Below are 121,896 nucleotides of genomic sequence, written 5' to 3' on the forward strand. Positions count from 1 at the left end.
TCTGAAAGTGGCCAAGAAGTGTGAGATGTGAGCGTGGAGGATGAGACTGGTGTTAGGAATGGAGGGAGCCTAGAGTCCTAGCCAGGAAGGGTGGGGTTCAAATGCCAGAACAGAAGCTTATGTGGTAAGCACCAGAGCTTTCTCAATGGGCGGACAGGCATGATGAGAAGTCTCTTTCCAGAGGCTGATCCCCCCAGGAGCTGAGCCGGGCAGCAGTGGGGCGCAGACTCAGGCAGAGAGGCTCTGGGCCAGTGCTGAATGGAACGTTGTGGTCGAAAGAGAGTTGTGGAGTAAGGAGGCAGGATGGGAGCCCAGCTGCACTGCTCACAAGCTGCGTGACCTTGAGACAGTTACTTAACCCCCCTGGGCCTAAATCATCTCATCTAAAAATGGGGCTGAGGATACTATACCTCATGGCACTGTCATGAAGACAAAGTAAACATGTCCTACATTTAGAGCAATGCCTGCTTGGACATCATAAAGCACTAAGTCTCAGTACCATCGCCCTGGTACTCAGTCCTAAGCTATGGGATGTGTTGGTTCTGTGTTTCTGCTCTGGGAAGAAGCTGATAGGAAGACACGAAGCCCAGAGGGAAAGGAGGAACTGCCCTCATTGTGGATCAAGGTGTCTCTGGCGAAGAACTTGGTGGCCCTCACTGTTTTCAGACCCCTGGTAGGTGACCAGACAGCATAGGACTGGCCCTGGTGCCTGGGTCCCTGCCACACCCTGCCCTTGCCCTGGCTCCAGGTGGAGGTAGGCGGGGGGGGGGGGGGGGGGGGTATTATTTTTTTTGAAATTTTTATTGAAGATTTTAAAAAATGTATTCATGAGAGACACAAAGAGAGAGGCAGAGACACAGACAGAGGGAGAAGCAGGCTCCCTGTGGGGAACTCAATTCAGGATTTGATCCCAGGACTCCAGGATCACGACCTGACCCGAAGGCAGACGCTCAACTGCTGAGCCGCCCAGGCCTCCCAGACAGGGGGATTTTAGACCAATCTCCTCGGGCAGGGATGACTGGTCTCCTTATCAAGCCTCCTAGCAGGTTCCAGGGTCCCCCCTGCCAAGCCCAGAAGAAGAGGGCGAGGGTGATGTCTAGGAAGTGTGAGGCGGGTATGCCCAGGAGGCTCTAATGAGGCATGCGAAGGCCATAGAAGGTGTTGGGAGTCGAGGTCGCTGGGAGGGCAGCAGCAAGGCGGGACAGCGTGTGTGAGCAGCCCTCGCTGGCCTGGCGCTGGCGGTTGCTCTGGTGAGCAAGTGAGCTCCGAGTCATTCGGCCCGGAATGACTCTAATCTGCTCATTACCACTCTGGGGCTGAAGGGTGACTCAGGCAGGAGCTGTCCTGCCTTTCTCACCCCCCCCCCCCCCGCCCCCAGCTCACGTCTGTGCAACAGCTGGGATCCAAGGACAGCCACTTCTTGGCAGGCCTGGCACCATCTGCTTCCCCTGGGGGAGTTAGGCACCGCAGAGGGTGTGCCTGGGGTGGCTGCGCCCCCTGGAAGTGCAGGGTGGAGCTAAGATACACCTGGCCTAGTGTCAGGGTACTCTGAGCCTCACTGCTCTCCACAAATGAGGCAGGGGTCCAGGCGGGACGGCTCTGGAGACTCTGGGTCACCCCCTGGCCCCGATGGATGTTAAATGACTTGTTTCCCTGACACTTGAGCCTCAGTGTTACCATCTGCATGATGGAATGGTTGTCTGGCTCCCTCCCTGCTTCTCCAGCCAACCAGACCTAGAGCATGAAGGCTTTCCTGTCATGAGGCCTGGGTATGTATTGGAGTGGGGGTGGGGAATCCAGCAGAAGACAGTTAAACTGCTGACTCCTCTGGGGTGTGGTTGGGGTACAGTGGAGAGTGATGAGGGGCAGAGACACCACCTCCCAGCACCATTTCCCTTCACCCCACCCCAGGCTCCCTACCAATTTTGGGGTCTTTCATCTCCTCTCTCCTACTCTTGCCTGGATCATGGGACTTTTTTCTCTGTGGCTGCCCCTTCCTAGAACTGGGGGGAGCCGTCAGGATCCTTGGGAACAATACCAGCAACCAAAGTTTAGGCAGCACCCACCATGTACTGTGTGAAGGCTTCCTCCAGCTGGTCTCGCAGGCAGGGTGGTTGTCCTCCCCATCAGTCCACAGATAAGGGAGCCAAGGCACAAAAGGTTGGGTAAGACCACATGGCTAGCTAGTGTGAAGCACAGTCCGTGTGACTCCGGAGCCTTCCCGCAGAGCCACAGAGCCACACAAGACCCCAGTGGAGGATCTGGAATCAAGGGCCCCCCTTTCCCCTTCTACAGAGGGAGCTCATTGAGGCTGGAAAACCTGGCTGTCTCATCTGCCTTTATGCCCACCTGGCATGGAGTGGGTGCTGAGCAGTTAGTTGTTTGGCGCATGACGGAATCATCAGGCCAGCTGCTCAAAGCAAGACTGCTCAAACTGCTCTGGCCGAAGCAAAGACTGGGGGTGGGGGGAGGCTGCAGTGGGTGGAATGGTAATGGGCTTCTCTTCCTGCCTCTCGTCTTCCGACTAAGACTGAAGTCGAGAGAGGGAAAAGACAGACTCAGGGCCACCCATAAAGTTGGTGGCAGAATCAAGACTAAACCCCTGTGGTGGGACTTCCCCATGGCAGTGAGGAGCTGGACCCCGCGCCTTTCTCCCCTCCCAGAGGGGGATGGTCACTCCCCTCAAGCCAGAGGCTGGGGAGGAGGGCTCAAGGCCCCAGCCTGGACTGCATTCTCTGGGCACCTCCATTATTGGTATATGGAGCTCCAAGGGTCAGTCCCCCGCCTAGGGAAAGCCCATGTGTGTGCAGTGCAGGGCCCCCTCATCCCCCACCGTTGGCATAGCCAACTCCCTTATTCTGTCAGCAAGCACTGGGTTTGGAGAGACAGTCTAATTGGTGGGCAGTACCCTGCCCTGGTTCCCCTCCTTGCCTAAACAGCCCTTTTTGTCCTGTCTGCCCAGCCACCAGGACCTCACTATCTCCCAGAGCCCTGCCCTGTCAGGAACTCATTCGCTCGTGCTCCCACAGAATCGCTGTCAGACCTGGGGAGGCCCATGGAAGACGTTGAGGAAAACCCCTAACCATGTACCCAAGTGCCACCACCTCCTCTTGCTCAGACAAAACACCTGAGAGAGGTGGGCGTGGTCCGAGGTCAAAAATCAGGAGGGGCGGATCCCTGGGTGGCGCAGCGGTCTGGTGCCTGCCTTTGGCCCAGGGCGCGATCCTGGAGACCTGGGATCGAGTCCCACATCGGGCTCCCGGTGCATGGAGCCTGCTTCTCCCTCTGCCTGTGTCTCTGCCTCTCTCTCTCTCTCTCCCCGTGTGTGACTATCATAAATAAAAAAAATAAAAATAAAATTAAAAAAAAAAAAAAGCAGGAGGGCAGGGCCAGCCTCCCACCTTTCCCTGCTGTTTGAGCCAGGCCTCTGTATCTTGGCCTGTGCTGCTCCTTTCGCCAGGAAGGGCCTTCCCCAGTAAAGTCCCAGCCCACTGGATAAATGACCAGCTCATCTGCACCTCCTATATCACCCCGTGGCTGCCTCCATTATAACCCATTGTATCCATGGCCCTCTCTAGCAACGTGTAAGCTCCACAAGGCCAAGATCAGGACTGATCCATCTCAGGTGCCCCAGCTCCCAGCCCAGGTCACCCAGAGGGAGGCCTGGATAAAGGGCAGGCAACAAAAGAATCAGCAGGCATGGGCAGAACAGATGCTCTCAGCCCAGGCCCAGCCATCCTTGGCTCTCAACTCCCCATGCCTGCTCCCCTGGGCCAGGACTATTCTGGAAGGCCTTTTGCTCCTCTGCCCTTGTCCCAGGATCCCTGAGGGCTTTTCAGACCCTGGTCTCCCTTGCTTCCCCATGCCTGGGCCCCGCCTGGGCAGAGCCTTCTCCAGGCTGTCATGCGTGAGTCATGGGCAAACTGTAAACAACTCTACAGAGCACTGACTGTACCACCGAGGCCCTGGCACTCATCCTAGCCGTGCTGGGGGTATCTAAAAGAAGACGTGGCTAGCTCCCACGCACCCACTATGGAAAGGAGAAGGTGGAATAGAAACAGGGGAGGCTTCCAAATTTGCATATCAACATGTGCTTATCAGTCTGCAGTGCAGCCCCTAGGAGGGGACTAAACAGAATAGGTGGATGGGGGGCAGTTATTAATCAGGAAGTGGGGAAGTCGGGTGCCTGTTGGGAGTTTAAAAGCCCCAATTAAAAAAAAAAAGCCCCAATTTTGGGCAGCCCCGGTGGCTCAGGAGTTTAGCGCAGCCTTCGGCCCAGGGCGTGATCCTGGAGACCCAGGATGGAGTCCCACGTCGGGCTCTCTGCATGGAGCCTGCTTCTCCCTCTGCCTGTGTCTCTGTCTCTCTCTCTCTCTCTCCCTCTTTCTCCCCCTCTCTCTCTTTCTGTGTCTCTCGTGAATAAATAAAATCTTAAAAAAAAAAAAGGCCCCAATTTTTACTGAGCACCTACTATGCCTGCAGGCACTATTGCAGCTGCTGGGATACCTCAGTAAACAAAACAAAGACCCCTGAGCTGCGGGGAAAAACAGGAAAAGCAGAGCAGAGTAAGGGTGGTTGCGGGGCAGTTGCCTTAGTCATCATTTGTAAGGTACTGTAGAAGGATAGAAACTTGCAGAGCTTTCCGGCCACCTGACAGATGGGGAAACTGAGGTCCAGGAGGGCTTAAGGGTTTGCCTGAGATAGAACAGGGGGATGGTAGAGGCAGGCCCCAAGGCCTGTGTGTAGGCTCAGAGGTTAGGTTGGCCCCAATGTGGCCAGCGTGGGGCATCGTTTTCATGGTCATTTTTATGGCAGGAGCCCTCCCCTCTGCCCCTGGGGCAGGGCGCCAGGGCACTCAGCAGCAGCAGAGGCTCGCGGGTAAACCAGGCTCTGAAGTCAGTCAGCGGGGAATCTCTGGGTGGCTCAGCGGTTTAGCGCCTGCCTTTGGCCCAGGGCGCGATCCTGGAGACCCGGGATCGAGTCCCACGTCAGGCTCCCGGCATGGAGCCTGCTTCTCCCTCTGCCTGTGTCTCTGCCTCTCTCTCTCTCTATGTCTATCATAAATAAATAAATCTTAAAAAAAAAAGAAAGAAAGAAATGAAGTCAATCAGCAGTGGGTCTCCACAGCCAACCTCTCCATCTGTAACAGGGCAGCTTTGACACTCTGCTCCTGAATGGCCTCTCCAGGACCAAAAAAAAAAAAAAAAAAACCTTTACTTCCCTGGGTACAGCTGGCTGGGGCCACCAGGATGGGCTGGTGTCTGAAAACTCTCCCATCTACGACCACACCCCCAGTGCAGAGCTTTAGGAATGCAGAGTGACTCTGTTTCCCTTGGCTTCAAAAGCTTTGGCCACTGCAGGGTCAGACCACAAGCATTGACATTTCAGAGGCTCACACTCTGCTAAGTGAACATTAGACACAGATTATTTAGTCTCTGCAATCTGCGGCTGCCTCCTACGTGCTGTTTGATAAGCTTTTATTGTTACCTCCCTCTGGTCCTGCATCCCTGGGGCTTGGGGCAACTCGTTTGCCCAGAGCCAGGAGGCTGCCAGGTGGGGCGAGTGGGCCAGTGCGTGGCACAGAGCCCCGGCAAGGAGCTGCTGTCTGGCTGCATTGCCGTGAGCATGATGCCTGCCCTTTCTGGTCTCCCCTGGAAATGGCTCTCCATAACACCGTGACCCAGCTTCCCTCTCCAGTGAACCCTTCGCCAGTCTACTCCTGAGTGGAGTCCCAGACTTGGAACAAATCAACCTATTTGGGAGTCCCAAAGCCAGCACCCCCCAAGCTCTCACCATACATACAAACTATCTGCCTTCTAGACTCCTTGTACCTTTTCCCAGAGCTTCCTAGGATCCTTCCTCCAATCTGCCCCTCCGCCCCCTTCTGTGAGTTCCCAGTACACCTGTCCATGTTCACTCTGGGCAGTGTCCTGGACCATCGTGTATATGGATGCTCCACAGGATTAGGGCTGCCTCTTATTCACCACTGGATCCCTTCATAGGCCTGGACAGAGTTGATCATTCTAGATGTTCATTCAGCCATTCAATCATTCCACAAACAGCTCTTGGAGTGAACTGTGTACCCTGCACTATGTGGGGTAGTGGGGATCCAGATATTAGAGGCTAATCAGTCAGCCTGACCCTCAAAGAGCTCCCAGTTTAATGAGAAGAAACACTGCTACATAGCAGGTGATTAGGGTTCTGGTCGGGGAAGTCCAGGGAGCACTAGAGCACACAACAGGGCCACTTGACCCCAGGAAAACCAGGGAGAGCTTCCTGGAGGAGGCAACATTGAATTATGATTTGGAGGGTCTGTAAGAGTTAATAAGGAGGAGGAAAGAGTTCTAGGAAGAGGGAACAGCCCCGGCAGAGGTCTGAAGTGTAGAGGAAGCACGGCGAATTCCGGGGTCTCTCAACAGTTGGGCTAGCAGCCTCTTTGCTCTTCCCTCTTGCCTGGCTCTTTCCCCTTTCTCTACTAAAAGATGGGGAGATCGTTCCCTCCCATTGAGTGAGCTTTCAAACCCCTATCCCTGCCTGAAGAGGACAGAGAACTCCCAGGAGGCTGGCCACTTCACCCCATGGCCCTCGGCAGCCAGTCATCTCTCCTCTTTGAGGCTCTGCTGCCTCATCAGGGAAATGGGTGTGGGGTAGGGCACTTGAGCCCCAAGATCTCAAGGAGAGGACTAGGGCCTGGGTCTGCAGGGGGGCCGGGAGGTACCCTGGCTGCTAGTGCCTACCTGTCTGAGTCTAGCCCATAGATCTCTGTCTCTTGTCCCAGGAGTCTCTCCTCCCAGGCTCCCTCCCTCCCAGCCACTTTGGATGGGGATAAAAAAAGAAAAGCAATGGTCCTCCCACCAACTGGCAGGCGAACCCGTGATAAGAAATGCCTTTCTGCTGAGCCTGGTCTCCGTGGAGCCCTTGCTACCACCCAGCCCTACCTGTCGTGATCCTCCGGCTGCCCACCTCCTTTCTCCTCCACCCCGTGACTGGCTGGAGAAGGAGGTGGAGGAGACATCCCTGACTCAGCCTCAGTGTGGGTGAGGAGGACAGGGTCCTAGGAAGCCCTAAGACCAGTGTGAGACAGGTCATTCTTCCCTCCTGCTTTGTGGGAAGAGCGTGGGGCAGGAGTAGATAGAGTTCACAGCCAGCGGACAGGCTGAGTCTGGCTCCCTTCCCAGAAAGGTCTGGGCCCCCCAAAAAGTACTCAACAGGCCTTTATTTTTAAAAAAAATTTTTAAAGTTTCTATTTATTTATTCATGATACACACACACAGAGGCAGAGACACAAGCAGAGGGAGAAGCAGGCTCTCTATGGGGAGCCCAGTGCGGGACTAGATCCCAGGACCCTAAGATCATACTCTGAGCCACCCAGGTGTCCCTCAACAGGCTTCTAGAATCAGACTGGCAGAGTCGGGGGGCACATCAGAAATGGTTTCATCCAGTCAGTGTGGAAACTAGGCCTGAGGGGGCTTCCCCAAGGTTAGGTATCAAGCTAGAGGAGGCAGAGTCAGGGCTGGGACCAGGGGTGAGGATGGAGGAAGGGTCACTTTGAGAACGGGGCAAAGCCAGCCTGACCGCGGCTTCTATCCCACCCCTCGGCTACAAAGTTTTGCTCCTGGGCAAGCTGGGGTTGGGGTTCCTGTCCTCCCACCTGGGGTGCAGTGGTGGGGAGAAAAGGATTTCCTGCCTGGATTTCCTGGACAGACAGACTGCTAGGTCTTTTGACATTTCAGAATTGCAGAAATACTGTAACAAACTTTCGGGATCACCTATGGATGAGGGAACAGAGGCCCAGGGAGGGGAAGCCTGTCCCCAGGCTCAGACCCCGGGGAGTGGCCAGTGCACGTCTTCTGCCTCCCAGTTCAGGCTCTTCCTGCTTCAACAGTGGTTAAGAGATCAGGCTTCGGGTGGAGAGTCTGACAGACCTGGGTTCGAATCCCTGCTCTGCCATGCACTGGCCATAGGACCTCACTTCACTCCCTGTCCCTCTGAGACTCAGTTTCTCCACCTGTAAATACTGACTGCATAGGGCGATATAAGGATTGAATGCAGTCCTAGAAACCCCAGTAGATTTGGCCTCACCGGCCGCTGTGTTGCTAGCCGTCAGAGCATTGCCTGACACAGATCAGGCCCTCAATAAAAGGGAATGGTTCTTATCACTCTGTGCCATGGCTGGTCCTGGCTCAGTGTCACCATCACCTGTAGAAGAAAGGGGTGACCTCTTTAATTCTATAGTCCCGCTGAGGGGCAGTGGGGGGAATCTGATGGTTGCAGAGAGAGGTGGCTAATATCCCAGAAAGAATGGCTGCGCATCCTTAGGCACATCCCAAGCCCACTCTGTTTGGTTTCTCCTGGCTGTACAGGGAGGGCATTGCTACGTGATGACTGAAGTCCCCCAGCTTTGGGAACTCCTCCTGGGCCCTGTGACACTCTCCTGTCTGGGAGCACTGACCTTTCCCCTCTGGGGTACCCCTGGGAGGGGCTGGGGGGCAAGGCTAGACATGATGCATGGGAAGGGGGCAGAGCCAGTTTCAGGGAGTCCCCCCACCCCGGACTCTACCCGTCAGGCTGCCTGCTTGCAGGACCCATGAATGAGCGGGGCAGCCAGGCCTGAGAACTGAGCTGAATGGTGGCCACTGGCTGGTTCATTAAGGGGCTGCATGGAGGGCGGGGCTAGGGCCCTGCTGGGCACTTCATCAGCCCCCACCCCCACTCTAGCCTTATACCACCTGGCGCTTAACAGCTCCCTCCCCTCTCCTCACTGCCAGGCATTTGGGGAGGGTAAGGAACACTGCAGATCTCTAGCAGCTTACAAAGCCCATTCCGGCCATTAGCTCTTGCTCCTGGCAGGCCCCCTGGAATGGAGTCTTTATTGCTACCTCCAGGTTGTAGGGGTGTGGGGGATGGGTGAAGTTCCAGGAGCAAGAGGCCCCAGTTGGGCATGGCAGAGCAGGTGCCCAGGCCAGGGCTGTGAGCCCCCTCCTAGGGATGCCAGGGTCCATCCCAGTCTTTCCATGGTGTGTTGCCGGCCCACTGGAGGAATGAAGGCCACATTCACCTTCGCGAATCCTATCTACTCCATACACGCATACACACACACTGCACGTCCCCAGTAGAACCCCTGGCATCACAGCCTCCTGGAAGGGGCTAGCCAGCGGACGATTTCCTAGGGAGTATCAAAGGCCCAGATCTGGAAGTTCGCAAATCCAGAAAGCTCTGGGATCTGGGGAGAGAAAGCAACATCCTGTTGGACTCTTTGGAGGAAATGGCCTCCAGGGGCCCAGGAGGAAAACAGAAAGGTCCAGGCTGGGGAGGAAATCCCGAGGGTGGGGCGGGGAGGAAGAGGTGCCAACTCCAGCCTACTCTCCCTCCTTGCACTGGGGGCCCTTGCTGAGAGGCCTCGCCCTGGGCTGAGTTAGGGACTGTCCTGGGGAGCACTGTGGGTCTGTCCCCAGCTGGCCGCTGCCCATCCGAGAGCAGTGTCGGGGTCCCCAGCTACAGGGTGGAATCTGAGCACCGGGGCTGGGAGGACAGAGTCTTTTGTTAGCCCTCTTCAGCCCACTCCTCCACGGGCCCTGAGCAAACTCCTCTCCCTCCATCCACGCTGTCACGCTTCATTTCCTGAGCCCTCATCCATGCCAGGCAACAGGTACAACACAGCAGCAGCAAAGAGGGCACACTCCCACCCTTGTCCTGAGTTCACAGATGAGGAAACTGAGGCACAGGGACATTAAAATACTTGCCCAAGGTTCCCCAGCAAGTGAGTCACGGCCATTTCAAATGCTGCCTGCCTGCCTGCCTGGTAACAGGAATGCTGAGGGAAAGAAGAGGCCCTCTCTTGGGACAAACAGAGCAATGAGCACCCAGAGTCCAGCCAGTGGGGGAGACTAGGAGCTGGATAGGTGGGCGGCTGATGCAGCCCTGGGCCGGGGCAGGAGGGTGCATTGCTGCAGACCCCTTCATACCGGCTGCCGTTTGTGGGTGACTACTTCTCATGATCTCACCGCCCCCCTCGCTTCCCCCACCCTCACTCTCAGCTGTTGACCTTGTTTCCCACACTCCCCGAACACAATCCAGTCTCTCAGTGCTTCTGGATTCGCAGACACATCCACCCCCAGCAGGATCGCACCCACACGCTCTGCCTCCCTTGTCCTTTGAGGCATGATGGCCCACGCTCCCACCTCCACCGGTGCCAGAGCCCAGCCCTCTGCTCTGCTCAAGGACACGGCTCCAGCAGGTCTCTGGGTGGTGCTCCCCACCCCCACCTCTAAGCATCAGTTTTGCCCTCCACCCAAGGCTCTCCACCAGCTCACTGCTCTTCCTCCCGTTTCTCTCAAACCTATCATGATCCCACCTCCCCTGCTGCTTCCACTCAGTCCCTGTTCCCCTCTGCAGGGATGCTCCTCTGAGTTGTCATCCCTCCTCTCCTGTTCCACCGAAACCACTCCAATCTGGCTTTCCCCCCCTCTCCCACTCCATCTCGGGTGCCCATCAAGATCTCCAGGGACCTCCACGTTGCTCGGTGTGGCCACCACTGGACCTCCCCACCACATGTAACAGTTTGGTGCACCCACCCCCTGAACAACTCTTTCCGATTGGCTTCCAGGCTTGTTGCTGTGCTCAGCTGGCTCCTAAAACCTGTCTGTGTGTTCCTTCTTGGTCTCCTCTGCTGGTTTCTTCCCTTCTCCCAGCCCCCAGCCCGGTCCTGGTTTCTGTCTGGATTCCCTCCCCTGGCCATCTCTGGTCTTGCTGCTTGAAGCACCAGTTGCATGCCTCTGAAGGCCAAACCCATACCTCTAGCCTGGACCTCAAACACCCAACTGTGGCTTCGGCACCTCCTCCCTGGAACAGACAGCTCAAATCCAATGACTGGTGTGCACCTGAGCTCCTCCTCTCCTGTGCACAACTCGATTGCTAGAACCATCCATTCTCCATGGGCTACCCATCTCCCTGGTGGGGGGTGGGGGGTGAGAACTGGTTCTTGGGGAATAAAAACTCTTAGATGTTGCAATGATTGGTGATTCTCCAAAGGGCCAGACTCCGTGAACATAGATTTATTACAGTATTATAATATTATAACTTAAATTCTCATATTAAAATTGCATAGGTGATGACTGGAGAAAAAGGTCTAAGAAGGCTCTTTCTGGGTGGGGAATAATGAAGACAGGAACAGGGATCCCTGGGTGGCGCAGCGGTTTGGCGCCTGCCTTTGGCCCAGGGCGCGATCCTGGAGATCCGGGATCGAATCCCACATCGGGCTCCCGGTGCATGGAGCCTGCTTCTCCCTCTGCGTCTCTCTCTCTTTCTGTGGCTATCATAAAAAAAAAAAAAAAAAAAAGACAGGAACAGCGCTGCTCGAATGCCAGCTGCCCATCTTGGCTGATGGCAATCGTATCCTTCCATTTCTCTGGCTCAAACCTTGGAAGTAACATTGCCTCCTCCCCTTTTCTCATGACCTATAAACGATCCATCAAGAAATCCTGTTGGTTCTGCCTTCAAAATAGATCCAGAATCCACCACTCCCCACCACCAGCATTATCTGAGCTGCCATGGCTTCTCGTGTCGATCACTGCAACAGCCTCCTAACTGGTCTCCCTGCCCCGGCTCCCTCAACACACAGCCAGCACTATCCTTTGACAGCTTGTGTCCCTCCACCTCACAAGACACTCCAGAAGCTCCCCATCTCCCACAGTTCCTACAGCGAACCCACCCTCCCCATTCCCCCTTTGTCTCCAGACCTCCTCTCCTATTCCTTTCTGCCTTGCTCACTCTGCTCCAGTCCCACAAGCATCCCGGCTGTTCTTCAAACCCTCTAAGCACAATTGCACCCCAGGGCCTTTGCACTGGCTATTCCCTATTCTTGGTATACTGCTACCCAGATAGCCACAGGGCTAAATCCCTCACCTGCCTCAAGTCTTTGCCCAGATGTCACCTCCTCAATCTGTCTCTAGCATTTGTTTTCCTACCACACTCCTCATCCCCTAACATACTAGGACATTTACTTATCATTGCCTCTTTCCCCTGTGCTGGATGCCAGCTCCCCGATGGGATCTTTGTTTTGGTCACTGCTGTAGACCCAGCATGGGGACAGCGCCTGGCACACGGTAGGTGTGTGGCCACCCACCCCAGTCAGGTTTCTGACTTTTCCACACCAGATTCCACCACCTCTCCCTACTTTGTCCTTGCCTACTCTACCCGTCAGGCTGCCTGCTTGAAATGTGCCCCCAACACCATCCTTTCCGCCAGCTCTTTCTCACCCCCAGAACCCTCTCAAAGATTGTTTCTCCTCTCTGGGTAGGTCAATAAGGCCCTGCCTGCCAGACAGGAAGAGAGCTTTTCCTTAGGAGTAGTGGGGACCCACAAAGGACCTTGAGCCGGAGAACAACATGGTGGCACTTGTGCTTTGATGTGCACAGGACAGTGCGTGGGAGGGGGCCCAGGGAGGAAGCTGGTGAGACACAAGAGGACTTGGGCAGGGGTGTTGAGATAGATAGGAAAGATAGCCAACAGTGGAAAGGCCACACCTTGTCCCCAATCACGTGTGCAGGGTAAGGAGAAGAGGGGAGGCAGGGACATGGCCAAGGGGTCTGATCTGTGAGAAGGGGTGCAGGCACATGCTAGTCAGGTGCAGTGAATGAGTGGGGAACACTCAGCTGAGGGGGTAAAGGTTTTTGGCAGAAGCTTCTGTCTCCCCTACTACAGCCTCCGTCCCCATTCACTGGGGACATTTGGTACCCCAACAGTTCTGACCATAAGGGAGAAGCCCATGGGGCTTTGGAGAAAGATAGGTGCTCCCCAGGGGAAGCCAGACCCCAGACCTGAATGGAGGGGAGGGGCCCACACGGGGGGGGGGGGTTCAGAATGCAGGCCTGCAGCCTCTACCCCAAAATTTTATTTATTTTTTATTTTATTTTTTTTAATTTTTATTTATTTATGATAGTCACAGAGAGAGAGAGAGAGAGAGAGGCAGAGACACAGGCAGAGGGAGAAGCAGGCTCCATGCACCGGGAGCCCGACGTGGGACTCGATCCCGGGTCTCCAGGATCGCGCCCTGGGCCAAAGGCAGGCGCCAAACCGCTGCACCACCCAGGGATCCCTCTACCCCAAAATTTACAGGGGAGCTTCCAGCTGAAAAGTCCACCCTTGTCTCACTCTCCGCATGCCCTTGTTTGACCGGAAAGATAAACAAGACAGGGAGTGAAATCATCTGGGCTCCTGTGCTCAGCCCAGGGTGTGTTTGGCGGGAGAAGACAGAGAGCGTCTCCTGGGCAGGCACAGCCATCCCACAGAGCAACTCCCTGGAGGAGCCAGAGACATTCAGGACTGCCTCATCCCACATCTTCAGATCGCAGATGGGGAGACTGAGGCCCAGAGAGCATCAAGTTGTCATGGGGTACACCTGATTTTCTGAGGGGGAATAGACTTACTGGAAAGCAGAACTTACCGGTCTCATGGGAATAGACTAATAATACCAGTGATCTCTCTCTCTCTCTCTCTCTTTCTCCTTTCTTCCCAAAAGTTCAGAGCACTGCACACTCATGATCTCATTCATCTACAAGCTGCCCCTCTAGGGTGGATGGCAGGGCCACTTTGTGCAGATGTTGTGACAATGGTCTGTCATTGCCTTCCCCTCATAACCTTTACTTCAGCCTCTATTATACCCCCTTCTCCCCACCTAATTTATTTCAACAAAGATTTAACAGGCTCCTAATTGGTGCAAGTACTGGGTATTTGGGAAGCTTCTGGATTTCCCCAGGGCCAAAGTCATTATTCCATCTACTACGGTTTCACAGCACGCTGTTCAGATCCACATCTTTACACAGATCTTATTGTTTCTATGTATTTGCAGTCCTGGAGGGCAGGGTTTGGTCTTATTCCAGCTTGCATTAACCCTTAGTACATAGGTTAGGGCCTTGCATTCTGGAGCCTGGAGAAATGCTTTCCCAGGGCAAAGTTATCCCTGAATGTGCCCTGAGTATCCCTCCATTAGTGTCCTTGTCCCATTGTATGCCAATTATCCAGAGGAGGAGCCCAGAGCAGAGATCCTGTATTTGCAGTACCTAGTACACAGTAGCTACTCAGTGTTTGCTAAATGGATCAATTTTTTATTTATTTTTATTTTTTAATTTTTTAAAATATTTTATTTATTTATCCGAGAGAGAGAGAGAGAGGCAGAGACACAGGCAGAGGGAGAAGCAGGCTCCACGCAGGGAGCCCAACCTGGGACTCGATCCTGGGTCTCCAGGATCAGGCCCTGGGCTGAAGGCGGTGCTAAACCGCTGAGCCACCCGGGCTGCCCTGGAACAATTTTTTTTTTAAATGAATGAAGAGGAGAATAGTAATGGGCCATCCTTGCCTTTATAGGAGCTCCCAACCCATTGCATACATGGGAGAGGTAGGACAGAGGTCAGGATTGGAGAGATGTACAAATACTACTAAAGTGGATAATTCCATGAGTGGTGAGACTACAGAAGAGGAAAGTTCAAACTCACCTGGGAGAATCAGGGATGGCTCCTTGGAAGAAGTGGCATTTGAGATGGAGCTTTGAAGGGTGGAAACATATAGCAGAAATTCAGGAACACTTTTGAACTGAAGGCAGGGCATTGGGCAGGGCAAGGAGGGCAGGGTTCACATACTGGGGACGACTCTGTTTCAAGCAAGGTTTCCTGTGCCTGACTCCATAGGCTGTGGGGAGGCAATCAAAGGCTTTGGGCTGGGGGTGCTGGCCAGAGAGCTGGGGAGCAGCATGAGGGAGCAAGGGGAGGGCACTGGGTTGGAATAGACAAGAGAGGTGGCTCCGGTGGAGGCAGAGGGCTGGGAGTGTCTGACCGAGGGAGGCTGCTGCCAAGGTTACAATGTAGGTGTGAGAAGATCCCCATAGAAAGGGTCTGAAGGATCCAAAACTCATCCAATGTGTGGGAAGAGCAGTAGGAGGCTTTGGGGACCTGATCTGGAGCTTGGGAGAGGGATGCAGCCTTAACAGGCATGGTGTGGCCCCAGGGAGGAGTTGTTTTAAGACAGACGATGAATTTACTCCACTGGGGGGTGGGGGCTTCACCAAAGTGGATGCCAGCCTGGGATGGAGGTCAGGGCCCCAGAGACATAGTTGGGAGTTAGGCTGAAGCAGTGGGAGCACATGAGCTCACATAGGAGAGAGTGTGGGGTGAGAAAGAAGATGACAGCTGAGGACAAAGCCTTGGGGGATACCCACAGTTGGGGGCAGGAAGTGATAGGATCCAGGAGGAAATGGAGCAGCCAGAGAATCAGGAGAAGGGGTGGTCCCACTCTTTCCTAGGGCTGCCCCACCTGTTCCCCCCTTATCTTCCATGAGCTGGGCCAAACTGGGCTGAAGACAGAAACTGCCCCACCCCTCACCCCCAGCCTCCAGAAAGTTCCAAGGTGAAAGAAAGCAAAGCCTAGTGGTTGAAGGCTTAGACTCTAGAATGGATCAGAGCTGGGTGGGACTCCTGGCGGCCCCCATCCCTCATCCCTCTTTATTTTGTGATCTCAGGCAAGCCATACTCCCTCTGATCCTCATCCTCTTCATCTTTGGGAGGGGATCACAACCAGACTTCCTCACTGGCCTGTTCCTCACTTGGTCTTGTCAAGCCTCAGAGTTCAATAAATGGTGGCTGCCGCTCTGATAATTACTACAAGGCCAGGATTGGATTCTGGTGCTTGGTCTGACGGGCCCAAGGAGCCCAGCACCCCAAGGAGCCTTTAAGAGCAAAGAGGCCAGGTGACCTGAACCCGCCCAGCTCCAGGGAGTGCTGGGCCCCTCCTATTATCCTCGCAAGTGCAAAGCCAGGCATTCAGGAATGGGGGGAGTCGCAGCCCTCTCTTGCAGGAGAACACTTTGACCTGCTGAGAAACAGGACCACCCCCACTGCAGTCTTCAACTCCAGGTGGAGCGCGGGGCATCAACGTTGGCTGTCCTTCCCGGCCTGTCGCGCCCTTCCTAGATGCTGGGTGCACCCGCCCCTCGGGGCTTGCAGAGCACCGGTGAAGGTCTTGAGTCAGTGGGTGCCGACTCCTGTCCCTCGTACACCGTACACCGAGGCCTGTACCCGGCCTCAGTTTCCCTTTCTCAGCCTCAGGCTAAGAGATTGCATTTACTGGACCCTGGAAACAGCTTAATGTATCCGGTGGGCCGCATGCCTGTCTGTGCAGCCTAGGTTGGTAGGGAAGAAGAGACGTGTTTCCCCACGGTCTGAGGGGGTCTGAGGGATACTTACTCGAACCCCATCTTATCCAGACGGTGGGGCGGGGGGGCTGCTCCCTGGGAGGAGCTAGATTTTACTGAAGCGGCCGCTCTAGCAGCTGGCCTTAGGTCTGGGGTCTTACGGTTTCAGGCAGAATCCATCTAGCGCCGGGAGGCCCCTATTAACTAGGCCACCGCTGGCGGTGGGCGGTGGCGGCTGGAGCTGACCGGCTTGGGTCTCTGAGGGAGGTGGCCACAAGGGCCAGGGCTTTGAACAAACCACAGAAGGCTTCTGCAATATCAAAAGAGCTCTTAGTCACTAATATATGAGGGGAGGGGGGCCATTGGTGAAAGAGCTTCTGCTGGTTCCCATCAGCGAAGGATCAAAAAGCATTTGGTCAAAGAACCTTTAAATACCTTGAAAGGCAGGTGAAGCTTGTTCGCCTCCAAGAGGTACTGAAATGCTGGTCTGAGCTGTTGGCAAGCTGGCTCCAGCCACAGCAAGCACTGGGGGAGGGGACTGCTGAGCCAGGAGGGAAAAATGGTAGGGATAGATTCCTAGCCCACCCCTACCAAGAATCACTGTGCAGAGGTGAGTAGGGCAGAGAGCCGGGCACAGACTGTCAGAGTTGTAGGCCTCTTGGAACTGGGGATTTAATTTTTTTTTTTTTTTTTTGGAACTGGGGATTTTAATCTGAAACCTATAGGACCCCCTCCCACCCAATTATGGGCAAAATATTGTGTCTGTATTTGAATATGCATGTTTCTAGGGAGGAGAAGTCCACAGGGTTCATTAGATTCCTGAAGGAGTCCAAGGCGGAATTGAGATTAAAAACCAACATCCTTGCAGTACAGATTGGCAAACTGAGCTCAGAAGGATTGAGTGATTTACTCCAAGTCACTCAGCTTATAATTGGCAAGCCAAAGTGCTTCCATGGGGCATCCTGGTGATAAGGGCATCTCGCTGGCTCCCATGGTTCTCAACCTATATCAAGGCCCAGAGTTGCCCAAGACCGAGAGATAGGTGGTATCTCAAAACAGAGGCCTAAGGCCAAGATTCTGACTGAGGCTGGGGCTATCCCACACAGCAGATGGCAAGAAGAAGGGGCACCAGCTTTCATCTTTCGGAATTTGAGGGGCTAAGCCAAGCACAGGGGGGAAGTGTGGGTGGCAGGGTGACGATGGAGAGAGACTTAGGGACAGAATCAGGAGGGAGAGGAGGCTTCAGGGAGAAAGGATGTGGGTGGGGTGGGGAGTGCAGAAGCGGTTTCTGGCCCTGCAACATGACCTAAGGATGTAGAATGGGGACCCAGCGCTATGGAAGGTCAGCTTGGGGCAGAGTCCTTGGTGGCCAGGAGGTTTTAGGTGCCCTGGTGCAAGGGAGCCATGAAAGACACCCAGCCCTTGCCTTGCTATCTCCCCAGTATATTCTCCATCCCCACATGGTGTAATTACACCCCTATTTTATGGATGAGAAAACTGAGTCCCAGAGATGTTAAGTAACTGGCTAAAGCCAAACAGCTAGATGTTGCAGAGGCAAGGCCATAGTCTAGGATTCTTCCCTGGATGCTAGATGCCTCTTTAGTATCAGCTCTCCAGAGTGGGGTCCAGCAGAAGTGTGACAGGTGTGCCGAGGCCTTGGGTAAGCCTCTGAGATTCAGTGATCACTGGGTTTGGGGAGAAGAGGCAAGCATTGGGATGAAGTGGGCATAGGAATGGCCGGAGCTGCCTTCTAGGACTTTGTTGTTGTGTCCTTCCCGGGGAGATAATATCTGATCATCTTATGCTTCTACCTTCTCCAGACTCTTGCCCTCTGCAGAGGAGGAAGGGGAGGACTAGCTGCAGGGACATGGTGGCAGAGCATATCCTTGCTGCCGGTCTGGCACATCGGCAGGCTCTGCTGCTGCCCTTCAAAGCTGCCTTCTGACTGGTCTCAACCTGTCCCTCCTGGATCAATCAAATGCTCAGCGCTGAGCCTCTTGCCACATGGATGGTGATAAGGAGAGAGGTGTGTTTGTTCTGTCATATGAGCTGCACAAACATCTTCCTCAGCGTTTTTATTAATAATTCAGCCTATGGCCAAGGGGGTAGGGTAGGGGGACAGGAGCTGTGGGCAGACAGCAGCATCAGAGACCATGCCAGGTAGGGGCCAGAGGGGAACCCAGGAGCCCTGCCTCCAGCCATGGCCTAGCAACGGAGCCAGGCAGCCTCAGGGGCCCTCTTTAGGAGAGTGTGGGCCTGGTCTCTGCTTGGGAGGGAAAGAACGTCCCTCCCTGCTCTGTTCCTCTAGAAGCCAACCCAGAACATCTGGGCCCTGATGACCACACCAAATCGGAAATAGGCCTGAGGGACCCACAGTACTCAGTGGGGCATTCCTTGGGGAATCAGGTGCTGCCAGCATTTCCTGCCACGTCATGGAACCCAGGACAAAGAAGCTAGCAGCGTCACAGAATGAGAAGGCTTTCTCTGGGCCCCCCTCTACCAGGCCTGGGAAGGAGAGAGGCAGAACACCAAAGGCCCAGGCCCCTCACCTTAGAGGCAAGACGAGTGATTCACGCCGATTTCTTTTCTCAGAAGACCTGCTCACTTCCGCACACTTCATTTCCTGCCTTCTCCAAGTGCCCAGAAGACAGGGACTCACAGTTGGCTTGGCTCTTACTGATGCCCCAGTAGGAGAGAGTAGTCTTCAAATGCAGCAGAATGTTTTGAGGTCGGACATCTGGAAGAACTTCTTTGAGAGGCAAAAACATGATTATGAGGTGTAGGTTCGCTATCCATCAGGAATGTTTTATGTCCCAAGTGTCATTTGAAGTGCCTTCCTGTATCATCTCGTTTAATGTTTATAATAGTCAAATAGGTGGTATTTTTGTCTCCATGGTATGGATGAGGACTGAAGCCCAGTGGGTGTCAAGTAGTCTGCCTAAGGTCACCCAGCTATGAATGGCAGGGCCATGTAAATCTGTATTCTTTTCTCTTACCAGGGATTCTGCATCCCCTAGACAAAGTGAATGGAGGCCCAGAGAAAGGGTGTCTTCAGAGCTTTTCCTGTGTCAATAATGCAGGCAGGAAGTAAAACCCAGAGATTCCCAATGCTCCAGGGCCTCAATCTCCACAGCGACATCTCATGGGATTTATCTCGTGCATTTTCTCGTGTATTTGAAGGACTGTCCATCTCTGAAGTTCTGGAACAATGGCTGACTACTGCCTCCTGGGAGTGAATGAGATTGGGATTTTTAAGTTTGAAAGGAACAGCCTGTCAACTCTCAGATTAGGGCAAGCACTGGGTCTGCTCATGAATCTCGTGGTGGTTGGCAAAAGGCTGGAGCCAGGACCAAGGTTCTCCTCCTGGTTCTCTTCCCAGCTCCCTGTCTACTAGCTCTGGGGCCCTGAGCTCCCTGGCCAGTTCTTTCCCCCTATAGAGGTCTTATCTTCATCCTCTGTCACAGAGCGGTGGCCTCTCAAAGGTCCTCTCCCCACCAACTGTGAGAAGCTCTAGGATCCTAAACGCTTATAAAGATCTGTTGGGTTCAATGATGAATCCTGCTCAGGTTGATAGATGGGAAGATTCCTCAGCAGGGAACCTTTCTATGTGGATCCCATTGACAACATGAGGTAGGGATGGGAAGGGGTGGACTGTTTGGTCTTTACTAGCTAGGGTGCTAAAAGCGGCTGGGGTGGGGGCACTAACAAGTCTAGACTGGAGACCCTCGAGTCCCAGCCTTTTGCCTTAGCTGCCTGGGGTTTGCCAAAGAGGGGTGAGCATGGCTGCAGCGTATATGAAGCATGATGGCCCTTGACCAAGGGATGAGGGTTGAGATTTCTGGCCAGGGACTAATTATGGGCTAGAATCTATGGCTGCCTTTTGTTATCTTCCCTTTTTAATTAGAACATTAAATCCAAGGAAATCTGTTCTCCACCGGAACACTCTTCATGGAGGTTTCCTTAGGGGAATTTTCTTATCTGTTTCTCAACCAAAAAGCTGTGGGCGGAGGTGAATGTGTGCCTGTGCCCGAGCATGTGTGTGTGTGTGTGTAATAGGCTCCTTGCAGGTTCAAGGGTATGGGCTGTGTGCGTGTGTGAGTGAGTATTGGGGGAAACTGGAGACAGACTTGTCACTGTGGGTGCTGGCTGCCTACCCTGTTGTGGGGAAAGTGAAGGTGTGGTTGGGTGTGAGCTGTGCAGTATAAAGTCAGTTAAGTTCATTTCTCTGGGTGGGGTTAGGAATCCTGGATTTTGGAAACCTTGGCTCACCTTCCAACTTCAGTGGCGGGGAGGGCAGGATGCTGCAGCAGGACCAAGGGCTCTACCCTCCTGCCTACCCCCTTCAGCTTAGGGTAGAGGTGGGCCCCTTACCTCACAGTGCTTCAGGGTGAGTATCTCTTGGGTTTGTGTGCCAGTGTATGCGTGTGTAAGGGGAGGTGGTGGTGTAGTTGGTTCGGTGTGTGGGTGTGTGCTGGGATGTCTCTGCCCCCGAAACCACCAGTAGTTCATTCAGTTTCAGGCCTTGAAAATCTGGGGGAAAGGGTCCCTTCTTTTCCCTGCTCCAGAACCAAACACTTCCAGTTCTAGGGTTCACCTGTTTTGGGCCGTGCGGGACTGACAGAGGCGCTTAGAGAACCAAGAGAGCCCCAGGGTTGGAAGAGGGAGGGACGTCTTCCTTACCCACTCAAGTGCCAGGAAAGGGAAGGGGGGAGCGAAGTGGAGGAGTCTGCGGAAGAGAAATGAACAGAGGCCAAAGGGTCTGTTTTCTTTTCTGAGGCTGGGTGAAGTGGGGAGGGTCACTGGGCCCCGTCCCCCACGGAGGGTGGCGATCCCGGTCTTTTCTGCTCCAGCTGTGTTCAGATTCGGGCAACCGCGAGAGTGGCGGGCCCAGGCTCAGCGCTGGCAAAAAAGAATCCAGTCCTGGTTTTTGCACACACCAGCCCGGCTCGCCGGGGCCGCCGCTGGGCCGAGGCGCGAGCTGACGCCCTCGAGTCGCCGCCAGCCGGGAAACCCGGAGTGGATTTTCGCGCCTTTGGGAATGGAGTCAAAGGGCGCTCGCACGGTGGGGGCGGGGCAGCCACCCCGGCCCGCGCGGTTCGAAGCCTGCCGCCTTCAGGGGCGCCGCGGACCCGCCGGCTCGCAGGGCGCACCCGAGGGCTCCGTGGCCTCCCGCCGGGGCTGCAGTGCGGGGCGCGGCCGGCAGCCGGCGGCAGCGGGTGCAGGCGGCGGGGCCCGGGCGCGCTCACACACGCGCTCGCACACACACGCGCTCCGGCGCGCACACGCGGCGCGCAGGCCGGAGGGAGGCGGCTCGGCTCGGCTCGGCTCGGCTCGGCTCGGCGGCGGCGGCGGCGGGAGGGCTGGCGGGCGGCCCCCGCTCCCCGGCTCGGCGGCTCGGCTCTGCCCGGCCCCGCGCGGCCCCCGCCCTCGGACCCGCCCCCGGGGGTCGCCCAGCCCCATGCCCTGCAGCGGCGGCGGAGGAGCGCGCGGCCGCGGGCGGCTCTAGGGGCCCGGAGCGAGCCGGCGACGGGGGGACCATGTACCGGGACCCGGAGGCGGCCGGCCCAGGTAAGCGCGGCCCCGCGCCGGCCCTCCCGGAGCCCCAGCCCGGGCTCTCCCCGCCCCGCAGTCCGGGTGCTCCAGGCTCCAAGCCCGGCGCCGGCCTCGCAGTGTCCCCACAAGGACCTCCCCCCCCCCCCCCGCGGCCCAAGGACGGCGTGTGTGGCCGAGCGAGGAGCCACTGCCCCCGCGGGCCGGGCAGCGCCCTCCGAGGCGCCCGGGTCCCCAGCGCCAGCGCCCCTGGTGCCAACGCTGGCCGCCCGCGGGCGAGGACCCCAGGCGGCCCTGGGCCAGGCTGTGGGCACCGGGGAGCAGAATGACATCGGCGGCGCCCACTGTGAATGGACCCGGTGCTAGAGGGCACGCGGGGACCGGGCGCAGCGGCAGGGCAGGGGCGGGGGCTTCGGAGGAGGAGGCGAGCGGGAGTGCCCGGAGGGAAAGACAGCGACCGGCGAGAACGGGGGGCCAGGCTGTGCCCCCACGTTTGGGGAGGGGGAAAGCAAAGATCCCCAAACTCACTCCGGGCCCGTCGGGGGAGGGGAGGAGGGGCCGCCCCTTCGCATCCCCCCCTCTCCCGAGGGAGCTGGGGAGTGGCCCAGGATCCCATGTCTGCTTGCCGTTCTCCAAGCCAAGCCCGAAGATCTTTCCTTCCTTTGGAAATTGCTCTGCCATTTCCTCCTGGGCTCCTGACGCCTCCTCACACGGTGCCCACCTGTAGGCAGGTCCCCTGCAGCTCTTGCCCAGGCTATCTCAGCTCCCACCCCGGGGTGCCCCAACCCAGACCCATCACCGACCCCCCCTCCCGCTCCCGCGCCCCGGTCTGCCAATTCTGTCAGCGGGGTCTCTGCTTCTGGGTTTCTCTGTGATGTGAAAAGCGAGACACCCCAGCCCGAGGACTTGCTCCCAAATGAAGAGCCTGCAGGCTTACCGCTTGCTTGCTGACCTCCGAGGGCTGAGGGTGCTGGGGGAAGGGACAGCCCTAAGGCCCTCTGCAAAAGGGGATGTGTGTGTAAGGGGATTTTTTAAAATAGTTTTTAAAAAAGATTTTATTTATTGATTCATAGAGACAGAGAGAGAGAGAGAGAGAGGCAGAGACACAGGCAGAGGGAGAAGCAGGCATCATACAGAGAGCCCGACGTGGGACTGGATCCGGGGTCTCCAGGGTCATGCCCTGGGCTGCAGGCGGCGCGAAACCGCTGCACCACCGGGGCTGCCCCAGATCCCCAAGGATTTTGAGGGCAGTCCAGTGGACACCAGCTTTGTCCACTCTCGTCCCAGCCTCACATTTGTTTTCCCTCTAGGGGCAGCCTCAGCCTGTCTCTGCCTTCTAAGGAGTTGGGCCCTCACCCCCATCAAATCACTGCAGCCTACTGAGGCCAACTAGGAGGACTCACTGGGTGCTAGGCATCGCACCCACTCAGTGCTTGGGGAGAAGGGTGAGAGACTCAGTCTCCAGCTCTGGAACTTCATGCCCATCTATGAACATCCTCTAGGTGGTGGATGAAGGGACATTGCCTTTGGAGACCCCTTGCTTCATCTGTCTGAACCCAGACCACCGACCCTAGCATCCTCCCGCAAAAGGCTGCCAGCTTCTAGCACTCGACTGAGGGCAGAGGCAGGCGTTCTCTGGCTTAGATCACCTTCTCAGAAACCAGTAGCTTAGTTCCGAGGCTAGCCCTAGGGTGCGAGGTTGGAAGGGGAGATGCAGTGAGGACACTCCCATTCCCCCTGCCCTACCAGGCTAGCAGCCTCCCCTTTCTTGTTAGCCCAGTGGCCTGGGTCCATGCCCTCATCCTCTCCCTCCCTCTTTCCTCCCACGCCTGGGCGCCATGACATCACTGCTCCTCTGAGCACCTCTGCCCTCTCCATGGAGGCCAGCTTGACATGCTTGGCATCCTCTGGGCAAAGGGCCTGCAACCCAGCATTGCCCCTGGCATACTGGCAGCCCCCCAGGGTGTCTCTGTCTTCCCCTTCTCAAACAAGCCTCCCTCTGGGATGGAGACCTGTTCTGCCCCATTTCAGGGCCCAGGAATGCTAGGGGCTGGGGGCAGGGGCTGGGAGTGCTGGGGACAGGTTGGGCCTGAAGTTCACTTCTCTCTGGTGTGGCCACTGGACTGGATGGGGTCAGAGTCTGCCTCTGATCCTGGTCCCTTGGGGCTCTCTGAGGGGCCAGAGTCATCAGTCTGGCCTCAGAACCCCCTCACCCCACTCCTGCATCCCTGCCTACCTCCTAGAATCCTTACAGCTCCAGGCCAGGCGATGTATTACTCCCAGCCCCAGCTCACCTCAGGCTCCCCAGAGTCCTCTCCCCCAGGCAGGCCTTTGTGTCCCCCATTTCTGTCCCCCACCTCCCCTTTGGCTGGCACCTGGCAGGAGTGAGATTATGCAAATTAATTCCTGTGTGATTCTGGTCCTCAAGGGGCCAGTACCTTGTTTGTCTGGATCCCCTCATCCCACTCACAGGAACACCTGTGGCCCAGTCCTTTTTCCAATTTTCTGTCCCCTGTGTTTTCTTGTTCTCCCGTGTCCCAGGGCTGGTTCCAGAGTGTCCCCGAGGTACTCCCCACCACCACCACCACCACCACCACCGCAGCACACTCACCCTGATCTCTACAGGGTTCAGCCTGCTGCTAAGACCCTGTTCAGAGTTCCCTACCCACTTGGGCCCACAGCCACAGGCACTTCTGGGATCTAGCTCAGCTGAAGCAAGGGACTGTAGGAAAAAAGCCAGAGCCCAGTGAAGAACAAAGACCAGCCCCCCCTCCCCCACAGCCATTGGCTTTGCTCCAAACTCTGTCCGGACTCCCCCCAGCCCTGCCTGTGCCTGCAACTTCCTCGCTGTCCCCTCCCTGAGGCAGACAGCTCTCTCCCTGCCGTCAGCCTTCGTCCTGTGTTCATCCTGACGCTGGCTTTGCCTGGCTTCCCTGTGTCCCTCAGACCCGGCTCCAGACCAGGCAGGGCCTCAGCGGGCCTGCAGGGGTCAGCGTTGCAGTGGGCAGGCAAGTTGCAGTGGGCTGGCTAGGCGGCTTCGGGAAAGGAGGGAAGGAGGGAGAGGTGACCTTGTAGTGAGTGAGTGAGCAAGGCCAGAGAGGGAAAGTCTGGGCCAGTGCAGCAGTGCTGGGAGAGAGGTCAGATCCTGAGGCTGCCTGCCCTGCTCCCAGTCCTCTGTGAGCTTGTCCTTTGGGGTAACAGTGTTTGAAGCCTTGTATGTCCCACCTGTTAGTGGGATCTGTCCTCTACAGCAACTCTGCCAAAAAGGTCATTCTCGGGGAGCATAGGGGACACACTGCATGGGGTGGGGGGCCTTGGCCCAGTGGGTCTCCTTCCTCGGGGAAGAAAGATCCATGAGATTGTCCAGGCCAACCTTCCACCCCCTGGGCACAAGTTAAGGACAGAGGCCATTGGGTGATGTGTAGGGCAGGAGTCCGGGGTACTGCTGAAAGGGCCACTAGGATTAGGGATGAAGGCTGGGGAGTGGGAAGGTCCAAAGAGGCCTGACTCTGTCTGACCCTTTCACTGTCAAACTCTCCCCCACGCCCATCTACCCCTCCACCCCCTCACCCCCCACCTACCTCACCTGCACAGTCATAGACCTTTCTGGGTTGCATCTCCGGCTTGGGTCCCCATCTAGAGCTGAAAAGCTAATGATCTCCCAATAGGCCACAGCCGGAACGGGGGTGCCTGGGGCTGGGCAGATCTGAAACGCTGGGTGAAAGGGATGGCTTTGGTGGGCTTGGGACAAAGTAGCTAGTGCCTCCAAGCTGTGTGTCACTGTGGAGACAGGACCCTCCTAGGCCTTGGGTCATGCTGTTTGGTGGCCTGGTGGGAACAGCTTGACCGAAAGGCTGGGTGCTCAAGAACTGGGGGACCATGGGGAGGGAGGTAGCCTTGAAGCCCCTCCTAGTGGGGGAAGAGAGGCTAGAGCAGGTTGGATTGTGTTGGGAACATGAAGGCCAGCAGGTGACAGGTGAGGGACAGCTGGAAGGCAGGGGAATAAGTGGGTGTGAGGGCCTGGGCAGCTGGGCCCTGCCCCTGGCTGACCCCAAGCTCAGGCTCAAGGGAGCTCAGGCTCAAGGAAGGCAACAGGGCGTACCAGCCAAGGGCCATCCCCTCTCACCCCTAACAACCCAGCCGTTGCAGGAGGCCTTGAGGGAAAGGCAGGGGAGGAGTGGGTGGTTCCTTCCCTCTGGCACCCTACCTTTCCTCCCCCCCCACTCCCCACCCACCCTCTATTTTCTGAGGGATTTTGAATCCTTATTGAATCTGATGGACTGTTTTCAGTCCAGACTGCCTCTGCCAGGGGAGTGAGGCTGCGAAATGGCAGAGAGAAGAGCAGTGAGGAGGGCCTGGGGGGCGCGGGAGGCCTAGTCCTGAGCCAGGAAGGGACTCTTGGCCAGAAGGGGTGTTGCTTGGACAGTCTCCTCGGACAGGCACCCCTGCATCCTGGGTGAGCCAGGGCAGCATTGTGGGAAGCCAGCTCTCTGCTCCGTGGGCAGTGCCTGGCAGGTGGCACATGAGGCTGGTAAGGTCAGCTCTCTCCATCGTGGCGGTCGCTGGTCTGGCAGGTGCCGGAGGCAGCCTGGGCCAGGCCCAGCCCGGTACCCGCCTGCCTTGCAAGGGAACCCCAGCCCATGGTGCCAGGAGGATTGTGCCAGTACTGTGGACATGGAAGTTCCTGACCTTCTAGGCAGTCAGGGCAGACTTGCTGGGCCCTGTCCAACTTGTGTCTGGAGGGCAGGGCTTTGGTCTCAGCCAGCTGAATTCCCTAAGGGTTGGAATGGAGTTGGCAGACAGCATGGGACCTGTGGAAGGTGCTGGACAGTGCCCAGAGCCCACACCTGGGATTCTGGACCCAGTTGGATTGGGAGGTGGGCTGGCATGCCGGGACAGCTCTGGGGGGCTCTGGAGTCCCCTCCTGGAGGGCCCCTTGGAAGAGGTGAGTCTCCTGGAGCTGACTTGTGTCACGAGCTGGAATGTTTGGGGAATTGATATATTCTTGTCATGGAGCGTGCGGGGCTGCAGTACCAGTGGAGGGGTGGGGCTAGTGGGGGAAAGCACTGTGCTTTGTGTACCTACGTGCCAGCATGAGTGCCAGCTGGACTCGGTCAGAGCCGCGCTCTGCTCACTCTTCTGAGCGCCGGGCCAGCTGTAAACAGCAGCTAATGAGTGTTTGTAGTTAGGTGTGTCGAGGTGCATGGGGAGCTGTGACAGGAAGCCGCGGGGAGGGCGTCTCCCCTATCCTGATCCCCAGCCAGGCAGGCCCTCTGCCCTCCAGGGGCCCTGCCTGCCCCCTGCCACACCCTCCCACCTGCTGGCTGGGCTGTCTCTGAAGCTTCCATCTGCTGGGAGCAGGGAGGGCCTCAACTGGCTGCGCGGGCATGCATAGGTGTGGACGGGAGGGTGTTGGAGCTTTGGTGTGTTCAGATCCGGGCATTTCCACAGCAGCATGTGGGGCTGTCAGCGTGCGTGCGTGTGTTTATGTGTGTGTACTATGTCTGATTCTGTGTGTGTGTACACACCCCTTCCCCAGAGCCCTGAGAAGAGGATGGCCCCACCCCCATATTGGCCCTGCTCCTTTGGTGCCCTTCTTGGAGTGCAGGAAGTTGGGGGCTCTCAGGTAGGCTGGGGTGGGGAAAGGGGATGACCCGTTCTGCCCATCAGAGGAGACAGGAGGGAGAGGTCTGAGCCCCAGCCCCAGGGGACACCCATAGCTGCTGCTTGCATCCAAGAAAGTGGAGAACTTGGTGCATACAGAGCCCAGCCGGCTCTCTGGTTCTCAACCCCTCAGGAGGTGGAGGGAGGTCAACCCTAGTAGGTGGGGGTCCCACGGTGCTGGTTGGTGAAGTGTGTACCCTGCCCACAGCCAGGAAGGGGTGGCATGGGGTATGGGGAGCCACAAGGGGTGCCCGCATGAGGCCTTGCACGAGAGGAGCAGAGAGGAGAGCTCTGTGGCTAATGTGTCCAATTAAATTACCTCAAACCCTGCGGCGGCAGCTGCTCCCAGCGGGGCCCTGGGTACAAATTGGATCCGTCTCATTACCATGGGTGGTGTCAGCGGGGCCAGAGAGCGGTGGCCAGCTTAGCCAGCACACAGCAGGCCTTCTCCCCCTTGCTCAACCTGGGCCTGCTCCACCCCCTGGCGCATATGCTCGCTCCAGTACCCCTCAGATTTGCCAGGCCCTGCATGCCTCCTCACCGTCCTGACCCCTGCCCCTGGCAGCCTAAAGGCCCCTCAGAGCCCTCACTGTCCTTGGAATGGGGGTTTCATGCTCTATATGGGGTCCACCCTAAGGAAGTTGCTCTCGGGTCACCCGACACACCTTCTTCCCTCTCTTGATAATCTGAGCACAGTAATAATAGCAGGTTCTTATGTGTGGAGCACTCTGTCTGTGCTAAGCATTTTGTGTGCATGCGGCAGGGAGGGGCTTGCTTCCGCTAGGTCTCTGGGGTCAAAGAGCTGTCTGTCAGAACCTTGGCAGAGACCCTTGCTGCTCTATCCCTGGAGCAAGTTACTCTGCTCTTCTGGCTTCAGTTTCTTTCTCTGTTAAATGGGTATGGGGATGGTTCTTATTTCCCAGGATTGCAGGATGAGGCAAGGTAAGGCGGGAAACATCGTTAGCAGAGAGCCTAGCCCATGGTAAACACTCAGCCAGTGATAGCTGTCATCAGCATTATCCTGCACCAAGTGATTGATGTCTGCAATGAGGATTCTGGAAGCTCCAAGGAGGACATGCCCGCTTCAACCCTGGTGGAGGAGGAGTTGGGGAGGGCTTCCCTGAGGCAGTGTCAGTCAGTTACCTTTGGAACAGCAAACCTGTGTTGAGTGATTGCTGTGTGGCAGGTGCTGTCCTAAACACATGACACATGTTGGCGCCTCCATCCTTAGACCACTCTGGGAAGGGGGAACATGCAGTTAGAAGTCGGCTTGGGGTTCCAGCAAACATCAACAGACCCGGGAGCATGAGCTTTGAGTCCAGGGCCTTGGGATTTGAAGGAAGAATAAGAGCTTGCCATGGGACCAGCAGGGGTGAGGTGGTCAGTGTGGTGGGGGCAGCACATGCATATGAAGTGGCTTGTTCAGCTGGAGTAGCAATGAGTGCTTGAATGTCTAGAAGAGAGGTCTTGGTGGGGGGGAGCATGCAGCAGCAGGAGTTGAGGCTTGGGGAAGGTGCGTTGGGCCAGGTTAGGGAAGTCCTGGCATTTTTTTTTTTTAAAGATTTTATTTATTTATTCATGAGAGACACACAGAGAAAGGCAGAGGGAGAAGCAGGCTCCATGCAGGGAGCCCGATGTGGGACTCGATCCTGGGACCCTGAGATCATGTTCTAAGCTGAAGGCAGAAGCTCAACCACTGAGCCACCAGGCGACCCAGTCCTGGCATTCTGAAACAGGAAAAGTGGTTGTTTTTTGTTTTTGTTTTTGTTTTTCTTAAATTAGGGCAGTGGAGAGCCATGGATGACTTTCAAGCAGATCTCTATAAAGAACTTTAACTGTAGCAGTGTGGCGGCTAGGAAACCTGGAGGCAGGCAGGTATATGGAGCTGGAGTCCTAGGTTAACACATTTGTCCCCACCTTTGCCCAGGCCTGAGTCCAAGGCACCGCACCAGGTGTCGGCAGCATCCAGCTGGACTGGGCCCTACCCTTGGAAAGCTTGTGGCAGCTAATAGGCAGTCAAGGGGGTACTAGGTGAAGAGAGGTGTGTTTGGACACCCCCAGGGGGGCTCACCTCAGGACATAGGGTGTCAGAGAAAGCCTTCCAGAGAGGATTGTAGCTCCAAGGTGGGCAGATCTGGGGTCCAGTGAACACAATTGGTGCTCCTGGGGATTGGATCTGCACCCTACCCCATACCATGGGCATCCAGGCCAGGCCCTGCAGGAGCTACATAGCTCATACTCCAGCTGCCAGGCCTGAGTTCCAGCGCCCCACCAGAGCCAATCTGTCTCCACGGCAACTGGGCAGGCACCTCCCTCTCAGTGCCCACGGCCCCTGGCACAGGGGCCTATTCCCAGCAGGGCTTGGGTATGTCTTCCCACTTCCCTGGGGGCTTGTCTCAGGGCAAACGCCCTCACACTCAGGCGCTGGCAGCACACGGACGTGTTGGTATTTGGGTCCGTGTGCCCATGTGATGTATATGCATGCAGGAGGCAGGGAGGCAGGGATGGTCTACCTTGCCTACCCATCTTAACTGGGGATTTATTCCCCTGGGGATGAGGGTCGGATGGACACTAAAGAGCATACTGGCAGGATTAACTGTCGGCCTCCGCCTCAGGGATCATGGTGAGGAAGGCAGCCCAGAGAAGGGGCAATTAGGAGGGAACTGCAGGTCAGGAAGGTGGCAAGGGAGAGTCTCCTAGCAGGGCCTGGCAGGTCCACAGATCACCTTGTCCGCACACTCAGCATTTCCTCTCATCTTCACAGCAGCCCCACAGGGGAGATATCATTCCCATGGTTGTACAGGTAAAGAGCCCGAGGTACAGAAAGGTGGAGTGTCTCATCAGGTCACTCAGCAGAGCAGGGATGAGATTGCAGGTCAGCCTGACTCCAAAGCCTGGGTTTTAACCACCAGGCTCTCCTCTCCGGTGCCTCCCTAATCCCACTGGGATCCGAGCCAGCCTGTCTCTCAGCCCATCACTTGGAAGGGAGTGCTGAGAATTGGTATTGGCTGCAGAGCTGGACTCAAAGGGCATCCCCAGTGCCTCCTTTAGTGCTTGAGGCATCCCCTAAAGCCTTTGTTCTCAGGTCCCTGGAGTAGGGTGGAGCTACCCCGCCTTCCCTCTCTGCAGGCTCAGTGGAAGGTTCCTCTCAGTCAAGGGGAGGCTCTGAGGAGAAAGGGAAGAACCCCTCACTCCCTGCTTGGCACCTGCCAGCCCTGGAGGAGCCTGATGAATCGGCTGTGTGTGGCCCCCCCAGGCCCATTCCTCCCTCTCCAACCCCCGCCTGGTTGGGGAGGTGCGAAGGAAGCGATTTCACAGCCTGTCAGCTGAGACCTAAAAATACCCAGAACTCCAAGATGCTTGGGCAGGGGGAGGAGAGAGCAGGGACCAGGATGGGGTGCTGGGGGGTGCAATGCTAACTTGGCCAGAGAAGCCCTCACGGCTCCACAGTCCTACTCCAACACGATGGGCAGAGATTCCCTCCATCCCTCATCTGACCCCATTTCTGGATCTCAGGAGCTCTGGCACTCGACCTAAGGGAGGGCTTAGTCTCAGACAGGAACCGTGGAACCCAGGCCCTTCAGAGCCTCTGGTCGATGGCTCTTTCTCCCTCTCCACCCCTGAGTTGGCTGGCATCTTTAGGCCGTGGGAGCCAGGCTGGGCCTGTGCCTGCTTCCTGCCTGGAGGTGCCCGCTTCTGTGAGGGGAGAGGCGTGAGGAAGGCAGCGTGGATGGGGGTGCTGGCAGGTGTGCAGTGTGATGTGTGAGCCACCCAAGCACTAGAGGGGGGCAGAAGAGAAGGGGTGTGGCGGCCCACGTCACTGCCACGTGTCTATGTGCTAAAGCTTGGCACAGGCCCCCCTGCCACGAGTCAGCCGGTGCCCAGGAAAGGGGACATACGTGTGCATGCATGTGGACCTGCCGGAATTGGCCTGTCCTGGGTGCCAAAAAGCTTGCGGATATGTATGACTGAGTGAGTGTAGCTATTCTAGACAGAAACTGGGTGAAAGCACAGGAGCAGGTGTAGAAGTATAAACAAACACATGTATCACGCAGACACATGATGGTAATGTGTGCTTCCCATGTGGAGACATGATGGTATATATGCCTGTGCAGAGGGACATAGGAAGACCTCTCTGGAGCACCAAGCGAGTCACCTAAGAGACTCATTAGGGAAATAATGCAGAGTGGCAGCCAGAGCATGGGCTCGGGATCAAAAGTAATGGGAATACCTGGCTGGCTCAGTTGATGGAGCATGAAGCTCTTGATCTCAAGGTCATGAGTTCAAGCCCTATGTTGGGTATAGAGATGATTTAAAATAAGTAAATAAAAATTTTAAAAAATGTTAAAGTAATGGGGTTCAAATCCCAGTTCTACCATGTATTGACTAGCCGTGTGCCCTTGAGCAAGTCACTTAACCTTTCATTGCTTCATTTTCCCATCCCTAAAGGGGAGGTGATAATAGTACCCACTTCAGGGCACTGTGAGGAGGACTCAACGAGTTGACATATATAAACTGGCTGGAACCATTCCTGTCGTCAAGTCAGCCACAGGCGTATGTTAGCTCTTCTCATCGGGTCCCCCCTTCAGTGACACAGGTGGGAGCATCACGTCCAGAGAGGGCAAATGACCTGCCCAAAGTCACACAGTAAGTTGGTGGCAGACCTAGGACTGGAACCCAGGTTCCACTGCCTTAAGATGGAGGCTTGCTCAAATTTAGCACTTCATGATACTGCCCCCACTTTGGACCACAAGAAAGTCCTGCAACATAGGACTGTAACCCCATTGGCATCTGGGGCCTGCATCCTGCCAGGGCTGGGCTGAGATCATGGGAACTTGGTGTTCTGAGCATCTTCAGATAATGCTGGGTGGATGGGTCATCAGGGCAGTGGTCAGTTGCCTGAATTAGAAACATGCCACCGATTAGCCTGTGGATTTGGCCAATTACTTGACCTTCCTGAGTCTCAGTTTCTTCCTTATAATGGAGTAGCAGTATACATATTTTATAGGGTAATCATGAGGACTAAATGAGATCATGCATGCAGTGTCTAAAGTGGCTGGAACACTGTACCTAGTAAATGTTCAATTATGTTAGCTGCAGTTAGAGCTCGTGCAGAATCCACCCACCCAGTGCTCCCTAAACAGTCACTTCCTTTGCTTCTCTTTCAGCCCCTGGCTGCCCCTATTCCCTTCCACCTGTCACCCCACATTCCAGCAGGCTTAGATTAATCAGGGACTGACTTGCTAGCAACCGAGACCTGTCTTTGTCTCCTGTTATTGGCTTTGCTCAGGAGGGAACAGGACCCATCAGTGGAACTTAGACCCTGAACCCTCTACATCTGGCCTCATCACCCACTTGGTATAGGAACAGAGAAGCATCATTTCCTCTTGGGTCCTTGGTCCTCCCTCTGTAAAGTAGAGAGGCTGGACCCCCTAGTCCCAGAGCCTCCTGGTCATGTTGCTGTGTGACCCCGGAGGATCCCTGGCTCAACCCACTGGAGAGCCCTTGAGCTGGCAGGTGGACAGGAAGGGAGGTCAGCTGGCTGCCCTGGGTGAGTGGAGCATCTGGGATCTGCACTGACTGGTGGCCTACCATCATGCTGGCCCGCACCTGTGGCTGCGTAGGAGGGCATGCAGGTCCGACTGGCTGGGCACTGACATTGGGGGAGGCTCAAGGACAATGACTAGAGAGAGCCCTTCTTGGGGCCCTGGGAACTGCTACTGCAGCCATTCTCCCCTGCTCTCCTCTCCTTCTCCCCAGAGCTTGCCTTCAGCAATTCCTCCTTCTTCCCTGTCCTTCCTCTCTCCTTCCCCTTCTCAGAGTCTCCCAGTATCTCCCTCTCTCTGCCTCCTCCACTTCAGGAATGTTGACCATTTTGTAGGGTGCCTTCTTCCTTGCTCTTCCTCTGCGGAGGGAAGATCTCTTCCCCCTCCTCTGTCTCTGCTTCCTGAGATTCCTTCTTTTCTCTTCCTACAACATGAAGAAATATCCCTGTCTCTCTGGATCTTCCTGGCTCCCCCTGCTGCCCCTGAGCCTAGGTCTCTCTCTTACTCTGCATGGGCACACCTAGGCTCCTTCACTTCTTGTACCCTGGCTCTCTCCCATTTCAGAGTCCCTCCCTCCCCAGCGTCCCCACCTCCACCTCCATTCTTCCAGTTCCTTGGCACTCCTTACTCCTCCACCAGCTACCCTGCCCTCAAAGTTTCCCTGTCTCCTTCAGAGATGATGGGGCTAATGGGGGCAAGCCAGGCAGTTTCTGTGGCTGGTGCTGCTAATCAGTATCTCAACAACCCCCCAACCCCTGTGAGTTGAGAAAGGGGGTCAGCCCAGGGCCCAGGGACTGGCAGCCTTGCCTCCTAATTAGTAGGAAGTAATTGCCTGGAAAAAAAAATTCATTTAGAACGAGACTCTGAGACTCCAAGGTAGAGCTGAGCCAACTGATGGCCCCTGGGAACCAAGAGGAGGGAAGCAGCCCAGGTCAGGATCTCAGGAAGCCCCTGGACCCCCTTCCTGACCTCCCCCCAGCACCCCAGAAGTACAGAGAGAGCACTGGGCTGAGAGTACTACCATCTTCATCTGAGTTTTGGTTCTACTGCTCACTGTGTGACTTGGGGCAAGCCACTTATTTCTTCGTTAGGTTTCTCTCCTTTAAAATTGGAAGAATGCTTCGGTATTATGAGGGTTGATTCAGACAATGGCTATGAAAGCACTTTGCAAGCTGGAAAGTGCTGTGGGATTGTGAAGTGTTACTGTGTTCCTCCAGTGTGCTCTCAGATGAGATTAGGGGTTGTGGAGGGGTGAAGCAGTGAGGCTTCCAGAACATAGAAGGAGGGGGAGGTGGATCCTACTAACCTGCAAGATTAAAGGCAGACAGATGTGTTTCAAGTGCCAGTCTCAACACCCACCAGCTGCACTAGCTCACCTCATCTCTCTTGACCTCACCCCATCTGTAGAATGCTGACCATCATGCTTCCTCCCGGGGGAGGGGTTATAGTTTTAAATGAGATCGTGTTTGCAGAGCTTTCAGCAGTTCTTGGCTATAGTAGTTGCTCAATAAATTATATTGTCTGTGTGTACTGTAATTAAAGACTGTTATCTTTACTCCCTACTTGGATCCAGAGAGGCAGTGATTTGGGGCATTGTCTTCAGGTGGTTTTATTTGCTTAGATGTTTGTTTTTGGGAAAAGAGGGATTTCTACACCCAGTGAGGCTAATATGAAGCAGTCCCTAGAAACACCAAGCAGATCTGCTTTTCAAAGAGCCCCCACCTGTGGAGTAGGGAACAGGAGTGGGCAGAAGCTGTGGCTTTCTCTCCTAACTCCCACTTTTTCCTAGAGAGGGGCTGTGAGCAAGGTTCTTATTTGAGTGGTTGTGAGGTGGTGAGCCTTTGCCCTCAGGGAGGCCTGTTTACAAGTCTTTGTGTTCATTTTGGTAGGACTTACCCTACAGCGGGAGAAAAGGCTGTGTTTGTTTAAACAGATCTATCCCACCCTCCTGGGAAGAGGGAGCAAGAAGTTTTTCACTTAGCCCTGGTTGACCACTGGTTTGAGTCTTCACTGTGAACTAGGTAGTGTGGTGCTCCAAGGTGGCTGCAAGGCAGTCACGCTGCCTGGAACGTGCAGGTTATTGGGCAGCGCGGCAAGCTCAGAGTGCCATATTTTGTCCCCCTACCTCCCATGGGTAAGGGGGCAGCGACGGGGGGGACTGTAGGCCACTCCTTCCCTGTCCACCCAACGCCACTGCTGGGAACCTTTTGTTTCTGCTCTAAGCACAGTGCCCGCACCAGCTACCAGGAAGTAGTTCGGCGCGCTCCACTTGAGGGAATGGAAGGTGGAATTTACATCAGTGGGGAGGCTTTTTGTGTCCTGAGTTGAGTGCTAACTTGGGTCCTCGGCATCTGAGGACCTCATGGGGGAAAGAGAGTTCTTGAAGTCTCCTGGTCACCACCGTAGCTTCAGGTCCTGGCTGATCAGGGAGGAATTGGCACAGGAAGGTGGGATCACTATGCTGCAGTTCTGAAAACAGCTCCAGTCCTTTGGCTCCTGCTTGTTAGGGACAATGCAAAGGTCGGCCTGGAGGAGGGAGCAGTCCCAGGACCAAAATGGATTTCAGCACCAAGGACAGGAGCATCGCGGCTGGCACTTGTTTCAGCACCACGGACAGATCCCAGGGCTGTTCTGGGGGGCTCCCTCCTAACAATTATGGTGCAAATGATACCCCAGAATGTGGTAGAATGGCACCTCCCAGACGGAATCTCAGCCACCTGCCTTACGTTCTAACGAGGAGACTTAGGACCAGAGAGTTGAGTTTGTTGCCTAAGGCCACGCGCCCACAGTGACACAGTGGATGGCAGAACTGGATTTCAGATCCCCAGTGGTCTCTCTCCAACCATTTCTTCCCAGCTGGATTTCCACTAGTTTTCTCCCTCCTTCATAAACATCCCTGGGAGCAGCTTCACATTCCATTCTATCTCTGAGAGCCCTTGAGCTGGCAAAGATTAAGTGTACCCTTTCCCCCACCAAAACCCCAGTCAAGAATCTGAATCCCAGGATGGAAGACCCCTAGCCTCTGAGGCTCTAAGCATCAGGTGGGAGTGTGTTGTGGCAGGACAGGTGCCCTGGCCTGTAAGGAAGCCTTTGACTTGGGGAGCAAGAGTTGAGTCATCAGCATGAGGAACTCTTAAGTGCTCTGAGATCCTCAAATAAAATAGAGCATACCATTCCAACCTCAGCTTCTTTGCAGCAGTGTATTATTAATAACAATAAGATGCTGACTTAGGCCGAAGCACAACAATGCATTATTCATAGGAGTAACTAGTGGTAAAGGCCTGCACTTCATCTTCACATGTCCCTGATCCTACCCTTGCTCCACAATCCTGATGGAGAAGCCCTCCACCTGAGTTCCTCCTTTCCTAGGCTCCTGCTGCTGTGATGGATATGATCATTGTCATGGCTGCCCAGGTGGATCATCAGCTTTGGATTAGGGTGGTTGGGGAGGGTGGCTGATTCCCAGCTAACTCAGGGCTGGCACCTGATCCTGTTTATCCTGGGTGCCTTTGACCCTCATGACTTCCAGACTCAGCAGCTCTCTAGAGTCTGCATATGGTCCCTCTCCACACACACACATCCACGCACACCATCTTTTGAGGCTGAAGACTGAAGCCAGACATACCAGGCTTCCCTAAGCTAGGAATTGTGGGAGTTGGGAGTGGCTGTGGTGAGGGGAGGCGTCACCAGATAGAATATACCCCATCACCATTAAATATGACAAGAGATATGAAACCATAGGTAAACTCCAGAGCACTTTGTAAACTCTTCTTCACTGAAAAAATGGGAGCCATTATTACAAGGCAATGCTCTCTGTTGGAAAAGAGAGCCAGGGTAGAGAAGGCATGGATGAGGCCTCTGTAGCTCACCAGGCCTTTCTCCCCTGATGAGGAGTGGAAGTGCTGGTAGATCCTGACATGTCCCCATCCAGTTTCTTGCTAGAACAGCTCCTGGCCCATCCAGACAATCCTTCACTCGCTGTTTACTCACTTGGCATCTCCTCTGAATTCTAAACCAGGGGTATCGCAGCTGGCACCTGTTTCAGCACCGCGGACAGATCCCAGCCGGCCTCTGAGGCCCCTGCCAGGGCACTCTCCCTAGCTCACTCGTGCATTATCTGTTTTTATTACAGTCAAGGCTGAGGAGGCTTGCTCCTGCTAAGCCCCTATTTTCAGCTACTTGTAACTTTCCAAAACAATCCCCTGGGGCCTCCTCTTTCACCAGCCTTGTGCCCTCCCCAGGTCTCCTTGGCTTTCCATTGAACACTCAGGGAGACTGTCCAGGGGGCATGGTGGTAGGGTGGAGGCCCAGCATTCCTGGGAAATGAATGCCAGGCTCTATTTCTCCTCCTTTTCCTTCTACCAGCCCACTTTGTTTTCTTTTCTCCTAAGGTGGGTAGCTTGAAGGGAGTTACAGAGTAAAAAGAGGGCAGAAAATTCAGCATGACAGGAGGCCCGGAGCTTTGCGTGGCTATGTAGGTTCAGAGTTTTGCTCCTTGGTTTTCTGTTGCTTTTTCCCCAATTCTGCCTTTTTCTGGCTTTGTGTATGTATGTTGGGTCAGGAGGAGGAAGGAAGGTAGGATAGGTACCAAAATGTACCCCCTTCCCATGCCCAAGAAGTCCTAGGGCTGGTAGGCTCTGCACTTGTAAATGCTCTCCCACCTTCCCCCCCATTTCCATCTGCTCAGCATGCACATAGAGGGGTGCTTCCTTTGGAAACCTGTGACTCCAGATTTCACTGCTTTCCACCTTGAACGTCATTATGCAGCCAGCAAAGGATAGGGGGAGGTGCTGGCGCATGCTGTGTCGTAAGTAGTGCAGAATCAAGTGGGAGGAGGTGGGATTAGGATAGGAAGGCACTGGCAGATATAGCCCCAACCACCCCCAACATCACTCTGGTTTATCTCTGGAATAGTGGTTGTGCCCTAGGCAGTGCCAGAGACAGGGCCCTGGGCAAGTCCTGGGCTACCCCACCCTTCTTTGTTTTTTGCTCAGGCTCACCGTTGTCTAGCCCCAGGGGCCCAACCCCCAGCCTGTTCTGGGGATGTTTAGGTGCACTGAGCCTCTCTCTAATGAGGGTGATTTATTGAGGCTGAGGGCTGGGCCATTGGAGGAGGAAGGATCCCTGGGAAGGGTGTTTGTGAGCGGAGTCGCTAAAGCACTTGAAGTAACTCAGGTACTTGCCCAGGGCCCTGTCTCTGGTACCTTTTTTTTTTTTTTTTTTTTTTAACCTCTCTTCTGCTCTGTGCCCTTGGGCAAGTATTTAACCCTTCTGAGCCTGTTTCTTTGTAAAACATGCACGAGAATATTTACCTCTAGAGGGGTGCCGAAGACTATAAACATGATTCAATGCTGAGCATACTTGAGTGACTATGATGAAAGGTATTGGTAAGATCTAAAAAGAGGAAAGCAGTCTAGGTTGGGAGGGTGTGGGGGTGATGGGACAACTTTGGAAGGCCTAGATACAGAGAGTGTGCGTGTCATCAGCCGAGGGTGCAAGAGAAAGCAAAGTCTCAGGGAAAGCATCTGTGTACACAGATTTCCAGCATGTCAAGCAGCTTCTCTGTCTTGTATCCTGGGCTGTGGACCATGGGGGAGCCCAAGCGATGGGGAGACACAGTGTTACCCCTTGACTCTGCTTGGGGGAGGTGCCTACCCCCAAGAAAAGGGCATTGGACAGAAGGTCAGTTAGTTGAGGTTTGGAGAATGAAGAGACTGCTGTGAGCACTTGTCATCAGGAAGGGCTTCCTGAAAGAGGCAGTCTTACCTGGAGAGCCTTGAACAACTTCATGCATTTGTTCAGCACTTACTTATCCAGCCTCTCCTAGGTACCAGACCTGGGACTACAGAGATGAATGATCTGGGGTCTTGGCGCTCCAGGTGTTTCCAGTGGGGGAAAGACAGAAAGTGCTACTTATTAACCCACAATGATGAATTGCCATAGTTACGGAGGAGGGAATGTGGGAGGGAATGAAGACCATCTTGTTTAGGGATATTAACAGTAGAAGATAGAAGGAAGGCATTCCAGGCAGAGGGAAGAGCTTGTGCCCAAGTGGAAAAGGGGTTAGCCTTCTTGCAGGAAGAAGAAAAGTTAGTTAGGCATACCTGGGTCATGCAATGGAGCCCATTGTGGAGGGCGGGGACATCCTTCAGCACAGAGGGAGGCAGCTGGAGTTGCTGTGAAGGGCAGGCTCCTGTCCTTAATTTGCCGTGCCTGTTTCTTCGTCTGTGAAATGGGGATGATAATGGTACCCGGTTGTGGAGATCTCATATAAACTTCCTGGCACAGAGTCTGGCCACAAAAAGTGAGTGCTCAGGTAATGTGAGCTATTATTTTATCTTGACAGAACCCCAGCAGGGGAAGTCAGGGGTTGTTATCACTTGAAGATGAACCACTGGGGTGAGTACAGGGTTCACTGTTACCCCAGGGTCACTGGCTGTAGACAGAGGTATGACTAGAATCCAGGCCATCTGCCTCCAGCTCCTCTTCCTGTCCCACGGCTTTGCCTCAGGACAGGCAAAATTTGAGTAGATGAATAATGGACATGGGAGAGAATTCCAGGCCAGAGGAAGTATATGAACATCTAGATCTCATGGATGGCAGAGGGAGCTGGGCATCTGCTCATGGCCATGGCCATGTGCGTGTGCGTCTTTGTGTGCTTGACTGTCAACACAGGTGTCCATGCATGGTATGAGTCTCCAAGGCTTGGCATGTGTGTGTATTTGTGTGTACATGGGTATCTGTGCATAGGTGTATGTTTATGCATGTGTGCGAATGAGCATGGGTGTCTGTGCGAGGGGTGAGTCTCTGGGGCACGTGCATGCACATGTGTGGGGTGTGGGCCACATGATTGTCTGTGCCAAGAGTAAGTCTCTGGTATATGCAGGTGTGTATATGAGCCATGGGTGTCCATGTCGGTGACCTGGGCGTGTGTGTACCTCTTCCCCTTCTGGCTCCTGTTCTTCCCCCGCACCCCCGGGCAGCTGCTGAGCATGCCCTCAGAAGTCCATTCCCTCTCTAGCAGCTCCCCAGGGCATCCCAGCAGCCAGCAGTCCTATTTGATTCTGTTCATCCATAAATTATGGCTTGCTGAGGAGATGAGAAGGAGTCGGGAATGGGGGCAGAGCCCTGGCAAGGATCAGGCTCAGGTCTGCAGTTCACACCTGAAGCCCAGCCTGGCTTCCAACTGTTGCCCCACCCCAACCCCCTTGCCTCAGCCCTGTAGATCCTCACCACTGGCATTCACTGGTGCTTTCAGTCTTGGTCAGCCCTCAGGGCAGGGCCTGAGGGTAAGACAGGACCCCTGGCCTCTGCTGTGTTGTGGGGAAGAGCTAGATGTGTATCTAGTTTGGTATTTTATTCAACACTCATTGAGCGCCGGCTCTGCGCCCCAGCCCCAGATGTCTCTAATACGGGGCAGACGTGGTAATACTATGATAATAGCTAGCATTTGTTGCCTACTTATTTTGTGTCAGACACTGTGCTAAGGCATTATATTTGCTAATTCCTTTAAACCTCACAATTGTCCTATGAGACCTGTACTATTATTAGCCCCCATTTACAGAAGGGAACACAAAGGCAAGCAAAGATTAGGTCACATGCCTTGGAAGAATAAGAGCCAGAACTTGACCCAGAGAGTCTGGCTCCAGAGCCCTGGCACTTAATCATTGCCCCCTAAAGGAAGGGTGCAGGCACGGTGTGATGGAAGCTCAGAGGCAGAAGAAATTAATTCCCACTGGGGATCTTATGGAAAGCTTCCTGGAGGATGTGCTTTTCATCTGGGTCTAGAAAAGTCAGAAATTGTCAGGCAAAGATGGTGTGGGGGAAGATTGAAAGGGGCCCTGGTGTGTGTGTGTAAAAGAAAGGCTCAAACTCTCACAGCAGCCTCTCCCATCTCTTCCCTCCCATCTTGTCTTGGTGACAAGTAGGATGACACGCAAGTACCGAACATTTAACAATATTTACTGAGCACCTCCCATATGTCAGCCTATCACAGAATATCCGGAACGAGCAAAGCAGATACAGCTCTTGCCTTCATGGACTCTGGAGTCTGGTACACAGTAGGTGCTTAATAAATGGCAGCCTCTGTTATTATCATGATCCCTAGAAGCCTGGGGTCCTGCTCACTTATTCTTTCATCAAGCTTTTGTCAAGTACCTGCTGTATGCCCAGCTCCTTCCTTGGTCCTGGGAAGACAGTGGTGAACAGAATGTTAGTCCTGCCCTCATGGAGCTGTTGTCCAGCCTCAGAGGTGGGCTGCCTCCTCGAACACACAGGCTTTACCCTGAGAGCCCCTTAGCTGGTGGCTTGGTCAGGAGCACAGGACCCCACTGGATCATCGTTAAACCCAAGCTCTGGTCAGCTGACATGCCCACCACAAGCTTGGGCAGAGGGGCAGCAGCGTGCCCAAGCTTGCGCCTCACTCCCAGGACAGCCCTGGGATTGGACCCAGGAGGGCTGGCTCTCCCCGCTCCTAGCTCACCCTGCTGCCCAGGGCTCCTGGCATCATTCATCTGCCCTTGTCTGTGTCTCACCCCCAAGGACCCAGGATGTCTCCTCTGCCCAAGGATAGGTCGTGGAACCCAGCCCTGTCAAAGGCTGACGAGGGCTACAATATTTTCTTTCCCCAAATGTTAATATGCTGATGCTAAGGAGACTTGAAACCATGTATGTCATTGGAGGAAGGGTTAGAAGGGCCAGGGCGGCTTTGCCTGGAGAAGACTGCAAGGGGACATGAGAGCTGTCTGCAAGGATTTGGAGGCCTGTCATGTGGCAGAGGGAGCCAGCTTGTTCCTAGCAGCTCCGGAGGGCAGGCTTGGGAGCGAGGGGGGACAGGAGGTGGGCAGGGCGAGATGTAGGGAGACAGATTAGGCTCAGGATGAGGCACAGCAACCCTCCCTAACAATGCCTGGTGGTGGAGGGCCTGCCTCCTGCCGAAGCAGCTCCTTGTCACTGACGGGGCTGCCCAGAGTGTTTGTGCGTTGCTGGGGCCAGACTCCATGATGGCAGAGGTGCCTTCCAGCCCCACACATAGCGATCCATGCTCTGGGAATGGGTTCACTCTGGCTGGCAGGCAAGAACACATGCTTGCACCCCTCGAAGGCAACAACGCTTGCTGGCTGAGAACACTGTCACCTTTGGTCACCACATCAATGCAATTTGCAGTGACAAGCCTTTGTTTCACCCCAGCTTCAAGGGCTGTCAGTGGGCAGCTGGAGGCCTGGGCGGGGGAGGAGTCAGACTCCTTGCCTGGAAGGTGACAGCCACCTTCCCGTGCCAGAGGGGGATCCTGGATCCCCCCCATCTAGGGGGTTCAGCTTTCCTTGGCAACACAGCTTTTTCTTCAAATGGAACTTTCTACAAAAGCCCAAGATGTGAAACAGGGAAATACTGCTGCCTTTTTTTTTTTTTTTTTTTTTTTTTTTTTTTTTGAAGAGTTGCCCACCTGGAGCATGGCCTCCTACCCCAGCACCACAGCTATCAGATCAGGAGCTTGCTAACCCCCCTCTGGTCCTGCCTCTCCCCCACTCAAAAACCTCCCATGGCTCCCATGTCCTACAAAACACAGCAAGCCCCTCAGCCTGATAGACAAGCCCCTTCCCATCGGGCCCCACTCCACTCCCAGCCTGTCCTCCACCACTTCACAGCCACTAACCTAGACCAGCTCCTCAAACAACGTGTCTGACCCTCCCCCCACCTCCCTTCTCACCTTTGCTCTTGCTGTTCCCTATGTCTGAAATATCTCACACTCACCTCACAACCATCCCCAAACTACACCAAATACCACCCCCTCAGGGAAGCCTTCCCAGATAGCCCTCTAGTCCAGCAATTATTTCCTCATTTGTGCTCCCATAGCCTTCTGCTTACTGCTGAAAGAAAACCAACACCACCAACCTTCATCATAATAGGTATTTACCCAGTGCTAACAGTAACCCCATGGGGTGGGTTGTCTTTACTGGAAGACAATGAGTGGTTAAGATACTTGTCCACGGCCACTCAGCTATTAGGCAGAAGCTGCACTCACACTTCAGTCTTTTCTTGAGTGTTCTGGAATCTGGAGCCCCAGGCTGGGTGGTCTGCCACTCACTGGTGCTGGGGCACCTGACATGCTAGGAAATAATTAGCTGAATTCTTGCATCTTGCCTGTCCCTCGTGCCCCCTGGTGGATTCTTAACAGATAGTGGTTGAAGAAAGCTCAGACCAAAAATGGAATTTATTTTATTTAAAAGTGAGTTCAACAGAGGAAGGTGCAAGGTCACCTGCTTTCCCAGCCCACATCACACCCCCCTCCCAGACTCTTCCAGCAGGGCAGGGGCAGTTCCTGTGGAGACAACTGGAAAAAGCGCAGGTCCCCTTCCCAGGAGGTGCATTTGCCCCTCTCTTCGCTGCAGACTCGAGTCTTGGGGCCCTGATGGCATGACCTATGGTGTGATGGCCATCACTCTCCCCATTTATCTTGCCCCCCTCCCTTTCTCTCTGAAGCCTGGAGGTTAAAGACGGAGGCAGATGTGGCCTCTCCATCTTGCAGAGCTGTGTTCCTCTACCCTGGAGAGGGAAGAGCAGGACCAGGTCCTGGGGGTCTGCTCGCTGCCCAGGTCAGAGTGCCTAGGTGCTGTGTGCACCCTGGAGTTGACAGTGAACTAGGTGCAGGGCTTCCCCAGGGGCAAGGCTGTGGACTCGGGACAGGAGGAAGCTTAGTTGGCCTGGCAGGTGCACTGGTGGGGACGGGGCAAAGATGGCATTTGAAGTTGGGAAGGGAGAAGTGGGGCCCAAGCAGGATTCTCGGGGAAGCAAGTGGTGAATTGGCTGCCCGGAGCACTAGAATGAATGGTGGTAGGAGAGAGCCCCAAGGGTCCAGAGAGCTGGGCTAACTGCCGGCCCTTCCCCATGAGGCCCCACAGCCAAGCAAGAGAGACTGGGAGCCTAGAAGCTAAAATCACAGGAATCAGGACCAGACAGATATGTCGACTCTTAATTACCACCATCACTGTTACCGAAAAGCCCACGCAGGCTCCTCTGTAAATAAACAGTGTCTATTTGCCTTTAGGACGCATCCTGGTGCATACATATTTACAGTGCACGTGTGATCTATGCTGCTCTCTTTCGACTCCCCCACATGAGAATTTCTGAAATTTTGCCTGCCTTGCATTTGGTTTGAGCTCACGTTTGCAACCACCTGTGAGAAGGCAGGGAGGTTTAATCGCATTCACACAGAAGACTGAATGGTTATGTGACTTGTCCAAAGCCACAGTGAGCAAGTGGTGGGATTTGCACAAAAACCTGGGATTTTTGGACCAGGACAGGTCTGTCAACATGGCCACTTCTGAAGTATAAGACCCCTGAGCTCTTGGAACAGAAGCTGCCAGTGACCCTCGAGAGCATTTACGACACTGCAGACAGTGTAGGTGGGGCTGGCGCCCACACAGTGGGAGCATCATAGGCAAGCTCCAGTGATAAGGGTTGGGGAGGACAGGGTGTACATGGGTGGGCTTCCAGCCCAAGGAAAGCTGAGCTGAAGGGGGATGAGGGCGGGTCAGAGGATTCCAGAAATTCACTTTTGGACTACATATGTTGCTGTTGAGTTTGGGCCAGATACTTCTGAGGGTCTGTTAGCGCCCATGGGGCAAATGTCCTTAGAGGGACTATAGGAACTAGTAATAAGCCCTTTGGGCAAATGGGGCTGGAGTTGTGGCTCAGAGTATTGAAGGGGATGGAATGGTGCTGGGCAGGAAGGCCGTGCAGAAGCAGTGGCTTTTTAAGGGGGATTAGAAGTGTCCACTGAGGCCTGGCTGGGCTGGGGGGCATACTTGGCCTCTCCCTTTGGGGTGTCAAGTTTGGGTGATGGTGCGGATCATCTGGATTCACACAGAGCCCGTGCAGGGAGAGCCTGGGAGGAACTTCAACCTGCACAGTTGCCCATTTTACAGCTGAGGAAAAGGAGTCATAGAGAAAGGAAGAAACTTCCCAAGGTCAGCCAGCAAGGCCCAGAGCTCCCAGTTTGGGGGCCAGATGGAAGGGTAGGGTAATTGCTCTTGGGGGGCTCTGGGCTGAGGGAGGGCACCGGCCCCCGCCAATGAGGGTCTGACCTGTGCATGTCCTCCCCAGGGGCGCCCACCCGCGATGTCCTGCTGGTCTCTGCCATCATCACCGTCAGCCTTAGCGTCACCGTCGTCCTCTGTGGCCTCTGCCACTGGTGTCAGCGCAAACTGGTGAGGCTCCTGAGGGCCCCGGAGGCGGGGCCTGGCCCTGCACCCCGCGCCCCAGAGTTCGGGCTCTTGAATCCTCTCAAGGATACACGCAGATGACCCACCTGCTGTCATAGTCAGGCACCTTTCCGTAGGAATTCACATGCGTGCGCGCACTGGGTTTGCCTGGGTGTGGGCCCAGAGGTCTGCGTGTACACCCAGAACCACACACCTAGGGACACAGCTGTGGACAGAGAGTCTCACAGGCACAAGCACGTTCGTTCGCAGCCTCAGGCTCACACGCCCCACCTCCCACTGAAAGAAGCCGCAGTGCCTCCGAGTCGTAGCCCCTGCCACCCCAGCCGCGGGGCTCACACCCAGCTCAGCCGCCCCAGCTCCCCCCAGTGGGAGGCGCGCCCGCCCCGCCCCCAGCGCGGCACATCCATCCTGGTTCTTGGGGTTTGTACAAGCACAAATGGCTTCTTTTCATTTTTAACGAGGGCTGGGGAATTAACGAGCAGGATTAGGCCATCAATAAGTAATGAGACCGTCAGGAGGGTCATTCATCTCCTGAAGGCCGGGAGGGGGAGGGAAGCCAGGAGCGGTGGGTCTGCCCCGCCAGCCGCAGCCTGCTGCTCCCTGAGGAGGGACGGGCACAGGCTAGACCACACCCCGCCTCCCCCCACCCCGGTCCTGCTGCCCCAGCCCAGAAGTGCAGAGGGGGCTTTGGGGACTGCAGTGGGGCATCCCCAAAGGTGGACGGGCCTTTCCTGGAGCTAGGGTGAAGAAGCATCCCTGGCGGACACCTCCATCCCCTCGACTGACAGTGGTGGGAGTGGGGGCAGGTGCCACCGCTGAGACCCCCCCCCCATTCTCTCCCTGCCCTGATGCAGAGGGCCTTAAGGACGAGGGGGGAGGGCGGTGGCGGTGGGCACCCTGTAGTTGTAGGCTTCAAGCCCCAATCCTGTGGAAGAGAAGGGGCAGATAACTGTGGGAAGGACTTAGGAGGCCCAAAACCCCATTTGTCTCCTTCAGGAAAGGCAAACTCAGGGACTGGGAACATGGCTCTTCATTCTGGGACACTTAGCTTCAGGTAGATGCTTTCCCTGGGGAGGAGCCCTGGAGAAGGCAAGCTGTGCCCCGTGTGTCCCGTGTGCCCCACGTGTGAGTGCAGGCATAACCCATGTGCAGGTGGTGTGCAGGTGCAGGGAGTCAGGCTGGCTGCCCCGCATTGTTTCTGGATCTCCCGCATCTGCGTCTGTCTCGGAATTTTAGGGGAGGTGGAGGAGGGGTTTGGCCATGTGCCTGCGAATGTAAGTGTCCTGAGAGGCCATGGGAGGGCCGGAGCACATGCTCACCACAGCCCTGCTCGGTTGGTTGCAGGGCCTGTTAGGCCGTCTGTCTGTATGCATCTGAGGGCAGAGCAAGGTGGATGAGAAGGCGCTGCCAGTAACCTTGAGTGGGGGTCTCTGTGCTGAATGTGTCGACCCTGGGGGTATTGGTACAGTATGTGTGTGTCTGTTCACCCCTGCGTGGTGGGATGTGCTTCATCTCATCAGATCTCCACCTGAGTGAGCTGACACTTGCTTCATCCCCACTGTCCTGGCCTCTCCTGGTAAGTGCTGCAGTGTGTGTGTGTGTGTGTGTGTGTGTGTGTGTGTGTGTTGTGGTGAGAGCCTCTCCCCCACTCAGTTCACCTGGGGACCAGTGTTCCAAAATGACGTTTGTAGCAGGTGGAGGGGGGCTGCCGCAGGCACAGGAAGCACCTTGGGCATCTTAGATGTGCAGCATCCCCACCCCCCTCAGCCGCCAGCAACTTCCCCAGGGGTCCAAGCCACAGTCTCTCTATCCCTTTTGACTTTCCCCCCTGAGTGGCCCAGCCCCCCAACCCTGCCACAACTCCCCTACCCCAACCACCATCTGAGGAGCCTGGGCTGTCCCTGTGCTTTAGGGGAGGGGCTCTCAGATGCCCCTTGCACCATTCCTGGACTCTCCTTGCCCGCCTGTCCCCTCAGCAGCAGTGATGTGATACCCCGACAGCCCAGATCCCATTGCCAAACATTAATAACTTCCTTAATCTCCAGCTGGCTTTTTCCAGATCAGCCTGGCCAACCCCCTGATTAGTAGGCTGGTGGTATTGGGTTCCCTCAGAGCCACCTAGTGTCTCCTGGACCCTGCCTGGGTTTCCTTTTGTTGCTCCCATGACTTCCCCTGGCCCCTCAAGTCGCACTGGTTCCTGTCCCCCACAGCACTGGGGGACAGCGCATTCAGCTGTGCCTGGCCTTGGGGAAGGGGCAGCTGACCCACCTTAGAAGAACGTGCTGACTAGGGCAAATTCTCCTGCCAAGACTAGGGAGAAAGAAGAGAGGGGGTGATGTGTAGGGGCTGGGGGCGGGGGTGGCGGGCAGCAGGGTCCTCCCTGTCCCACACTGCCTGAGATGTTGGGGGAAGGGGAGCATGGGGTGTGGGCTCCTCCTTGTGTCCTGCCCAGAGAAGGGCCCTTGCCAGCATGGGGCAGCTCCAGGTCCTGATCTTCCTAGTCTGGACTGGGTATTGTTTGGGATTTGAACTTCTGGGTAATGATGGGAAAGAGCAGAGCTAGAGCTGAGAGAGGCCAGCTTCTGTGGACTCAGAGGACCCAACAGCTCTGTTTTTTTCACTCTTAAAGTTTTGGCTCAGAGGCAACAGCCTGGGACTGAGGCATTAGGGGGGGCACTCCCATGTGGCCCATTTTGAGAACTGCTGGGTACCCGCTTCTACACCAAGTACTAGAGACCAAACGGTCCCTGCCGTTCGGGGCTGCATTCCACCCCCCTGTGCCCCGGGGTGGGTTGGGGGTATGGAAGTAAGTCAGGAGAGAAATAGTAATATCTGTGATGATGAGAGCCTGAAAAGATGAGGGACCTGGGGCTCATCTGGTGACAGCACTCCTTTTCAGAAAGGAGATCAGAGAGGATAGGGACTTGACCGGGGTGACATGGCATTGCTGACACCAGGACCCAGGCACCCCTGAGACCTGGGGGTGCTGGAGGTGGAGTGAGGACCCTACCCCCTCTGCCTACACCATCCCAGGGATCCCGCGACCTCTGCCCGTCTCCCTCAGTGGCTGCCTCCCATGCCCTGGAAGGGGCTGCAGTTGACAGGAATGTTGGGGAACATAGGGCCACGGTGTGGCTTTTATTTTGCTTTAGGGAGGGTGGGCTAATCTGTCGTGGCTGTGGTGTTGGTGACAGGATGGTGGGGAAACATGTGTGCACGTGTCAGTGTGTGTGTGAGTGTGTGTGCACGCTCATGCGCGCTGCCACCACCCCACTGCCTGCATCAGCCCTGGGCCTGGCTCAGGCCCATGGCCCATGGGTGTGCGTGAGGACGCTTGGTGGCAGCCAGGAATGTTAATGGTGCCAGGCTCTGCATGAGCTAAATTTAGAAACCCAAACTGAGAAGGTGAATGGTGCTCACCTTTCCAGCAGCAGGCCCAGGCCCCACCGCAGCCCCGGCCTTTTCTGTAGCCAGGGGACCTAGAGCACCTGCCCATCCTGCATGCCCTTTCCCCCTACTCATGCTGGTGTGAGGAACTCTGGGGGTGCTGGCCAGGCTGCCCCAGCTTCAGAGCCTGCAGGTAGCCTCTCTTCCTAAGGCTGCCATCCTGTCAAGGAGAGTGCTCAGCCCTGCCCTGCCTTAGTGCCCGAGGCAGGAGGACCCTAGGGAGCCCCCAAACAGTGCTGGACATGGTCCTGGACAGGACTGGGCATGGGGCCCTCTCTCTGCCCCTGCCATTGATGTCACTGGCCACTGCCAACCTTGCCCTACAGGATGCCACCCCCACCATCTGGGGGTGGTGACGTGGCCAGTGTGATGTGGCCAGGCGCCTGAGAGCCGTCTGTCGATGGCAGAGGGAGATGTAGTTCTGGGAGCCAGGCCAGAGCTCCGGGAGACAGGCAGACAGGAGGGGCCCCCATCCCTGGGGGTCAGGGATGGGGTGCCAGTCAAGGGGTGGAGTAGGTCCTCGAGCCTTATGGGGCCAAGGAGCTACCAAGCAGGGAACAGGTCGCCGTGGAGTTGGTACCTTTATACATTGGCCCCAGACCTTGCTGCCAAGGCTGGGCCCCAGCCTCCTCCCCTACCTAGACCTGTTCTGGGGAGGTAGGGAGGGTGCGGTGCTCTCTCCCAGGAGTGACCCTTGTGCTATCTCCACAGGGCAAACGCTACAAGAACTCCTTGGAGACCGTGGGCACGCCAGACTCAGGGCGTGGGCGCAGTGAGAAGAAGGCCATCAAGTAGGTGCCAGGCTTCAAGTTTGGGGTGGGAGCACGCAGGCAGCCCAAGTGGGATGAGCTTCCCCCTCCTCCCACTGGCCACACACACATTTGGTCTCCCCTCACACCTTGGGGCCATTGTCTCTCCCTGCCCCCTCCCCCACACTTGTGGTACCTCAGGGTGGCTCCGGGGCTCCACCTTTTGTGCCCATGCCCACTCACCCCACCCCACCCCCGCCCCCCAGAGCCTCACAATGTTACAAGGACTCGAGCTCCACTTTCTGGCAGCTGTCACTTCCAGCACTGTCTCCCTCCTCCCCCAACCCTGCTCGCTTGTCCCTCCATCTACCCTCATATCTCACATCACCCCATCCCAGCTGTCCTGCGGATCCAGGCTCCTCCCCCAGCCCCTGGGCTGGGGTCTCCTCTCCCGGTGGGGCTCAGGCTCTTATTTCAGACCTCACCAATGGCCTGAGGGTGACTTGGAAGGGGAGTAGACCTCAGTTCTGGGCCACTTGGAAAGCTGACAATGGGGACTCTTCCCTCCTGTCACTCCTGGTCCCTGTGGCCTGTCTTGCTGCCTCTGACTCAGCCAGGCTCCCTACTTGTGCTCTGAGATCCCTCCTCAAGGAGACACGTTTGCCTACCACAGACCACCATGGCCAGCCCAGTTAGCAGAGGGTCGCCGGGACCACCAAGGGCAGCCCCTTCCCCCCTCACCTACCACCCCACCTGGCTGGAAGCTCTGGGAGTGAGGGTTCTCTCTGGAGGGCTCCTCTCTGCTGAACCCAGGCCTTCGCTGGGAGGCTGTCAGGCTGATATAGGGCTGGGTGCCCCTCCATCGTAGCCTGGCCAGGGCTGAGCCAGCCAGCAAGGGGCTTTGCCTGAAGGAGAGCCGCCCCAGCCTTCCGTGCCCCACCCTAACCCCCACTCCTTCCTGTGACTCAAGGCTCACACCATCCGTGCCCCACGCCTTCCCTTCTGCCCCCTTCCCACAGCCTAGTCCTGTTTCCCCTTCTTATCCATGCTCTCCCTTCTCCCTCTCCCCGGCTCATGAGGGCTCCTTCCCTGCTCCTCCTCTGTTTTTATCTCTTGCTCTGACCCTGCTTGGGGCCTTCACAGAAGCTTCCAGTGTGTGTCTGGAAGGGGGTGGCGGGCAAGTGTAGAGGTGGGCCTGCTGAGGTTGCGGGCAGGAGGAGGCTTGGGAGGAGGCCTCAGGGAGCCTTTGAAGCTGGGTTCAGCTGCACACTCTCCAGTCTTCAAAGCTGAGAACTGGCAGGTCTCTGGGGCTGCTGCAGAGCCCAGGCCCCAGGCTTTCTGAAGGCAGGGAAGGACCACGAGGGGCCAGCCCAGCACCTATCCCACCTCCAGACCAGGCCCCTCTAACCCAGTTTGCTGTTGGGCCAGGGAACCTGTCTCTGCCGGTGGCCATAACCTGGGATGTACGCGTTCTGGATAGTTGTGGAAAGGGCCCGTGAGAGGAGATGGGATGCCCGGCAAGGGGGAAGGCAGGCAGCAGAGTGGGCAGGCTGGGACAGCACCCACGGATGCTTTAAGACAGTGGCCATCTCCTCTTCTCTATAGCCCTGGGCTGCTGCCCGCTCCCACCCCGCTGAGCTGTCAGAACCCCCGCCTTACGGGAAGGAAGCCACCATTCCAGTCTCCATGCCCTGGGTTCCTAGGCCTTAACCTCTTAACCAGGGCCCAGGGCCAGTATGGTGGCAGGAGGCAGGGCTTACCCTGCACAATCTCTTCATAGACTTAGGACCTCCTCCGAAGGGATCTTTTTTCTAAAAAAAAAAAAAAAAAAAAAAGATTTTATTTATTCATGAGAGACACACAGAGAGAGAAAGAGAGAGAGGCAGAGACAGAGGCAGAGGGAGAAGCAGGCTCCACGCAGGGAGCCCGATGCAGGACTCGATCCCAGGACACCGGGATCATGCCCTGAGCCGAAGGCAGGCGCTCAACTGCTCATCCACCCAGGCATGCCTGAAGGGATCTTTTGTCAAGGATTCTGGGAAGTTGCATTCTTTAGCAGTATTTCCCAAACTGTGTTCCTCAAAGCACTCCATAAATGATTCATAGTTATGCCATGAATCACTGTGGTTTCATGGGTCTCATGACCAAATAAGTTTGGGGAAAACTGCACACTATCTCCCTCTTGGAGATACCAGTATTCAGTGACATAGTAAAGGCTCTGAGAAGTCCTACAGTAAAGGGACCTGTGTTTCCCAAGCTTTTAAAATTAAAGATCATCTTTTCCAGTACCGCAACAGTCAGCATCCCAGCCTGGCAGAAATGACCTTGATGGATCTTTCTCTCTAGGATCTAGGATCGGATGATCCTTGATTTTGGAGATCTGGAGAGGGCAGGGGGAGGGAGGCTTCCAACTATTCCATCCCTCTGTTACACTGGAGGATGTAAAAGGATGTCTCTGGCAGGAAAAGGGTCTTCTGTTGAGGCAGCATCCCCAGGGACAGGCCTCCCAGGGCTGAAGGCCTGTCCTGCCTCTCCCACCTCAGCCTCCACTGTGCCACTCACAAACTGGCCCAGGACTTTGGCTTTGAACCCTGTGTACGGAGTCCCTGTGAGACATTTCTGAGGTGCACTCTGGAAAGGCAGGCACTGTCCTCACCCCCTTGGACCAGGACCACCACCTCCTCTGGGCCTGAAGTGGCTGCTCAGCTTCTCTGCCTTGTTCCCAAGTCTGAGGCTAAGAACCAAGGTCAAGGTCAAGGTCAAGGTATGGTAAGGGGGTGGGGAGAGAAGCAGGTTTCCCAAGAACATGTTTGCTCCATCTTCAGGAGATGTGCCTTCCTTCCCAGTGGCCTCCCCCCTCCACAGGGCCCTTGCCTTGACCTTGAGTAGTTGGCACAGCCTCAGTGCAAGCCCTGCCCCCAACTCCCCTACCCCCAGTTCCTTCCCCTAGATGCATTTCTGAGGGCTCAGGCATGGCTCCCTTCTGGAATGTTCCTGTGGCCTGTTTCTTCTGCCTTTCCTCTCCCTGTGCTCCCAGGCCTGCCCCTCAGGGCCCCAGGAGCCTGACAAGTTGATGGAGCCCCTTGCCTTTGGTTTCTGGGATTTCCAGGCTGTGCCTTCTGCAGCCAACCCCCAGTGTAAGTCCCCACATTCCCTGTGCTGCCAGCACATCTGCTGCATTCATATGACTTGTCTCAGGGCAGGAGGGGGTGAGAAGACTGGGTCAGAGGGTCCCTTCCAGACCCAGCAGCTCCACCTTGGAAAGGATCAAGGGCACAGGGAGAGGCTGCCCTGGCTGGCAGTTCAGGTACGTGTCGAGGACCTGAGGCTGAGTCTGCCTATCAGCCCCCACAGAGAAAGACAGGCTACCATCACACGGGCCCAAAACACTGGACCTGCTGGGCTCTGGGTGACCTGTCACATCCTCAGCAAGATCAGAGGCCTGGAGATGCTTCTCTTTTCTGGGGGACGACCCAACCACCACATCTGCGATGAGTGGAGAATGTCTTCAGCTCAGCTGAGATCCCACTGAGCTCATGCAAAGCCTGTGTCCTAGGAGGGGAGAGAGCAGAGGAGGCTGGAAGACCTCGGGCCAATGGAAGGAGGAGAAAGATGGGCAGGGAGCTGAGCCCCAGGAGCGGCTCAGTGGAGGTGCATGGAAGAGGGGAGAACCTTGGGTCTCGATTGTAGGAGAGCTGGCACCCCAGCAGATGCAGCCAATGTTCTGGTTTGGCAAGCAGGGAGACTGAGGCCAGGAGGGGGGATGTGCCCAGCAAGTTGACAGCAGGGTCTGATCTACCTTTCAGCTCTCTCCAGCCAGAAACCAGCACCCTCTCCTTCTCCCGCTCCCTGCACCATCCTACCCTAGGCCTGTAGCCCCTGCCCTCTCCTCGCCTCTCACCATCTTTCTCTCTCCCACCAGCTTCCCGGGTGTGAGGCTCCAGTGTGCCCACCTGCAACTCGCCTCCTTTCTGCGTCGCTTCTCCCGGCCCTCAAGTGTGTGAGCGTGTGCAGACACGCGTGTGTGAGCGGGCGTGCGTGTGTGCGTGTGTGCGTGGCACAGCTGCCTCCTCTCTTCCTCCTGCAGGAGCAGACCCTGGCCCTCTCCGCTCTCTGTGTGTGCTGCCCCGGGGGGGTGGGGGCCGTCTCTTCTGCCCCCCCCAGTCCCCTCTACCCCCGCAGGACTTGCGGTTCTTGTTTCTTCTTGTATCTCCCTGTTTTCTCCCCTCTCTCTGCCCCTCCAGCGATCTAGACAGAGACTTTTGGAATAACAATGAGAGCACAGTGCAGCAGAAATGGAGCTCCTATCCTCCCAAGGAGTTTATTCTAAACATTTCACCCTACGCCCCTTATGGCGACCCACGACTGTCCCTCAAGTGAGTGACTTTACCTGGTTTGATCATATGTACTGAGTATCCGAGTACCCGCGCACGCCCCCCTTCCCCCCCTGGCCCTCACTGACCCTCCGGCTCCCATCCCCCGTCCCCCACCTCCCCACCCGTGCACCCATGGGCAGGCTGGCCATGGAGACGAGCAACCCCTCCTGCCTCCCCTCACCTGCCCACCCGTCTCCACTGTCCCCTCCCCGCCAGGGCCAGCTGAGCAGGAGAGCCCCTCCGCAGCCACACCTGGCTCCCCCCTGGCCCCCCGCGGTCCCCCACCCCCTTCTGTGCAGTCAGGATGGGGTTGCCCGTTGGTCCCCCCTCTCGGTGTGGCTCGCTTCCTCCTCCCTGCTGTGTGCTGCTGCCCTGGCTGCTCGGTGGTGGTGGTCGGTGGTGGTGGTCGGTGGTCGGTGGTCGTGGTCGTGGTGGCGGTGGCGGTGATGGCGGTGACGGTGGTGGTGGTGATGAACTCTGACTAACACGGCTTTCTCTTTCTCCCTGCCTTGGGGCCTCCTGGCCTGGACAGCCCGCTCTTCCTCCGTCGTTAACCCTTCGTTGTCCTGTGGGATAGAGTTGGAGGTGGCTGCCCTCCCCCCACCCCCGCTGCCCCTGCCCCAGGCGGTGGGGAGGGGCCGCCCCTCCGTTGTCGTGGTGCGTTGTTCTCTGACCCCAGCCCGCCCGGCCCCTCCTCTCCGCAGGCTCTGCTGTAACCCACTCGCAGCGCTGATGTCTCTCTCTCTCTCTCTGTCTGTCTCTTGTCCGTCTGTCTCTCTCCTCCTCTCTCTCTGTCTCTTTCTTTCTTTTATCTGTCATTGTTTCTCTCCCTCGCCCCTCCACCCCCACGTGTGGCCCACCCTCTCCCCCCACCGCCACCCCCGGCGCCCCTCTGGCCGGCTGCCTCCCGCGTGCCTCAGTGGCACCCTCCTGTCGGGCGCCCAGGTGGCCGCTGCGGCGGGGCTGGCGGTGGAGCGGGAAGGCCGGCCGGGGGAGAAGCCAGCGCCGGTGCCGCCACCCGGAGAGGACGCCTTGAGAAGCGGCGGTGGGGCTGCCCCCAGCGAGCCGGGCAGCAGTGGCAAGGCGGGGAGAGGCCGCTGGCGGACGGTACAGAGCCACCTGGCCGCAGGGAAGCTCAACTTGTCCAAGTGAGTCATGGCTCTGTGGCCACCAGAGCCCAAGCTCAGGCCGGACCGCCCGCAGGGGGCGGGGGGACAGCGGGGATCCCCCAGCATGCCCCGCTGCTGCCCCCCCAGAGGTGCCGTCCTTGGCCCCTGGCTCATTCCATCGCTTCATGAGATGCACATCATCCCTGCCATCGGGCACAACTAACAGCCATACGATGTCACATCTCAGCCTCCCGGCTGCTGTCCCCATCCTCCCCATCCGTCCCTTTCCTTGCCGGTGACCAAGTCATTTCATTTTCTGCACCCCCACCCCACCCCCCAGGCAGCTTCATTTCAGTCCTCAGGTCATCCCATTCTCTTTGATTGGCGGGACTCCCTATCCCAGCCGCCAGGTCATCCCTCTGTGGACTACCCATGGTTTTCAGCCATTGGACCATCCCGTCCCTGGGGAGTTGGCCTCTGTTTGATGCCACCCATCCGCCACTGAGCCTCCCTCTTACAGCCAGCAAATGGCCCCAGACCCAGAGGCTGAGCCATTCCATTTTGACCATCAGGTTGCCTCCATTGGCTTGTCCCACTCTTGCTTGTACCCTCCCCCGCCCCCGCCCCCCTCACCATCTGTCCTGTAAGCCCACCATGAGCATCTGGGCCACCCTCATTGGTCCATCCTCATCTCAGCCATCCCCACTGGCTGTCCCAGTCTTGGGCAGCGAGCTGTCCTGCTGGCAGCTGTTGGGTGGTGTGTTCTTGGCGGTTGGGTTGTTGAGCACCCTCCCCTCCCCAGCAGCTAGCTTCTCTCTTTTGGCAGGGGTGGTCTGGACATCGGATGGAAGAGCTGTTTCCTTTTTAGTAGCTCTCTGAGTTTTGCCAAACGAGATGGTCCATCTCTTGGGCCATGTACATAGGGCTGGCCCCTGTTCACAGCAGAAAATATGTTCTCTCCTCCCCTACCATGGGGCAGCCTCATTCTCATCTTGGCTTTTAGAAACTTCCATTTCCCCACAGCTGAGCCCTCCCAGGCTCTCTAAATCCTTTGAACTCCTACCGTTCTCACCCATTGGGACGCAGGCTCCACTTGCAACAATCAGAACAGCTTCATTCTCAGCTAAGGGAGCAACTTCTCACTTAGAAGGCCCGAGCCCTCCTTAGCTGGGGGCCACCTTGTTGCCTCCATTCAGTGCCTCCACCCCCCACTCTTGCCCCCAGTTCTCTTCAGAAGGCCTAGGATTCCTGCCTTTGGGACCACTGAGGGTCACTGTGTGGAGACCTTATCTGCTTGTTGGCCTGAGGGCACACAGGCCGATTTCTCCCCCGACAACAGCTTCAGAGACTCAGTAAGGTCAGGGAAGGAAGCCCCACACCCCCTTGGAGAGCCAGGCCCAGCACACTTCCCTCCCCAGGCTGCTCTGGCCACAGACTCCAGGCTGGCTGAAGCCTTCATGCCATCCGCTGGCTCCAGGCCTAGAGGCACCAATTTTAGTTTCCTGTGACTGAGAGGTTGTAAATTGGACTAATTTTGGATGTGATAGGAAACCAAAATGAGGTCAGCAAAGAGGAGGAGGAGGCCGTCCAAGTGTCGTCCTCCCCTGCCTTGGCCTGCCCCCAGGGAGCTGTGAGCCTACCTGGCCAGCCAGGCCTGTACCTCTCTCTGGTGGTAGCCCCGGCTCCAGGCCTGAGCTAGGCAAGGCTGCTGCCCCCTCCAGACCCCCCAGCTCCCAGCTAAAGCCATGTTTTGCCTCTGTCTCTCTCTCTCTCTCTCCCCTCTCTCTCATTCTCTCTTTACTATTCTCTGACTTTCACTCTTTTGCTCTCACTCTTTTTCTCTTTCTCTCTCTAGCCCACAGGGGCAGTCTAACTGATGTCCTTTGGTTCCCAGGGTAGGCTCGGGAGGAGCAAAGCTGAGGTCTGGTTGCAGTGGTGAAAGCAGCTCCAAGGGCCCTGGGGCCCCTCCCTCAGGCAGCCCCGGTGGGAGGTACATGGCCACCGTGTGGTCCTAGACTAGGAGTTGGCAAGCTTTCCCTGCAGAGGACCAGATAGGAAATATTTAGGTTTTGCAAGCTCCAGAGTCTCTTTGATGGCCACTCAAGCATGTCACAGCCATAGACAGGATATAAATGAATGACAGTGTGTTCCAATAAAGTTTTATTTACAAAGACAGGTGGTAGGCCAGATGTGGCCCACAGACCATAGTGTGCCAACCCCTGCCCTCAACCACTGGGTTGGGAGATGGAGGGAGGGGACAGAGGAGGAGGTTGGGATGTCTGAGGCTCTGGCCCTGCCTTTGGGATTTGCTGAAATCTCTGGCCAGGGAGCAAAGCAGGCAGGTTGCCTGGGAAGAGGGCGGGCCAGGGGTCTCTGACTCCTCCTACCTCCGTCTCCTGAGAAGTTTGCAGATACCACTGGCAGGGGAGCTCTAGCCCGACTTCATCAGGTCCTTATGGCAGCCCTGACAGTGTCCCTGGGCCTGACCTCCTTAGGTCTGGTCCACATGGCAGCCCTGACACAGGCAGCCCAGAGATGATTTTTCATCCAGATTTTATGAAGACACTCAGATGAAGAAACTGAGTCACCAAAACATGCCACAGCTTGGAAGCAGTAGAGCTGGGGCTTGAACCCCGGATCACTCTGACCTCCTACCGCCTCTAATCAGCCATGTCCGGTTTCCTGCCTGTCCCAGCCCCTTATCAGCATTTTTCAGGGATGCCAATGGGCCTGTTAGGCGGGTGCCCTCTTGCAAATGCATAGTCACCCTGTTTTCCATCAGAATTGGGGCGAAGGGGCCAGACATTTGGTTCCTGGGGCTCCCACCTCATCTGCTTCTTCCCCGGGTCCCTCCTTTGACTGAGAGTCATTCCCAAGATATCAGGAAGGGACACAGAAACTCAGAAACAAGGAACCCAGGCAGGAGGGCAGAGATGGGTGCCAAAGCCTGAGTCCTGAGGCAGCCCTGGCCACGAGGCAGAGGTCTGAGGGCAGAGGGTGTCCTCAGACCGTCATCCCCAGCCTCCGTGACCCCAGCATAAGAATTGCTGGCTTTCCCTGACTTGCCACACGTTATTAGGCCAGTTCTGCGCTGGCCTGGATTTCTTTGTGTCTCCAAAGGCCGATTGTCCTTAGATCACAGAGGCAGACTTTCCTGGGATCCCCCAGCGAGACCGGGGGAGGGAGTGGCACCATCTCCCTCTCCCCGCTGCCATTCGGCACACCAGGCCCAGGGCCCCGGGGACGCCTTCACCACGCAGTCTCCACAGCTCCCTCAGCTGCTCAGACAGGAGGCGTTCGGGCGCCAGCCGAGCCAAGGCCAGAGGGTGGGCCGGGCAGGGCTGACCCGGGGGCCTCAGGCGGGTGCAGGGGACGGTGGTGGCAGCTACAGCAGCAGCAACGACATCGGGAATGGAGGCCCAGCGAGGTCCAGCAGAGCGCGCCCTGCACTGGGGCCTCCTAGTCCTGACCCTTGGCTTCTTTCTCCTCCACTGTGATCCCTTCACCTGCTTCTCCTTTCTCTCCTCTCCTTCACCTGCCCCAAGTTTCGAGGACTCCACCCTGTCCACGGCCACTACCCTTGAGTCTATCCCCAGCTCCGCGGGAGAACCGAAATGCCAGCGACCCCGCACTCTGATGCGGCAGCAGAGCCTGCAGCAGCCGCTGAGCCAGCACCAGCGGGGCCGGCAGCCCAGCCAGCCCACCACCAGCCAGAGCCTGGGCCAGCTGCAGGCCCACATGGCCTCGGCGCCGGGCCCCAACCCCCGGGCCTCCGGCCGAGTCCAGGCTCGGCAGGGCGCCTCAGCCGGCTCCAAGTACCGGGCGGCCGGTGGCCGCAGCCGCTCCAACCCAGGCAGCTGGGACCACGTGGTGGGGCAGATTCGAAACCGAGGCTTGGACATGAAATCCTTCCTGTAAGTCCCCCCCTTGAGCGGGCCAGCCCCCTCCTCCCAACCCAACCTCCCTCCTCTCATCTCCTTGGGAGCGGCTGGCCCTGCACAACTCCTGGCCTCCATCTCCTGGGGCAGGATGCTGAGCAGACTTGGCCGACCCCTCCCCAGCCTCCTGTGGCTCGAGGCTCTTGCCTGAAGCCCCCCCCCCCCATGGAAGGATCTGAGCCACCCCTCTGAGGACCCCAGCTCCCCTTCTTCGGTGCCTCCTGGGGCCTGGAGAAGCCCCACACACCCCCACATCCCCCTGCTAAAAGTCAGTACAGTCACTGGACAATGCTGCTGAGGCCACCAGGTCTGCCTCCTTTTGCTGCTAGTCCCAGGCTGCTCCCCTCCTCCCAAACCTGGGCTCCTGGCCCTGCCTCTAACCCTCCAAATACCTCTTCCCTGTAACCCGACTCTGCTCACCTTCCCGGACTTCCTTCCTCCCTCTCACTTCCCCGGTTCCTGCCATCAGCTCTGTCCTCTGCCTCTGTGACCTTCTGTAGCCACCTGTCATCCAGCTCTCAGAATGACCCATCCCCTAAGGATAAACCTCAGATGTTCCCCTCAAAGCATTAGAAAACATTCTTTCTAAATCAGAGCCTTCTTTCAAGGGCACAGGTCTGAGAAGTAACCACATATCACTGAGGGTATCTAACTGTAGCCCTTCCTCATTCCCCGAGGTCACATGCTGTCCCGCCCCTGTCCCCCTCACACAGGTAGGGGCCCTGCCCAGAGCACCCTCTCTCTGGCATCACTCCAGGCATCTGCATTCACTCTCAGAGCCCAGGCAGACCTGGACCTCCCTCATACCACTTGCCGCCTCTGGCCTAATATAAGGAAGGGGAAGGCCAGTATCAAGGCCCACCTCACTGGCAAGATGTGTGGATTCTGAAAGCAAGCAGGTCCCTCCATGCATCCTACCTCTCCAGCTGAGACCCCTGCCGAGGCTTCCAGGGCAGATGGGAGGCCTGCCCCTGGCAGAGGCACCCCAACAGAAGAGGCCTAGCCATGCCGGCTTCCCACACCCATGCAAATGGCCTGTGGCCCTGGCCTGGCAGCACCTGCTGCCCCGACTCTACTTGGCACATCCAGGCAGCACATCTGCAGGGGCTCTCCCCCACCCAAAGACCCTTGGGAATCCAGCTGGTGTCTTCACGAAACAAGATGCCCAGCAGAGCCTCCTGGTGGTAGTTTGTTTTGGGACAGATACGGCGGCACAGGTGTGGATTAGGAGAGTCCAGGGAATTGGTTCTTTTGTGGCTTGAACAGAACAGGGAGCCAGAGGGCCCCCACACCCCTCTGCTCCTCCTGCCCTCAGGCTGCTCTTTGCACAGCTATCACCCTGCTTCCTGTTCTAGGAACCATCAGACTAGGGCAGGGGGCTGTCCCCAGGCACCCGGAAGAAGGGAGCCAGATGCAGGAAAGCCTCTGTTTACCAACTCTTCCCTGCCTGCTGCACCACTGGTCGACTGGGATTTGATGAGCGGCACTCATGTGCCAGCATCCTTTGTCTGCACTTCTGCACCCACCATGGCTTTATGGGCCTCTCATTTGCTGGCCATCACTAGAGATCACACAACCCCCCACCTCCTCCACTTGTCATTCCTCACGGCAGGGGTCGGCAAGTTATTTTTCTGTAAAGGGCCAGATTATAAATATTTTAGGCTTTATGGGGCACGTGGTCTCGATCACATTTTTTTAAAGCAACACTTTAAACATGCACAAGCCATTCTTAGCTTGCGGGCTGTAGAAAGACAGGCCACCAGCTGTACTTTGCCCACCTCTGACCCCCGCCTTACAGTTTAGCTGGTGTGCTTCTGAGGCCCTTCTCCTGTCCCAAATGCTGCTGGTCCAGGTAGGGAGCCAGGGTGGAAGGGCTTGTGAGGCCTCCTGGACCCCACCTCCTCTTGCTTGATGGGTATGACCCCCCCACACACACACACAATACCACAGACTCTCCTCTTGCCTCTCATTCTCACCCTTGCAGCTTGTATTGCAGGCAAGAATGACAAATTGGGAATTTATGCAGAGGAGCCTTTTTTTTTTTTTCCGTTTTGTTTTTAAGGAGAGCAAAAGGAGTATCTGAAAAATGCATTAACCAGGGAAAAACATGTTGTTTTCGTTGGGTTCTCCTTCTACCAGCTCATCCTGCTCCCAAGCAGCCAAATGGAATTTTACCAACTCTGAAACAGTACCTCGGTGGGCAGAACAAAGAAAATGAGGATTTGTCCTGAGGGAAGGGGGACTTGTTTCCCAAAAGTTAGATGCCAGCAAGAGTGTCAGCATGGAGTAATGTGCCCAGGACCAAGATGCATGGCACAGAAGGCAGCCCAACCGCTTAGCTTCCTCCCCTGCCCCAGCCCCCACTGCCTTCTCCCATTTTTCCTGCTGCTCCCCGCCTGCCCCAGGCGCCACTTCTCACCTGTTTGAGTTCCCTTTCTGACAACCTCTCTAGGAAATAACCACGGCCACCTCTTCCTGTCTAAACCTTGCCTTCCTCGACAGTGGATCAACCCACGATCCACCTCTCTGGAACAGTCTGTTGAGCTTACACCATCCTTCCCTTGGCCCTTCCTGAGACATGCTTTCCTGCCTCCCCCAAACGAGATACCGCTCTTGCTCTATTCGAATGAGAGATCCAGCACCGGATGAGCTCCACAAAATACCCAGAAAATGCCCATGAATTCTGATGAATTTGAGGAGCAGCAGGTCACGTTTTTGTCCCTGGAAAATGCAGGGTGACCCCGCCATTGTTCTGGGGTTCTCTGAGAATGCCCCATATGGAAAACATCACATCATACCTTGACCTCTGGCCCCGGGCTGCTGCCAGTTCCTTGTCTGCCTGGACCGAGCCTCCCTCAAAGCAGGATGGCTCCAGCCTCTAACAGATCTCCCTCACTGCAGAAACAGGCTCCCTTGAGTCCTACCAGGATGCCTACAGACCTTGCCAGCTTCCTGCACTTTCTCTCTCTCCACCTTGGCTTTTTGGTGACTTCTGGACTGCTTCTCCAAGGAAAGGCCGCTGAACTGGACCCAAAAGCCTCAGTAGTTATTCCTGGGAACTCCAGAGAAGGCCCACAATGGCCATCACACCTGATATGCCAGAAGGGACTTCCGTTCTCTACGGGGCTGTGTGTTCAGGGACCCCTCCTGGTGTCGGGGCCATTTGGCTGTCCATGTCCCAGAGATGATGTCTTTATGAGGGCCTTCCATAAGCACAGGGTGCAATGCCCGTCGGATTTCCAAACTTTCTAAGAACCTCCCACCTGGGAGCCCAAACCTGCCTGCATATCCCAAAGCACGATGGCAATGGAGGCCCTCCCTCTTCTCCCAGGGGCCCAGATGGCCAGAGCAAGTAGCCTCTGGTCTTTGTTGAGCTGGAGAGGAGTTCACCTTGGAAGTCTGCATGCCCCAGAGCCTATGCTCCCCTCCCCCGGCCTGCCCCAAGTCTTCTTTGGCAGCATCCCGGGCACATGCCACTTCAGCGGGCCTCTGCCCAGCCCCTTCCCCGAATGCCTCCAGAGCATCTTGCTCTCTGGCCCCAAGGCAGGCTTTGGTCTCAGGCCATGGACACCTTCCCTCATTCCCTCTCTCCCTTCCTGCCTCCGCCCGACTCTGCTCTACTACAACTGTTGACAGTGCTAAAGTGTGGTTTCTCTCCTGCAGGGCCAGTTTCTTACGCTTTTTTCTTCTCTCTCTTTGTCTCTGTCTCTGTCTCTGTCTCTCTCTTTCCCCTCCCCGACCCCACTCGTGGGGCCTCCTCGTTTCCTCCCGGCTGGTGGGCTGCCCACCTCGGGCAGGGAAGGCAGGATGGTGGTGCTATCCTTGGTCTTAGGGCTTTCGGAACAGGATGACTTTGCCAATATCCCTGACCTGCAAAACCCAGGAACCCAGCAGAACCAGAACGCTCAGGGGGACAAGAGGTACGAGCACAGGCAAAGGCCTGCAGCGGCAGCGGCAGAGATGGAGGAGCAGAGAGGCTACTGGCCTTGACCAGCCCTGGCCCAGCTGCTGGATGAGGCGGTGGTGCCCTCAGCGATCCTGGAGCGGGAGGACAGCCCCCTCCCCGGCTGGTGCCCTCACACAGGCCACCCTGGGGTGTCCCATGGGTCCGAGGCCAGCGTGGCTGTCCTGGGACCATTCTGGATCAAGCCTGCTCCCCAGGCATGCTTGCCCTCGCCCGAGCAAGCCAGCCTTTCTGCCCCATCTCCCTGCTTGGCTCCCCCCCCCGCCCCCCGCCCACTGCTGCCCCTCATCTTTCATCTCTGCCCCACCCCCAACCCTGAAATCCCAGTTTCTCTGGTGGTTGGTGGGCGGGGGGATGCAGGGAAGGGGCACCAGCCTATTCTCCCTCATCCCTGCCACCCCAACCTCCCTCTTGCCTGGAGGTCCCACAGGGGGGTAATAGCGTACCCCACTGCTGGGGTACTGCGTGGGTGTGGCTGGGCTGCTTGGCTGATTGTGGAGGAGCCCTGGTGGAGAGGGTCTGGGGCATAGGACAGGCCTGGTGACCAGAAAGAACCAAAAGGAAGCTCTGAGCCTGAGGTACCAGGAGGAGGGGATAGGGTAAGGGGCTGAGAGCAGCCAGCAAGTGCCAGTTAGGCTCCCTAGTACCAAACAGTATCCCTGTTTGGTACTGGGAGCCCTACGCAGGTCCTCTGGAATCTCTTGTATGGCCACAGCACAGGCCAAGTAGAGGGCTGGGCATTTAGCCAAGTCTTTGCCACCAGGAACTCAGGGAAGCATCTCCCGCCTGTCTCAGGGAGGGCAAGGAGCACTCGTGGGGAAGGAGACAGGGAAAGGTCGGAGGGCTGGGAGCTCAGGCAGCATCGCAAAGGTGGGGTGATCCTGCACCTGGTTTGGCTGCCTCCCATCACCTGGCCTTGGGCTGGGTCAGCCACACACCTGTAGTCACAGAGGGAGGGTTCCTCCAAAGGCCTACAAGAGAGCCTGTGGGCTGACAGCCAGGATGCTGGCCTTCTAGCTCTGGTTGTGCCAGAGCCACGCTCTGCAGACTTGGGCGAGTCTCTGCCCCTCTCTGAGCCTCTGCTTCCTTGTCTGTTGTACGAAGGACTGAAGGGGGTGACCCCTTCCAGCTTGGGCATGCTATGCTTCTAATGAGGGAAGAACCCCTCAGGCTGGGGGGCCTGTCAGATCCTGTGCACTGGGCAGGGATGCTGACATTCCCTGAGGCCCATAAGGCAGGAGGGGACTGTCCCAGGCTGCCACTAGGGGCCTGTGGATTACCGAAGGGTAGGCCAAGAGTTAGACAGCTGACTGCCTGTCCCGCCAGCGGCTTCTCTCATTTTCTTCCCATTCTAAGTTCACAGTTGCATGTCTATGATGGACACAGCCAGAAATCCCCAGAGGGCGGGAGGGAAGAGAGGGATGGGATCTTTCACTCAGTGGCACAGATGGTGTCAAACCCTGAGCCCATGTCCTGGGAAGCAGGAGGAACAGAGCCTGCCACCTCCAGCCCACCTGGCACCGCGGAGGTCCTGGACTGGGCCCGGGCAGACCACAGTGCCATGAGAGAGGGCCAGGGCCACGGGGGAGAGGCGGCAGGAGGGGGTGGAGGCCTCTGGGAGTCTGCTGAGAACCCGACTCCTTGCCGGGGAAAGGTGTGAAGTGTGCAGGAGCAGACACAGGCTGGAAACGAGATTTCACGTCACCCATGTGTTCATTAGCTGGCTCCATTTCCACCCACAGCCTATTTTTACCTCTGCCATGTAGGTCTCCCTCCGTACTCTAACACGCCCATCCCTTCTGACCATTACATCAGCTGTCCTGCCTTCCTGGGAAGGGTGGGTGTGGGTGGAGGTGGAGGCCTTGGGCCCTGCACCCGCCCCGCCCCCCCCCGCCCCCTCCCCTCCCCTGGCTTTCCTTTCAGGGTGGACACCTGCCACTCCTACCTGGCCACGCCCACCCCTTCTGTCTCGTGGCCTCTGGGGTGTTTCCTGGGCAACTGGGCCCTGTGAGGGTGTCCAGAACTGAGCGCTTCCTTCCTGGCACCCTCCCTAGCCCCAAGCGGCTCTGACACCATCCACCGGGCATCTGGCACCTTAGGGCTCCACTCCTCTGAACTCCTAGCTCTTTGGACCTCGGAATGGTAGGCTTGGGTCAGCTGTCCCCTTCGCCTGAGCTTCTGCCTCCAGACCCAGAGTCTGCCCCTTTACCCCAAACCCCTCCTTCCCATTCAGCTGACCCCTTGGCTGGATGCCTGGGGTGTGGGTGGGCCTTGGCTATCCTGGGGAGGTCTGTCAGCAGCAGATCCCTGGATGACAGGAAGGCCCCAGAAGGAGGAGCAGCCATTCCAATTCCCAGATCAGTGAGGGGGTGCATCTAGAAGCATCATGGAGATGGGAAGGTTGGTCACTGCCTTGCTCCCAGGATCCTTGGTGGCCTGGAAGCCCCCCATCCCGGATCTCCCAGTGTCTGAGCCTCAGTGGGCCCCAAGACCCGAATGCATTTGCAGTGGGGAGGGAGGGAGGAAGGAAGGAGGCCAGAACCAACCGTGGCTCCCGTGCCCTGCTGCCTTCACCCACCGTGCGCTGCCTCCATCCCCATGTCATGCTCTCTGCCATCCCTTCCGTGGCTCCTCGGGATCCGAATGGTTTTCACCGTGCCCCACCCCCACTCAAGTGGGGCGCGGGGCAGGGCAGGGACCTGGCCCCCCATTACTCCCCTCACCCCCAAGCCACCATGTTTCCTCTGTCCTGGTGTGTGTTCCCTGCCTCCTCTCTGCCTCTCCTCTCGGCCGCCTCGCTCGTCTCCTTGTCCGCCCTGCAGCCTTCTTCACTGGCCTCCGACTAACCTTTCTTGGCCTCTCTCCCCCTCTCCTTCTTCCCATCTGCTCCTCACAGGGATGTCCCTGGGCCAGCGACAGGCTCCTTCGCCTCCCCCTCTGCCTCTCTGTGCACTTGTCTCTCTGTCCCTCTCTGTCCTGTGACCTCCAGTAGCTTCAGTGGCGCTGACCATCTTCCCAGGCTGCTTTACAGCTGTGCTGATGCTGTGGTGTGGCCAAAATAACCAACTTTCTCATACCTTCAGCAGTCAATCTGGCGCTCTCCTCCTGTCCCGCTCTATTTTTAACCTGACTTTACCTCTCTAGCTATTTCAGTGTCCTCTTCCTCCCCGTGCCTGTCTGCGTAAGCACGTGTCCGCGTGTGTGTCCCCGTGTGCGTGCGTGTGTTGCCATGGCCTCGCCTCCGGGAGGGGACCCCCTGCTGGCCCCAGGCGGGGCGGAGTGTCTTGCGCTGTCAAGGCAGAGCCGAGTTATGGCAGGTGCGTGTGTGTCCAATTTTGAGGCCGTGTGTCCCTGAAGTGCTTGCTGCTCAGCCGGACTCAGTCTGTCCTGACTCACACGCACACGGCGGCATGACTGAGTCTCCCTGGATGTTTCCTCCCAGGATCTAAGTGTGCGCATCGCTGTGTGTGTGTCATTTCACTGCTCTGGTCGACCTGCCTCGTTGCCATTTTCTCCCCAGTCCCTTGGGTGTCTGCCGGGCTTGTGTGCACTCGTGTGTGTGTGTGTGTGTGTGTGTGTGTGTGTGTCTGTGCGTCAGTGCACACGCATGCACGGGCATGCTGTGCACACCTTGCTGTTGGGTCTTGGTATCTCCCCTCCAGGGCCTGGCATATTCTGTGCATGTCTGTCTGCTTGTCGTGGTCAACCGTGTGCCAGCAGCAGCCTGTCCATACCAAGGGTGTTGTCCAGCCTGTGTGTGTCTCCGAGTCTGTGGCTCTGGTACTCTCAGAGCTGTTCTATGGTAGCTTGTCCTGAGCCCCGTGCTGCCAGTCTTCCCATATTTTCCTTGCTGCCTGCCCCACCTTTCCTTCTCATGAGATGTTCCAGCCTGGTCCCTGAGCAGGTTTTTAGTGCCCCCTTTCTGAGCCTCGGCTGGACAGAGCCTGGGCTCACCACCCAGCTGCTGGGCCACAGAGCCCAGCTTCCCAAGAGCAGTATGGAGTCGGGGTGCACGCAGGGCCTCGCATGGAATGGCAGATGCAGGGCTTCTCAGTGGTGCCCCATCTCTCCCACACATAGTCCTCAGAGCAGGAGGCCGGTGGGGACTGGGGAGCAAGAGGGTGTAGGTTCACCCTACCCAACAGGTGGCTGTTTGAATTAGTTTTGGTTGAACAAAACTAAAAAACTCTATTCTTAGTCGCACTGGCCACTTCAAATGCTCAGTAGCCACATATGAACAGAGCAGATAATAGAACGCTGCTGTCATTGTAGAAAGTTCCACTGGCCAGTGTGTGGACAGTGGTCCTGACCTCACCTAGTCTGTCTCGTGGCTGAAGGGCATGTGTTCTCAGCCTGAACAAACACAGGTGGGGCCCTGGGAGATAGCACTCTGGGTGTGTTTGCAGAGGGTCATGACGCAGGGGGTGACCTGGACATGCCACCTTGGGGGCCTCCCCTGCCAGGTTGGAGCAAGCAGGGATGGCAGGGGGCCTCTGGGAACGGGGCCATGCTCAGAGACCACCATTCAGGCAGTGACTGGATGGTGGGGGATTTTCTGGGGAACCGGAACAGTGGGAATACCCACCAGAACGGCGCTCACAGGGGCAGTCTAGCCGCATCATGCTCAGGTGAGGCAGATGGGCCCTGGGCACTGGTTTAGGGGAAAATCAGGCTTCCCTGTGGACGAGAGCATAGCTCCCGCTGGCCTGCAGGAAGGAGATGGTGGCTGCGTGGGTCTCAGACGAGGTGCCACCGCCACCCCGGCAAAGGTGCCCAACCCAGCCCACCCGCCGACCTGTGCTCATTCAGATTCCCCCCGCCTCCAGGTTACCTGCAGGAGGGAAAGCAGTGAACACAGCTCCAGTGCCAGGCCAGACACCCCATGATGAGTCTGACCGCCGGACCGAGCCACGCTCCTCCGTCTCGGATCTTGTCAACTCCCTCACCAGTGAGATGCTCATGGTGAGAAGGGCAGGATGCCGGGGCACCAGGCAGGAGCTGGGCTGGGAGGCCGGGGCCGGGGAGGGGCGTGTGTGAAAATTGGTGACAGCACGCGAGTTGCCTGCTCAGGAAAGGGAACCAGCGTGGTGACTGAGCAAGCAAGGCTTGGGTTCTTTTCTCAGCCTTTCCCCCAGAACAGGCTCTCTGTGCCTCAGTTTCCTCATTTGTTAAGTGAGAAGAAGAATGCCCAACTTCCTCCAGTTTCTCTCTGGGTCTTTGAGTTGGGGATCCAAGTAAACCGATTCGTAGAAGGTATTTTTATGAACGTGGGAGGAAAGGCTTGGGGCTGAGTGTGTCCCCTCTCTCGGAGTGGTTTCCCCCTGAGTGGAGATCAGAGGTGGAGCTCCCAGTGAGCGGGTCTCAGAGCTCCCTCCAGGGACCTCCCTCAACTCCCGTTGCTGGGGTCCAGCGGGGCCCAAAAATAACAGGAGAGTAGGAACCCCCCAGGTCCTGATTCCTGGCGGGGGTGGGGAGAGTGGGGAACCACTGTGCTGAGCGTCTTCTGTGCACACCCCACTCCCCCACCCCCAGTCTCCCAGCCCTACAGTTCTGGGGTGTTTTCACCAAAGCAGAGGTTGAGGCTTCGCATTGCACCCTCTGGTGGCAGCCATGAGTCCCAGCCGTTTGCCTCACCTGTGCTGGCCAAAGAGCCCAAGGAGGGCCAGGGCCCCAAGGTGGAGACATTGTGATGGGGCAGCTGGGGGTTTGTAGGGTGTAGTCAAAGGTTTGCCAGCTCAGAAGTCCCAAGGAGGGTTAGGGCATGAGCTTGAGAACCTGATGCCTGCTTACTGGACAAGTCATTTCCACTTCCTGACCCAAGTCCCCTCCCCAATCCCTCCTGTAGAGAGAGGGAAGCAAGTTTGTGGGCTCTCAAGCCCTTGCCAGTCCAGGTTCCCTTGCTCAGACCCTGGCACTGCAGCTGCCACGCTCCTTGGGGCCCCAGCGCCCTAGGCCCTCCCCTTCTGCCGTTTAGGGTTCCAGCCAGCCCCAACCATCACCCCCACTGCCCCTTTCTAGCCAGCACTTTTCAAATTGTAATAAGCACACAAATCACTGGGAGGTCGTTAAAATGTAGATTCCCATGGGGCGCCTGGCTGTTTCAGCTGGAAGAGCCTGCAGCTCCAGATCTTGGGATCATGAGTTCGAGCCCCACGCTGAGGGTAGAGATGACTTGGATACATAAAACTTTTTTAAAAATGCAGATTCCCAGTCAGCAGGACTGAGTGGGCCCTAGGATATGCATCTCTCTCGGATCCAGATTAGGGCATCAGATTCTCCCTGTTCCAGATCTGGTCTCCCTTGGGCCTCACCCACCAGGCCCACCATAGGCCCCCATGAACCTGGCCCTCCTCTGTCCTCTGGGAGGTGGGCCCTGCCATACTGTCCTCTGGATGGGCCATGCCACAGCCTATGCTGCCTCCCTGCCCATCCTTTTAATTGTTTACAGCTTCCTAGTGGTTGGGTTCCAGACAGGAACAGCCCACTCCCAGTCAGCTTGGCTGCTGCACTGCCCCCAGGGAGGAACTGACAGCCTCAGACAGAGGAAGGGAGCGTAGGCCCCAGGGCCCACTTGTGGGCTCAGGGCTCAGCAGATGCTCAGAGATGGGCAGGTGAGGTCTCATTGCCCAGCCCTAGACCAGAGCTGGGTCATTGTCATTCATAGTGATGAGGAAGACAGCAGCCCCCAGGCCATCAGAAGGTGGGGGTCAGGAGCCAGGCACCCCACCATAGCTGTCCAGAAGAAGGGACTAAGGGAACGGGATCAAGAGAGGAGGCCAAGTTTCACCCTTATCCGGTCACCCCAGCCCTGGCATGCTTTTGGATGCTTGCTTCTACTGGATCAGGGGCTCAGGTGACACCTCCCCTGGGGTCCCGGTACCATCTACCAGATGGTAGGGATGACCATCTGGTTGCCATGGAAACAGCTCCTCAAGCTGCCCCAGCTCCTTAATTAGGACTTGGGACTATGGTTTGGGAAAGCTGGGAACAGGTACAGAGCCAGGCCCAGCTTGGGCCTCCCACCCCGCAGACTACCCTGTTTGGGAACCGAGAGCCAAGTGACCAGACGGACCTCAGAGGGGCTGGGGTCACTGGGCTTCAGTCACCAGGGACTCCACCCAAACTATACAAGGAACAGGAGGGGCAAGTGGTCTTTGCTGCCACTGCCTACTCATGCATGTCCCAGGCTCCGGGTTCCGGAGCCAGCAGTGGCAGGGGCCAGACCACAGAGCAGGACGTGAGCCCACTTAATCGTCCCAGGAACCCCACAAGATGTATATTACGGTCCCATTCTGTAGGTGCAGAATCGGAGATGCACAGGGAGTGAGGCTGGTTCCAACAGCAGGCAGGAGCAGGGGTGGCGGTGGGGTGGGGGATACCGTACCTGGGGAGGGAAGCCACATTTTCTGTGGGTCAGGAGGGGAGCCTGCAGGGTTGCCTGGATCTGGCAACTGGGTAGGAGCTGGAGGGATCCTCTTCTACTGTGAGGAAGAGCAGGGGAGGCTGCTCAGCCCTCCTTCCAGCTCCAGGCAGGACCAGCATGTGGCTGATGAAGCCCCAGTTGCTGATTTCGGTGTCAGTGAGGGGAGCTGGAAGGGCCCCCGTGATGGCTGGGCGCCGACCTGGCTGTGAGTTTCAACTTATTGTACACTCGGGTGACTTGAGGCAAGTGAGTCCCCTCTGTGCGCTCAAAACCCAGCTGGTACGGGCTGGTGCCTGCCTCACGCAGATGGCAGAGGTAGTAAATGAGTCAAAACACAGGGCACAGGTTGAGGCCAGACATGGTCATTGCTGTTCTTAGCATGATTTGAATCTTCTCACCTGGGGCAGGTGAGTTCTCCCTGTCTTGAGGTGGTGGGTTTGGGGGGGAGGAGTCTCCAAATTGCCCTGGAGCATGAGTCTTCTGCGGTAGAAAGTGGGCTTTCAGGTCAGAGAGGGTCCATAATGCTGTGCAATCTTGGCTGTGTGACTTAACCTCTCTGAGATGGTCTCCTCAGCTAGGGAGTGGTGATAACCGCCTCGCCCTGCTTGTTGTCAGGATTCAGTAAGAAGGTGATGTAAGAGTCTTCCGCCATGGTAGGTGCACACTATGTCTATTCTTATTATCTGTATTATTTAGTATTTCAGAGCCTGGGGCTGCTCCCTAGGACGAAGGAGGCACAGGGAAGGCTCCTGTAGGGAAAGAGGGGAGGGAAAATGGGCCAGCAGTTACCATGAGTTCCAACTCTGGTTCCCATCCAGTCACCTGGGGAGCTTTCAGAGAGAGAGATGCCTGGGCCACTTGGACCCATGGTTCTGGGACGGGACCTGGGCTGCTGGGACACTTCTGCAGGTATTCCCTTGAGCAGCCACAGCTGAGATGTGGCTGGGAGACCCTCCCCCAAATTAACTCCCTCTAGAGTTTCATCATTGGCTTGGGAAGGTGATGACCCTGCCTCCCTCCTCGCCTATGTCCTATTGTCCTGTCCCTTGCTGGGCTGGCCCAAGAGCCTGCCCCTGGGAGGTGGGGACTGAATGCGGGTAGATCCCTTCCTCCTCATGGCCCTCAGCCCCCGGTGCCTCCTAGGAGTGAGCTGAGATGCTCTGTAAACCACTGTGCTGGCCTAGCCCCTCCAGCCCCAACAAATCAGGCTCTCTGAGGACGGGGCCTGGACACCTGTACTTTTAGCACTCCTACGAGAATTTATGCCTCACACAAACTAGACGTTGCTCCTGAAAAGTCGCCTTTCTCATTTTGTAAATCACATCATCCTTGGAACCCCGGAGAGTCACTTTCCAAAGAAATATCTCGGTAAACTCTTTTGAGATGTGAACAACCTCCCTCATCTGTTCTGTAGCCCAGGTTCTGTGCTGGTGCATTTCACAGTGAGCCCTGGCCTGGCCTGGCTGTCAAGGGTGGAGAGCAGGAGGGGGAGCTCGGGGCCCAGGGGACACCAAGGCAGCTGTGTGGGTGGGGTTGGGGAGGAGAGTGGGGAGCCAAAACCTGAGCGTGCTGGAGCTTGGGTCAGGGGTCAGGGCCAGTGGGCCGATCCAGAGCTTCTAGGGGAGGCTGGGGAGTGGGGTGCACACTGCTCTCAGGTTCCTGGTAGGGGGGCAGGGGCTGTTCTGGCTCTGCCCCTCCTGTGTGACCTGACCACCCTCGCCCAGATGTGAATATGACCGAGGTGGGCCACCACCAGTCCCACATTGTGAGCAGAGGGAGAGCAAGCCCCTAGCAGCAGGACTTGGCTCCAAGCACAGGGAGGCTTCCTCAGTGTGGTTGGGCTGTGGTGGGGGCCTGGGGGAAGCAGAATCCTCCCCAACCCTGCTGCCCTCTCCCCCTACCCCCAGCTCTCCCCAGGCTCTGAAGAGGATGAGGCCCACGAGGGCTGCAGCCGGGAGAACCTGGGCCGGATCCAGTTCAGCGTCGGCTACAATTTCCAAGAGTCCACCCTCACCGTGAAGATCATGAAGGCCCAGGAGCTGCCAGCCAAGGACTTCAGTGGCACCAGCGACCCCTTTGTCAAGATCTACCTTCTGCCAGACAAGAAGCACAAGCTGGAGACCAAGGTGAAGCGGAAGAACCTGAACCCCCACTGGAATGAGACTTTCCTCTTTGAAGGTGAGGCCGCTGCTGCCCCGCCCCCACCCGAAGTCCCCTCTTCCCCTGCACCAGGCCCTGCCCAGAGGCACATACACCAATGCGCTCCTGGAAGCCCACATGGACACACGCACAGGCCTGCTGGTACTCACCCACACAGGCACGTGTCTCAGCCCAGTTAACCTGATGCTTTTTTTTTTTTCAGGAATTCATCATCCCCGTTATTTTATTTATTTTTAAATAAATAATTTATTTATTTTAAATAAAAAATTTATTTATTAATGAGAAACAAAGAGAGGTAGAGACACAGGCAGAGGGAGAAGCAGGCTCCATGCAGGGAGCCTGACGTGGGACTCGATCCCGGGTCTCCAGGATCAGGCCCTGGGCCGAAGGTGGCACTAAACCCCTGAGCCACCCAGGCTGCCCAACCTGATGCATTTTATGTGTAGCTGGGATCGGGTATGACAGCCAGAGGCTGAGGAGCACAGCTAGGCCACTATCTGGGGTTCCTGCCCAGACATGGAACTCATCCTGAGGAGGGCAGGCAGGAAGGGAGTCGTCCTCAGGACCCACAAGTGGAGAACCAGGAGCATAGTGTAGTGGCTGAGACATGGGCTATGGCCCAGGCTGTCTGTTTGAAACACAGCTCTGCCACTTATTTCCTGGCTGTGTGACCAGGGCAAGTTCCCGAACTTCTCTGTGCTGTGCTCTCTTCATCTATAAAACAAAGATAGAGGGACACCTGGGTGGCTCAGTGATTTAGTGTCTGCCTTCTGCTCAGGGCGTGATCCCGAGGTCCTGGGATTGAGTCCTGCATTGGGTTCCCCCTAGGAAGCCTGCTTCTCCCTCTGCCTGGGTCTCTGCCTCTCTCTCTCTGTGTGTCTCTCATGAATAAATAAATAAAATATCTTTTTTTAAAAAGCAAAGATAGCAATAGCAAGGATGAAACAAATCAGGAAATTATGAAAGGACTTATAATACCTGGAAAACCCTTTACACTAGTTTGTTAAAGAAACTGTCTGTTCCCCTGCTCTGAGCCCTCCCCACCCTACCCTGCATACTGCTCTCCCCGCCCACATCCAGACACACAGGAATAACAGCTCTGAACATGTGTCTGGCTCCTAGAGGCCACTGAGACAAATGTCCTTCCTCTCTCCTGCACCCCTTCTGAAGGCCACCTTTATCTCTTATCTCTGAGGATCCAAGGTAACCAGGAAGCTGGGCTGTGTTCAGGGAGTGATTTCTGTTCCAGGCCTTTTTGGTGCCTGGACTCCACTTAGAGAAGCTGTTATCCTTTTGAGACACGGTCAGCCAATGAGAATAAACCCTACCACTCCAACTGCTAGGTGCCCCTCGGCCCTCTAGAATTTTCAGTGTGCGTCCCAGGGAATCTTCCCCACCTGGTGTCCCAACCACTTGGCACCCCACCCCTTCTGCAAGATGACAACCAGCTCACCTCAGCTGAATCATTGAGGGTGAGCTAGTGGGTGCTTGTGTGTTTGCAGACCCTTGTCTTCCCCAAGTCAGTGTGGGGGCCAGATTAGAGATGAGACAAATCAGTGGAAGGCTCAGCTGTCTGGAGATGGATGAATGAGGCCAGCTGGTGGGGTGAGATTTACAGGCAGAACTTCGATTCCCTGGTCTCTTCTGCAGACATTTATCTAGCACCGACGACGGGCTGGGCACCATCCTGGGTACTGGGGGTGCAAAAGAGAACAAGAGCCATTTGTCCCTCAGGGTGTTCCTGATCTAATGGAGGACATAGGTGTGTAGATAATTGAGCCATACGCTGCATGGCCGATGCTGTGGGCACCTACTAGACGCTCCCCTTGATGGTGCTGGAAAACATTTCCCAGAATAGGGGCCATTCAGGATGGGTTCTGATGGATGAATAGGCATTTGCCAAATAAGAGACTCACTCCTCTGCTGTTGGAGAGAGCTGACTCAGGTGTGGGGACCTCTTGGAGCCTCTAACATTTCTAGAACCATTTCACCTGAATCGATGCTAAAGGTCACCTGGGCAGGTCCCCAGGGGAACCCAAGATGAGCCAGATGTAGCCCCCTTCCGTGCAAGGAGGAAACCCTGAAGGAATTCAGGGGCTAGGAAACATAGGACTTCCTCTTCCAGCACACCAGTTCCTATCAGAGACAGTTCTGCTTCTAACATCTGGCTGGAAGTGCTAGAACCCTCCAGAGCTCTTCCTCTCCCTCCATCTTCTCCACCAGCTGGGCTAAGGTGTCAGGTATCCTCTCTTCTTCTTGCTCACACCATGGTTCAGGATCTCACCACCTCAGGTCTCTAGGCTGACCTGCAGCCCCTGCATTGCCCAGGCTGGCCCCTCCTCTGACCAAGCCTCCCCAGGCCCGATGACTCTGGCTTCAGCCCTTCCTCAGCCTCCCTCCCCTGGCTGCTGCATGGCCTCCTCACCCCCACCCCCTCCCCCACACTCCTGCTGCTCCATCAGGCCATTTGGCTGCTATTTATTTATCCTTTCAAGTATTGATTCATTTAAACAAATATTTATCGAGTGCCTACTACGTGCCAGAAACAGTGTTGGACGCTAGGATCCTGTGGCTAAGGACAGAGATGCCTTCCTGGAAATCCTAGCCTGGTGGGAATCAGATTCAAGGAAACAGATGAGTCTGTATTACAGCCCACAGTGTGGGATGTGAAAAGAAAGTGCTGGAATCGAGAACAGGGGACCTGATGCCATTTGGGACATCAGGAAGGAAAGCTGAGACCTGTTTAGGCCAGGGCAGGTGGTGGAGGGACCTCCAGACAGGAGCTGGTGCTTGAAAGCTGGTAAGGAAGCCGGTGTGGCCGGAGCCCACCGTTGAGCCAAGAGTGCTCATGGGAGGGGCAGGAAAGTATGTCAAGCCAGGTTGTACAGAAGGACTCGGAGCCAAAGCAGGGCACATGGCTTTTACTCTAAGTGCCCTGGGAGCCACCGAAAGGCTTTAAGCGGGAGAGTGTCGTGATGGGATTTCTATTTTTAAGGGATTGCTCTGCTATGTTGACAATGGATGGTAGGAGAAAGTGCGCAGGCAGGGAGGGTGGTTTGGAAACTCTTGTGACTATCTAGGCAAAACGCTCCAGCAGCTTAGATGAGGGGGTGGTGGTGGAGAAGGGGGCAGCTTCAGGATTTGTTGAGGAACGATGAAGGACAGGCTAATGTACTAGAAGGGGAAGCGTGGAATCTCGGGACCTACGTCCACTTGCCTCCGCCTGAGTCCTCCTAGGGCTTGCTTTCTGGCAGTCGTGGCCATCTCAGACAGGGCCACTTGCCCAGGCTTGTCCCTGGATGAGTGGCAGTGGCAGGGCTGCCCAGGGAGAGAGGGGCCACTGCCCTGGCCACCAAGACAGACATGTGACAAACGAGTGCATAACCAGTCCCTGGTCTTCTCTTTATTAGCCAGGAGATTTCTGGCCAGTGATGTAAGCCACCTGAGGTGCCATCTCCTCACCTGTAAAATGTACAAGGTGCTGTCCACCTGGAGAATTGTTAAGAGGGACAAATGGGACAGTGACAGGTCTTGCTGAGCTTCAGGAAGGTCTGAATTCAGCAATCGTGTGCTGTGCCTCGGTGAGGGGACGGCAGGCAGGCACAGGGCCAGCCCTCTCGGTCTCAGGGACTTCCTGCCCTGGAGCGCGGACCTGCTTGGACCCCATGTGGCCCCTCTGTCCCCTCTTCATCCATGCTGTCTGTCTCCCAGGTTTCCCCTACGAGAAGGTGGTGCAGAGGGTCCTCTACCTCCAGGTCCTGGACTATGACCGGTTCAGCCGCAATGACCCCATTGGGGAGGTGTCCATCCCTCTCAACAAGGTGGACCTGACCCAGATGCAGACCTTCTGGAAGGATCTGAAGCCATGCAGCGATGGGAGTGTAAGGCCCTTCTTGCGGGCCCCTGGTGTGGGGGCTGGTGGGGTGGGGCTGGCAGATCTGGTCCTAGTCCACCTGTAGCCTCGGTCTCAGCACTGGGTGCTGGCACCGGGGGAGAATAGCCTGAGCTGTGAGAAGGACCTGGCACTCTGTTCAGGGAGCAGGGGCCCCATGGGAGGGTGCACAAGGCTGCTAGATGAGGGGACACCAGGTGTGATGGAAGTGACAGATGGGGGTGGGTGAGCTGCCAGGCCACAGCAGGGAGGGCCCTGGGGCAGTGGGGCCAGTCACAGAGTTCTCTAACTGACCTCCCTCCCCTAGTCCCCACACGGATCCCGTGGGGAGCCAAGGCAAGAGGGGGGAGCACCTCTCCCCATGGCCCAGGCTTACCCCCAACCTTGTCCCCCACAGGGGAGCCGAGGGGAGCTGCTCTTATCTCTCTGCTACAACCCCTCTGCCAACTCCATCATCGTGAACATCATCAAAGCTCGGAACCTCAAAGCCATGGACATCGGGGGCACATCAGGTGCTGAGGCCTCTCAACACAGAGGGTGGATGGACCGGGGAGACTGTGGGAACACAAGGATCATGCTGGATGTGGGAGCAGGGTCTGAGCTGTGGCACTCATCCCAGCCCTTTCACCCTACCTCTGGGCTCAGCTCCTCTACCCTAGAGTCCTAGGTGGCCCCCATGGGAGAACCCTTAGGGTCTGTATCATCTTGGACTCTGTCCTGACCAGAATCAAGGAGAAGGAGAGACCTGGGCTCCAGCGCCAGCCTGGACACTTCTCATCCATGACCTTGGGCCAGATCAGGCCTCTGTGGGGCTCTGTGTCCTTGTTTGTGTCCACAGTAGGGCACCTGGGTGATGGCCAAGCTTGCTTCCAGTTTGCACTGGTCCCTCAGATGCCTCTCCTTGCTGCTTGGGGCTTTCCTCACCCTCCAGGGAAAGCACACAGTCCCTCCTGCCCCAGCAGCCTCTCCTGGGGAGCCCCCTCACTGTCCCTCTGACCTGTCTCCTGCCCATCCCCCAGACCCCTACGTGAAGGTGTGGCTGATGTACAAGGACAAGCGGGTGGAGAAGAAGAAGACGGTGACAATGAAGAGGAACCTGAACCCCATCTTCAACGAGTCTTTTGCCTTCGATATACCCACAGAGAAGCTGAGGGAGACGACCATCATCATCACCGTCATGGACAAGGACAAGCTTAGCCGCAATGACGTTATTGGCAAGGTAGGGGCCTGGAGGGTGGGGCGACACACCTGTCCTCACAAGGAGCAGCAGGGGTAGCAGGTGAGCTCGGGGATGGGCAGTGGGAGAGGTAAGTGCCAGTCCCTTCCCCTCTCTGGGCCTCCATTTCATCCAAAAATGAGGGGACAGGACAAAACCTTCCCCAAGTGTCTGACTGTGGGTTGGTCAGCACAGGACAGATCACTGGAAGGGCATGGAAGGGAGGAAGTGGGAGAAAGAAGTGCCCTGGATCCCTGCAAAAGGAGTGTTCTGGACAGGACCCTCAGGCAGGATAAGGACCACAGAGCAGTGTTACCCAGGTCCCAGCTTCAGAGGGTGAGCTATGTGGAGCAGAGTCGAGAGCTGCAGTCAGGCTCCAAAGACCAGGCTTCAGTTCTCACCTCATGTGCTGCTAAATGGTGTGTGACTTTGGGCAAGTCATGTGTCTCCCTGACCTCCAGAGTCTCCACTTGTAAAATGGAGCCAGTAGTACTGACCCTATAGCCCTTCACAGAGTGGTGTAACAATTGCATTGCCTGAGATCCGTGGATGTTCTCCTTGTAGGAAGTGACCTCTCCTCATATACTCACAAAAAAAAAAAAAAAAAGTCCATATCTGGCCTTGAGCTTTTCCAGGATGTGATTCTGTGACATAAACCCCTCTGTTTCTCTACTTTGAAATGTCTGTCCCCATGTTCTTTTATGGTTTAGTGTCGAGAGTTTGGGCTTGGGAATCAGTGCTTAGCACAGCGCTTAAAGCATGTATATGTGAGCTGCCATTATAATGAAAGTAATTTTTGAGGCATTCCTACTAAGGGCATGTTTGTCCATTGGGGCACAGAGCTTTGGCCAGGAGCAGTGCAGAACAGTGATCAGGATAGGTGGAAGGGCAGATGACGTGAAGGGGAAGGGTGGACACCAGGAGCATGTGAGGAAAAAATTCACATTACCTGGGGCATGGCCCTGTATGGGATAAACAAGAAAGAGTGACCTGGGCCCCCACAGGGGAAGAGGGCCAAGATGGAGACAACTCTCAGATGGAGATAGAGAACTTAGCTACTGGGGTCCAGGGAAGCAGCTGACCTCAAAGAGGATAGCAAGGGCCAGGGAATATGATGGCCAACCTATGGGCACAAGTAGCAGGAGTGGCACCCTTCCTCAGGGCAGCATCATCCATACCCCAGCAGGGTCATGTGTTCCAAGCAAGCCTGCAGCCTACTAAGCCCCCTCCTTGACCAGCTCAGGCCAAGGGCCAAGTAATCATATCTACTTTGAAGCTCTTTTTTTTTTAATATTCTATTTTTTTTATTCATGAGAGATACAGAGAGAAAGGCAGAGACACAGGCAGAGGGAGAAGCAGGCTCCATACAGGGAGCCCGATGCAGGATTCGATTCTAGTACCACGGGATCACGACCTGAGCCAAAGGCAGACACTCAGCCACTGAGCCACCCAGGCGCCCCACGAAGCTCTTTTGAAGCCTGGCCTTTTGGTGTTGGGTGTTCTTGAGATACCAATTATAGCTCCTTCTGAAACTGTCCTACCTTCGGCTGACTGAGCCAAGGTGGAGAAGGATTGGTTCTCACTTTGGCCTGGGTAGCTTTGGGAGCCCAGTGCTTATAAGTCACGAGGCTGGGGTCAGCTAGCACACAGCTCCACGAGGCTGTGAAGCCCCTAAAACAAGCCAGAAGGCACAGACTTGTAGTATAGAGCCAGAAAGGCCTAGATGTAAATTCCTCGGTACCACTTATAACTTCCATGACTGTAGGTGAGTCTGTTCACTCTCTGCACCTTCATTTCTCCAGCTGTAAAATGGGGATAATACAACTGCCTCACAGGTAAGGATTCAGTGATCTGTGTATATAAAGCCCCGACTTCAGTAAGCCTTGACCTTTATAAGTATATAAAGCCCTCACCTCACTAAGTGGTGAGGAAGTGGGTGCAATTGAAAGTGAGAAGAGGTAGATGGTGGCCAACAGGGCAGGAAAGGGCATGGGATTAACTGCCTCCACACCCACCTCAGAACAGGTCAGGAATCTAAGGAGAAATGGCCAGGCATGCCCAGGCTCCCAGAGGGAAGCACAGCAAGGAAAATAGGTCAGGCTGGCGAGGAGAAAGGAGGAGGGAACCTCCGAGGGTAGGTTGTCACTGTTGGTGGAGGCTCCTTGGTCCCCGTGATCCTGATCTTAAGATGCAGGCAGAGGAGATGGCATGTCACCCCCTGGTGGGGGCGGGGGACAATGCCTCTGAGATCGACACTGATACCCTGCTCTTCCCTTTCTCCCTAGATCTACCTGTCATGGAAGAGCGGGCCCGGGGAGGTGAAGCACTGGAAGGACATGATTGCCCGTCCCCGGCAGCCGGTGGCCCAGTGGCACCAGCTCAAGGCCTAAGTGGGGCCAAGGGAGGCCCAGGGGGCTGAGGGCCTGGGTCCCCATCATGCCCCCACCACTTTATGCACAATGCCTGGCCTGGCCCCCCACCATAGGTGAAGGGAGGACCCTGAGGGCTTGGCCAGGGAGGGGTCCCAGGAGTCGGTTGGGCCCCATTTCAAGGAAGTACCAGCCTCATCCTCCACCAGTCCAGCTCTGGGGGAGGGGCTCTGGGAGCCATTTTCCTGCTTTGCCCCTTGCCTTCCTAACTTGCTGATACTAAAGAAGTGGGGGAGAGTGTGAAGGCCAAAGAGGCAGATGGGCAGATCCCTCCAGAGACCCGCCAGGTGGGCATAGTCCCCCGTTTTCTTTAAGGCAGCGCCTGGAGTGGAGAGAAGCTGCCCTCTCCCTAGTTCCCGATGTGGGCCCAGGAGAGGGGAGGCTGAGGCGTTTGGCCCCAGCATGGATGGGAGAGGCCCATCCCAGGGCAGTTTCAGGTGCTGGCTGGGCCCTGAATGCCAAGGATAGTATATAGCCCGCTCCAGGGTCCTGGAGCTGCAACGTGTGTACTTGGCGTCGTGTCCACCGTGTGTGTGTGTGTGTGTGCGCGTGCACGCGCGTGTGCATGTGTGTGCACATGTGTGTATGGGGGTGGGGGCACACTTTCCCTGTCCTCCTGGGGTCCGCAGTGCAGAGAGTGCAGGCTTTCGTAAAGTGGGGTGGGGCAGGAGGCTGAGAGAGGTCAACGCACAGGGCTGGGGGTAGGCAAGGAGAGGTGGGTGCGGGGTGGGAGGGGAAAGGTGGGGTGGGGGAAGGGGAGCAAACCCTGGAGCTGCCTCCTGCCACCTCCACCCCACGCCCTTCTCTGCTCCAAGTTCTCCAGGAGCGCCTTGTCCATTGATTTCATCTCTTGAACATCATTTCACACCTCTTCAGCACCTACTGGGCGTATCACAATCCACCAGGGCCCCCTCTCTTCCTCCTCAGGGGTCCCAAGCCCCCACTAGCTCTCTTCCCTTAACACACCCATCCATCCAGACGCCCTCAGCCTCCCCAGATCTCAGATCCCAGCCCAGCTGGCAGCGTTCTCCCTGCTTCCCAGGAGGCTGCTTCCCTGTCTGTGCAGACCTCTGCCACCCCTGTGCTCACACGCCGTCCCTTCCGTTTGAGGTGGGGGTCTGTAGCCCAGCTTTCCCGACCCCCCTCCCATCTCCTGGGAGCAGCGCCTTCTGCCCCTCAGTTCAGGCAAAGGAAGCAGGGGAAAGTCCAGATTGTGCAAAGTGGGAGGTTGCCCCGCACAAAGCCGCTGTGGCTTCTCTGCGTCAGCCGGGAAGGGGGGAAGGGACGAGAGCTGGCCTCCCCTTGGGGACAGCAGGTTGGGGTAATCCCTGCTCGGCCGCTCCGCCCCCCGCGGGGCGCGGGCGTTGACACCGCGCGGGGCCGACCCTCCCGGCACTGGCCGCCGGGTGGCGCCGGACACCACGTCCACGGCCGCGTCCCGGGTGGGCCCGGCCCCAGGGGCTCCCTGGCTAGGGCCCCCGCTTGGAGCATCGCCAAAGCCTGGGACTTGGGAGCCCTTTGCCCGCAGGAGCTGCGCGCACCAACACGGCTTACACTGGATCCCCCACGCCTGCGCGCGTCCCCTCCCCAGAGGGTCTGGAGGAGCATCCAGAGTGGGGGAGTCGCTGTGTAGATTGAAGAGTGCCCTGGTAAAGCAAGGAGTCAGCCACAGTCCTTGTAAGCCCCAATCTCTCTGCATTGTACCTTTGTTGAAGATGCACCAGCTGCGGGGCCACTGGGCGGGCTGGCGACCAGCCCCAGCGCGACGGGAGGGCAGCGCTCCACGTTGTGTGCAAGTGACCAGGGGGGCTGCGGGAGGCCTTGCAAGACGAGGGCTCTGTCACCTCCTCGCCCCCCCAGACCCTGTGTCCCTCCACCACGTGGTGCCAGCCCCGCCCGGTGTCCCCCTGCCCCAGGCAGAGCGCGAGGGGGGCGGGGATCGAACCAACCAACCAACCTGCGACGGGGGCAACCGCATCCCCCTTTTCCGAGCCCCGCCCCCCAGCTCTCGGCCAATCGTATGCGGAGAGCACCTTCGGGGGCGGGGCCTGCTCCCCTCGGACCACCCGGGCGCGCTGGTGAGCCCCGCCCGCCTGCGTCTTCCCAACGTCCAGATGCGGTGCCGCGAGGCCAGGGAGAGGCAGCAGGGCCGGAGGGGCAGCGGGTGGCACGGGAGGGGCGGTAGGCGTGAGGGCGGGGGCGGGCTACAGCTGCAGGAGAACAGGGATGGGGAGCTTGAGGCTGGGGGGAGGGCACGGAAGCCCTGCCACCGGCCCAGGACCGTGGGCAGATCACCCACACTCGCAGGGCCTCAGTTTCCCCATCTGTAAAATGATGGTAATAATACTTCACCTACCTCACAGGGGAGGTTGTGAGGCCGCCGTCACCTGACCTGGGGGTTTGGCAGGAGGACTGTGAAGGTGCTACCCGGGAGCAAAGTATTATTACTGTAGCCGGAAAGCAAGGCCTGCCTGCCCCTCCCCCTGCAGTCTCCAGGGATAGCCGAGGCTGGCCTGGGCCCATCTATCTCTTCTTCACTGTGTCCCAGGCCCCTTCATGAGCGTCATCTGCTGTCTTTGTGGGCGCCCCAGACTTAGCTGTTATCCTGTTCAGGTATCCTTTCTTGTGACCGTCTCCCTACATAACTGCTGTACAAATTCCACCTGCCACAGGACCCCGCACCTGCCCACTGGCGCCAGACGCCAGGGAAGGGACAAGGAAAACAGCCACAAAAAAAGCCAAGGGGGCCTTCAGAGCCCCCAGCCTGGCTGGGGCCCCAGGGGTGGGGGTTGGTGGCCGCTGTTTGTATTGTGTTGGAGTCCTTGAGTGCAAGTGTTTTATTAAAAAAAAGAGAGAGAGAGAGAGAGAGAGACAGATAGGCAGAAACCCACTATGACGAGAAAAAAAAAATGCAGCAAAGAGAAATGAAGAAAAACAGGACAAAAAAAAAAAAAAAAGGAAAAAAAGAACCATACGAAATTTTTCCACCACATGCACCCTCTAAGCCAGCAAGATTTCCTCTTTGCAAAATCATATTTTTGTGGGAATGGGCCCTGCTTTTTGTGGCAGGGCCCGTTCTGATCAATAAAGGATCGTGAAAAAGTAGGGCCTCGGCTGTTTCCTCTGCGGGCCCCAGTCCTACCTCACCTCCCAGGGGAAGAGGCAGTGGCGTGAGGGGGATGGGGAGCCTGGGACTGAGTCTCCCCCTTGTCACCTTTGGGATTTGGGTTCACTGGTGATAAGGCTCTCCCTGAGCTTCCAGCCTATGCTCAGATCGAGAATCTGAACCCACCAACTGCCCAGAAATCAGGAGAGCAGCCATACATCCATCCTGATCAGGCCTGAAGTGAGGCTTGTCGGGAGTGGAGTCTCCTTGAGACCCTCTGGTTCACCCAGCCCAGCATTACCTCCTGGTTCCAAGGGGACCATCACAACCCTCCAAGGCAGGTCAGACAATCCAAAGTGGGATCCTCCACCTTCCCGACCTCCCTCTGATTGCTGGCTGGCCCATCGTGGTTTCAGAGCAGTGTCTCCTTCCTGGTCCTTGTGGGGACAAAGAAAGAGCTCCGGGTCTGTTGGCCGGATCTTTGGCTTCTCTCCACCCTTTTCTGATTTAATCCTGTAGGATTAGAAAAGTCTTTCCGACTCCAAAGAGGCCATGGTCAAATCCCAGTCTGAAGAAACTGGGCCCTGGTGTCTTCCTTCTCTAGCCACTGTGGTCCCGGGCAAGTAATGTCCTTCTCCTGGGACCAGTGTCCTTAGTTCTTGAAAGAGCAATAACCATTCCCTTGCCACCCTACACACAGCCTGGGGGGAAGCTGAGGCCTGGCAGCTCTCAGGGTACTTTAGAAGGAAGGTGCTAATTTGTCGCAGACACAAAAGGAACAACCGCACCTCTGTTACCATGTGTCCCCCCACTGCCCTTGCCCCCCGCCAGAGCAAAGGGGGCCATTGGGGTGCACCCCTGCTTTCCAGCACCTGGGGTGGGCAACTGCTTCCCTGCCCTGCACCAGGTACCCCCACCTAAGGCTGCCTGCCCTGTCCCCTTCTGCCCCATGAATTTCTTACAACCCCGCTTCAGTGTTCGTTAAAAGGTGGGTGTTTTGTTTTTTTTTTTTTTTCTTTTGGGCTTCTGATCTCTGTCCCAGGGATTAGAGGGAGCCCTAAGGTCAGGTAAGTAGTTTGAAGAGCACCCCATGCCTGTTCAGGATCTCTCTGGAACGATGGCTCTGGAAAGCCAGGCCCGAAAGCAGGGACCCCCCCACACACACATCAAGCCTGGCAGATGTGGCAGCCCCTTGCCCAGGGGCTCCTCCTGGACTTTTTGCCTGGTTCTCCCTCTTCCACCTTGTTGGCTCTCTCTGCATCCATGCCTTCACCAAGAGATTTACCCATCTCTCCCTGTGCCTGGGACTGGTGGCCTCTGGTGTGCTCTGCCTCATGCAATTCCCTCCTGGATCCTACTGCTTTCCCAAAAGCCATCCTGGGCCACGTCCTGCTCTCCTCTCCCTCCCCAACAGACAATGATTGAACATGCTGTATGCCCCAGCCTGTGGCTCCCCTGACTATTCGTGTCCCTTGAAGATGCCCTGCTCCCAGTGTCTGTGTCCTGCGTGTATGTGCATGTGTGTGTGTGTGTTGTGTCTTGTTTAGATTGTAAGCCCCCCTGGGCAGGGACCCCTGTCTGAATACATGTTCTGTGTGGCACACCCAAGTGTACTAATAAACGTCCATCCTCAGAACAAGAGCGCCCAGGTGTCTTAAGGAAGCTTTGGGGCAGGTGGCTGAGCGAGCCAATATAGTGGCTTTGGAGGCAGGCAGGTGCTTCTGGGCAGGGCCCCCAGTTCCCAAGCCCCAGAGGGTGGGTCAGGAGCCGGGGGTGACTGTACCAAAGTTAAGAAAGGATGCACACATGCACACACACACCAATCTCTGCTGTTCTGCTGGCCAGGTCTGGCTCTGGAGAGGCTCTGGGAGAGGGCAAGAGCAGGTCCCACCCATTCCACATGGAGATCTGACCATCAGCTTAGGACAGAGGGGATCTCCCAGGGTGTGGATTCAGCACTGGGATAGGCGGCCTGAACCCCATGGATGAGCAAGCCCCTTCCCTCACTGGGCCTGTCCTTAGCCCTGCCGCTGCCTCTGCTCATTTGTCATCACAGTCCCTACTGCCTGCCCTCCTGCTCTGATGCCGAACTTCCTGGCACAAACACAGTTCTTGCAGGGCTTCCTCAGCATCCTCCCCCAAAGCCCACCTGCCACTGACTGCCCCAGACAACCTGGGGCACTATGGACAGGGCCACTGTTAAAAATATCCCCCAAAAGTCTTTTCCCCTTCTTCCTGCTGCCCCAAGGCCAAGTGAGCAGTCACAGGCAGTTAGATGAGGGGTGAGCTGGGACTCCCAATACTGTGCTGTCTTCAGCACTGAGGGGATCTATGATGCCCAGCTATCCTTGGCAATGGCCCCCTTCCTACCCTGGTCTCTCCGTTTCCATATGGAGACCAAGACTACCCTCAATAGTGCTCTCAAGCCAGGAATCAACAGCCACTTTAACCAAACTGTCTAATTTCCCAAGAGGAACTGGTTCCTGGTGGTAGAGCAAGCAAATAGCAAAGCTAGGAATTGGGCTCTGACTCTCCCTGCAGAGAAACTCAGCCTTGGCAGCCCCCGCTTGGCTAGTGAGTGGCTGTGGATAAGGGTGTTTGACAATGCAGCAAGGCAGGGCCCTCTGTTCCTGGAAGTGGCCCAGGGGTACTCACGGGGCGTCTGCCCCACCTAGAGTTCTCAGGCAAGAGAAGCAGTGGGAGAGGCACAGGGAAATACACCAATGAGAGGAAGGAAATCTGGGCTATTGGGGCCAGCAGTTATTCTGGGGCGACTGTGGCTCTTCCCAAACCCCTATTTCCCCTACATCTAAGATATGCTTGAAAGGAAGGAAGACAAACACCAGGTTCCATGGCGTCCTGAGCTGTAGCATCAGATCTAAATAAACCCAACAGCTGTGTGTGCAGATGGGGAAACTGAGGCCGAGGGGACCATGACTTGCCCAGGGTCACTTGGTCAAAAGCAGAACTAGGACTGGAACGCACGCCTTCTGAGTTTGGACCCAGGGCTAGTTCCTCTGTGCCCTAGTAGGAGTCATAGAGCAAGAGGACAGTCTCTGGTCTGCTGCGTTCCCATCTTGAGTGATCTTAAAATCTTGAATTCCTTCCTCCCAGGTCCCAGATCCCAGAAGGCCCGTGGGCCCTGACAGAGCTTCAGCAAGGGGAGCAGAGGCACCTGAGGAACCCTGGGAGGGATAAGGTCTGCAGCCAAGCCCCTGACCCCCTCGTCCTCCTGGAGCAGGAGGCAGCCTCCAATCTTCCCCACACACCAGCTCCTTCTGTCTGTTCAAGGTCTTGTCTCTCGCTTGCAAGCCGACTGCTCCCAGATCCATCCCAAGCCTCCCTCTAGAGCTGCTGGGCTGGACCTGACCTTTGGGTCTTGTATGACATCAGCCCTGTCACCATGGTGATGGTGGCCTGGCACCATCTTCTCATGGGAGATGGGCCTCTAGGCTTGATGCTTTAGATTTTTTTCTTAAAATTTTTATTTTTTTTCCCCCTGAACCACCAGGGGAGAAAGTAATACCACGACAGAGTAAAAAAGAGATAAAGAGGGAGAGACTAAAAAAAGGGAAAACCAGGCGAGGGATACGAAAGGAGGGAAGAATAGAAATATGGCGAGAGGGTGGGGGTGGGGAGTGTACCAGTGAAAAGAAGACTGAAAGGTCAGCCCAGCTGGAGGGAGATTCAAATTATATTAAGAGCCGGGAACCTACAAATTAAGCTGGAAAGGACAGAAAAGGGGGTGAGAGGGGTGCCTGGCAGGCAGAGCAAGTGAGAACGAGACAGGAGACTAGGCTCGAGCGGCCAAAGCCATTTGTAACTGAGGACAGATACTAGTTCCCCAGTCAGGACACGACTGTTGGCCATGGGCAGCCTGACCCAGAGCTGGGGCATGTGGACAGAGGGCAGTGCCAAGGGAAGTGCAGGTTCCCCATAGCGATGGGACCCGGTGCTCCCAGGGCTTATAAATAAACAGGCATGTGGGAAACGCACATTCTTTCTCCAAGAAATATAATTTATGTTTACAGCCAGTTGTTTTTTTTCCTTCCTAAAGATAACACTACCATGTGGGGCCCCAGCCCCTGATGATGTCCCTGAGTGTCCCTGGCCCTGGCCCCCTCTTCCCGTTATTGCTTGGATGGGAAAGATTCGGCCCTGGGAATTGCAGAGCGACACCCTACTCCTCACCCCTGAGGCTGTCCCTGGTGACGGAGTGGAGGCACACAGGGCTTGTCCCATGCCCCCACGCGGTGCCAGCCACCCTGACTGTGTCCATTTAAGGGAATGGAGAGTGCAGGCAGTGGGGGAGGCTCTGGAGCAGATTCCCAGAGCAGAGAACCTCTCTCTTCCAAGCAGGAGGCCCTAGAGGCACAGTGGCTTCTTTTCAAACTTGATAGCTGGAAGGCTCAGGCTGTGGGAAAGGGAGAGCGCGTGCTCTTGTTCCAGCAAGATTCCAGGCATGAGCCGAGAGCACAGAACAGAACAAAGGCGGGGGGCGGTGGAGACCCTGCCTTCCAAGCGCCCCCTCCCCCAAGCACATTTTAGGATGCCTGGAGAGGGAGGTATGTGCAATGAGCCCGGTGGAGGAGCAAGGGCAGCTTCGGCGTTGCGGCCCCAATCCCAGTTTCCCACTTCCTTCCCGGGCACTGGGGCGTGGCCCAGGCCCTCTTCCATGGTCAAGTCTGTCTCCCACAGGCATGTGGTCCACCCCAGAGGTAGCGGCTCCCTGTACCAGAAAGGACGGGTCTGGGAGATCCAAACTCCAGGAGGAAGAGGGTTGGTGTGGGGCCCCGGACATCCGGGCTCAGCCAGGGGTGAGGATTCTGCGGACAGTGCCCTGGTTCCAGAAGGAAGCCAGCATCTCGACGGTGCCGTCAGGGGCTCTAGCAGCCTGCAGAGCCCCAGGGCATGGACTAAGCCGGGACCTCTGGGTCTCTGGGGGGGGGGGGGGGGGGGCAGGAATGCGTGAAGGTTCTCCCCGGGCCTGCCTGTCCGTCTGCTGCCCACGGGCCTTCCCGGAGCCCTGGTCCCACAACGGCCCGTCCACCGCCCGCAGCTCGGGGCTCAGGTGCCCGGTCCTGGGGCGGCTTCCAGGGCAGGCCGGCTGCCCGCGGGAGGCCCCAGAGCCCGGGAGCCACTGCTGCCCCCCAGCAGGTCCTCCTCGTCCTCGTCCTCCAAGGCCCGAGCCGCGCGCCGGGGCGGCGGCCGGGGCGTGGGCTCGTCGCGCTCGGCCATTCGCTCGACGGCGCCCTCGCCCACGAGGAAGACGGTGTCGGCGACGCGCGGGGGCCCGGTGACCGGGTTGTGGTCGTAGGAGAAGACGCGCAGCGCGCGCAGCGGGTGCAGGTCGGGGAAGCCGCCCAGGCGGTTGCGGTCCAGGTCGAGGATGTGCAGGCGGCCCATGCGCAGCAGCGCGGGCGGGAACTCCTCGAAGCGGTTGCCGTAGAGCCACAGGCCGCGCAGGCCCGTCATGCGCGGCAGCTCGGCGGGCAGCGCGCGCAGCCGGTTGTCGCCCATCTGCAGCGACTGCAGCGCCGCCAGGCGCAGGAGCGGCCGCGGGAAGCGCCGCAGGAAGTTGCCCTCGATCCAGAGGCAGCGCAGGCTCTGCAGCTGCGCGAAGTCCGCGGGCAGCGCCAGCAGCCGGTTGCCGCCCAGGTAGAGGCGCGTGAGGCGCGGCAGGCGACACAGGCCGTCGGGCAGGCGCTCCAGCTTGTTGGAGTCGAGCGCCAGGATGCGCAGCTCGCGCAGCTCCTCGATCTCCTCGGGCAGCTCGCGCAGCCCCGTGCCGCTCACGTAGAGCTTCTGCAGGCGGCTCAGCGCGCACACGGCGCCGGGCAGCCGCCGCAGCCGCCCCCCGCTCAGCTCCAGCTGCTGCTCGCCGCTGCGCAGCTGCTCCTCCGCGCCCGACGGCAGCGCGTCCGGCGTGGACTCGGCGACGCCCATGGTCACGGGCCCCGGCCGGGGCCGCCGCCCGGCATCGCCCCGCCCCGCCCCGCCCCGGCCGCCCCCGGGCCGCCCCGACGGGGCCGAGGCTGCGCGGGCTCCTGGGGCCCCCCGCCCCGGCCTGGGCCTGGGCCTGGGCCTGCGCCGGGAGGGGGGCCGGGCCGGGCCGCGCGGGGAGGAGGCGCCCGCTCGGGCTGCGCCGCCGCCGCCCCCCGCCTCCCCCGCTCCCTCCGCCGCAGGCGACTGACTCGGGCTCGCTGCGCCTCGCGGCTCCGCGGCCCGTCGCCCTGGCAACCCCCGACGCGCGTGCGGCCGCCAATGAGGCGGACGGGGGCAGAGCGGGGCGGGGCCTGGTGCCACCCGCCCGGGGTCCCCGCGCCCCCGCCCGCCCCGGCCCGGCCCGGCCCGGCCCGCAGCAGGCGCGCGCGGGGGGACCGGGGTCCGCGCCCTGAGCATCCCGCACCGGCCCGACGCCCGACGCCCGACGCCGTCTACACCTCCGGCACCTCGGGCCGTTCGGAGACCGGGCGCCGCGAGTCACAAGGAACCGAGGACCCAAGGGAAGAGGCTCTCGGCCACTCATCGCCGTTGTCCCCGCGGGGTCACCTCACGATGCTGGCTCGGAGCGGCGCTGCTTCCCGGCCCTCTCCGGGGTGGTCACATCTGGGGACGCGGGGAGGGACGCGGGGCTGGCTCCGTCCTCAGGCCCCGCCCCCATGCCCCACAGGCTCCCCGTAGCGCGCCCACCTCGGGTCTCCTGCCTCGTCCCTCCTGGTCTGTGCGAGGCTGCGGCGGGCAGAGGACCGGGACGCGTGGGCCCCTTTGAGCGCCACCAAGGACGACCGCGGTCCTTCTGCAGCTCTGTCGCGCACGGTCTCTCCGACAGCTGTGCCCCCCCCCCCCCCCCCCCCCACCATTCGTTGCTCTCCTGCCACTCCCGGACTGCCGGGTCCCCAGCGCTGCACCGAATCCTTGCACACCTCCGAGGTAGGCACCCTCATCACCCCGGTGTCAAAGGTGGAGAAGCTAAGGCTCTGAGGGTTTGACTCGCCCAAGGCCACTCGCTGGTGAGTGGCTGGGATTCGTGCTCCTAATCATGTACCACACCAATAAACAGAAACAGTGCATTTAACTCTCTCGCCAAAACTTCAGGGAGAGCATCATTAGTCCCATATGAAACATGGGAAAGTGGCCTGAGAGGGACTAGGGAACTTGTCTTAGGTCACACAGCGACTACAGGTTAGAGCCAGGCAGCAGCATCTGCAGGCTCTGTGCCTCCTCCCCTCCACCCTGCCTCCCCTTGAACCTGGCGGGCGTGACCCTGTAACTGGCCCTGTCCAGGCAGCAAGGACCCAGACCTCTGACCCACATCCACTCTCATCCCCACCGCAGGGAGGGAGGGAGGCCAGCCCAGGGGCAGAGAGCAGCGGCCAATGCAAGGTGAGCATGAGAACCCCTTGTAAGCTGGAACGTCAGCTCCCCTGGGGGCAAATTTATCTCCTTCCTGGCAGGCACAGGGTCTGGCACCTAGTAGGTATTCTTTTTTTTTTTTTTTTTAAGATTTTATTTATTTATTCATGAGAGAGGCAGAGAGGCAGAGACACAGGCAGAGGGAGAAGCAGGCTCCATGCAGGGACCCCGATGTAGGACTCGATCCCGGGACTCCGGGATCATGCCCTGAGCCAAAGGCAGACACTCAAGCGCTGAGCCACCCAGGCGACCCCCTAGTAGGTATTCAATGAAAAACTTTAACATCTTGTAAATGGGAACAAACTTTATATACCGTGAAATGCTGAGATGGTAAGTGTACGGTTTGATGAGTTTTGACAAATGTAAACGCCCGTGTAATGTTTCCATCACTCAGAGATCCCGTGTGCGTCCCTCAGTCAGTCCCCGCCTCTCAGAGGCAACCGTGAGTCTGACCTTTATCCTCATGGATCAGTTTTGCCTGTGCTTGAATTGCATATAAATGAGATTATTCAGTGCCTTTTGTTTGATTGCTTGTTTCTGACTTCTTTTGCTCAGATGTGCAATATATATTTGTCGGATAAAGGAATGAGAAGGCATGGGGTAAACAAGTGATGGGAGACAGAGGCAGGTATCGTTGTGAGCTGGGAACCCAGCCACAGACCCCTGTCCTGGGAGGGGCACTGACAAAATGAAGGTGGGACTCTGAGCTGAGGCAGGGGACTCAGGCAGAGAGTAAGTGGAGCCCAGACACCAGACCTGGGGTGGAAGAGGGTTCTGGGTTCCTTCTGGGCCTCATCTAAACCCCAGTCAACTCTCTCTTCTACTCATTTGGGAGAACTTTTTGGAAGAGACCAAAAGACTGAAGAAAACCCAGCCAGGCTGCTGGGGAAGAGGATGAGCACCCCCCACCACCACCACCCCCCAAACAGTTTCCCTAAGGGAACATTCGCTGTGGAGGAGGAAGCCCAACCAGCCCCACCCCCAGTCGCCACATGCTCATGCTTGGAGCTGGCACTCCAGCACCAGGCAGCCCTCTTGAGCTCTGTGGGCGTGGCAGGAGCTACAGGAGCCCCTGCAACTCCCCGCACAAGCCTAGCAGAGCTTCCTGGGTTTAAGGGCGCATGGGACCAGCCCTCTTTTTCCTCTGAGTCTTTTTCTTGCTCTGAGTAAATCATGTAACTTCACCTCCCACCAGGCCCTTCTCAGTGGGTAAAGGTAAAATGTGCTGGTGTTCCAGGCCCACGCAGGCTGGCAGCAGGGCAATCATGTTGATGAATCACGCTGGCACTGCAGGCGCCCAGTCCTTGTCAAGCGTCACTAATGAATTAGCTTCACCCCCAGCACCGGGCCTCTCAGCCTTTCCCTACTCCCCAGGAAGGCAGGAAACTGAGACCCGAGAAGAGGGAGCAAGTGGGGGGAAGAAAGGGCTCCAGCTGCTCCAGGGATGGGCTCAGACCCTGGCCATCCCCTTTGCCCCCACACACACCAGAAAAATGCCCAAAGTGCAAGTCTCTCCAGCCCCCCAGGAACGACTTCTCTATGCCTAATCACGAGCTGTGACTGCTCTGCCCACCTCCAAATCTGTGAGTTTTTTGAAATATAGAAAAAGTACAAAGCTCTCTGTGATAAACATCCCTGTGCCCAGTATCCAGCACTGACTATTGTTCAAATTTTGTCATACTTGCTATATATCTATTGTCCTTCAAATAAGAAGAAGAAAGCCACACATGCAGCAAGAAGTCTCCTTTGTGCCTTCCCATGTCCCCATGGGTACCTCTGCCCCATTACGCTGACCCTGCCAAGGCCCCCTCTGGTTCCCATTCCCCTCTTTGGGGCCAGGATCGCTTAGCAGGACTGGTCACTGCTGAGACTAGAATAAGATCATGGAATTGTCAGTATCGTAGGTTCTTAGCAAGGATTTGAGCCTTTTAGATCCAACCCTGAAACACGAAAGCAGGGACGACGCTTAGCTCTGCTAAATGTCTGCAAGAAGTCAGGTACCCTCATCCCAAAACAATGCCTGGTGGCGGGAACTCACCACCGATGTGCACAATTCCCAGGGGTTTATGGTCTCCTGGGGTCTAGTCCACCTCCCTCATTTGGAGAAAGAGGAGATCGACCGTGTCTTCCATTCCACGGCTCACTCCCCTGACCTGTACCTCCTCCCAATGTGAGTTCTCCTCTCCACTCAGGCATCCATTCAATAAACACGCAGCCCCTACTTGTATGCCTAAGCACTGGGGATTACTGTGAATGTGAACATTATAGACAAAAAACCTTGACTTTGAAGAATGTCTATCCCTGTGAGTGGAGATAATCAACAAAATGCATTCACGGTCTGTCAGGTGCTAGGCAGGTGATGCAGGAAATGAAGCAAGGGAGAGAGAGGAGGAGGGTGGAGGACCCCATTTAAAACAGAGTGGCAAGGGAGACCTCGTTGACAGGGTGGCCTCAGAGAAAAGATGGGAAGGAGGAGGGGGGCAAGTCATGCAGGCAGATGTCTAGGGGAAATGTCCTCCAGGGCAGTGCTGACACCCTGGGACAGGAGTGCAGGGAGTGGGTGGGGTGTGTGTGTGTGTGTGTGTGTGTGTGTGTGTGTGTTCTTGCAGCAAGGAGCCTGGGGAGCAAGGGGGAATGTGGATGAGTCCAGAGACAGCTAGTGGCAAACAATCTGACACGTATTTTAACAGGATCTCTTGACTGTGTCTGCAAGAAAGGCGCGCGTGCGTGTGTGTGTGTGTGTGTGTGTGTGTTGGCGGGGAAGGAGTTTGTGCAACTTGTACCCCTCTCGTCTTGGTTCTCTTCCACAGAAAAATGCTGGTTATCACTTATTGATCACCTGTAGGTTTTCTCATCTGCCTTCCAACGCAGGGTTGCCAGGCAGGTATTAAATCTCCCTTCTTTGACTGAAGAGGAAATGAATTCAAAGAAGTAGCTTGATCAAGGTTACCCAGCTAGGAAGGGGCAAAACCAGGCCATCCTAAAGCAACATCTGGGCTTTGCCTACTATGTCTCATTATATCTCTCGGCTGGGGGAAATTGGGAGAAACCACCAAGGTTGTCCAAATGCTTGCTCCCATCCTGCAAACAGCAAAAAGGCTTCCAGGACTGCCCTACTTGGAGATCTTGATCCCAGGCTCCAGGGATCCATGTGTTTGACCAACTGGGAGCATCCTAGAACCCACAGGACAAGCCGAGGAACCTCAAACAGGTTCAAGAAGACAGAGCAAAGAGGTCCCCAAGTCCAGGGGCACCCCAGGACTGTGATCTGGGCTCAGGGTTTTCTATCAGCAAATTCCAGGCAGTCTCCGACCCGTTATTAGACCAGGGCCCGTCAATAGGTAGCCAAACTCATGAGGCTAGCTCAGCCCTTGCCAACCTGCTCCCCAGACTCCCTTGAAACTAGAGCCTAGACATGCCCTGAGGATCACATTCCCCTGGAACTTGAGCTCTGAGAGTGACCTGCCTGGTTCGTTGAAAGGTGAGACTTCTCCTTTGTCCCTTCCAAGGACACCAGAGGTAGAGCAAAAGAGGCCATGAGAGCGAAGGCTGCACCTCCCTGCCATGGACAGGAACCTGATCTTTCTAATGGGTTCTGGCCATGAAAGCTCCTTCTCCCAAGAAGCAGCCACAGTGGTCATGGCTAGCAGCTGCCCTTATGTTAATACGTTCCTAGATCTGTGGTCAAGGCTGGATCTGTTGTTCTGAAACGGACTATAGACCCGGGTCTCAATGGGGACCGCCAAAAACTTGCATGGCCCCCCCCTTCCCTGTGGCTTGGGCTGCTGAGGGTCTCGACTTCTGTTTCCCTCTTCTTCCCGAGCACTCAGCCCAACTACTTCTCCCAGGCCAATGAGGTGGGGCCTGGACCCTCACTGGGCTAGTGGAGGTGGGCAGGTGATATATGCCACATCCACACACAATCCTCTACTTTTTGATTTTCTGCAGTATTAAAGGTGGAAAAGCTGGATCCTCAAGTCACCACTTAGAGCTGAGTGACCTGACCCACATTAAAGTGTCAGGTGAATGAGAAATACAGTTTTTTAAAGAGATTTTATTTATTTTTATGAGTGAGGGACAGAGAGCACTAGGGGGCAGAGGGAGAAGCAGGCTTCCCGCTGAGCAGGGAGCCCAGTGCAGCTAGATCCCAGGACCCTGGGATCATTACCTGAGCTGAACTCAGACACTTAACCAACTGAGCCACCTAGGCACCCCAAAATATTAAAATTTTATTTTTTTAAAAAAAAAATATTTTATTTATTTATTTATTCATGATTGACACAGAGAGAGGCAGAGACACAGGCAGAGGGAGAAGCAGGCTCCATGCAGGGAGCCCGACATAGGACTCAATCCCGGGTCTCCAGGATCACACTCTGGGCTGAAGGCGGCGCTAAACCGCTGAGCCACCCGGGCTGCCCAAAATATTAACATTTTAAATGAAGATAGGAAAAAATAAATAAATAAATAAATAAATAAATAAATAAATAAATAAATAAATGAAGATAGGATCAGTATCAGTGCTGAACCCTCACTGGGCTAGTGGAGGTGAACAGTATCGGAGCCTTTGGCAAAAGGAACAATTAGTAGTAGTCAACCTGTCTTTATTAAAATGTTATTTTGTTCATTGTGAATTTTTTGCATTCACTCTTATTTTTTTTTAAGTAATTGCATTAAACTATTATCTTGATTGCTGAGTTTTTCGGCACTTCTCTGAATTTTGTGCCTGGTAAAGGCCTCCCTCACCTCACCCTAGTTCTGGCCCTGGAACAGGGTCAGTCACCCACCCTTGAAGAGTTATCATGAAGCGTCAGTGAGTAATACAGGACCTGGGGATTGTCGTTCTGAGATATTAAGTGATGCTCCACCGTGGACAACTTTCAACATATCCATTCCCATCCGTCAGACACTAAGTTGGCTTCCTATATTCCAGCTCTCCAGGGGAAATCAGAACAAAGAGTCAATTCCTTGGCTTTGAGTTGCAAAAGAGGCTTTGAAACCCAGAGTTCAGACTCTAGCCATGCCAGAGCTGGGTTGAGAGAGACACATTTTTTGAAGGTCCAAAAGCTTGGCTTTGAACTTGGCGAGAAGAGAGCTAATGCTATAAGCCCTAGAGTGGGGAAACGTGTCATCGCAGGAGCTTGGATCCCACCCAAAAAGAGATAAAGTCTTAACTGGTAGGTGGGAAAGAAGAGGCAGAGCAACACCCCTACAGATGGATAGCCTGTCAAGGAGCTCGGGCACCACCTGCTCTGGACTGAGGCAGAAGGTGGCATGAAAAACATCCCAGGTACCCATAGGGGACACCAGGGCAGAAGGAATCTGTCCTTGCCTCGCGACATGTGGCCTAAGAATGCAAGAGGCCTCCCATAAACCCCGCTGCCTCTATGGAAAAGCCTCAATAGAGTAGAAATTAAGGTGAGCTAGCCTCTCCCCTGAATCCTTTATGCTCCCCTATATCACGAGGGAGAACATCCAGAAGTTTCTGCACCTCTGGGATGGACTTGGGGTGCTTGACAGCAGCTGATGGACCTGGAGGGGCTGCCTATGTGCTCCAGCTGGAGGGTTGTTTGCATTACCCTGGCAACCAGAGGTCAGAGGGTCATAGTTTCTTCCAGGAGAACACATTGTGGATTGACCACAACCTATGAAGATCACACATCTGGGGACGCCTGAGTGGCTCAGCAGTTGAGCATCTGCCTTCAGCTCAGGGCCTGATCCTGGAGACCCCGGGATCGAGTCCCGCATTGGGCTCCCTGCATGGAGCCTGCTTCTCCCTTTGCCTGTGTCTCTGCCTCTCTCTCTGTGTCTCTCATGAATAAATAAATAAGTTCTTTAAAAAAAAAAAAAAAGATCACACGTCTGAGGGGGGTTCCACATAGATGGATGCCTCTCCCCCAAGAGCAAGCTCCACACCATCCTAGGGAGAAGGACTTGCAAGGGAAGAGGGGCAGAACTCCTGATTTCGTGGGATTTGAGTCTTGAATGAATAACTTAAATTCAAACGGGATGAGGAAGTTGGTGGATGTCTTTGTTAAGTTCAGGTACAGAATGAGCAGCGTACGTTCCTGAGCTCCTGACTGTGTGTCCGTGAAATCCACAGTGGCTGTGCACACAGCTGAGCAGCTGCTGCCGTGCACCCTGCAAGCTGGGTGCACATGTAGGACCTGGGAGCCACCCATCAGACGCACCCACCCCTGATGTGGAATCGGCAACGAGAGACACAGAGCAGAACCGACTGAGCAGGATCCCTTCCAAGGCTGGGTGGGGGCAAGGGGCAGCAGGACTAGTGTCCAGTGGCCAGTGGTGGGGGAGACATGCCCAGGCTCATGGGACAGTTGTGGTCACCATCTTTGGCTGGATAGGCTCTCAGCTTTGCTCTCGGTTCTACCTGAAGATCTGTGAGCTCTGAAATCCTTTTAATAAATTCCTCTTCTGCTTACATCAGCTAAAGTCTGTTGCTTGCAAAGAGCTCTGACCGCTACCCCATGTGATCAGACTTCAGCCTGAGAACAGTAGGAGAGCCACATGATCACAGTGGAGGGTCCACTGTCCCATGCCACAGGGGCTTTACTGTGACACTTAGGAGTGCCCACACCGCCAGGTGCCTTGTGGATGCTCGAATTCAGTTTGCCTATGTTCTTCAGAACTAGCCTCCACCCCTGGTGCCAGAGCCCTCCGGGAGAACATGGCTCTGCTGCAAGTCTCTTACCATAGAGACTGTACCTTGTCATTGAGGCCTCAGTAAGGATGCTGGGGTCCAGAGCCCCTTAGTCTCTCCTAAATAGCACTCCTGGTATGCTGAAGCATCTCACCCAGGCTCTCTCTCTTAGGATAGGTGGGCTAGACTGATGCCTCTCCGACCTGTCCTTTAACCTGGGGACCTCAGAAGACACACACTCACACTCACAGACATCCCTTCTTCAGGAAAAGAAAACAAAGCACCCTGTTTTGCTAACTGCCAATGCGATGACTGGCTCTCCCAGGGAAGCTTCTGGACCCCCCACTGATGTCTGCTCAAGAGCCCCATTTCAGCCATGTGATGATGGGAAAGACCTTTGTTCAGAGCACAGACAGCTGAGTATGAGCACACCAAGCTGTGTGGCTTTGGAGGCTGCTTCATCTCTGGCCCAGATTAACTGGTGGTAGATCACAAAGGTCTTTCCAGGAGTGAAGTTTGATGATCCCAAGAACTTCCCTGGCAGAGCCCTGTCTGTAGCAGCGTCTCTTGAGATGCACAGGGTATCTCGGTGCCTGGGAGGCCCAGCAGACTGTCCTCTGACCTTGAACTGAGGCCTGCAGTGGGAGGAATCTCCTGCATCTGACTCCTCCTCTACCCTTGCATATTTGGCTCTTCGGAAAATTTCCAGGAGAATGGGTGGCCTTCCAGATGGTCAGAGAGGAAAGTGGAGATCAGATTTTCATGTTCAGGCCTTCCATCTGTCTGGGTGTGGCAAACCCACCATCCTCCCCATGCAGGCTTCCTGCTACCCTCCATACATACACACTGGGGCCTCCAGGTCCACAGACAGATGCCTTTCCTCAGCTGGCCAGCTGTCAAGTCCATGAGCTGGTGGCACCACATGTCACCACCTGACCTGGGCCAGATGGTACCTGTCAACATCAGCTGCCACAACGCTGTGACAGGCAGCAGTCTCACATGCGTCTGTGTGCATCAGAAGTGGGGCCCAAGAGCGTGGCATTCAGATTTCTCCCCATCCTGCTGTCCCATCAGCCTCCGGGGCTCCACACCCCCACACCACTGCTGTCAGTGCAGCACCCACCTGTGTCCCCAAAACTTCCCCGGAGGGAGCCCCCTCCGTGTTCTTGCTGAAAAGAGGAAGACCCACGGAATATTCCCAGCACCCAGCAGGCTGTGGGGGCTTAATAAAGCTAATCATTGTCATTGTACACCTCAGAACGGTTTCCAAAGTATCTGTGGGGAGGAGGAGCAGCTTTTGGTAGCAGCTACGATCAGCACCCACTCACCTCCACGCCCCAAGCCTGGCTTCCAGGTGAAGGCAGAGGCAGGCTGCTTCCAGGAGAACCTGACAGAAGTTGGCTTCGGAGACATGACAGGGCAGCCTTGGCCTCTAGGCCATGGATTACCTTACCCAGGAGGGCACTGCTCCCGGGCAAGGGTCCTGAGGAGGCCTGTCTGGGGCGAAGCAGCAGACGAAGGCCAGGCCCTGTGACTATCTCAGGTCCCCACTCCTACCTGGGCCTCTGTTGCCTCTGCTCCAGCATCAAGGCAGCCACCAGTCTCCAGCTGAGCACTTTATACCCATCATCTTATTTCACCCAAGGCTTGGGTCCTGCTATCCACGGCAGCTCAGACTGGTCCGGGGGCCTCCACAGCTGGAGGCAGGGGGCAGCCTCGGGCGTGGAAAGCCAGGAGTGATCCCAGGCGGTCTGACTCCAGAGCTCAGGGAGAAGAAAGGACACTGGGTGGATGCTGGCTGGGGCCAGACCAAGGACGAGTCTCAGAAGGGCAAGGGGATGGGGCCCACAGTATCCATGTCCCCACTTACCTGGCAGCACAGGGTGGGAGTGACAGGCCAGAGGCCTTCACTTCCATGGGGTTTCAGTAACCTGAGTGGTCACAGGATGGGAAGTCTCCATCCCTCCTGTCGTGGGAACACAGAGGGGATTGCACAGACCCTGTCTTGGTCTCAGGGGTCTGTGGGGGTCAAGGTTGGGATGTGAGGCCCTTGGGACCCTACAAGAGAGTGTGGCTGGGGTCGGTCAGAGGCTGGGCATGATGTGAGAGCAAGAGGGCACATATAGAGGGAAGGGGTGGCCTGGAGGCTTGAAGCACAGGGTCCTGTGGGGTCACAGTTGTGACATCCAGGCAAGTGGGGGTGGGCACAGCAGGGCCTCAGCTGCCAGCCTGTGCATATGCAGGGAGCCTGCATGGCTGACTTCCTGTGGCCAAGGCTGGTGACACCTAGAAGCCCAAATTTGGGGCTTCCTTCCTTCCTTCTGTTGTTTCCTCCCTCCTTCCCTCCCTGTCTCCCTCCCTCTCTCCCTCCTTCCTTCCTTCTTTCTTTCCTTCTGCAATATTTACTCAACACCTGCAAATGTGCCAAGCACTGTCTGGGCTTTGGAGTCGCAGCTGTGAACAAGACAGACATGTGCCTTGTTGAGTCCCATAGCCGGGGAGGAGGACAGACCTCCTCCTGGTGGTAGTCAAGACCCCTGAAACCTAGCCAAGTCCCTTTCCCTGTGGGGTTGCCCACCTCACAGCCTTACTTGTCCCCGGCCCCCTGGCATCCTGCCAAGCCTTAAGCTGGCCCCTGTGCTGAGTCCTCACCTGCAGCTTGGCTTTCTTCAGCGCCCACAACTGACCATGCTGCCCATTTCAAGGTCTGGCTCACACCTGCCCTCTCCCGCAGGGCCTGCCCTAACTCAGTGGGGTGGTCAGAGGTCAGGAAGGCAGGTGTGACTCGGAGGCGACTCGCAACCCCACAAAGCAGGAGATCCAGAACTGCCTAAGACAGGCATTGGCCCCTCCCAGCTCCCCTTCCTGCTCCCACCTGCCCTGGGTCACCGGGTCCTCACACAGTCCCTTGGGTTGGGGCCCAGGATCCAAACAGGCAGGCGAGGTTGGGCTGCCTGGAAAGAGGCCACAGGGGACAAAGGCAGGGGCTAAAGGAAAGAGAGGGTGTTGCTCAGCCCCACCTCCCCCTCCGGTGGGGTCCCTCCAACTCAGGATACATCATGGGGCAGCCCAGCTCACATGGCCTGGAAACAGGGTGCAGGACAATGGGAGGGGGAGGGGACTGAGAAAGGCTGTATGAGGCTCCTGGGTCCCCGACACCCTATCCTCTACCGAGCCAGACAGAGGAGAGGGGAGCAGAAACATGAGCTATAACAAGACAGTGGTGGAAGGACGTGGAGACGTCCAGTGGGGGGTGTGCGTGTCTGTCTGTCCTGTCTCTGTATGTCTGCTTGGGTGTGTCTAAGCATGTTGCTGTGTCTGCAGGTCTGCCTCTGCGTGTGTGCATCTGTACAGACCAGCATTTGAGTGTTTATGCGAAGATCTGCGCATCTGTGTGTGTTTGCATCTGCCTATGTGTGTGTTGCATTGTATGTGCTCAAGCGGGGGCATTTATGTGTCCAAATGGATTAGTGTGCACACATCTCCAGGGGTCCCCTGCCCCAGCTCATCGTGGCCAGGCCACTGTTGGGACCTGGCCCAGTGGGCAGATCTCTGGATCTCTCACTGGGTAACTCACCCACAGTGCTGGAGGCCACGGAGCAGCAGGAGCCACCCACGGTCTGTGGGGCTCTCACTGGGTCCTGAGTCTGGCTGGGATTGCAACCGAGAGACTCTATGTCCCCTGCTTCCCCCTCCTCCAGGGCTGGAGCCAGCTGGAGCCACCCACATCCCACATGGAGCCCCAGCCAGGCCGAGCGAGGACAGCCCCCAGGCCTGCCGTTCAAGAAGGCTGGTACACCTGGGCCCCGGGGCCAGCGGCACTGCCCCACAAACACCCACTGGGGGGGCGGGAAGCAGCTAGACCACTGCTGCCCCCCTGCAGGCAGGCTGGCCTGGAAGGTGCTGAAGACATCTCAGCCTTGGGTGGCTGCTGCCTCTCTGCCCATAGGACCTCAAGCAACTCGTGGGATCTTTCTGGGTCCAGGTTCCCCTTTATAAAATGCAGAACTGGCACCGGCAGGGCCACAGCATACAGTTGTGTAGTTGTACACTGTGTAAATGCACCCGGTAGAGGTGACGGAAGACATTGAGAGGCAGCCCAGGTTCTGCCTCGTAGGCTGAGGCCCTGGTGTCTGGCTGCAGCATCTGGAGGAAGGGATGCATCCTTCCCACAAGAAGTCTACTCTTTAGATACTCTGCTTGGGGGGAGGGCGATGCCTTGTTTTAATTCTCACAAAAGGGCTTCTCTAACACCAGCCCTTTCAGCCAGCCCCCAGCCCTCCCTGTGGGGGTGTCCAGGTGTCCATCCATCACAGACCCTTGTCAGTCTGTCTCTGGAGAGGGATCTCTGTGAGTGCCTGCCCCTCTGTGCTCTTTCTCCTTTAAACCATCAACATGGGACCCAGAAGGGCCCTGGAAGGACCACTCTGATCCCTCTGCCCCCATTTTATAGAACAGAACACTGATGGGACACCTGGGTGGCTCAGCGGTTGAGCGTCTGCCTTTTGGCTCAGGGCGTGATCCTGGTCCCAGGATCAAGTCCCGCGTCAGGCTTCCTCCGGGGAGCCTGCTTCTCTCTCCCTGTGTCTCTGTCTCTCTCTCTGTATCTCTCATAAATAAATAAATAAATACACACTGAGTCCCCTCGAGCCCCCTTTGCCCCCCTCTACCTCCCTCTACCACTCCCCACTCTGTCCCCCCTGCTTCCTGCCAGGGCTTCCTGCCTTCCCCAGCACAGGCTGTAGGAGACCCCCTGACAGGAGAGGAATCTGCATCTTTGTCCACATGTCATGGTGAGTCCAGCTGGACCTCCCCGACTCCAAAAGTGGCCCCGGCCCCTCCACTCCTGCACTCTCGCCCTACTACCCCGTCCTTTTCCCAGGTCCCCTTGCCAGTGACTAGACACACTGGTCCACTTCATGGCTCTTTATTTCACTAGGAAAGTAGCCAGGGGAGTCCCAGCAGGGCAGGATGGGGATGGGACAGTAGTTGGCTCCTGTCTGTTGGGTTAGCAAACCTGTGGGGAACAGAGATGTGGCCGGAGGGTTTTCCAGGGTGGTTCTCACTCCCCCACCCCAACAGGCCCTCATCTCCCAGCCCTGGCTCTGAGGCTGGGGACCTAGCAGGGCTTGCTTGCCCTAGGGCCCATGCAGGGAGCCCCTTACCCAGCCTCGGGTTCAGTTTGGTGTTGTGAAGCGGCTGCTATGAGGACTCAGCTCGGTAGAAGGGGTCTGCAGAGGTCAGGGGTCTGCAGGGAGGAGAGGGGTGCAGGTGAGGGGGACGTGGGGCAAGGTTGGATCTTCCCTCTGCCTGCCCCTCCCCTGGGGCAGCCCTCAGCGAGGTCAGCCAAGCCGCAAACAATTCTTTGCCTGACAACTCTGGGCCATTGTCTTAGAAATGTCATTTTTGAGGACCTGAATTGAGCAGAAAGGAGTCAGAGTGGAGCAGAACCACAGTGTCCTCAGCCTTGTTTCCACCCGCCCTGCAGCCTGGCAGGGAGCAGGTGTGGAGCAGGCCTCTGGGACCGGAATGAGGCACAGGCGTGTAGGGGGCAGCCCTGCAGAGGAAGGGGGCACTGGGGAGCCCAGGGGAGGAGCAGGGAAAGCAGCAAACAAGCCAGAGAGAGGGAACGGGCCTCTCGGACAGCCAGGGAGAAGCCTATGCCACAAAGGACAGAGTAGGAGGGAGGGCCGGCTACCTGCCCACGTGGGGGTGCAGGCGCCGAAGGCTCTCCATGCGGTTGGGAGTGGGCTCCGTGCGGGTGACTGGCTGGTTGAGGGCATAGCCTCCAGGCTTCTGCGGCTGGATGCCACCTCGAGTCCAGCCTTCTCGGTCCAGACCCTTGGGGATATTCTCAAAGTACCTGCAGCAAAGCGGGGGGTGGGGGGGATGCCGGCTGTCAGCTGGCCTCTGCCCATCTCGGCAGTCTCTGCCCTTCTTGGGCAGGAAGCTTGGCTCCAGCAGAGCACAGGTGGCCTCAGATCCTCCTGCCTCCCTGATGGCCTCCCTGATCCTGCCTGTGCTGCGCCTTCTGCCAGGCACTCCCTGAGCCCCCCTCCCTTTGCGGACCCTCCCCGGGAAGCCCATCCTGGCTCTGCCTGCCACCCATCCCCCCCCCGCCCTCCACCCCCCACCCCCCACCCTGAGCTACATGGGCCTGCCTGGTGCTGTGCCAGCCTGCACTCTGGAGCAGAAAGGACTGCTTGTGGGCCGCCTCCCTCCCTGGCCTGTGAACTTCTCAGGGGTGAGGAGGGGAGACCCTGTCTCATTCATTTCTCTCTAGGCATTCACTTTGCTTCTGTTTTGCTGCTATTCACTGAGCACTGGGCTGGGCTCCGAAAGGGCCAAGACGAGGAAGATGTGGGCCTCGCCCTTGTGCTTATGAAGGGGGCCTTGCAGAGAGAGAAACAAGGGCCGGAGCTGCACTGCCTGACACCTGGCAGGAGCTCCAGAAAGCCGAGGGGCTGGTGGGAGAAGGACCCCATAGACGTGGCTGGGGCTGAGGGTCTGCCAGAGCCACAGGAGGGGGCTTTGCCTAGGGAGCTGCAGGGACACAGTTGTCCCCTGACACCCCGCAGAGTCTCTGTGCCTCCCCCTCGCTCCTCATGGGAAGTAGAGCAGCCATGTGTGTCACAGCTCTGCGGCATGGCTCGGGCGCCACTTCTCCCATCTGAACCTCAAGGTCCCCATCCCAAAGAGGGAGGCTAGCCCCAAGGATGGAGGCAACTTGGGAGACCAAGGAGTTGGGAGCCAGTGAGGAACAGGTGACACATGCTGACAGATGACAGAGTAATTAATTATACCTCCTTTAGCCCACTCCTATAACCACTCCCCATCCAGTCCTGGCCCAGGGAGCCCTCCCCATGGTTCTAGGGCCACTTCCTCCTGGAAGCCCTCCTGGAGGCTCGGCAAAGAGCTTACTTTCTGGGGACTGATGACTCCACCATGGGATCCCACCACGGACTGCACCGAATATCTTAGCAGATGCCATACTGTACTGTACCACCTTGACCCCCTTCAGCCCCCTTTCTCTTCCCCTGCCCACCAGCCTGGGCATCAGTGGCCTGCACTGCATCAGAGAGAAGCACACAGGAAGGCTGGCTGCCCTTGGGCTGCTGGAGCTTGCTTTCCTAGCAATGAAGTGCCTGGGATTTTTAGGACAGCCCGTGGGGACAGCCGTTAATTAATGAGGGTATCAGGACCCTAGCTCTCTCCCCTCAACTGGGATCCTTCTGAGTTGTGTGATTGCACTGTTTTCTAGAGTCTCCCTTGGGACATCTGGTTAATAACATGCTGGCTTTGGGCTGCCTTCCCTTCCCCCCTCAACTTTCCAGCTTCCCCACACTCCCCAGGAAGAGGCTGACACTCAAATCCTTGGCTCTGGGGCTGCTTCTGGGGGGACACACATTAATCCAGTGTTGCTCTATTTCACAGGCTCTGAGCTCATCACTTGTCTCCGAGTCTGTCTGTAAAATGCATGCCAGCTTCCCAGCCCTGGATTTGGTGGGGAAGGGGGTGCTCACCCTTGGTTGTAGGTGCTCAGGTACCGATTGTCCATGTCGGGGTCATAGGGGCTCCGGACGTAGCTGGGGTTGTTAAGGCTGTACCCCGTGGGCTCCTGCACGAGAGGTACGGAGGGGACTTGTCAGGTCCAGAGCAGGTGGGAGATTTGGCCCCAGGAGAGGGGGGTGCTGGGCACCCCAGCCTCACCTTGTTCCCCACGGTCTCCCGGCCCAGCAGGGCAATGTTTGTCTGTTGTACCCGCTGTGGGGGCTGGAACTGCCGGTGGCTCATGCTGCTAGGTTCTGGGCCTGAAGGCAACACCTGCAGGGAATGGAGCCACAAGAAGGGTGGTGAGTGGCCAGGATGAGGCAGCTGGGACAGAGGGAGGGCAGGCAGAGGCACGTGTGGCCCTAACTTGCCTCCAGCCCCTGGACCTCGTCCTTCCCTCTCCAGGCACACAGAATTCCCTGGTTCAAAGACACCCATCACTTGCCAGTAACTAGGCCTTCGCCCTTCCCCGGGGGGGGGGGGGGGGTGCAAATCTCCTGATTCTTCCCATCCTTCAACGACCAAATGCCACTGCGTCCAAGGAAACTCCCTGCCCCCTCCCGTGGGAGTGCTGCTGTTCTGAGAGGCCCCCCAAAAGGCCACTCACCCTGAGGTTCAGCATCCTCTCATTCACTCGGCTGTAGCCCGTCTCCCGCTCGGATCCTCTGGCCAACACAGGCAGGAACTCGTCCCCCTAGGGCATCAGAGCAGCTGCTGGCACCAGAGCACGCTTCCTCCTCCCGCGGCCTTCCGGGTGCTGTCCTAACTGCCGCACAGAAGGACCCCAGGCTGTGGGGTCAGATAGCCTCCCCCCCGCCCCCCGGGCTCAGCTTACATGAGGGTGGGTCATGGGGAGAAAGTCGGACCTGGTGACACTCCTGCCAGGTAGGAGGACCTGGAAAGAGGACCGCAGAGACATGTCAGCCCAGCAGAGGCAGCCGCCCCGTGTCCTGAGCGTAAAGGAGGGCTCACTGCAAGTGGGCATAATTGGGGTAACAGAGGATAGGGAAGAGTCTGGGGAGAAACAGTGCTGAGAACCAGCAGGCCAGGGCTCTTGTCCAAACTCTGGATAACCTTGGCTCTGCCTCTTCTCCTCTTTGGACCTCAGTCTTCTCATCCATAAGCTGGGTGGGGATGGACCAAAGCAGTGGTTTTTACCCACACTTCATCTGTTTGAACACAGGGCTCTGGAGCTCATATTTTGCAAAAATACAGAAGTCACCCTGAGATGCTAGTGGCCCCAACCTGACTTACTGGGTCCCCAGGGAGGGTCTGGGAGGGCGGCTGGAAGACAATGGGGTTCTTGGGGGACTCTTCAGTGAAGCCAGTCTCTTCCTTGGCGCCAATTGATTTCTTCTGCAAGAGATCTGCAAAAGACATACCCCTGTGCTGCACCCCTGCCCTGACCCTGGCCACCGGCCCAACCACATGGCCCCCAAAGGCTCAGCATCCCTGCCAGTGGGGAAGGAGCTGGCCCCAAGGATCTGGACACCCGAACTATAGGATCGTGGGCAGCAGGAAGACTTCAGAGTCCAGGACAGAGAACAAGACAGGAAAAGAGAAGAGGAGAGGCAAAGGAAGGGCAGGGACTGGCAGGCTGGGAGGCAGCTGTGGTCAGGACCAACAGCCCTCCTAAGCCAGTGACTTGCTTTTTGGGGGGTCGGCACTAAGGCACAGGTCCCCAGGCTGCCTCTACATCCTTTTTCTTCCACTGGTGCCCTCTTTGTCATCTGCCAGCTCTGTCTGGAACCCCCAGTGCCTCTCCTCATGGTCAGGGGTAGGAGAGTATAGTGGGAGGGAGGCATGAGCTCAGACATGTGCCTACCTGGCTGGTTGGGAGGCTCCTTGAGATACTTGGAGTTATACTCAGAGGTCATGAATCGCGGGCCCTGGAACATAGAAGGCAGAGGGCTGGGGCCCACAGGGTAGACCAGGGCCCAGGGGGCAGCTCCTCAGTCATCGGTGCTCCGGGTAGACCTGTGCAATACAGTCTGCAAAGGGAGGGCCAGTACAGCACCCCAGCACTCACCCCTCTCTGACGGGGCAGCAGAGCACCATATATTCCACCAGGGGGACGCAGTGGGACATGACAATGAAGCCCATCACATCCCACACTGGACTCCTTGTAATGAACTTGGGACCTAGGGACCCAGACAAGGCAGGGGCCCAATGCAAGGAGAGAAGCTATGGGAATAAAGTGCTCACATCACACTTCACCACCCAAAGCTTGGGGAGCCTGGATGGGTGAGGGGAGAGAAGGGGCCTCTGGGCTTCAATCCTAAAACATGGGTAAGGAAGCCCGTCACGACCACTTGGATGCTTTCTTGGAAACACCAAGTCCCATTGGCTCTCCCCAGCTTTTCTAGGTATGTAGAGCCCACATTTGGTTGGCTTCTTGGGTAAGTCGGAGCAGTACCTATCTCTAGGAGGGGGAGGAGGTGGGTCGGCCCCTCTGCCCAGCTCACAGCCCTTACTGGGGGCTGCCTACTCACATGTCCAGCGTTCTCCCACTCCAGCGAGCCCTTGCCCTGCTGCTGGTGGAGCAGGGGCATGTCCTTGGGCTCCAGCCCTGTGATGGCCTGTGCCCCATAGTCCTGGGTATCAAAATGGACCTTCCTGACCTGGGAGGAGGAAATGGCCAATCACACTCCAGGTGAGGGGGTGGCAGTCACTTCTTGACTCTGCTTCTGCCCTTGACCCCTACAGAGTACCTGTAGCCTGGGGGGTCCTTTTACAGGAAAGTCAGGTCCTGTCTCTCCTCTGCTCAGAGCCCTGCAATCTTCTTACGGCACTTGGAGTGGAACCCCATGGCCTGACAGTGACCCACAAGGACCCTAGCTCCTCACTTGGCTCCAGCCACCCACTTCCTCACTGTTCTTTGTCACATCAGATACTGGCACCTCAGGGTCCTTGCACTTGCTGTCTGCACTTCCTGGAACCCTCTTTCTCTCACATGGCTACATTTAGAGAACACTAACCTCCCTTGGGTCTTTGACTAATGTCTCCACAGCCAGCTCTTTCCCCACCCTCCTGGCTTGTAGCTGCAACCATTTCAATGCAACTTCACCCCTTGCCTCTTCCCTGTTGAATTTTTCACCAGGACTTAGTACCTTCTTATATAGATTTCAGAACATATTGCTTGAATGAATGAATGAATGAATGAATGAATGAATGAGTGGAGTGACTTAGTATCCATTCTGCTGCCGATGCTGATGACAATGGTCATAATGATGATAGAAATGAAGATAGGGATGACGATGACAAAAGTGACTGTGACATTGATGGTGAGGATGTCATGTGGGCTTGGGGATGTGGATGGGATACTGGAGACCATGGGACGGGGTTGGGGTTGTGGTTGGGATGGGAGTCAGGGTGGTGGAGGTGATGGCAGCAACAGGGACAGGGATAAAAGTGGAGGGAAGGTGACGGTGCAGACGAGGATGGGGACAGAGGTGATACGGGGAGTAGGCTCCCAGCCTGCATATGGCTCCTCTGTGCCCAGGAGTTCAGCCTTGACCAACTCTTGGCAGTGCAGCTCCACCCTGCTGGAGGGATCCTCAGGCTCCTTCCCCCACCCCAGCTTCGGGTTCCCCCTCTCTTGGCCCTAGCCCAGCACTGACCTCTTTAGTAGGGGTCGTGGTGCTGGGCTTTTCCCGAGAGTAGCCAGAGTTGGTTTGGTGCATGTTCCAGGGCAGTGGGTATTTGCCATCAGGCACCTCCAAGGGGCGGTAACTCTGATTGGTCACCGACTGGAAATTGTGGCCGACCTGTTCCCTGAGGGTGAGGCAGGAACAGGACCCATTACCAGGGCCACCTGGAGGCTACAGTGCCCTCAAACCTCCCGCAGATGCCTCAGGAGTCTGCCTCCCTTGGGGCCCCAGGCGGGCACTGTGACCCGAGTGCCCCAGGGCCCCAGACCTGGGCCAGGCCAGGTTCTGGGTCTGCATGCAAGGAGCCTGCAGTTGGTCGGATGAGCTCCCATGAGAGCTAAGTTTCAGCAGGGGGCAGGGAGGGAGAAGGGTTTGCACAGACTGTACCCCATGGCTGGGTTGTCCAGGGCATCGAGATTGGCATGGTAGGAGACCACAGGCCGGTAACTGGATCTGTAGCCTGTGCCTTCGTGACTGCCCACGCGGGGCTTGAACTCCTCCCGACCTGCCAGAGAGGAAGCCAGGAGACAGGACAGGGCCGTGGGGCAGCGGACTAGAAGAACAGTCAGCAGGACTTCCCAGGCAGGGCTGGCAAACCTCCCAGGGGCCCAAGGTCCTCAGGATGGAGAAGGCATAGAGCCAGGGGCTGGAACACAAGCCTGGCCCTTGGACACTGTGGCAGCAAGAAGTGGAAATGACAGGGTAGACACAAGGTCAGTGTGGCAGAATCACGGATGGGGCAGCGGGACCAACCCAGCCTGCCAGCACAAGCGTGGGCACGGGCCTCGGGAGGCTCAGGGGATGGATCACTTCAGTGCTGGGGTCCCTCTGACTGTGACAGGCCAGAGGGGCTGCTCCTCACTCAGCAGGAGGGCCTCCCTGCATCCTGCCGGTGTCCTGGGACGGCTCCTGCACAAAGGTGCCCTCACCATAGGCTGTACAGTAGCTGGTGGCATAGAATTTCAGGGGATCCGTGCAGCCCCCCGAACTCATCTTCACATAAGGGGAGACAACCCCCAAGGGGAGTTTCCCCATCATGATGCCGTGGGGCAGGGCCCGGGGGTCGCCTAGGAAGGAAGCACCAGGACTCCCATTAGTTCAGTGGCCCAAAGACCCTGAGCCTGTCTCAGGCCCAGGCTACAGAGGCCACGGAGGCGAAGCTCGAACCCCACCCAGCCAGTTCCTTCCCCTCGGCCTGTCCCTCTCCACCAAGATACCCACACCCCAGACTAAAGGAAGGACTGATCATCGTCAACACACAGCTCCTCTAACTCATCCCACCTTCCCCTCACCTTATTATCTCCCCAGTTTATGGCCGAGAAAGTAAGATTCCAAATAATGAAGGATTAGCTCATAATTGGCACTGGAGCCAGGCTTCAGGTCCAGGGTATCTCTCCCAGCTCCTGATCTTAATCCCCTCAGGGCCTCCTCTGGGGGCTGAATGGACCAACACCCTCCCATCTGGCAATTCCTAGCCTCGCCAGCTCTGGAGCTCACTCCCAACCTCAGGCTCCTTGTCTCTCCCTCAGCTCCCGGGCCTGCCCTCCTGGGTGGGGGGCCCCCCCGGACCACAGCCGGCCCCACCCTCACCTGCCCTCTGCTGTGGCTCTGAGGTCTGGCGAGAGAGGCTGCAGGAGGCAGCTGCTCCAGAGCAGCCCAGGCCCTCTGGGAGGTGGCCAGGCCAGGAGAAACAGTGTGTCGCCTAGCAACTGGTGCCTAGCAACAGCGTCCCCAGCCTCTGAAGGCCTTCTAGGGCCAGGGCCCACTGAGAGGCTGACCCGGCGGGGCCGGGGCCGAGGGCAGCTGCCCAGGCAAGGTCCTGTGTTCCCGGCCCCTGCCCCAGTTGCCAGCTTCCCCAGACAGGGCTGGGCAGAGTTGCTGTGTGAGTGACAACAAATAAAAGATAATCTGGAACAATCACTCCCACTTATTAAGTATCCACTTCTCAGCAGACACTTTACATCCTTTACGGGCAGTCTTCTGAGTGGCCCCTCCGGGTGGCTATTAGTATCCTCTTCTCACATGGGGAACACGAGGCTTAGACTAGCAGTGTCTTGACTGGCCAGAGATCTCGAAAACATAAAGAGAGGAGCCAAGACTCAAAGGTGGGTGGGCCCCGATCCCACTGTAACAGCCTCTCGGTGAGGGATCCTGTTTCCTGTGTCCTGCTGGGGCCAGATTGGTGCTGAGGTCCTCCACACACATTGTTACCTCAGACAATCCCCCCAGCCACCCTGTGAGCAGGGCACTGTGATCACAAGGCCCACAAGCCCCAGCAGCTGCGAGTGGCTCAAGGCTAATGGGTCCCTGTTGATGAGAGGCCCAGCCTCTCCTGGCCCCCAATCCCTCCTCTCCACCTAGGACTGCAACAGCACCTGCCTTGTGGGGCTGAGTGGATTCAGCTCTTGGGTTTTTCAAGACTGCTGTTCTCAGCCCATTTTGCAGATGGGAAAGGTGAAGCCCAAGGACACTGCCCAGGCCTCAGAGTCAGTGAAGGATTCAAATGGGAGTGATCCAGCTCATGGCCCCTGCTCCCCCTGTGCTGGCCCATTTGCTCCACAGGAGCTTTAAGGCATGTAAGATGTCTAACAGCTGGATCTCTGGGGGGCAGAGTGGGAGTGGGGAGCCCTGATATGTAGCATTGGCCACATTTCTGTGCTCCCATCATGGCTGCTTTCAAACTACCAAGGCAAGGTCACCAAGCAGGGAGCTGCTAAGTCATACTCAGCCTCTCTGGAGCCCCCACTAGGTAGACTTTGCACCATATGGATCCAATAGTCAGAAGTGACCTCAAGACCATGGATGACAAATGTAGTACCATAACAAGGAGGTGATGACCTTGAAGTCTTTGTTACCTTTGTTTTTAATATAATTTAATAAATTGTAAGTTTATATAATTTGGTTTTTTAAGGTTTTATTTATTTGATGGAGACAGAGAGAGTATAAGTAGGGGGAGAGGCAGGCAGAGGGAGAGGGAGAAGCACGCATCCCACTGAGCAGGAAGCCCAACACAGGGCTCGATCCCAGGACCCCGGGATCACGACCAGAGCTGGAGGCAGATGCTTCACCGACTGAGCCACCCAGATGTACTTATAATTTGATTTTTACCAATGGCAGAATTTACCAACCAGTTCACAAATTTCCTGGAGGTATTGCCTTCAACTTTCACGAGCTGGTGTGTTGGCTCCAGAGCACCCCGACTCCTACGGGAAAGCAAAATGTGGGTGAAGAGGGTACCCAGGGAAGGGGGGACCCCGCCGCCCAGGAGATGCCCTTGCTGCACTCAGCCTGAAAAGCCTGGGCCTGCCAGGGACAGAGCTTGTGGCCACACCTGACCCCCACAGAGAGGCCCTGGGCTCAGAGGTGCATAGAAAAGTGGTTCCATGCAGGAGCTCAGACTCTGAAGCTCTATCACACAATAACTAAGATTCCATGTGTGTGACTTATGCCTCAGTTTCCCTGACTGGAAAATGACTCCTACCAACAGCGTGGTGGACACATAAAGCCCTTGAAATACTCTGCTCACAGTGTCTAGCAGGTGGAGAGGATGGAGGGCTCGCCTCCTGGAGGGCCCCTCAAGGGCAAAGGTGGGTAGCGCCGGCATGCTGGGGACGGTGCTGGGCCCCAGGTGCCCGGAGCACTGTGTGGGAAGGCACTCAGCTGGGAGAGGTTGTCCGGGTTTTCCTTTCAGCAGCTGGAGGTGGTGACAAGTTTGAAATAGCCGGAGGCGCTAGGGCAGAAACTCCTGAGCTGCTGAGGACAGCCTGGGCTGAAGCCCACAGAGGATGGGGAGAAATTCTGGAAGGTGTCCATTCCCAGACTCAACTCCCATTAGGTCTGGGCTCCCAGGGGCTCATCATGGGGTTTGTTTTTTGGTTTTGTTTGTTTGTTTGTTTGTTTGTTTGGGGGTTTTTTTGCTGTGCGGCGACACCCAGCGGTAACCACGGGGAACTGCAGGAGATGCCGCAGGTGTAGCCTCCCGAGGCTGCGGGGCTCCTGGAGGGGACCAGGGAGGGGCAGAGCCCTTGCTGCCTCAGCCACAGAGCACCCTGCCCTGCCTCGCCTGCCTCCAGAACACAGGGGGTCCCACAAGGGCCGGAGCCTGCAAGGGGCAGGAGCCTGGGGGCTGCTCACCAGGTGCTGGTCCCAGCGGTAACTGAATTGCCGTGTGACTTTTGACCTCTTGTCTTGAGGCCTCAGTTTTTTTAATCTGTAAAATGAAGCAGCAGACTAAATGATCCTTCCGGATTTTAAGTGAGAAATCCAGGGCCCACTTCAGACCCTTTCCCCATAACTGTTTGCATTTATTTATTTATTTATTTATTTATTTATTTATTATTTTTTAATTAATTAATTTATTTATTTATGATAGTCACAGAGAGAGAGAGAGAGGCAGAGACACAGGCAGAGGGAGAAGCAGGCTCCATGCACCGGGAGCCCGACGTGGGATTCGATCCCGGGTCTCCAGGATCGCGCCCTGGGCCAAAGGCAGGCGCTAAACCACTGCGCCACCCAGGGATCCCATGTTTGCATTTATTAAACATTTTCCATGCAGGCTTTTCTCCATGCAGGTTCAAGGAGGGAAGAGCTTCCTAACACAGCCAACCTTCTAACAGGGGAGCCCGGTGCCCTGGCGGGCCGTGAGCTCTCTACTGCAGTGGGCATTCAAGCAGAAGTTTGAAATCACTTGAATCTGGATGACAATAATAGCAAACTCTATTGGGCTGTATTTGGTACCAGGCACTGTTCTAAGTGCTTCACATGTATCAACACACTCAAACCTCACCACAGTGAGGTGTGTTCCCTCGGGGTGGGGATAGTGTCAGCATCTGCGTTTTACAGATGAGGAAACTGAGACACCAAGAGGCCGCGTATGTCGTCTGGGGTCACACGGCTAAGGGGGAAGGGGCTGTTATTTGAATCCAGGCAGGCTGGCACTGAGGGCCAGCTGGTGGCTGCTCTGATGTTGCCTCCTGGGTTGAACTGAAGGTCCTCCAAGCTATTTTCAAAATCTGAGCTCTGATGGCTCAGTTTTCTTTTTAGAAGTCTGTGCCTCCCTTCTCCTTGCCCGTACTTCACTCCTTGGTTGGTGCTGGGCACCTCGGGGTGAAAAGGCACAGAAGAAAGGTTTAAAATCATCCAAATGGCAGAGATGACTAAGAAGTGAGAAATGGGCCTCTGGGGTGCAGCTGAGCGGGAGGGTGGGGTGGTGGGGAGAGGGGACTTGGTTATCCTTTTTTAAAAATTGTAACATACACATAAAGGTCACTACTTCAACCATTTTAAAGTGCACCATTCTGTGGCATTGACTCTGTTCATGATATTGCATGGACAATCACCAGTGTCCATCTCCAGAATTTTTTCATCTCCCCAGAAACCATGCCCATGAGACACTCACTCCCCACTCCCTCATCCCCCCAGGCCCTGGCACCACTGTCTTACTCTCCTCTCTCTATGAATTTGCCTGCTCTCGGGGACGCCTATAAGAGGAATTATATAGTGTTTGTCCTTTTGTGTCTGGTTTATTTCAGTTAGCATCATGTCCTCAGGGTTCATCCCCATTGTAGTAGGTATCAAAAAAAAATTTTTTTTAAAGAAAGACTGAATAGTATTCCATTGTGTGGATTTACCACATGCTATTTATCCACTCATCCATGGACGGACCGTTGGTTGTTTCCATTTTGGGTTATTGTGAATAATGCCGCTATGCACACAGGCATACAAATATCTTTTTGAGGCCCTACTTTCATGTCTTCGGGGTAGATACCTAGACGTGGAACTGCTGGATCATATTAGATTTATACTTTAAAAACTTTTTTTAAAGATTTTATCTATGAGAGACACACAGAGAGACAGAGACACAGGCAGAGGGAGAAGCAGGCTCCCCACGGGGAGCCTGATGCCGGACTTGATCCCAGGACCTGGGGACCATGACCTGACGCTCAACCACTGAGCCACCCAGATGTCCCCAGATTTATACTTTGGGAGTCCCTGTGCTGGAGGCCCAGGCAGGCCCAAAGGGGATGTTGCCTGGCTTCAGGTGGGCACTGAGAAATGGCGGTGCTGGGGGCAGAGGGATTGGATCAGGTGTTGCCCCCAGGAAAAGCCTGGGTGGAGCCCTTTAGGTGAGAGGAAGGGGCAGGAGTCTCCTGTCTTGAATGAGACCAGGTCACATCCTTGCTCCTTCCTGAGCCTTTTGTAGAACATGGGTTTGAGGTCCAGCTCTGGCACAAATGGTGGTGACTTTCCCTAATTAACCACCCTTCTCTGGCCCTGGTTGCCTGTGAAAGAGGGGGCTGGGCCAGAACAGGAGGTTTGGCTTGTTTTAAGTTTGAGACGTGTTGTTTTGGCCTCAGGACTTTGGAACTGGTTCCTTCAAACAGACGGGAATGATGGTTGGCTCCACGCCTCCTCCTCCACCTCGTCACCTGCGCCACAGCGGTACCCCCAAGCTCGTCCTCCCTTGAGGTCCTGCCTCACTACGAGAAACTGAAGGAGCCCGAGTCTGAGGGCCTACGTCTACTCTCTCTGTCTTTCCTAAAAGGCAACAATTCCCTTCATGACCTGAGCACAGTCTCTCCACCTCCCGCCTCGCCAGCACTACTCCTTCTGGTTCATTCCCCCCGTTAGCAGACATCTCCTGGAAGAGCTCGGTCATGCTTATTTGATGGCTCTTCTGTTTCCGCCCGTTCTTGTTCTTCTACCTTCTCCTCTGGGTGAACTGGGTGATCTTGCACCAGGTTTAAAAATTCATGACTCCTGGGGAAGATGAAATGAAACAGAGCAGAAAATCAGAATCCAAACCCAGTGCTCCTGATGCGACAAAAGTATTTTCAGCAGTGACCAGCAAGGAAGTCAGGGTAGGGGTCAAGAGGAGCAAGCATTCTGGATACACAGAGATCTGGGTTCAAATCTCCAGCCCTTTCTTTCTGAGGGCTGAGCTCTTGGACGCCCTTATCTTCTTGCAAGCTGTGTGATGAGGTCACAGTGGTGCGGGCACACAGCAGAATTCACACAGTGAGGCCAAGGATTCAGAAGAGACATGTAAGTGCTTAAACACAGCCGGCACAGAGAACGCACCCAGTAAGTGCTTGGGATTATTTTACATTTCCCAGACTCTCTTGAGGTTAGATAAACACAGTGTGGCCAGTTCTGGAGGACTGAGAACTGTTACTCCCAGTTGGAGGGAGTTAGAAGTGGTTATGCATGTTCCACTCTCGGTGGGTAGAGACCCCATGTTAGGACAGAGGAACAAAAGATGGGAGCAGCCTGGTCACTGAGTCACGGCAGGGAAGTTAGCTGCCCGGAGCATTGTGGTTTAAGCCACGCAGTCTGTGGTGCTCTGTTCCAGCAGCTCGGGCCCCCTAAGCCACCTCTGTCACTGTGACCTGCGGTCTTCCAGAAGGGGCTGCTCTGCCAGTGTGAGGCCAGGCACGAGGATGACACAAGCTGTCACACCAACCTCCTCACTGGCCTGACACGCACATGCTGTGAGCAAGCTGTCCGGGGCCACCATGATCTGGGGCTAGTTGTTAACACAGCACAACTTAGCCCATTCTAACTAACTTTGAGGCATTATCATCTTTAAACACTATTATTTCAGGGGCACCTGGGTGGCTTAGTGGTGGAGCATCTGCCTTTGCCCAGGTTGTGATCCTGAGGTCCTGGGATTGAGTCCCACATCAGGCTGCCTGTGGGAAGCCTGTTTCTTCCTCTGCCTCTCTGTGTCTCTCATGAATAAATAAAATATGAAAAATAAAATAAAATAAACACTATTATTTTAGAATGAAGTGTAAACATTTCATCATGACATCCAAAATCTGCCCTCCTTTCTTCCAGACCTCATGCTAACCCTCGCGATGTGTGGAGACCACACACTGACAAGGCAAAGCCTGGGTCATTCGGTCACCCCATGAGGAGCTGCCCCATTCACACTGGACTTGGCCCAAGTGAGAAATAAACTTTGCTCTGTTAAGCCACTGAGATTTGGAGGTCTATTCACGATCATAGTCTAATCTGCCAGGTGCCTCTCTGCTCCAGCCTCACCATGAGCCATCCTGGGACTCTCCAAGCATGCCCTGCACCGTCAGCAACTTTCCCCCATACAGTTGCCTGTGCCTGGAATGTCCTTCCCTGCCCTGGGCACTTACTTCCTAAAGCACAGATCTGCCTAGATCACTTCTCTGTTAATATCTCTCAGGCAGTTCTTCAAGAACTATTCAGGAGATCATTCTAAGCTGAATGAGAGGGTGGTGTTGTCAGAGATGAAAGCTATGGCATTAAGTGGTGTTGGGAGTCACAACTAGACAGCAAGGCTAGTGTGAGAGGGATTCTGGGGTACTCTGGCAGCTGTGCCCCCTCCCCGGGCTCCCACAGTGGCCTCCAGTAGGTGCTTGGGAGGATGCAGGTGGCAGGCACCTGAGGAGCAGCATAGTGCTCCCAAAGGGTACATGCTCCGTGATGTTTTAGGACGGAGACAGACAGGTTTTTAACAATTTATAAACCAAAGTTACTGGGTAATTGGAACAGTACATATAGGCAGGAGGCCAAACTCTTTTCTTACAAGAAGGCCAAACTGCAAAGGGGTTGGGAGAGCACACGTGGAGTCGGGCTGCTGGGCTGGACGTGGGACCTCTGCAGCTCACCAGCTGAGTGACCTTGGGCAGGTGGCATGGCTTTTCTGCACCTCTGGTTCCCATTAAAAGCGGGATGACCAGAGAGCTTCTGCCTTTCTCTAGGAAAAGTAAGTGAGCTAAGTGAGAGGCGTGCCTTACACAATAAGCTATACATCTCGCTATTATTAGTCTCAGGATAAAGCTAAAAGAAGCAGGATCTTGGCTGTCCTCCTGACCAGGATACCGACCACGTGACCACGTGACCCTCTGGCCACATAGTTGACAGGCACCGTAGGTGATGGGGATGGCTGCTGTGGGTTTTCAAGCACTGAATTTATACACCCATCACCACAACAAATACTCCTGGGTGTTGACAACCAGTTTTTATGTGACAAGCTGATAAATAATTGTATTAGAAAAACAGTTAAAATCTTTTGCTCTCACCACCTACATACATATGGGCTGTTGGCATTCTTGAAGCTGGTTAATATCATGGTTTAAAAAGAGAATTGCTCTATGATGGAGAACTTTATTTTCATTTTAGATATAAATGATACTACAAAACCAAGTAATCTTTTATGACAGACTCGTCCTTGCCAGTCTCATTTTTCTCAGTGAGGAACTTATTTTTAAATATGATTTTTTGTAACTCAGTTAGACTACTTTTAGCTGCATTTAATTTTCATTTGAACATTTTATTTAAAATCTTTTTAAATTTAATAACGTGGCTTTGTTTTCACAGTTACAGATGTGATCTTTGACAAAGATGTCACAGCAAGCGAATAGGACAGGAAGTCTTTTTTAATAAATATGTTGGAATAACTGGGCATCTCTATAGAAAGAGAAAAGAGCCTCAAGCCTTACCTCACACCATATCTAAAACTTCATTCAAGATATAAAATACCTTCATGACTTAGGGAGAAGCAAAGCCTTCTGAAACAGGTCACAAAAAGCAATAACCATAAAAGGAAAAAGCTAGTAAATTCGATTTCATCAAAATCTAAAACTTTCAGGGAACCCCTGGTGGCACAGCTGTTTAGCGCCGCCTGCAGCCCAGGGTGTGATCCTGGAGACCCTGGATCGAGTCCCGTGTCAGGCTCCCTGCGTGGAGCCTGCTTCTCCCTCTGCCTCTCTCATTCTCTCTCTCTCTCTCTCTCTCTCTCTCTCTCTCTCTGTGTCTCTCATGAATAAATAAATAAAATCTTTAAAAAATTTTAATTTAAAAAAAAATTTTAAACTTTGGCCTTTCAAAAGACACTGAAGAAAATGAATATATAACTCCCAGACTAGGTAAAATATTTGCAAACATATATCAGTAAAGGACTGGTATGCAGAATGTATAAAGAATTCCTACAATTCAGTAATAAAATGACAACGACCAGATTTAAAAGTGGGCAAGGGGCTTGAATAGGCACCCCACAAAAGAAGACATATGAATGGCCAATAAGCACGTGAAAAAAATATTCAATCATCAGGGAACTGCAAATAAAGTCATAGGGAGGTGTCCATACCTATGCATGAGAATGGCTAAGTTTTGAAAGCATAACACCAAATGCTGGCAAGGTTATAGGGCAGCTGGATCTCTCATACATTGTCTGTGAGAGTATAAAATGATATATGTCTGTTTTGGAGAAAGTTCTGGCACTTGCTTTTCTTTTTTTTCTTTTCTTTTTTTCTTTTCTTTTTTTTTGGCACTTGCTTTTCAACTAGACATACACCTACCTATGACCTGTCAGTTCTACCTCTAGATATTTACTAAGAAATAAAAATATTCATTCACAAAAGGAATCATCTATAGACCAATACTGGAAGGAGCTCAGGTGCCCATCAATGGAATGGATAGACAATGTGGTAGAGTTGTTCAATGGGATGCATTTGACTCAACACTAATCAGGACCAAACATAGATGTAGGTTGTGCCAAAAACAGTATGCTGAGTGAAAGCAGACACATACAGAAGAGTATATACAGTATGATTCCATCTTTATTAAATTCTAGAACAGACAAAACTAATCTATGGTGAAAGAAAACATTATAAATATGGTTACCTGTGTGTTATGAGGACTGACCAGGGTAGAGCATGAGAGAACTTTCTAGGGTGATGGTAATTCCAGTATCCTGATAGAAGTCTGGTGTAGGCATCTGCCAGAATGCAGCACATATACACTTAAGATTCGAGTATTTCATTGGATGTAAATTTTACAGCAAAAGAAAACAACTTTTTTTAAAACAATTATTTATTCATGAGAGACAGAGAGAGAGGCAGAGACATAGGCAGAGGGAGAAGTGGCCTCCCTGCAGGGGGCCCGATTTGGGACTTGATCTTGGCCCCCGGGACCACGACCTGAGCCAAAGGCAGACGCTCAACCGCTGAGCCACCCAGGCGTCCCAAGAAAATAATTTTAAATAAATGTATACATCTAGCTAATGATATGTATTCTGAAAGATTTTGAGGAAGCCTTCTGATATCTATAATTTTCTTTGAAACGAATCAAAAAGTAGATGGATTCATGCGTGGAAAGGGATGGAAAGATGAGCAGATAGTCAATGAATCAAATATGTAAAAAGTTAATGGTAGAATCTCAATAGTGGACAGGACATACGGTTATTCACTGTAAGACTCTTTTCAACATTGCTGTATATATGATATTTTTATAAATAAAATGTTAGAAAAATTCCATAACATTTTATGTATTTAAAAAAATTTTTTAAGTAGGCTCCATGCCCAACATGGAGCTTGAACTCATGACCCTCAGAATAAGAGTCACATCCTCTACTGACTGAGCCAGCCAAGCACCCCCAATGCATTTGTTTTTATAGCTACCTTCTTAATTTGGGCAAGTGACACCACTGATAACGGTTTTTCCCATTTACAGTGATGATGTAAAGTTTCCTTTTAAAAATTAATTTGTTTATTTTCTTTTAAAGATTTTGTTTATTTATTTATAGAGACACAGAGAGAGAATGAGAGGCAGAGACACAGGCAGAGGGAGAAGCAGGCTCCATGCAGAGAGCTTGACGCGGGACTGATCCAGGGTCTCCAGGATCACGCCCCAGGCTGCAGGCGGCGCCAAACCGCTGCGCCACCAGGGCTGCCCAAATTAATTTGTTTAAATAAAGAAGGGACTCAACTTAGGGAAGACAGAAGTAAATATTAATATAGGTGGTGCACAGATATAGCAAAGTTCAGGAAGGCAAGGTACAGGGTATATCTGGGACAAGTAGGGTGTTGGGAAGTGCACGCCAGGATCTGGGGAAATCTATCTGGATTTCAGCCCTGTCTCGCTGCTTCCCAGCTGTGTGACCGCAGGCAAGCATCTCTGAGTTCCAATTTCCTCAGGTAGAAATGGGATAATGCAATCTCTTCTGAAAAGAGGCATGTTGTGAGCATGAATGAGACCTCCTGGGAAAGCATGGCTTGGCAGGCCACAGCGAGCCCATCTTCCGTCCTGGCTTATGAGAAGGGACAGACAAGGTGGCTACTGGGAAAAGTATTGGGAAGAACGCCCGCCTTTAGCAAGGGTGGGTGGACCCAGGTGCCCCCAGCTTCAGGGCCCTCCATGGAGTTTCTATTTCCCAAAGCATGCCTGGGTTTGGGAGTTTGCTCCCTTCCAGAGGCCTTGGCAGGGAACCCAGAACTTTCCACTTTCCACAGTGAGAGAGACTGAGCTCACTCATTTTAAAACCCTTCTCCCCAGTCCAAGGGCATGCAGCCACCTGGAAAGCTGGGGATCATTCCTTCAAGCACACTGAACCACTGGAACTAGAGAGAGAAAAATATGTCAACACAGCAGGACACCCAAGAGGGCTCTGACTGCTGACCTACAGCTCTTCCTGTTGGAAAGTTTGCTTTGAACTCTGCAGTGTGATTACACATCAATTTTTTAATTCATTTCTTAAAATAATTAGAAACACCTTTTTTAAAATTTATTTTTTAGTTTTATTTATTTGACAGAGAGAGACAGAGAACACAAGCAGAGGGGGAGGCAGGCAGAGGGAGAGGGAAGAGCAGATTCCCTGCTGAGCAGGAAGCCATTGAGCCCAAAGCTCAATTCCAGGACCCTGGGATCATGACCCAAGCCGAAGGTCTTAACTGACTGAACCACCCAGGCGCCCCTTAGAAACACCTTCTACGTGCCAAGTGATGTGCCAGGCACTAGGGATATGAAGAGCACAAATCTAATCCTTGTTCTTATGGAACTTAAAATCTGATGAGGACGGGGGCTCCAGGATGGCTCAATTGGTTCAGCGTTGACTCTTGATTTTGGCTCAGATCATGATCTCAGGGTTGTGAGATTAAGTTCCCAGTCAGGCTCTGTGCTCAACGGGAAGCCTGCTTAAGATTTTCTCTCTCTCCTTCTGCCCTTCCCACAACTCATGCGCTCACGCTCTGTCTCTCTCTTTCTGTCTCTCAAATAAGCAAATCCTTAAAAAAAAAAAAAATCTAGTGAGGAGGCAGTCATTAATTAGAGAATCACCAGATGGATTTAAAATTGAGAAGTTAAGAAAGCTTCTCTGAGGAAGTGGCACCTGAGCTGAGATTCAAAAGAGGGCAAGAGGTAAAGAAGGACATGGAGGAAAGAGCATTCTGGACAGAGAGAGCTGCATGTGCAAAGGCCCTGTGGTGGGAAGGGTTGGGGTAGGACGAGGTTAAAGGAACATCTAGAAGAGATGCCTGAGAGAGAGCCTGGCCAAGATGCAGGACCCATGTAGGTCACGTTAAGGATTTTCCTTTTTTTTTTTTTTTAATTTTTATTTATTTATGATAGTCACAGAGAGAGAGAGAGAGAGAGAGGGGCAGAGACACAGGCAGAGGGAGAAGCAGGCTCCATGCACCGGGAGCCCGACGTGGGATTCGATCCCGGGTCTCCAGGATCGCGCCCTGGGCCAAAGGCAGGCGCCAAACCGCTGCGCCACCCAGGGATCCCGGATTTTCCTTTTTTTAAGAGCAGTGGGCAGCCATGGAAGTGTCTTAAGGAGGTGGAAGACATGGTCAGAAAAGTATACTGGAATACACTGATCTCAGGGTCC

General features: G+C 55.9%; 3 protein-coding genes and 2 long non-coding RNA genes across 10 annotated transcripts in view; 2 read left to right on the plus strand and 3 right to left on the minus strand.

The window, feature by feature from the left end:
• LOC119864143 overlaps window positions 1–2,404 on the minus strand; it is a 12,566-nt gene extending 10,162 nt beyond the window's left edge. The window contains exon 1 of the long non-coding RNA XR_005372982.1: window positions 2,067–2,404. This is a non-coding gene — a long non-coding RNA (uncharacterized LOC119864143). The remainder of the gene's footprint in view (window positions 1–2,066) is intronic.
• Window positions 2,405–21,628: 19,224 nt separating this feature from the next.
• SYT7 (synaptotagmin 7) lies at window positions 21,629–84,612 on the plus strand. Of its 6 annotated transcripts, XM_038564365.1 has the most exons (13): window positions 21,629–21,751; window positions 45,049–45,152; window positions 49,326–49,405; window positions 53,608–53,739; window positions 54,660–54,887; window positions 58,394–58,762; window positions 62,584–62,706; window positions 67,577–67,712; window positions 72,081–72,351; window positions 76,045–76,214; window positions 76,623–76,737; window positions 77,245–77,444; window positions 79,727–84,612. In XM_038564365.1, exons 1-13 carry the CDS (start codon window positions 21,721–21,723, stop codon window positions 79,829–79,831), a joined length of 2,064 nt encoding a protein of 687 aa, XP_038420293.1. In that variant the 5' UTR covers window positions 21,629–21,720; the 3' UTR covers window positions 79,832–84,612. The 6 variants fall into 6 exon arrangements, with proteins under 6 accessions (XP_038420293.1, XP_038420295.1, XP_038420298.1 ...); XM_038564367.1 differs by lacking the exons at window positions 53,608–53,739; window positions 54,660–54,887; XM_038564370.1 differs by lacking the exons at window positions 54,660–54,887; window positions 58,394–58,762; window positions 62,584–62,706.
• Window positions 84,613–86,973: 2,361 nt separating this feature from the next.
• On the minus strand, window positions 86,974–88,922 carry LRRC10B (leucine rich repeat containing 10B). The gene has a single exon (XM_038564372.1). The coding sequence runs from the start codon at window positions 88,920–88,922 to the stop codon at window positions 88,044–88,046; it is 879 nt and encodes a 292-aa protein (XP_038420300.1). The 3' UTR covers window positions 86,974–88,043.
• Window positions 88,923–101,961: 13,039 nt separating this feature from the next.
• On the minus strand, window positions 101,962–110,427 carry PPP1R32 (protein phosphatase 1 regulatory subunit 32). Its single transcript, XM_038564373.1, has 14 exons — window positions 109,842–110,427; window positions 109,181–109,318; window positions 108,639–108,756; window positions 108,222–108,375; window positions 107,094–107,222; window positions 106,427–106,490; window positions 105,856–105,968; window positions 105,437–105,496; window positions 105,209–105,295; window positions 104,761–104,874; window positions 104,574–104,668; window positions 102,749–102,913; window positions 102,216–102,298; window positions 101,962–102,067 (listed from the first exon to the last, which is right to left on the minus strand). The coding sequence occupies exons 2-13, from the start codon at window positions 109,287–109,289 to the stop codon at window positions 102,253–102,255; spliced, it is 1,254 nt and encodes a 417-aa protein (XP_038420301.1). The 5' UTR covers window positions 109,290–109,318; window positions 109,842–110,427; the 3' UTR covers window positions 101,962–102,067; window positions 102,216–102,252.
• A 1,121-nt stretch (window positions 110,428–111,548) lies between these two features.
• Window positions 111,549–116,225, plus strand: LOC119864144. The gene is made up of 3 exons (XR_005372983.1): window positions 111,549–111,838; window positions 114,608–115,334; window positions 116,091–116,225. It is a non-coding gene; the product is annotated as an uncharacterized LOC119864144 (long non-coding RNA).
• Window positions 116,226–121,896: the final 5,671 nt, after the last annotated feature.

The sequence above is a fragment of the Canis lupus genome, chromosome 18 (assembly GCF_011100685.1).
Source record: "Canis lupus familiaris isolate Mischka breed German Shepherd chromosome 18, alternate assembly UU_Cfam_GSD_1.0, whole genome shotgun sequence".
In the NCBI taxonomy this organism is placed as follows: domain Eukaryota; kingdom Metazoa; phylum Chordata; class Mammalia; order Carnivora; family Canidae; genus Canis; species Canis lupus.

What these genes read in the sequence shown, in the direction of transcription:
- PPP1R32 (XM_038564373.1), bottom strand. Translation starts at nt 109,289, where the DNA reads ATGATGGGGAAACTCCCCTTGGGGGTTGTCTCCCCTTATGTGAAGATG. An exon ending in AGAGGATGCTGAACCTCAGG is followed by an intron (nt 104,875 to 105,208) that starts GTGAGTGGCCTT and finishes CATTCCCTGCAG; the next exon opens with GTGTTGCCTTCAGGCCCAGA. An exon ending in CTGAGCACCTACAACCAAGG is followed by an intron (nt 102,914 to 104,573) that starts GTGAGCACCCCC and finishes GCTTTGCTGCAG; the next exon opens with GTACTTTGAGAATATCCCCA.
- LRRC10B (XM_038564372.1), bottom strand. Translation starts at nt 88,922, where the DNA reads ATGGGCGTCGCCGAGTCCACGCCGGACGCGCTGCCGTCGGGCGCGGAG.
- SYT7 (XM_038564365.1), top strand. Translation starts at nt 21,721, where the DNA reads ATGTACCGGGACCCGGAGGCGGCCGGCCCAG. An exon ending in AACGCTCAGGGGGACAAGAG is followed by an intron (nt 62,707 to 67,576) that starts GTACGAGCACAG and finishes CCCCGCCTCCAG; the next exon opens with GTTACCTGCAGGAGGGAAAG. An exon ending in GGACATCGGGGGCACATCAG is followed by an intron (nt 76,738 to 77,244) that starts GTGCTGAGGCCT and finishes CCCATCCCCCAG; the next exon opens with ACCCCTACGTGAAGGTGTGG.